The sequence below is a fragment of the Dendropsophus ebraccatus genome, chromosome 4 (genome assembly GCF_027789765.1).
Source record: "Dendropsophus ebraccatus isolate aDenEbr1 chromosome 4, aDenEbr1.pat, whole genome shotgun sequence".
In the NCBI taxonomy this organism is placed as follows: domain Eukaryota; kingdom Metazoa; phylum Chordata; class Amphibia; order Anura; family Hylidae; genus Dendropsophus; species Dendropsophus ebraccatus.
In genome coordinates, this window is record NC_091457.1 from 82,611,641 (window position 1) to 82,726,820 (window position 115,180).

Genomic DNA, 115,180 nt, shown 5'->3' on the forward strand with positions numbered 1-115,180 from the left:
ATAATAACAGGCTGGCCATACTGGGAGTTGTAGTCCTCTTATACCTCCTCCTGTAATGTCCTCCGATCTCCCATAATAACAGGCTGGACATGCTGGAAGTTGTAGTCCTCATACCGCCTCCTGTAATGTCCTCTGATCTCCCATAATAACAGGCTGGACATGCTGGAAGTTGTAGTCCTATTATATCTCCTCCTGTAATGTCCTCTGATCACCCATAATAACAGGTTGGCCATGCTGGGAGTTGTACTCCTCTTATACCTCCTCCTGTAATGTCCTCCGATCTCCCATAATAACAGGCTGGACATGCTGGAAGTTGTAGTCCTCATACCGCCTCCTGTAATGTCCTCTGATCACCCATAATAACAGGCTGGCCATGCTGGGAGTTGTAGTCCTCATACCTCCTCCTGTAATGTCCTCTGATCTCCCATAATAACAGGCTGGACATGCTGGGAGTTGTAGTCCTCTTATACCTCCTCCTGTAATTTCCTCTGATACCTCCTCCTGTAATTTCCTCTGATCTCCCATGATAACAGGCTGGCCATGCTGGGAGTTGTAGTCCTCTTATACCTCCTCTTGTAATGTCCTCTGATCACCCATAATAACAGGCTGGCCATACTGGGAGTTGTAGTCCTCTTATACCTCCTCCTGTAATGTCCTCCGATCTCCCATAATAACAGGCTGGACATGCTGGAAGTTGTAGTCCTCATACCGCCTCCTGTAATGTCTTCTGATCACCCATAACAGGCTGGACATGCTGGTAGTTGTAGTCCTCATACCGCCTCCTGTAATGTCCTCTGATCTCCCATAATAACAGGCTGGACATGCTGGAAGTTGTAGTCCTCTTATACCTCCTCCTGTAATGTCCTCTGATCTCCCATAATAATAGGTTGGCCATGCTGGGAGTTGTACTTCTCTTATACCTCCTCCTGTAATGTCCTCTGATCTCCCATAATAACAGGCTGGACATGCTGGAAGTTGTAGTCCTATTATATCTCCTCCTGTAATGTCCTCTGATCTCCAATAATAACAGGTTGGCCATGCTGGGAGTTGTAGTTTCCCCCGGTCTACCTCATGTAATGCCTCCTGATTGTAATACTGTCTTACAACTCCTTTTAGCAAGTCCATTGCTCTAAGGTGAAAAAGCTAGAATACAGACTCCAGGGGGAGGACCTCCTTCTAGCAACTTCATTCTAGTCTCATCCCTGCTAGTGGATCCACAAGGCGCACACAATGGAAAAGACAGGAGGGAGAAGAGGACCCGTCCCCCACCTGCATTAGGTGAGTATGATTTTATTTTTTATGTTCTTGTATTGAGAGAAAGCAGGGGGCATTTCTATGGGGAAAGAGCAGGGGGCATCTACTATGGGGCATTACTTTGGGGAAGAGGACATTACTATAGGGGCTGAGCAGGGGGCATCTACTATGGGGCAGGGGACATTACTATGGGGGGCAGAGCAGGGGACATTACTATGGGGGGCAGGGCAGGGGACATTACTATGGGAGCAGAGGACATTACTATGGGAGCAGGGGACATTACTATGGGGGCAGAGCAGGGGACATTACTATGGGAGCAGAGGACATTACTATGGGAGCAGGGGACATTACTATGGGGGCAGAGCAGGGGACATTACTATGGGGCAGGGCAGGGGACATTACTATGGGGGCAGGGCAGGGGACATTACTATGGGGTCAGAGCAGGGGGCATTACTATGGGGTCAGAGCAGGGGGCATTACTATGGGGGCAGAGCAGGGGACATTACTATGGGGACAGAGCAGGGGGCATTACTATGGGGCAGATCAGGGGGCATTTCTATTGGGGCAGAGCAGGGGGCATTTCTATGGGACAGAGCAGGGGACATTACTATGGGAGCAGGGGACATTACTATGGGAGCAGGGGACATTACTATGGGAGCAGGGGACATTACTATGGAGGCAGAGCAGGGGACATTACTATGGGGCAGGGCAGGGGACATTACTATGGGGGCAGGGCAGGGGACATTACTATGGTGCAAAGCATGGAGCATTTTATGGGGGCAGAGCAGGGGGCATTACTATGGGGGCAGAACAGGGGACATTACTATGGGGGCAGAGCAGGGGACATTACTATGGGGACAGAGCAGGGGGCATTACTATGGGGCAGATCAGGGGGCATTTCTATTGGGGCAGAGCAGGGGGCATTTCTATGGGACAGAGCAGGGGACATTACTATGGGGGCAGAGCAGGGGACGTTACTATATACATCGTGATATAGTTTAATTTTTTTTGGGGGGGTGGGGGGTTGGAGTGGGGGCCTCCAACAAAATTGTCGCCCGGGGCCTCCACCAACCTTAATCCGGCCCTGGTTGGATTACACCGCTCGTCCCCACTTGCAGTCACGCGCATCTCTGCCTGTGCCGTAGACTCCATTTTATACACAGGCGGATTCCCCCATCCGCCGAAAGAATTGACATGGCGTACAGCGGAATTCGCTCGACCATAGAATTGAGTGTATGGGATGGGCAGAAATGCACTGGGGCAAGTGTAGGAATCCACTGGAACTTCTCTGTGTGGATTCCTCAATGTAAACCCACCCTTAGGGGTGGAGGGAATTATCAGCTTTTCCTCAACTACAAGAAACTGCACCACTCTAAAAGATTCTCTTATATTGCATGACTCTTGTACATAAAATCAGTGCTGGTTACCATTGTGTTCACTTATGACTGTCTGGGTGATTATTCAGGTATCTGGGGATGACTGTTATTGAATTATAAAAGCTTTTAAAGTATTGTCAATATATAAATCTAAAGATGGAATTTCCTTTTAGCATCCACGGTAACATCTAAAAATAGACATTGGAAGCATTTAATAAACGACTCCAGTTAAGTCGAGAGGGATCGTATTCACCATTATCTTTATATACTGTTCATTCTATCCCTACTAATTGATTTTTTTTTCTCTTGAGTATGTGAACAAAGGAACAGTCATCTGCTCTGCAGTTCACACGGTGGAATTTCCGCATTGAACTAATCCACTTTCCGCCAGAAGAATGAACATGTTCATTCTTTCGCTAGCGGAAGCCTATACAAATCAATGGGGCTCTGATTTTCTGTTTCAGCGCGGAATACGCGCGTATTCAGCGCGGAATACAAGCGTAATACAAGCGGAAATTACGCGCTGAATCAGCCCGGAAATGGGGGAAAAAAGGGGGGGGAGGATTCTAGTATATATTCTGGTATATTCTAGTTTACTTGCCAAATACTCGCTGAATTTCAGCGCTGAATGCATGCTGATTCAGCGCGGATTCCTCGAGTATTCCGCGCTGAATTTGTCAAGAGCTGATTACGAGCTGAACACTTTCCTAGCGGAATACGCAGGAATTCTGCTTACATTCTGCTTATATTCTGCTCGGAATTCAGCGTCAGTTGATTTCAGGCGGAAATATTTCCTCGTGTAATCCGCCCCTTTTGCTCTGTGTGAACGTAGCCTAAAGCCCCCGCTTGGCACAAACTGATAGTTAGATAAGAAATCTATCAGTAAATAAGTTGGATAAGAAATCAAGCACTGCTACTTCACAGCACTGTAGTAATGGACTGGAAATGTTGTGCATGGTGTGCTTGTGTTCATCTTTAATTCATCCATCTTTTGAAAAAGATTTTTCTGTGAAGTCTTCAGGAATTGAAGTGATCTGATTCCAGCAGATTACGATCAAACACAGTACAGTTTGTCTAATGATTTAATAATTGAGGCCAAATGAAAATCTGTTATGAACAAATAAAATGTGATAAAATCACATAACTGTACTAACAAAACTTCCTATTCATCATGAGGGATGCCAGTGATATGCTATTAGATACACAAGTCCCCACCCGAGGATGGAGGGGGGCGGAATCGCTGAGCTTTGATTGGAGAAATGCCATTGGAATACAATCTGGGAACAAAGCCATGATCGGTAAAGGAAAATAATAAGATTGAGTTTAACAAGAATATGACAGAGGAGCAGCATCCGCATTGGAAACCTTGAGAAGCCTGACAATTTAATTAAAGTGCTTATAGGAATGGGACAATTATGTAAATTATTTTTTATGGTTGTGGTTTGCAAAACAAGCTTTGTAATCACTCTAGAAAGTACTATAGACTAAGTGGAATACAACTGAAGTGTATTCCTATTGGGCCTATATAAATCTGTGCTTCATAAATGGGTTCATGCACTTGGCTGAAGATATAAGATTTGTTATACAGAGATGTAATATGACACTCAAAGAAGTCTACAGGCCCAACTGTATTCTATAGGTGCAAGAAAGTAGCTGTGCTTTTTTTAATCATGTATAACTCCTATTAAGTTAATTTAAGTTAATTTATCTAATTTTCTTTATTATTATAAGAGACAGATATTGATTTGATTGTCATTAATTTTTACTACATTATAAAGGCAACTATCTTGCTTTTGCTGTATTTCACAGCATCTAGAAGTATTCTTTATAGCAACCCTATGAATGAGAGAAGTAAATGGTGTGTTCTTTACACTGTCTTTCACTGTAATACGGCCTGTAAACAGGACGCAGGATCTGATCTTTAGGGAACAGGAAGTCTCAGCTTATTAGGCTTAGTGGCCAGAATGAAAACATGAAGATTTTGATTACTTTATAATATAGATAGTAAAATGGAAAATTAGAAAAAAAAACTTACTTGATTAAAAGGACCACTACAAGTTTTTATTTTGGCCATATAATACTCGCCTCCAGAATTCCTGCAGTGCCATGTATTTTGCCCCACTTAGCTACACCCATACATTCCATTACTGCCCTTCAGCCATCTGACCAGTACTTGGACCACCAGAAAATTACATGGCTTTATGTGTACCAGGAAGTAGTTTGCCCCATCAGCTGACTTTCTGCTAACCACGGGATGACATCTCCTGGCAGCTCTTAGACCTTTCCCAGCTTTATTTGCATGCTGCTCCTGCTGTTTGAGGGTATGTGCACACTGCTTAAAACAGATGGAAACTCTGTTGCGTAATCTGTCACTCATGCCTGCAGGCGGACAGCGGCGGGCAGGCGCATCTCCGCCAGTGTCATAGACTCCATTCTATGCACAGGCCGATTCCTTCATCTGTCCAAAGAATGAACGTGATTATTCTTTGGACAGAGGAATGAATCTGCGTGTGCATAGAATGGAGTCTATGACACGGGCGGAGATGTGCACGCCCGCCGCTGTCAGCGGGCGCAAGCGACAGATTACGTGACAGAGTTTGTCTGTTTTAAGCAGTGTGCACATACCCTTAGACCAGGAGAGCAGAATGTGGATCTATACACTATTAGCTGCAGGTTTATACATATATACACCTCATCTTATGACACTTCTGCCTGTTTTTGTGCTGGGAGTAATTTGATAGTGTGTTTGATGGCGCCTGACACCGATCTTCTGTGTGCAAGAGCTACAGTAATAGAGAGAAAAGGAGACAGACTGCAGCTGTATCTAATGCAGTATAAGGCCATGTTCACACACAGTTTTTGGCTGTTAAACAACGGCCGTTGTTGCAGAGTGCAACAATGGCTGTTGTTTACCAGCACTGCTTAATTGCATAGCAGTGTATGGAACCACAGCCATAGTGTATACACTTTGTAAACACTACAGCCGTGGTTCTCTGCAGCTACACAAATTAATTCACAGGTCTATTTTGTCTGGCCGCAGTTCGCCGAATAGCGGACAAACAGAATAGCCTGTGCTTACAGTGTAAAGTGTGGCTCCTGGACGTACTTTACACTGTGGTCTATGGCAAATTGGAGTCGAATGTGCCTGTATTCCAATTAAAATCAAGGGATGTTCATCTAGCCATCTTGGCTGTGACTAGTTGCGGGAAGATTGAAAGGCAGAGAGACCCGTTAGGGGCCATTAACGGGCCTCCTTTCCTGTCAGTGACCCCACAGAGCACACACTGACATGACAGAGTGCCATGACTAGCCACAGTCCAGATGGCTAGTTCACGGCTTTCCCCCTGCCTCGCACATAGGATTAAAAAGTATTTTACTGGACATGAATACTACAGAGCCCGGAACCCCCAACACCATAGGAGACCCGGCTGCGAGGTGCGTGCAGCCGTTCTGGGAGCCCAATCAGCACAAATGTACTGGTTCCCGTCAAACAATAGGTGATTTTTTTTCATGACGAATTTCCTTTTAAAAAAAAATTCTTTAAAGTGACTGTACCACCAGGCCCAGGCTGAAGCACTGGAGGCGGACTGACCCACCCTTAGTGGGAGGAAACCCCCTCCCATCTAGGATAGGGTTCCATTGATTCTAATGGAGTCACGTCATGGAGGGGCTGGGGTTTCCTCCCACTAAGGGTGGGTCGGCCCGCTTCCAGTGCTTCAGCCTGGGCCTGGTGGTACAGTCACTTTAAAGATATTCCCTTTTTAAATATCTACAAGATGAAAAGCACCTGTAAAAGCAATGCTTAGCATCCTTGTGGATGACTACTTAACAGTATCGAGCGCTATCAACATTGCAGACAGGATTCATATTATTTCATCTAATAGAATGTAATTGCATTGCAGAATATAATGTGTGACTGGTCCAGCAAATCTTGTTAATATGATCAATCCACTATGATCAAGTAGAGGTGGCCTTCAAAGCTGCAAGCTCTCTCTCTTTTTATGCTTTAATGTTCCAGCTTAAACTCTGGGACAAACTTAGGTCTTTGAGGTGTGTGGTGTAATTAGTTGTGCATCTTTTGGGTTTTTGATTGTGTCCTTAGCGTTTAAAGAAATATTATCAGTGTGTTCAGGGGCGTAGCTTAAGATTCATGGGCACCTGTGCTATTTTCAAAATGTAAGTCTCCTTTTCTTCATGGGAGAAAAGCTGGTGTCAAAGGTGCTTTGCAGCTCAACTCTGGAAAGCCTCTTTTTGACTCTTTATACTGGTACCTTTCACATATCCTGGAAGCACAGCTGGATATGTGAAAGGTACCATGTGTCTCCTTGTCCTAACAGTTATTTTACAGTTTTAGCAGTTTGGAACATGAATTTCCTTTAACTTTTATTTTGACCCTATAAGGTTTAAAAACATTAAGAGTAATGTGCTATAGTACAAAAATATATCCTATCCTTTCTATACACCTCCATTAGCTTCTGTGAGAAGGCACTAAGAGCACAGTGCAATATGAATCGGTCAGACTAAGGTGTTTGGAGTCCACCTTACTCTATTATAGACATCCAACACCACTAATAATTTATAAAAACACATGTTCACGGTGGCTTCCCCCGGCAGTCTTCAGGGGCAAAATGGGGCTGGAACATGTAGGGGGGGGCAGTGTAGAAGTAATTTTATAAGTCACTATAAGGCACTGATAGATCGAGGGTTAAAGGGGTATTCCCCCCAAGAGCAAAAAGCGCTGGGGGCGCGCGGGCCGGGCGAGTTCCGGGTGATGGTGGTGCCGCCGCTGCCGGAGAGTTACCGGGCAGGTGGGGGGGACGAAGCGGGCGGGTTGGGGGAATGCTGGGGGCGCGCAGGTCGGGCGAGTTCCTGGGCGGGGGGTGCAGCCGCCGGTATGCGCGGGTGACACGGGGGTGAGCGGTGGATGACACCAGCACGCTCCCTGAGTCCCGCGGCACCTCTGTCACACGTGACCCTCACGGGGGGCTCGGGCGCCGCATGTATACCCCGCCGCGAGTGAGCCGCTGATGACAGGGGTGCCGTGAGTGACCTGTGCACTGTGTCTGTGCACAACCATAACGGGGGGGGGGGGGGGGGGAGTGTGTCGGTGCCACAAATGATGCCAGCAGGTGGGTGGGGGGGCCGGAGGGTGGTTGCCCGTAAGCGCCGCAGCTGGGGGACAGGGGGGGGGAGGTTGCCGCCAGTAAGCGCCGACACCAGTGAGAGGGCACAGTCAGGGGGTGAGCTCTGGGGCTTGGGCCACACGGTGCGGGTGACAGGGGTGGCTGCTGTTAGAAAGGGAGACAGTGACAGCTGCACTGATCACTGTCTCCCTCTATTACAGAAGCCATCCCCTGTCAGTGTCCTCCATCACTTCAGATTGGCTGGGTTAGAAGCGCTAACCCAGCCCATTGAAGAGATGCAGGACACGTGATGCCGTCTCGGAGGGCCGGGGCCAGGAGCAGGGAGCGTGTCTGAGTGGACTGAGAGCTGATGATTCTATGCAATCCGTGGGGCTGGGGGCACCTAGATAACAGCAAAACTGTGCAGAATCCGTTATAACTTTATATTGGAAAGATAGAAAGCTACGGGTGGGCAATGTATTAATGCAAAAATAATTTTGGGGGGAATACCCCTTTAAGAGCTCTACAAGAGGATACCAGCAGGTTAGTTGTGACTAGGGGTACACTCCCTAACAACCATAGACTTCTATATGATGTTGCCAGACAGGTCATCCATAACAACTAGTCTTGCTTTTCTCAGGTCTTTAGATCAAGGCCGAATTGGGACAGACCTGGAGGCAAGACAATAGCAAAGAGCTTTGGCAACGCTCATTCTTTTTCTTTTTTTTTTTCTTTTTTTTTTTTTTTTGGTTCATTCTCACTTTTGAAAGGATAAAATTCAACTTAGAAAGTCTTTTGTTATTACATGCAGCCTTATATTAAAGTATGTAACATTGTATTTTTATACCATTATGTTACCAGAACAATGACACAAGACATGACATCTGAGGATCTGAATGCTTTTAAAGAAGTCTCTAAAAAACACAAAGACAAGAAGAAAAAGAAACCTGCTCAGGAGTCAGAGGGGAAGGCAACCAAAGAGAAAGACAATAAAAAAGAGCAAAAGGAAAAACAAAAGAAGGATGGTGACACGGACAGCAAACGGAAATCCAAGAAAGGCAAAGAAAAAAAGAACAAGGTCAGTGACCATTTTAAATTCATTCTTAGAGGACCCCAGCATTTTTACTTGGATCTAATTCTGGGAAAACTGGCCGAGATAAGGGGAACAGTTTGTAGACAAGGGTCTGGATCCAATACAAACAAGGATTTTTACTGGCACAACACATTATTGTAATAAGAGGACCATTTTAGCCATACAGGAGATGATTTTACATTTCAAAAAACACAGCCATTTTTTAAACCATTGAACTAAATAGTAACACATCTGTAAGTTCATGTTCGGTTTAATTTTAAATCCATAACTGTTAGACAATAAAAGAAAAGAGGTATGATCATTGTTCCCTAACTATGCCCTATTCAGGATAACTAGCAGATTGGCAGGGACCCAACTGCTGGGACCCCTATCGAGCCTGAGATTGGACAAATGTCTTTTGAATTAATGGAGTTGCAGCACACATGAGCTGCTTTATAAAATTCTTTATGGGGCTACTAAACATTCAAATGCTTTTGCCAGAGACCCCAAAAACTTATTTTTTTTAAACTGCTTCAAATGAGAGGAAAAAAACACTGTCTGAGTCTCTGTTGCCTTTAAAATAGCCTAAAAAATGTGACAACCATAGCCTAACTCTTATTCTTTTATTTCTTAGGCAGAGAAACAGTCTAAATCCCCAAAAGATGATGATGGCCTCTCAAGGTACTGTAATATCTTTGTATATTTGTCAGAGCTTGCTGCGTCTTACCCTTATGTGCTTCATCTTCACATTTCATATATACTACTATGTAGTACCATTCAAGACACTTTTTCCCCAGGTTCCTATTACAATTCCAATAAACTGAAGCTTTTTAGGGGCAGCCCTCCTGGCAGTTTGTCATTGGCTACACCCTGTTAAAGCGAGACTGTACCCACAGTCTGACCCCCCAAAACAGCTTGTACCTTTTTAGATAGCCGCTTTTAATCCAAGATCTGTCCTGGGGTTCGGCAGGTGATGGATTTATTATCCCAAAAAACAACTTGCAGCCCTGTGTCAAATTGGTGTGGCCTAGAGTGTGTGTGTGTCCTAGCATTGCAACGCCCCTCCATCCCTCCTCCCCACCCTCCATCATTAGGAATGCCCAGTGTCGGACTGGGGTACCTTGGGCCCACCAGGGAATTTAATCCTAGTGGCCCACCCTACATATACCAGATATAACCAACGTCAAACCTTTCACATTACTATAGTGACGTTACACAGAGCTATGGATGTGACCAGCAATACTAGCTCACTGCTAGTAACTTTTCAGTCACTCTATACAAACAGCATAGTGTGCCACTTAATTTTCTTGAAAGTAGAAGTGTCATGAAACTAACAAATCTGAGGCAGCAAGGGGGGTGCGGGAACATAATAACGAAAGTATACTTACCTATCCACGTGCCCTCATAGCGGTTCCTTAACGATATCCGACAGACGCAAGCCTCCTTCAGCCCCTCCAGCTGCAACGCCACATATTCGGCTGATGGATCATCCACTCAATTAGTGACTGTGACGGGACACCGCTGCAGTCACTGACTGGCTGAGCAGGCAATCCATCAGCCGCTCCGTGACATTGCAGCTGGAGGAGCCAGGGCTGAGATGTACACCGAACCCGGGCAAAAATGACTTTTGGCAGCTGTGAGAGAGACCCGAGAGCAGTGCTATAAGGGCACTGTTTTTTAATATGATTTAATAAAGTATATAACATTTAAACTTATTCCTGGAGTGCCGGACCCACATTTTCTTCAGTTCAATGGTAAGTATACCTTCTTTATTATCTTCACACACCCTACTGCCTGTCATTTGTTAGTTTCACAAGACTTATCCTTTAGAGAATCTGTCAGCTGTAATTCATGTTCCAAACTGCTGACACTGTTAGATGCTGTTACATCAAGAAGACACATGATACCTTAAATATATTTGTCTGTGCCTCCATTGCAGTGGCGTAGCTACCATAGAGGCAGGGTAAGCAGTTGCTATGGGGCCTGTGCAGGAGGGGGACCTTGGGGGGGGGGGGGGGGGGGAAGGTCCTTCTGCTTAACCCCTTATGTACTGCAGTGTGTAAGTGACCCAATGTTCACTTACATGTTGCAACACAAAAAAGGGGTTAACAGTGCAACAGCTGTAAAGCCGAGATCTCCTAGTCTTTTGAACATTGGGTCACTTACACACTGCAGTACATAAGGGGTTAAGCTGAAGGTAGGCTTCAATCAATTTTTTTGCTATGGGGCCCCATGAATCCAAGCTACGCCCCTGCTCCATTGCATACAAAATGTTTTTATTCTAAGGTAGAAAGAGTCAAAGGCTTCTCCCTGCTTAATTGACAGTTGGACGCTGAGTCCCCAGCAGGTTTAGGTATGGAAGGGGGAGTTACACATTAGCGAACATAACGTGTACATACATATTACATACAAATATGCACAATATATACACACATCATACACCGATATAAAGAAATGCACATTACCTATATGCATACATAGTATACACACACACAAACACACACGATACGTACATCAAATACTTTGGGATTTTATCAAATCCCTGATTTTAGCATTTCCCTGCAACATATATATGATGTATATTTATGGAGGTGTCCATGTTACTATGGTATGCTATGATTGTTGTGACCCTGTCACTTGAAAAAACCTTTTGACAAGTGCAGATATAGGTATAAACCTTGCGATGTATGTTTTTTCTTCAAAATTTGTGTGCCCCTTTAGTCCAGGGATATGCACATACATGCAGGAGTTCTACTATCCACTGCTCCATCCTACTTACGCTCATTGTGCAGGTGATAGATCTGGATGGATCCCCAACTCCTAAGCATAATAAGTTACACCAAAGAACGCAAAATAAAGACACAACACATTTTAATCAGGTGTCAAAGGTTCCCAATTTTATTTAAAATTACATGACACTGAAAATGGTAGACCCCCGACTCATGAAGAGTCACCCTCCAGCACTCAGGCGAGGAAAAACCCCCTGTGGGGGAAACCTCGAGGGAGCCATGGCTGGAGAATTGCCCCTCCCCTGGGCTTAGAGGGTAATACCATACTAGATGTGAATATAAACTGGATGAAAGAGAGATCTGGCTGCAATATCTGTCACCTTATTGGCTAGGCGGCTGTATCTCTTCTCCTTCACAGATCCAGGTCCGCTCCTCAAAAAGATGGAGACTTGATGAAGTGGTAGTCTAAAGCAGACTACCCGTTTCCCCTACTAGAACCTCCAAATTACATTAAGGGTGGGGGGCAGTAAAGTTGACAAGCTCAAGGTCCTCTGGCGCATCCAAGATGGCACTTATCAGGGCGTGGTGCATTGCTTTATCGAACCTTCTTTATGACATAAGCGCTTGTCATCACAGTGCACGGTTGCCATGGTTACTGCAGGCAAACACATCTGAAGCATTAACCCATTAATGGCTGGCAATGTGCTTACTGGCAATACTGCAGAGGTCACTAAACACACTTGTGACCAAGCAAACAGCTTATGGTTAGGCCACACAAAGAACATGGTTTCATGTTGCCCATAGCAACCAATCACAGCCCAGCTTTCGTTTCTGAAATTACTCTGGTAAAATTAAAGCTGAACTGTGATTGGTTGCAATGCGCAACTTAGACAGTCTAACTTGCCCATAGCAACCAATCACAGCTCAGCTTTAATTTTTATAAGAGCTTGTTAACATATAAAAGGTGAGCTGTGATTGGTTGCTATAGACGAATCAGACTGTGTTTTGTCTGTGGCAGATTGATAAAGCTGCTCCAGTGCTATGATGATGATGATAATGATGATGATTGATGATGAGCAGTAAGTCACCAGGCGAAAGGCATGTGCAGCAGTGTTGGATGATTATATGTCATCCTGGAGCTGCCAGACAGGGAGGTGCACCTCCTGTTTGGTGGCCCACCAAAGGGCAGGGCAGGATTTTTCCTGTAAATCACCTGTCTGCACACTACACTACACAGGTGCCTTAATGATCCAGCTAATGTGCAGTGTTCACACAGGTGATAAATAGGAGAAATTGTTCTAGGGGCATTCCTAATGATGAAGAGGGTGGGGAGGAGTGATGGGGTACTCTAGGCCACGCCAATTTGACATAGAGCTGCGAGTTTAAAAGTTATGCTTTAGGACAATAACTGCATCACCTGCCGAACAGATCCCAGGACAGATCTTGTATTAAAAGCAGCTATCTGAAGGTACAAGCGGTTTGGGGGGGTCAGATTGTGGGCACAGAGTTGCTTTAAAGTGAATATACCACTAGGTACATCACTTTGTTTTTTAAATGAACAGGCCAGCATGGGTATCACAGTGCCACAGCCCTTTTTTTGAACCACCACCCGGATCCCACGAGCAGAGCCGGTTTATTTCCAAGCACCAGGCATGGCAAGAAGCACTGGAGGTGGGCCCGCCGGCCCCCAGTGTGATTATCTCCTCTTCCCTCTGTGACATGGCTCCATTGATTGTAATGGAGTCGCGTCACAGAGGAGAGGGGGTTTTATGACACAGGGCCGGCAGGCCCACCTGCAGTGCTTCATGCCAGGCTGAAATGAAAAGAAGGGAGACAGGGGGCGCTTCCTCGTGTAATAAAAGGTGGCCAGGTGGATGGAAAGGAGATCTAACAGGGATCCACTCACCTGGGTAGGTTGTGCGAATTTTAGGCACAACACTAAATGCAGCATGAAAGAAGGTACTCCGCAGCTGTACTGGGGGACGTCACCACCGACGGTGGGAGAAGCAGAATACAGATGTGTAGTCAAGCGACTACAGGACCAAGGATCAAATCCACACCAGAATACGGTAAGCGCAGGAGTATACACAATTTGCACACAGCGGTGCAGCCAGGAGTCATCCAAGAATAGATGGCGTAATAAGTGAATGTTCTTTTATTGCAACGCGTTTCGGCCCTATATTGTCCAACATGGGCCTTTATCAAGCATCATGCCAGGCTGGTGCTTGGTAATAAACCGTTGCTGTGTGCGGGAGCCGGGTGGCAGTCCAAAAAAAGGACTGCGGCGTCTGCATCCTTAAGCAATGTACCTAGTGGTACATTCGCTTTAAGTTGCGGTCAGACGTTGTATTTTGCTTAGTATTTAGTTCTTATTTTGGTCACTGTTTGTGCCAAAACCAGAAGTGGTACTGATAGTTTTGCAACTTTCTGTTTTTTGGATCTATTCCTTGTTTTGGCAAAAAAAACACCAAAAGGCTGTGTGAACCCAACGTTACACCTACCAATAAACCACATTTGCCTTTACTTCATTTTAGTTCCTTTACTATAAAAATGGAGCCTGAAGATGAAGACTTTGTATCTTTAAAGAACAAGAAACAAGGAAAAAAGAGAGCGAGACCAGAGGAGGCGCATGACGACTCTACCATTAGGTAAGTTAAGTTTGGTGTTTCCAGATCGGTGTAGAATTTCAAGATACCATTACATGCATAATTTTTATGTGAAAATGTGTGTTTTGTGCTGCTTGGCTGTGTAAACAGTAATTTATGGCATGATTCATGATTAGTGATGAGCGAACATGCTTGTCCGAGCTTGGTACTTGTTTGAGTATTAGGGTACTTGATGGTACTCATTACTCGGACGAGCATCTCGCGATTTCCTGTAAGTTTAGGCGCTATTTTTCAGCCAATAAACATGCAGGAGACTCTTTGGTACATCCTGCGATCACATGGGACCCATACATGTCGATAGCAGCGATTGGTTTGCCAGATCAGACGTATGCTGGAAGACATTAGGGACAGAGCTGCTGCTGGTTAGGGAGAGCGTTAGGGAGGGAATTAGCGTTCCAGTAGGCAGGGAATACTAGCAAAACAACCAAACAGCCCTTGTAAGGGTTTCAAATTGTTTCTAAATTGTATTACTACAGACTGCTGGCTGGGACTTGCAGTGCAGCTACCACGATTTTAGCAGCACACTGTAGTGATCGGCTGCTATCAGAAAGGGGACATTAGGTGTTGCATACAGACCCTTACAAGTTCAGTACTATTTTATTGGGCTCTCTACTATATTTACTGATTTCTGTATTTCTTACACAAGGCATATCTAAGTTCACTACTGCTTCCACAGCGTAAAGGGGGTGTCACAGAGTGTGTATAGGTGCAGCCACCAACAGATTGTATCTCACAGCCCCCTAAAAACTATTAGGATCACTAGTATATTTCCAGATTTCTGTCTTTCTTACTCAAGCCATATCTAAGTTCACTACTGCTTGCAGAGTGAAAAGGGGGTGTCACAGAGTGTATTGATGCAGCCACCACCAGATTGTATCTCACCAGGGCAGTTTCTAGGTAATTTTGACTACAGGGCGAATCTTCATAAAAGCGCCCCCCCCCCCCCCAAGTGATTTATTTGGTTTGTTGCTAGAAAAAGCAGTGCGTGTTTTATGTCATAGTTACCCAACCTTTCTAAAGTCATACAGTAACTCACAGGTGACGTCTTCTTTGATCTGAGGCGTCACTTTCCTTTTCCTCTCCATCCGGCCCAGACCACCAGTAAGATTTCTTGCAGCTACAATTCGTCTCTTCTGGACCTGCCAGACAAACATCTTAGGCTCCGCACTTTTACAACTTCCACTTTTTTGTGTCATGTGCAGTAAGGCTAGTAGCTATGTGGGTTGTCCCCTGTATATAGGATCCCCTGCTGTGCCTTCCAAATAGTAATAATGTCCTCTGCTGTGCCCCCATACAGTGTCGGACTGGGCCACCGGGGGACCGGGGATTTCCCCGGTGGGCCCCGAGCAGGAGTAGGCCCCGCCCCCCAGTCAAAAGACACAGGGCTGGAGACCACATCAATGTGGTCTCCACCCAGTAAGCCCAGCTGGGCCCCCCGTGCTCCTGGGGGGCCCACTCAGCTGCCGACTGCTGCTCCTCACCCTTCCAGTTAAATTTGGCTGTCTTCCGATTGACAGCGCAAGAAGCCATAGGCTTCCCGCGCTGTCAATCACTCTTGGGACCGCAAGCAAGAAGCTGCTTGCGGTCCCAAGAGTGATTGACAGCGTGGGAAGCCTATTGCTTCTTGCACTGTCAATCGGAAGCGTACCTCCGCCACCACTGACAGATGCGCAGCTCCTGGTCCCGGGCAGCTCCGTCACCACTGAGCTCTGTGTGCGATGTGGCAGCTGGGACTTCCGGTACACGCAGCGCATACCGGAAGTCCCAGCCACTGCGGCGCGCACAGAGCTCAGTGGTGACGGAGCTGCCCGGGACCAGGAGCTTCTCATCTGTCGGGGAAGAGAGAAGAAGAGGCCCGCGACCGACGGGGGAGCGCGGTGACAGGTGAGTTGGGTTTTGTTTTTTTTTGCTTTTTTTTTTATCATAGGGGGACATCACTGGGGGCTATAGGGGGGGATGGACATCACTGGGGGCTATAGGGGGGGATGGACATCACTGGGGGCTATAGGGGGGGATGAACATCACACAGGGCTATAGGGGGGGATGAACATCACTGGGGGCTATAGGGGTGGGGATGAACTTCACTGGGGGCTATAGGGGGGGGATGAACATCACTGGGGGCTATAGAGGGGATGGACATCACTGGGGGCTATAGAGGGGATGTAAATCACTGGGGGCTATAGGGGGGATGGACATCACTTGGGGCTATAGGGGGGATGGACATCACTGGGGGCTATAGGGGGGGGGGGATGGACACCACTGGGGGCTATAGGGGGGGATGGACATCACTGGGGGCTTTAGGGGGGATGGACATCACTGGGGGCTTTAGGGGGGATGGACATCACTGGGGGCTATAGAGGGGGATGGACATCACTGGGGCGTATAGGGGGGGATGGACATCACTGGGGCGTATAGGGGGGTGGACATCACTGGGGGCTATAGGGGGGGATGGACATCACTGGGGCGTATAGGGGGGTGGACATCACTGGGGGCTATAGGGGGGATGGACATCACTGGGGGCTATAGGGGGTATTGACATCACTGGGGGCTATAGTTGGGATGGACATCACTGGGGCTATAGGGGGGATGGATATCACTGGGGGCTATAGGGGGATGGACAATATAAGGGGGGCTATAGGGGGGATGGCCAGCATGAGGGGGGCTATAGGGGGGATGGACATCACTGGGGGCTATAGAGGGGGATGGACATCACTGGGGGCTATAGGGGGGATGGACATCACTGGGGGCTATAGGGGGTATTGACATCACTGGGGGCTATAGTTGGGATGGACATCACTGGGGGCTATAGTTGGGATGGACATCACTGGGGGCTATAGGGGGGAAGGACATCACTGGGGGCTATAGGGGGGGGGGGATGGACACCACTGGGGGCTATAGGGGGGGATGGACATCACTGGGGGCTTTAGGGGGGATGGACATCACTGGGGGCTATAGAGGGGGATGGACATTACTGGGGGCTATAGGGGGGGGATGGACATCACTGGGGCGTATAGGGGGGTGGACATCACTGGGGGCTATAGGGGGGATGGACATCACTGGGGGCTATAGGGGGTATTGACATCACTGGGGGCTATAGTTGGGATGGACATCACTGGGGGCTATAGGGGGGATGGATATCACTGGGGGCTATAGGGGGATGGACAATATAAGGGGGGCTATAGGGGTGATGGCCAGCATGAGGGGGGCTATAGGGGGGATGGACATCACTGGGGGCTATAGGGGGGATGGACATCACTGGGGGCTATAGGGGGGATGGACATCACTGGGGGCTATAGGGGGTATTGACATCACTGGGGGCTATAGTTGGGTATGGACATCACTGGGGGCTATAGGGGGGATGGACATCACTGGGGGCTATAGGGGGGATGGACATCACTGGGGGCTATAGGGGGGATGGACATCACTGGGGGCTATAGGGGGGGGGATGGACACCACTGGGGGCTATAGGGGGGGATGGACATCACTGGGGGCTATAGGAGGATGGACAATATAAGGGGGTCTATAGGGGGGATGGCCAGCATGAGGGGGGCTATAGGGGGGGATGGACATCACTGGGGGCTATAGGGGGATGGACATCACTGGGGGCTATAGGGGGATGGACAATATAAGGGGGTCTATAGGGGGTATGGCCAGCATGAGGGGGGCTATAGGGGGGATGGACAATATAAGGGGGACTATAGGGGGGATGGCCAGCATGAGGGGGGCTATAGGGGGGATGGCCAGCATGAGGGGGGCTATAGGGGGGATGGACCGCATGAGGGGGGCTACAGGGGGGATGGACAGCATAAGGGGGGCTACGGGGGTTATGGACAGCATGAGGGGGGCTACGGGGGGGGATGGACAGCATAAGGGGCACTACGGGGGTTATGGACAGCATGAGGGGGGCTACGGGGGGATGGACAGCATGAGAGGGGCTACGGGGGGATGGACAGCATGAGGGGGCTACGGGGTTATGGACAGCATGAGGGGGCTACAGGGTTATGGACAGCATGAGGGGGGCTACGGGGGGGATGGACAGCATGAGGGGGGCTATAGGGGGGGGGGATGGACAGCACTGGGGGCTATAGGGGGGTGGACAACATAAGGGGGGCTATAGGGGGTGGACAACATAAGAGGGCTATATGGGGGGGAATGGACAACATGAAGGGGCTATAGGGGGGATGGACAACATAAGGGGGCTATAGGGGGATGGACAACATGAGGGGCTATAGGGGGGAATAGACAACATGAGGGGGCTATATGGGGGGAATGGACAACATGAGGGGGCTATATGGGGGAATGGACAACATGAGGGGGCTATATGGGGGGAATGGACAACATGAGGGGGCTATCTATATTGAAGAAGGACAACATGGAGGGGCTATATATATAAGGGATGGACAACATAAGGGGGTCTACCTATATGGGACATGGACAACACTGGGGGCCATCTATATGGAGGACTGAACAAAGGACCATCTATAAGGTGTCTACACAGAGGGGACCATATACTATAAGGGATATATAATATATACACACACACACACACATACATAGAGTCAGGGCTACCCACCAAATGAGGGTGTAAAGGGGCCAATTCAGATGTGCAGTTAGTATAGAGATGAGGATGGTGACAGAGTGAGGAGCCTAATATTGTTTGTCTGGCAGATTCTGTGGATTCGTGGCTCTGAGAAGTTCTCATAACGGCCCAGGACAGATGGAGAAGAAGATGAAAAGGGAAGAACTCCGATCAGAGAAGACGTCCCCTGTGAGTCACTTGATATAACTGCACTGTAATGTATATGGTATATAGAGCCTGTGTAGAGCTGCGTCCACCTCTATATGACTGGATGAGGTGATAGTGATCTGTGTACAGTGGATTATTCAGTAGCAGCGATGGTATTAGTCAGTATGTGGTGGTGTTAGTCAGTATGTGGCGTTGTTAGTCAGTATATGGTGGTATTAGTCAGTATGTGGTGGTATTTGTCACTTGTAATCCGGTACTGTGTTTTATTGGTCTCAGTATACTGGATTTGGTCAGTAACAATATGGTAGTGATGGTTGTGGTGTGGTGTAATATTTCCCCCTTGTATTCTGGTATTATTGGTATACAGGATTTGGTCAGTAACAGTATGGCGGTAATATGTATGGTGATAATATTTCCCCCTTATATACTGGTATTATTGGTAATATCACTCTCAGTATACAGGATTTGGTCAGTAACAGTATGGCAATAATATGTGTGGGGATATTTGCTCTTTATATACTGGTGCTATTGGTAGCATACAGTAGTATACAGTGTTATCATGCAAAGAAAATTGTCTTATAGCCCAATTACACCGGCCAATTATCGGTAACAAGCGCTCCTAGGAAGCCCCATGTAAAAGTGCCAGAGATCAGCTGACAAGCGAGCAAATGGTCGATAGTCGGCTTATTTGATCTTTTGTGCGGCTGTAAAAATCGTTGTTGGCCGCACATCTCTATATATTCCTGCCCTGCTGATTAGCAATCGTTTGCAGCCCTACACTGCCCCATATCACGCCGTGTTACTGGACCATTATTAATGTTACCATACATAAGTATAGTGGCAGAAGGGTGGGCCCCAAGAATGATTTCCCCTGGTGGGCCCAAGGACTCCAGTCCGACACTGCCCCCATATAGTAATAATGCCCTCAGTGTGCCTTCCAAATAGTAATAATGCCTCCTCTGCTGTGCCTCCTATATAGTAATAATGCCTCCTGCTGGACCCACCATAGTAATAAAGTTCCCCTCCTGCCTGCAATTAACCTGACCGCCATCCCCCAAATACACTACCCCACTTGACCCCCTCCACACACACACTACCCTATCTGTACCCCATCCCCCACACACACTCCCCCCTGACCCCCCCTCCTCCACATACTACCCCCCTGACCCCTCTTCTCCACACACTATCCCCCCTGACCCCTCCGTCCTCACAATATCCCCCCTGACCCCCTTCTCCTCACAATATCCCCCCTGACCCCCTCCTCCTCCACACACTATCCCCTGATCCCCCCTCCTCCACACACTATCCCCCATGACCCCTCCCTCCTCACAATATCCCCCCTGACCCCCTTCTCCTCACAATATCCCCCCTGACCCCCTCCTCCTCCACACACTATCCCCTGATCCCCCCTCCTCCACACACTATCTCCCCTGATCCCCCCTCCTCCACACACTATCCCCGCTGATCCCCCTCCTCCTCCACACACTATCCCCCCTGATCCCCCTCCTCCTCCACACACTATCCCCCCTGATCCCTCTCCTCCTCCACACTCTATCCCCCCTGATCCCCCTCCTCCTCCTCCATACACTATCCCCCCTGATCCCCCTCCTCCTCCATACACTATCCCCCCTGATCCCCCTCCTCCTCCATACACTATCCCCCCTGACCCCCCTCCTCTACACACTATCCCCCCTGACCCCCCCTCCTCCACACACTATCCCCCCTGACCCCCCCTCCTCCACACACTATCCCCCCTGACCCCCCCTCCTCCACACACTATCCCCCCTGACCCCCCCCTCCTCCACACACTATCCCCCCTGACCCCCCCCCTCCTCCACACACTATCCCCCTCGGTCCCCTCCTCCTCCACACACTATCCCCCCTGACCCCCCTCCTCCTCCACACACTATCCCCCCTGACCCCCCTCCTCTTCTACACAATATCCCCCCTGATCCCCCTCCTCCTCTACACAATATCCCCCCTGATCCCCCCTCCTCCTCTACACAATATCCCCCCTGTTCCCCCCTCCTCCTCCATACATTATCTCCCCTGACCCCCCCCTCCTCCTCCATACATTATCCCCCCTGACCCCCCCTCCTCCATACATTATCCCCCCTGACCCCCCCCTCCTCCTCCATACATAATCCCCCCTGACCCCCCTCCTCCTCCACACTTTATCCCCCCCCTTACCCCCTCCTCCTCCATACATTATCCCCTCCTGACCCCCCTCCTCCTCCATACATTATCCCCTCCTGACCCCCCCCTCCTCCTCCATACATTATCCCCTCCTGACCCCCCCCCTCCTCCTCCATACATTATCCCCTCCTGACCCCCCCCTCCTCCTCCATACATTATCCCCTCCTGACCCCCCCCTCCTCCTCCATACATTATCCCCCCCTTCCTCCTCCATACATTATCCCCCCAAACACACACACACTTCCCCACTGGCTGCCTTCTTACCTCTCACTTCTCACCTGCGTCTGCGAGGTGAGTACTGCAGTGATAGTAGCGGCGCATCACCTACTGCCCGCCCGACACATCGACGTGTTCCTCCAATCAGAGCAGGGCAGGTGCGTGGAGCCGCTGCGGTGCACGCAGCCAATCAACGCGTGCACCACAGCCAGCCGCAGCGGCCCCACGCTCCCGCTCTGCACTGAGCTGATTGGATGAACACGTGCGGGCAGGAGGTGATGCGGAGAGGCGGCCGGGGCAAGTCTTGAGCGCTCACATGAGCGCGGCAGCGGCAGACTGGGGTGGGGGGGCTGCCGGGCGCCCGGGTGACGGTCTGGGTGTGGGGGCGGTGGTGCGCTATCCAACCAAGGCTGTGTGAGGTCCCGGGGGTGCCACCAGCACCCCCTAACTGTCTGTGCACCTTGCCGTCACCCGGCCCGCCCGGTGCAAGAAACGGCCCTGTATCTCACAACCCCCTAAAAACTAGTGGGCCCTCTAAGAAATACAGAAATCCGAAAATATAGTAGAGGGCCCACTAGTTTTTAGGGGGCTGTGAGATACAATCTGGTGCTGGCTGCACCAATACACTCTGACACCCCCTTTACACTGTGCAAGCAAAGCAGTAGTGAACTTAGATTTGCCTTGTGTAAGAAATACAGAAATCCGAAAATATAGTACACAAGGCAAATCTAAGTTCACTACTGCTTTGCTTGCACAGTGTAAAGGGGGTGTCACAGAGTGTATTGGTGCAGCCAGCACCAGATTGTATCTCACAGCCCCTTAAAAACTAGTGGGCCCTCTACTATATTTTCTGATTTCTGTATTTCTTACTTTTTGACTTGGAGGTGCTGGGCTGCCCTGCCCCTAGTTAGTTGTCAGAGCGGGTCTTTAGTGCAGCTGGTGGCATCATCATTCACTAATAAGCGCACCCGCCTGTCAACTGACAGGCTGACGTTTATTAATTTTTAAATTTATGTCTTATTGAAGCCATATCCAAGCTCACTGCTAATTACCCTGTGTAATTAGCAGTGAGCTTGGTTGCGTGTGACAAGGGGCGGAACCTGGTGGCGGCTCTGCAACTCGGCAGCCTCACACATGTACCATGCCTGGCCCACTTCAACCTAGTGTTGCTTCCGTTCCTTAAAACCTACCCCCATTTGGCTGACTTGCCCGCATCTATGCGCATTTCCGCAAGTCAACCAGGGAAAGTTACCCCAACTGCTACAGTCAAATTCAAAGTTGAAACAGCAGTGGGGGGAGAAGTGGGGAGTCACATTATGCAGAGAATGTTACCCCATCTGCTACTGTCAAATTCATAGTCAAATTCAATTTAGCATCCTTGTCTTGTCCATTTCAAACCATATTATCTGTGGATGTCATATGACGGGTGTCCTCTGCCGTCCATTCACCAGTACCTTCTACTTTTTTTTTAAGTTGTAGCCGTTTTGAAGGCAGGATTGACCAGGTCTTTTTAATACACAGGCTACCGCACTTGCCCTCTCTTAGAGACTCTTTAAAGGATTGAAAGTGTATTCATTCGATCTAATCAAATTATAATCCGGCTATTTTAGTTTTAGGTGCAGCAGCAGTGCCGTTGGTAAGCGCCAACAGGCGGTGCACAAACTGCAGAACAGCACCTTCTACCTTCCTTGGATGTTTTAGCCGTTTTGAAGGCAGAATTGACCAGGCCTTTCAACAGTAGCTTCTATTCTTCCTTGGATGTTGTAGTAGCTTTTTTGAAGGCAGGATTGACCAGGCCTTTCAACAGTAGCTTCTATCCTTCCTTGGATGTTGTAGTAGCCTTTTTGAAGGCAGGATTGATCAGGTCTTTTTAATAGACAGGCTACCGCACTTGCCCTCTCTTAGAGATTCTTTAAAGGATTAAAAGTGTATTCATTCGAGCAAATCAAATTCTGGGGCCTCTTAAGACGACTATTTGTTGTTCTTTGTCCCTACCTCCAAAGATATGCCTCTCACGCACAACTGCATGAGGGGGTGAGGCTAAATCTAGCCATAATCCAGCTATTTTTATTGGATGATTTTTTTTGTTCATCTTGTTCTGGGTCTGTGGTGTCAGGCTAAGTTTTTGGGTGGTTCATATGCTACCTCTATTTTTAATGGTTCTCTGTGTCCCCACCGCAATGCTGTGTCTGGCCTAATTTTTAAGAGGCTCACTTGCTACCTCACTCACTTTTAATGGTTCTCTGTGTCCTGACTGCCATGCTCTGACGTCACTACGCCTGCGGAGGAGCGGGACTGGTTGCTGGGGGCCCGCCGATCGCGTCCCTGGCAACCAGCCAGCTGGGTTATCTTTTTTTTTTTTTTGTGTAGCCGCGGCCAGGGCCTTACTACCCCCGGTCGATCGGCATCAGGTTTTCCTTTGATGGTTGACTGACAGCTGGCCTAGCCAGTTAGCTGTCAGCACCTAGGTTTGTGTCCACTATAAATCCCAGCTCCTGGCCTCACTCCAATTTTTTTGGAGGCTTACTTGCTTCCTCACTCACTTTTAATGGTTCTCTGTGTGCTCACTGCCATGCTGTGTCTGGCCTAATTTTTGGGAGGCTCACTGGCTACCGCTTCTACTTTGGTCACTCTGTCCTCACCCCCATGCTGTCAGGCTAAATTTTGGAGTGGTTCATATGCTACCTCTGTTTTTAATGGTTCTCTGTGTATTCACAGCCATGCTGTGTCAGGCAAAGTTTTTGGGTGGTTCATCATATGCTACCTCTGTTTTAATGGTTCCCTGTGTTCCCATTGCCATGCTGTGTCAGGCTGAGTTTTTTGGTGGTTCATATGCCTACCTCGGTTTTAGCCAGGCTATTGCCTAGAATTTGGCATAATAGTATGATTAGGCAGCCTCAGAGGCATCCATACATGCTGCCCCTGCTGTTTCCTGTGCATTTCAGTTGTGTTTCCATCATTTTCTGAGGTTGACAGGTTTTAACACTACCTTCCCTCTACAGAACTATGGTCCCCTGCAAAAATGCTCGAGTTTCCCATTGACTTCAGTGGGGTTCGTTACTTGAAACAAGCACTCGAGTATCTGGAGATATTCGTCTCTAGTAACGAGCACCCGAGCATTTTAGTACTCTCATTACTACTCATGATAATTAGTGCAGGAGAATTTGAAATTGTGAGAGTAGAAAGATCTGTATTAGAGTGGGGGTCATATTTGATGCATCTGCTACTGATTTTTTGCACAAAATTTTGACGTTGAAAATTTGCCACAAATACAGTGAGAGCAGCTGGGAGGTGGGGGTGGGGGGTGGAAGTCTTCAGTATGTCAGGTTTTTCTGGGAAATGCAAACGATTTATTTCAGATCTTCGAAATATGTCAAAAGTCAAAATATGCAATAAATATGCAGTATTGTCAATTGTGCTAAAGAAATACAGAATATCCACAGCAAAATCTGCAACTGCAGATATTTAAACACTTAAGAGGAAATGATTTAATATACAGTAATACCTCAGTTCCCAAACACCTCACTCGAACGTAAAGGGAGGTAACTGTCAGCTTAACAGCTTTCCCCGGGCCGCCGCTGCTTCTCCCTGCCACTGGGAACGGCTCCTCCAGCCTGCCACAGCAAAGAGAAGCAGCAGCAGCGAAGAGAAGCAGCAGTGGCTGCAGAATCAACAGTGGAGAGGGCTGCTGGTGTCAGCGGCCTAGAGAAAGATCTGGAAGAAGCAAGGGTGGCGCAGCAAATTCAAACAGCCGTCCGCTTCTGCCTCTCTTTCTGCCTCCATTGCATGAAACACACTGTTAAGAAGCAGGGATTCCCATCCATCATAATGATGGGAATCCCCGGTCTAAAGGGGTGTTGCCCACAGCAAAGGCAGAGAAAGGGGCAGGAGCGGGCCACTGTTTGAACTTGCTGCTCTCCACTTAGGGGAACGTAATGATCACAATTCCTGCTCTAGACTGGTGTTCTCTGCACCCATTTAGAGCAGGGATTACCGTCATTATGGCAGGAATCCCTGCTTCTTTGCAGTAAGTAGTGGCGCAAGATGCACTGTTACTGCCAGTCTTTACACTCTGTGGGCCGGCACTCTGCACCTTGAACCATGGAGTGTAAAAAATGATTAAACACATTTTTATTCCTTATGGAAACACACAGCTCAGTTCTCGAACTGTTTGGTTCTGGAACAGCCTTCCAGAGCCAATTGTTTCCAAGCTGTATGTGTGTGTGCATATATAGAGATAATGTTCAGTTGTGCAACTTTTTGTCAGATTTACACCATGCAAACTGTTTTAGGAGAATACAGTGGAGCATAAAAGCCTTGTGGCCATGGAAGACTGACAGATTTTACTATGATTTTTGCAAGGACATTGCCATAAACCAAAGATGCTAGCTCAGAGCTGGAGTAGATTTACCTGTGCATTGTACAGGCAGCTGCTGCACAGTGGCATTTTTCTATCAGGTCATTACCAGGTACAGAGCTGCAGACACAGGCAGATAGGTGGTGGGAGATAATACAAATGATACCATCGTCTTTGCTGCTGGCCATTTGTAGAGTTATAAAATTGTTTGGTTTTATTCTTAAAGGCTGAAGTGCCATAGAAAGGATAGCTCACCCACAGCATGCATCATGCCTCTTCCTGAAGGCTCAGTTATTTGTCAATCAGTCAAGACAGAAATGGTGTGGCTTCAGTAGACTGTGGGTTGGGGACTTCTGCTTATATCTGTTTATGGGTAGTATGGTTCAAAATTTCAGTACCCGCAATCAACCCCACCACCACTCGCATACATATATGTGGTGGACCAACGCTGATGGATGGTTATTAGCAGTGGTGTTGTACAGCTCAGCCAAAGATAGTATAGTCTTGATGCCAGTGCTAGTCCAGCACACAGGCGTGATGTTGGTACCTGCTTTGTGTTGTGGCTGGCTGTACTCCCCAGAAATGGTCAGTGACCTGCTGGGTTGTGATGGGTCCCTTGGGCTCTTGTCACAGTAGTCCTGAATGGCAATTGACCCACCTGGACTTTACAGCAAATAGATAAATTTTTACACAGACTTTAGTCCTTGAACTAGTTTGTGCTGAGAAGATGGAAGAAGTGGAGTAGAATAGAGGCAGTTATAGTAGTGCTTGAAGAGTTGAGAGGAGAGTAGTGCAGTGGAGAGGAGTTTGTCAAGGGAGTCCTAACTCAATGTAGCAATGTACTCTGCCGGAACTTGAGAGTATATTTGAGAGTGAGAAGTTACTTGTACCCGTGTATAGACTATAATCTGACCACTTTGTGCCCTACAATGTCGAGTGACTCATCCTCCTAGGGTGATATAAGCCCCAGCCTTGGTTACCTGTGTGAAGCTAAGTTCCCGGGGATGTCCCAGTTGCCTGCACTGCGAGATAGGATATGTAGACCTCTGGTAGCTTTGTCCTATCCAGGCAAGTTCCTCTTTTGTATAAGGATACTGCCCTGCGTTTTTTAGACTGGTTCATGGCGTGGTCTAGGATGTTTCCAGACTCTTCTCCCTCTTGTAGTGTTTAGCACTGCGTAGTAGATATAGTAGTAGTATAGAAAGAACTAAGGGGGAGATTTATCAAAGGGTGTAAAATGTAGACTGGTGCAAACTGCCCACAGCAACCAATCACAGCTCAGCTTTCAGCTCTGGTGAAAGGAAAGCGGGGCTGTGATTGGTTGCTGTGGGCAGTTTGCTCCAGTGTAAATTTTACACCCTTTGATAAATCTCCCCCTAAGTGTCTTTAGTTACATCTGACCACACTCGTGTCTTAGACTAGACCAACTGAACTGACTTGTCCCGGACGAGTGTCCTGGCAGAGCCAGGCCCTGGCTTGTCTACAATAGCGACGTCTCTGCTCTGTGTGTCCTTCTCCCACGACAATATGGGTGAGAACTGATGCTACACTTGCTCCCACCAAGTAACTTCTTACAGGAACTAAGCAAGGTACCCTGTGAGTGGTGGAAAGGAATGTGCGCAAAAGAAAGAAAGATAAAAGTGGAGAGCATCTCCTATAGGTCAGCAAAAGCACATAGTATAAACAAAATAGTAACCCTTTGCTAACTTCAGCTGTGCAATACATAAGAGCATGCAGATAAAACACTGACATCTCGTGGCAAAACTTCAAAGTGCACTACATCACCACTTTACCTGGTGTAAGGAGCTTTTGCAACAGGTGTACAAGAGAAAAGAACACCCGTGGTGGGATGCCACATATATACATACACACACACACACATATATATATATATATATATATATATATATATATATATATATATATATATATATACACTCACCGGCCACTTTATTAGGTACACCTGTCCAACTGCACGTTACCACTTAATTTCTAATCAACCAATCACATGACGGCAACACAGTGCATTTAGGCATGTAGACATGGTCAATACAATCTCCTGCAGTTCAAACCAAGCATCAGTATGGGGAAGAAAGGTGATTTGAGGGCCTTTGAACGTGGCATGGTTGTTGGTGCCAGAAGGGCTGGTCTGAGTATTTAAGAAACTGCTGATCTACTGGGATTTTCATGCACAACCATCTCTAGGGTTTACAGAGAATGGTCCGAAAAAGAAAAAACATCCAGTGAGTGGCAGTTCTGTGGGCGGAAATGCCTTGTTGATGCCAGAGGTCAGAGGAGAATGGGCAGACTGGTTCAAGCTGATAGAAAGGCAACAGTGACTCAAATAGCCAACCGTTACAACCAAGGTAGGCAGAAGAGCATCTGTGAACGCACAGTACGTTGAACTTTGAGGCAGATGGGCTACAGCAGCAGAAGACCACACCGGGTGCCACTCCTTTCAGCTAAGAACAGGAAACTGAGGCTACAATTTGCACAAGCTCATCGAAATTGGACAGTAGAAGATTGGAAAAACGTTGCCTGGTCTGATGAGTCTCGATTTCTGCTGCAACATTCGGATGGTAGGGTCAGAATTTGGCGTCAACAACAGGAAAGCATTGATCCATCCTGCCTTGTATTAACGGTTCAGGCTGGTGGTGGTGGTGTCATGGTGTGGGGAATATTTTCTTGGCACTCTTTGGGCCCCTTGGTACCAATTGAGCATCGTTGCAACGCCACAGCCTACCTGAGTATTGTTGCTGACCATGTCCATCCCTTTATGATCACAATGTACCCAACATCTGATGGCTACTTTCAGCCGGATAATGCGCCATGTCATAAAGCTGGAATCATCTCAGACTGGTTTTTTGAACATGACAATGAGTTCACTGTACTCAAATGGCCTCCACAGTCACCAGATCTCAATCCAATAGAGCATCTTTGGGATGTGGTGGAACTGGAGATTCGCATCATGGATGTGCAGCCAACAAATCTGCGGCAACTGTGTGATGCCATCATGTCAATATGGACCAAAATCTCTGAGGAATGCTTCCAGCACCTTGTTGAATCTATGCCACGAAGAATTGAGGCAGTTCTGAAGGCAAAAGGGGGTCCAACCCGTTACTAGCATGGTGTACCTAATAAAGTGGCTGGTGAGTGTATATATATGTATGTGTGTGTGTTAAAAAGATATTGATATATAAAAAAAAAAATTGTAACCAACAAGTCGATCATAAAGGACAAGAATAATAAAGTTTTAATTGTAAAGTTTGATTTTGATGCAGTTAACCATCAAACGCTACTTCTATAAATAACACTATTTATATTCAACTGTCCAGAATCTTCCAGGACTGTTCTGGGTGCATGAGAGGGGAGAGTCATACAGCTGAGCTGCGTGTATTTACATATGATTATTTATATATATATATATATATATATATATATATATATATATATGTATGTATTTTATATATTATACATATAGTGTAAACTACCCCACCATGTTACAGTGGCCTCATACATGGGGCAGTCCTACACTGTACTATGGCCTCTCCATGGCATGAAATACGCCTATGCTCTGGGCATGCAAGATCTGTTTTAGACCGGCACAAGTAATTACACCACCTGGGTGGGACAGGTGGAGTGCACGACCAAGTAGAGGCAGCCACTCCCCCCATCTGGAACACAGAAAATAAAGACAAATTTGGTCAGCTCTCCTAGAACACCGTTTACACTAGGCAGGAGCACGTTGCTATGGCTGAAGTTGCAAACACACAAAAATGCAACAGCTCACCGCAATGGCAAGATACAGACCCACCACAGACATGAAAATAGTGAAAAGCAACCCCCCCCCCCCCCCCAACTGCAAAAAAACCTGCTGCTTTTAACTATTTTCATGTCTGTAGTGGGTCTGTATCTTGCCATTGCGGTGAACTATTGCATTTTTGTGTGTTTGCAACATCAGCCATAGCAACGTGCTCCTGCCTAGTGTGAATGGTGTTCTAGGAGAGCTGACCAAACTTGTTTTCTTTATTTTCTGTGTTCCAGATGGGGGGAGTGGCTGCCTCTACTTGGTCGTGCACTCCACCTGTCCCACCCAGGTGGTGTAATTACTTGTGCCGGTCTAAAACAGATCTTGCATGCCCAGAGCATAGAGGTATTTCATGCCATGGAGAGGCCATAGTACAGTGTAGGACTGCCCCATGTATGAGGCCACTGTAACGTGGTGGGGTAGTTTACACTATATATAAAATAAATATATATATATATATATATATATATATATATATATATATATATATATATATATATATATATATAATATGTGTGTGTATATATATAATATATATCTCTCATATGTAAATACACGCAGCTCAGCTGTATGACTCTCCCCACTCATGCACCCAGAACAGTCCTGGAAGATTCTGGACAGTTGAATATAAATAGTGTTATTAATAGAAGTAGCGTTTGATGGTTAACTGCATCAAAATCAAACTTTACAATTAAAACTTTATTATTCTTGTCCTTTATGATCGACTTGTTGGTTCTAAATGTGGGTGTTATTGCATTTTGTCTACATAGCTCATATCTAAAAGTTTGATTCTGTGTTCCCTAAGTCTGCAGTCCCAATGACAAGGAGGCAATTGCAGTGATTGATTGCAATAACATGATATAAACACAGACTGGATTACCAGTCTAATAGCAGAAATATAATAATGTGATATTGAAAAAGAAAGGAAACAAGTGTCACAGTACAATATACAGCAAATCAATTCTAATTTAACTTGGAAGTTCTGTTTTAAGAGAGATTCTGGCGTCAAACATTGGAAAATGGTTGAATGCAATTGAACATCACACTCTGATTGCAAATCACCCAATACATCTTTTTAATTTAACAATATTACAGTGCAGGTTTTAATCCATTCCATACGCTCTGTTAAGACTGTATTGAACATGAGAAAATATTACAAATTACTGGCACAAAGAAATAACACATATTAAATTTTCTCTGCAGGTCGAAAAAGAAAAAAATTAAGATTGAGAAAGATAAAGAACAGCCAGTGGAGGAGGAGAACAAAAAAGTGGCAAAGGTAGGAGGCTGCTTATTGCTGCATTATATTTAGTTCTATGAAAGATATTGGTTACCTGACCTTCATGCTGTTCATGTTAAATTCTTTAGAAGTTCATTGACACAGGGTGCTGCATTTTAGCTCCTTTAAAGCTGTCCCAATGAGTGATAAGGCTTATTGTAAAATGTGTCATCTAGGAGAAATGGGTCAGCCTTATCACACCTAATCAGAGCACACTACCACCACCACCATATGTAGCTTCTAAGCAACATTGGTCATTGGTGGTAACCACAGATTTCTGCATGTAATGTTGGGGGAGAGAAGTTTCAGACAATTTAAATTTAACATCCTAATCCTTTTTGTTCTTAAAGAGATAAGCTCCCTCAAGAGGATCCTGGCAGCTTCTTATACCCCTTGGCTACCTTTAGGGCCGTATTGGTGGTACAGCTGTCAGGAGCCCAGACCCAAACTAGAATCCAGGGAGCCCGCTGAAGCTTGTGACCGCTGTACTGCACACACTGCTCTTTCCTGCCTTTCACAGCTGACAGACAGAGTCCCAGGTAAAGACAGAAGCGGGGCCCACTCCTCTCTCCCCCTGGGGCCCCTCCACAGCCACCTCACTATCTTCTCTGGTTGCTTTCTCCCATGTTGGCACAGAAGAGGAGGAGGTGCCCAGAGCCAGGCTGTGTGAAAGGTGGAAGTGTACGTGTGTGTGTGTGTGTGTGTGTGTGTAATTGTGCATATTTGTGTGTGTATGTATGTAATTGCGAATATTTGTGTGTGTGCATAAATGTGCATAGGTGTGTGTATTTGCATGTAATTGCACATATTTGTGTGTGTGCATGCATGTAATGCTGCATATTTGTTTGAGTGTGTGTAATTGTGCATATTACAGTTAAAAGAGGATGTTTGGCTCTCTTATAAAGTAAGAGGCCTATGAGGTCCTGCAGCGGCTAAGGTGCATTGTGGTGTTCTGCAGAGGCTGAGGTGTATTGTGGGGTTCTGCAGCGGCTGAGGAATGTGGTGTCCCGCCATGGGTGTTTCTAGTCTTTACACACCTCGCAAAAGTCTGTACATCAAAGTAAATGTGGTAATGAAGTAGTACCTAAGTTTTGCCACTAGATGGCGCTAGTATATATATGTTGTGTACCGAAGTATTGCACAGCTGGATGTAACTTAAGGGTTATTGCTTTAGGATCTGTGCACCAATGGGAGTTTTCTTTTTTCTACCTTTCTTTACCCTTGTCTTTTCTTGCATTCTCTTCTCACCTACTCACAGCACACCTTACAAATGCTGTAGAAGGAAGTCACACGGGAGAGGAAGTGTAGCCACACCTTAGTGAGTCTAACTCTGGCTGTTGTAGTGGAAGGACGCAAGCCAGAAAGGTCCCTGTGGTAGCCAAGGAGGGCCCTGGCGTGTTCAGACTCAGATGCTGCTGAGAGATAGGGTTACTGTGTTTTTATTTTAAATAGGGCTAGTGCATGGAACTGGTCTGGGGTGGGACATATCCAAAGCAACCCAATCTTCTACAGGCAGCTGCGTCTGCACACTACACCAGAAACATCAAAGTCGTCCCTAATGCTGTATTTGTGTGACTGTTTGAGTTGCCTGCATAAGCTGAGTAATAAAATACACTGAGATATATAATTTTTTTTGCCAGTGTGACCATAATATGTTAGTCCAGAACTCTCTTAAAGCAATATAACTGATCCCTGGTAGAACAATGTACGTTTCCATTCTCAACACTCAGTTAAATAGCGCACAAAACATTCTGTGTAAAGAGAAGCGAATTGTAAACTGACGCAGGTTAATAGAACTGAACAATAGGCAAACTGCTGCCGCTCAGATACAATTGTTTAGTGCCGTCATGTGGAACAAAAGAAAATACAAGATGTAGAAAAATCAGAATTTTGAAGTGTTGACAATTTACAAATCCTTCATAAGGGAAATATGTATTTATGTTGATGAAGGAACACATTTCTGTACACTTCAGAATGAAATGGTTACAAAGGCTTTCCATATAGTCAATAGGATAAATAACGGCCACATTAACACCCAAAACCCACATGTACATGTAATGTTTTGTTAGGGCTGCCCCTCCTTAGCCATCATAACTGTCATTCATTGCTGTTCACATCATCACATACCCCCACATACATGGTGGTGGGGTTTTACTAATTTATTTTTATTCATGTTAAGCAAATCATATGCTTTGCATTCCCCCTGCAGAGGTCAAGGCTTTCAGCTAATGGCTGTGTGCTTGCAGGCATTAAAGTGACACTGTCACCCCCTTTGTTCATTTTGACATCTCTACACAGGTGTAAAGGGTAAATTTAGTGTTTTTCATACCTTATTTCATATCATATGTCATGGTGCTTGTTCAAGTAAAAAGTGTCCTTTTATCATCTGCAGATTGTATTAAGTGGGCGTGGCCTCGCGGCACTAGCGCCACATAACCCCGCCCACAATGGCACAATTGGCCCCGCCCCCTCGCCGGCCATTGGAACAGGCTGGCCGAAAGGTCTAGACTCCACCCCCTTTACGTTGGACAACCAATGGGCGTCAAGAGGGCGGGGCCAACCGTGCCGTTGTGGGCGGGGTTATGTGGCGCTAGTGCCGCGAGGCCACGCCCACTTAATACAATCTGCAGATGATAAAAGGACACTTTTTACTTGAACAAGCACCATGACATATGATATGAAATAAGGTATGAAAAACACTAAATTTACCCTTTACACCTGTGTAGAGATGTCAGAATGCACTAAGGGGGTGACGGTGTCACTTTAAGATAATGAGTACATACATGGACTAGATGCAGAGGGGAAGGTGTATAAGGGGGGGTGCATCTTACAACACTAACTGTTTAAACCCCTTAATAAAAATACATTTTCCTAATGCTGTAGACCTTCTATTGCTGCTTTGATAGAAAGCCTTCTGAATATTTTTGTTTATACATTCAGGAAGAATATGTTTGTGAAGGTTAAAAAAAAATTGAGTGGAAGTAATGCTGAATATATAGACCTGTGTGTTCTGTTCTGGATAATATTTGTAAATTTCACAGATGTCAAAAAAACATGTAAAAATAGAGGCTGTATGCTTTATAAATAAGTCACTAGTTAGTGCAGAAGCTTCTGGACCCTTATAGGAAGGCTGTTTAGTTTGGGCCAGGATACTCTGCATTTGTGTTAGGTAGTTCTTAACCTGGGCTAGACAAGCTTCACTCCTACTACATTCTTGGTGAAAACTAATTATTACTTTCCTCGACATATGCTATGCTTTATAAGCCAGAAGAGTAGTAATGCACAGGGATTGAAAAGAAACATTAAGTAATCATTGATACAGGCTGCGCACAGCATAGTATTAGAAGATGGAATGAGCTATTTCTAGTGCAAAATTGCAGTAGAGGCCATGTATTTACAATAATATTTTCATCTTTGAGATTTCAGTAATGCGCTAGTCTTGTTGTCGTCTTTTTACATTTCAGGAAATGAGTAAATACTAATCCCCCTAACAGCCCCCACACAGTCTACTCATGTAATTGCTCATGGCACCTTTGTTTCTTGTGTTCCTGGGCTGTCTGTCTCACTTCCAGATCTTGAAGTTGCCTTGTGAATAGAGATTGAAGTCTGTGGTCTCTAGAGGCTATACAGTAGCTGAAATCTCACACTCTAACCAGTCACCTCTAATTTACCAGTTTTCCTAGAGAAGCCAACCTGTCTGTTTTCTATTTCTATTAATCTAAAGATTTATTGGGAGAGGGAAGAATGGAAAGTGACCAGATAACTGAACCATTAAGGCGGATCAGCCCATAAAGTCTACCATTTAACATTTATTACGCTTATTTTTTGTTTTGCAAACAGAAGAAGATCAAGAAAGAAGTCAAGAATGAGAGTGAGAAAAAGCCAAAGAAAACCAAAGAAGAAAGGCAGGCTGCCATTGCTCTTAAGGTGAAGAAAAAGGAAGAGGAAGAACAGGCACGTTGGAGATGGTAAAGATCACACAACATCTTTCACCCAGATTCATATACCTGGAGGGGCCCAAGGCCACTTTGTCACATAAGAAGGCACCAGTATTCTAAATACTATATGGTGGCTGGGGGTAGATTGTATAGGCTTTGCTAAACATAGCTGCAAATTCAGGAGCATTGTTACTGTTGTATAGAAAAAAAAAATTTGACAAGTCAAACATTCTGATCAGTGGGGGTCTTGTTGCAGAGTCCCCCACTAATCACTAAAACAAAGTAATGAAAGCACTTAGCTGACCACTATTTCTGCCTGATCCCTCCTCAATGTGGGGGACAGGTTCAAAAAGTCTACAAGTCCATCTCCAGCAAGGAGATGGTGAGGGAAAATGGTACTCAGCATAATGCTTCTCAGCTTAAGCGATTTAGTGAGGGTCCTGGTACTTCTTTGGCATGATGATTAATTTAAGCGCCCTCAACTATCAAGCTTTATTTATAGTTCTGGTCCACCTTGTATAGGTCTAAGGGACCTGTTGAGCCCTCTCAGGCTCGAGAGCCCAGGTACTGGAACCTCTGCTTTGTCTTACCGTTTTGCAAACCAAACCCTATTTTACGAGAGCAGGCAAATGCCAGCACAGTGTGGCACCACTTATAATGTAAAATTATCATATGCAAAACCTTACCTATGCAGTTCTCTCATATTGGTCTATAAATATAAAGTTTATAAATGACCAATGAAATGGGGGTCCTTTAAAGCATTCTTTGGTCCACAAGGCAGCAGGAAAATTTTCTGGGGCACCAATGTCTTCCCTATAGAGCTCATGAAAGAATAATTCCCAACATTGTCTTTAGGACCTGAACACTCCTATTTATTTTATAATGGGAAAAAATAGTAGTAGTAGCATGCAAGAATAAGTCATATTTGAAGAAAAGTTTGAACTTGCAATCTGTTAAGTTTTTAGTTATGCACACTAAAGTATTATATACTCACATAGACCTTATAAAACTAGGCAGGGAAATCACAGTAATCGTTCAATTTTCCCTCATGGTGACTCCCCTTTTAACCGTTATAATCAGATGATCCCCTGAGTACAGTGTCTGATACACAAGCAGCTGACAGGTTTCCAGCATTGAAAATTGAACTGGCATTACCTGGCAAGTGAATGGCACACACGTCCAAGTTCCAGAGACCTGCCTGGCACAAACTGCTTTTATCTCAGCAGCTGAATAAATCTCAGCCAAGCAGTGACTGCAGCTCAAGGATGGCTTGATGGTGGGTTCTTAAAGGATTTGTTTCCTTGATTAAATGTTTTATTGATAAACCGGGAAGTGATGGTCTATCTATGCAATTTGCCTGCCTGCTCCTTATGCCTTCTAAGATGAGCTCTTTGCTGATTGTCCAATCTAGTAATGATAATGGGGTCAGCCTATTTTCATTATTAGCTTTGTTGATTCAAGGGAAAGTTGTTAAAGAAAAAAACCTGTAATAGAGATTTTTTTTCCTACTAAACAGATGCTTAATTACATGCTGATTTCCATAAGATATCTCAGAAGGATTCAACGCTCCAGTTACAAAGCCCTAAAGGCTGTATTACACAGCACTATAGTAAAGGTGAAGCAAGCGCCGAACCAGTCAAGTCAGCGCTCACTTCTCCCTCTTTTCCCACTCTGTGCCTGTGCTATTACACGCACAGACAGAAAACCTGGAGGGGCAACAGGGAGCAGCGGACGGCGCTGCTCTGTAGTGTCAATATTAGGGCACTGTACTGCCCAAACAATCCTTCATGCTTCCCATTGAAGATTCCGATTATTGCAGTCACTGCAACAATCAGGATCTTTCAACATGCCGACATTGTGCATGTTAGCTGATTGTGACCTTTCAACGTGTTCTGTTACACAAAAATATCAAATATCAGCAAGTTTTCAGCTCACCCTTATTCAGCTGTGCTTGTCTCTATGTAGTTTTCCTGTTGGGAGCGCGTGGAACAATAGAACGGGCCGTGCTCCGTATCCAAGTGAAATCAGAAATTGGGAATCCACAGCTCCATAAAAAATTTTAGGCTTTATTGAAGGTACAATAAAAGCTTCACACAATTAAAATTGCGCCGACGCGTTGCGGAGGCTCCCCTCCTTAATCATGGCACACAACTATTATTGGCCTAAGCAAGTAAGTACGATATATATTGTGTAATAGGGCCTAAATTTTCCTGTTTCCTTTCACACCGCTATCTTTGGAAGGAGCTAAGCAGTTTATTGCATAGGTCTCATGTAACTAAAATTTGCCAGTTGTTTTGGATCAGTGGAGTTTCCCAGAAACACTAAAGTTTACTTTTGGAATGCCCATGTAATAATCCCTGCCTAGAGAGTAGCTACAGTACATTTTAAGCAAACTTTACACATTAGATGTGTGATGTAAGCCCCCGATGATATTGTGTCGGAGGATTGGCCAGTCACTTGCTAGGTGGTGAGGTGTGACGCCACTCCGGTGGTGGTTGGCCGAAATACAGCCGAACCTTAAGATGTTACTTTGTGACACCAGTGCCAGTTGGGCACACAGGTGTGATGGCACGCCTGCTTTTATTTTATAAGGCCAGTTGTACCCTTTTCCCCTGTGGTCAGTGTCCTGCCGGGCTGCTACGGGGTCCCTTGGGTTAGTGCAGTCACGGATGGCCAGAGCAGTGTAGTGACCCTCCCAGACTACTGGAACTGCCACCCACAGAAAGGGGAAGTGTCCCAAGGTTGCAGTGTATACGGTGTCAGTGTGGGGTGAAGAATCAGAGTCTCTTTACCATAAATAAACTTGGTTTTACTTGTTAAAGTAAAGCTGTATAACTTGCTGCACACAAGTACCTTACCAAGATAGGTTCCACTTGATAGTTCCCTTGATAAAGCACTTCATAAGTACAATAACCAGATCTGCAACAGGAATGGACTGAAGAGCACAGTCGTGCTGAGTAGCGTGTTAAGAGATACTAAGAAGCAGAGTAACAGAGGAGGATGTCCTGAGTCTCAACCCAAGTAGTACTGTGCTCTTCCGGGATGTATGAGGATGAGGTAGAAGAATACTTGTGCTGTGTTTTGACCTTTGGGTCTTCACATCACCTAATGCCCATCAGTGTCTGCTGAACCGTCCTATGAGGGTGACACAAGGCCCCAGACCTTGTTACCTGGAATAAGCAGAATGCTGAGGGTTCCCTGCTGACAACCACGCTGCCAGATAGAGTTAATAGGCCTTAGCAACTTTGCTCTATCCGGATCAGTTCCTAGCTTACTGCTGTCTGTGGATACTGTATTGCTCTGTGACTCTCCTAGTCCACGGTGTGGGTTGAAGTTGTCTCTGACTTGTCCTCTCTTGAAAGGGGGTTAACACTGCATGGTGTTGTATAGCGTTACTGAGAAGAAAACTGTTATGTGTCCTGTCTTGCGTCCTACCCATGCAGGGTTCTGACTAAGACTGACTCGAGTAGGGGACCTAGCAGAGGGCCAGGGCAAAGCTTGTCTAGCTTGTGTCCTTCCTCTACAATGTTCAACACGAAAAGACCTATGCACCTCCTCTACCCATGTCACTTCCTTCCTAGGCATATCTTAAGTGCGCTGTGAGTGGGTGAAGAGTGCAATAGAAGAAGTAAAGAGAAAGATGATAGAAGAGGAGAAGAACAGATTCCCATATGTTCACAGATCCATGTGACATACAAACAAACAATAACCCTTTACATACTTCAGCCGTGCAGCATCTGAATCTGAAACACACATCTATGATAGTGACATCTAATAGCGAAACTTTATCACTAGCTTCATCACCACCTTTTCACAATAAGTACAGGCTTTTTCGAGGCGTGTAACCAATAGCAACACCCATGGTGGGACACCACAGATGTTTGTTAGCTGAACTCATTGATTTCATCGAGATCTATGGAAGACTCTCAACCTTCCCCTGACTTCAGATGCCACCAGATGTTCTCAGGCAATTAGTCACCATCAGAGAAGTCTTGTAGTTTTCCATGCTATTCCTATTTAGGAGAGCTGTTTGCTTAACAACTATCTTTTATATGGCTAGCTTTATTATGAAAGCCAGCTTTTCTACATACCAGCAATTATCTGTTCTCAGCGGGGAAAACTGCATCTGGTCAGATATTTCTGCTTCATATAATATTATGTAGTTAACATATGAACAGACTGGGTCTGCCAGAGCCAGAGCTGCTGCTGCAGAAAAGCTGGCACATTAAAGGGGTTGTCCAGCGAAAATATTTTTCTTTCAAATCAACTGGTGTCAGAAAGTTATATAGATGTGTAATTTACTTTTATTAAAAAATCTCAAGTCTTCCCATACTTATCAGCTACTATATGTCCTGCAGGAAATGTTTTATTTTCAGTATGAGACAGTGTTCTCTGCTGACATCTCTGGCCGAGACAGGAACTGTCCAGAGTAGGAGAAGTTTTCTATGGGAATCCCTATAGAAAACCTCTACCGCTCTGGACAGTTCCTGTCTTCTTCTTTTTTTTAATCTGGTTTGTTTGCAAGCACTGGCCAGGCATGAAGAACTTTGGGGCTGGCCCGCAGTGTGGTGATCTCCCCTCCCCTCTGTGACGCGGCTCAATCAGAATCAATGAAGCCACGTCACAGAAGAGAGGGGAAATCATCACACTACAAGCCAGCCCCAGTGCGTTATGTCTGGCCGGTGCTTGCGAATAAACCGGTGCCATGCGCGGGAAGTGGGCAGCAGTTCAAAAAAGGACCACTGCCCTGGCATCCCCACGCCGGTGATAGTCTAATCATGTAAAAAACACAAATTGATGTACTGGTGGTACATTCACTTTAACCAATATCAAGTTTTGCACATGGTTAATTATAACAGGAAAATACTGGCATCTATGTACATTCTGTCTCTGATCAGGAAAGAGTCTTTTTGTCAGAACACTAGAAATGATTTGTTCCTATGACAAGGGCTGCACAATTTTACAATTATTGCTTTGAAGCATCTGTCCATTGTTTCTGGATTATAAAGCAAATGCATTATCTCAGCTTTTTTATACCGTGGCAGAGCAAGAGATAAAAAGAATCTCTTCCTACAGATCTAATATGAAGTCTGACGAGAGAATCAGATGGACATCATACAGATTGGGAAGCATGTTTTACGTTTAAATAGATTCTCTAATAGGAACGAAAGCCTGATTCACCAGGCGGAAACATAAGCTTTTCAGCCAGAACTGGATAGTTATGACAAGACAGGGGTCGAAAAATGTAATGTAAAAAAAGGGATGCGAGGAAAATTTGTACTTGCAGCTTGATTGCATTTGTTTACAAAATCCAATTATACTGATGAGTTGATTATAACTATTTTTTAAGTAAGACTGTACAAGTAATGAGTCCCTGAATGCCGCACAAACAGATTTTCTTTGAAGTGGAATGAAATTTGTAAAAAATAATTTCTCATGTCAGAGACATCTCCTCGCACAACCCACCATCTCAATGCAAAAGTAAAGAAGTCTTTTATTCTGACAATAGGGGTTATAACAACTGAACACTCCGGCAATCGGCTAATTGTTGTGGGGACAGCAGTAAGGGCACTGTTGTACAAAAGCCATACGGACCTAATACTTTACCATAGATACAGTATTTAGCTTCCAAATCAATTTGCAATGGTAGTATGGTTTTGCAGGTAGGCAAGATGCAACCATGCAATAAAGCTGGGTTCACACACTGCAGTTGTGTTACATTTGATTGTCTAAAATAAAAACATGCTTGTAACACTAAAACAATTACCAACTCTGTTGTTTGCTTTAAACAAGAACCCAAGGTGTGCAGTTGTGTGTATAGGTGTTGGTGCAGATAGATGACAGAGTCTCGGTAGTATAAAAATAGAACAGCTTCACAGTTTTCACAAGAAATAACTCTTGGTACACTAGAATGCTTGACCTTTGTGTTTAAAGGAGGTGCTTGAGAGAAGTAAGAGAGGTAGTTGTAGCAGTGCTTGGAGAGTAGAAAGTAGGGGAGAGGAGTTTGCTAGAGGAGCCCCAACCCAGTGTAGCTATGTACTCTGCCGGAACCTGGAGATATCTTCAGTAGTTAATTGTTACTTGTACTTGTGTATAGACTGTGTCTGACCACCTTCTGCCCCCTAGTATGGTAGAACCCGTCCCAGTAGGGTAGTACCATGCCCAGCCATGGTTATCTGGGTGTAGCTAGGTGTCCGAGGTTTCCCAGTTACCTGCACTGTGCGATATTATAAGAAGGCCTTCTCTACTGGCTGCTTTCTTATCGAGGCTAGTTCCTCTCGTGTCAGGATACTGCCCTGCTCTTTCTAGACATGTTTTGGCATGGGTCTAAGGGTGTTTCTTGGTTATCTTCCTTTTGTGTGCTTAGCACTGCAGAGTAGACAAAGTGGTAATAGTTAAAGAACTGTTGGTCTCTAACTGCATTTGTTGACTTTAATGACTCGACTCAACTGACTTGCTTCACTTCCTCTCACACAGAGCAAGCTAACTCCTCCTACAGGGGGTGAGTGTGTGTAGAGTCAGGATAGGTAGAGAGAAAGCACCTACTATTGGTCAGCAATAAATACATGGTACAACAGAAACATTAACCCATGACCTTCCTCAGCTGTGCAAATAAGAAACACTGACTCATAGTGGTGGAACTCTATAATAACTCATTTACCACTTAACATGAAGTGAGAACTTTGTGACAGGTGCACAGAACACTAATAGTGGGACACCACACTTTCACCAATGGCATTAATCCCAGCAACTTTGGCTATTGTTGCTTCAGATACATGCTTTCCCCAGCAAGTAGGAACACAACCTAACCTCTAGCATAGCTATCTAGATTTGTCAAGAACAGCTATGTTCAGCCACTGATCTCATGTATGGGGGTCAGTGTATACATGTTTTTGCTCCCTGAGAGTCACTCTTTGCTGCAGGTCAGGGAACAGGGGTTGGTTTCAAACAGGGGACCCCCTCTAGGATGATGATCTACCTCAAAAAGTAATTCAGATATTGTATCATAATGTCTCAGCTCCTTTATATATGACTGTAGCATCCCTTAACCTAAATGGCAAAAATTATTGATGTAACTTGGCACAGCCACTGCACTTTAAAGACTTTATATTGACCTGTTCACCACACAGATCCAGCGACAGCACCCCCTGCTGGCAAGTGTGCTGGTTGTCTACACCCCATGATGGCCCTTAATAATTTTGGCCCAGAAAACCTTTTTTCTCTTGGTGACATGTGATCATGCATGCATGCCTTGCTTGGCTTTAGGGACCAGGGCCGGCCTTAGGGTAGATGGCGCCCTGTGCGAAACCGTCTTCTGGCGCCCCCCCCCCCCCCCCCCCCCCCAGGACACCATAATAAAAATATATACACACACACACACACACAGGGACGGAGCTGCTGCTGTCCCTGTGGCTGTGCTGTTTCTGCAACAAAGTAGCTGTCCTTTCCAATTTTAGACAACCCTATTAAAGGAGTTATCCAGGATTTAAAAAAAACATGGCTACTATCTTTCATAAACTGCTCCTTCCCAGTCCTCAGGTTGTGTGTGGTATTACAACCCAGTTCCATTGGTGTGAATAGAGACAAACTGTAATACCACATACAACTAAAAAATAATAATACATTAACATACGACAATACTCAATACTAGACTCACAGGGGGCGTTTTCTCTGTATGAATGGCAGGTGATGTTTTTGCAGGCCCTTTTTCTTTTCTTCTTGTTTAGACCATCATGGAGACCTTTCCTGGTGACACCTCGACTCCGCAGAATCTGCCAGAGAAACATATTAGGCTCCTCTCTAATGCAGCACCATCCTCATCGCCATACAAATCCTCATCTGTATCACTTCACACAGTAACAGAGACCACTCTGTGCCCCCATATAAGCAGTGTGTCCAATACATGCCCCCAAATAGTAGTCGGCCCCCTCTGTGCCTCCATATAAGCAGTATGCCCAATACATGCCCCCAAATAGTAGTCAGGCTGAGTTGTGCCCCCATATAAGCAGTATGCCCAATACATGCCTCCAAATAGTAGCCAGGCTGCTCTGTGCCCCCATATAAGCAGTATGCCAAATACATGCCACCAAACAGTCAGGCCCCCTCTGTGCCCCCATATAATGCACAAGCGCACTTATTTGTCACTTGAGTACCAGAATGTCAGAGAAAGAGCGATCTCCTGAGATAGATCATAGAGAGAGGGAATTGGCAGTATCGGAGAAGGAAAGAAGGGCAGGGAAAAGATGGAAATAAGAGGAAATTTGGGGAAAGATGTAAAATGGCGGTTAGCCATTACAAACAATAGGAGAGAGATGAGAGGAGGGGGATGAGGCTGGTGGGCAGGGAGCTGTACAGAGAGGAGATAGGGGTAGCTGGAGATAGGTAGGTGTAGGTAGATAGTTATAGGTAGGTAGCTGTAGGTAGTTGTAGGTAGTTAAAGGTAGCTGTAAGAAGGTAGCTGTAGGAAGGTAGTTATAGGTAGCTGTAGGTAGGCAGCTGTAGGTAGGCAGCTGTAGGTAGGTAGTTATCGGTAGCTGTAGGTAGATAGTTATAGATAGGTAGCTGTAGGTAGTTGTGGGTATCTGCAGGTAGGTAGTTATCTGTAGCTGTAGGTAGTTATAGATAGTGAGCTGTAGGTAGTTGTGGGTATCTGCAGGTAGGTAGTTATAAGTAGCTGTAGGTAGTTGTGGGTAGCTGCAGGTAGGTAGGTTATAGGTAGTTGTTGGTAGGTAGTTGTAGGTAGTTATAGGTAGTTGTAGGTAGGTAGTTATAGGTAGTTGTGGGTAGCTGTAGTTAGTTATAGGTAGTTGTGGGTAGCTGTAGTTAGTTATAGGTAACTGTAGGTAGGTACTTGTGGGTAGCTGTGGGTAGGGAGTTGCCACCCCATCCCCTCCCCATGTAGGCACTAACAAACACACATACAAAAAAAACAGACACTTTAACTCACCTGGCTCCCCGCCACGCATCTCCTCTCCTCAGCTCGGCGGGCGTCGCTCCAGTGACGTCACTCATCCGTCGGGACGCACGAGACGCTGGCGATCAGCCATAGAGGCGCCCGGGCAGAGAGGCAGCTCTGTATACTTATCTGGTGTAGAAAGGAACGGTACGCTGTATGTCTGCAGGAGCGCCGTTAGAAACCACTGTATGAGCAGGGTGCCGGGCGGCCAGCAGGGCGAGCGATCGGGGCCGACAGACATACACAACATGCATTATGTGACAGTGTCGTGCTGTGTATGTCTGTCCGCCCCGATCGCTCCCCCAGCTGGCCGCCCGGCACCCTGCTCATACAGTGGTTTCTAACGGCGCTCCTGCAGACATAGTGATCTTTTCTACACCAAGCGCTTTCCTCCTCCTATAGTGTGCCTGCGCTCCTGCAGACAGAGACAGCACACATTTCTATAGCTAAATGTGCAGCTGTCACTGTCTGCCAGAGCGCCCCCCAGCTGGACGGGAGTGATGCGCCCTGTGCAACCGCACAGGTCGCACACCCCAAAGGCCGGCCCTGTTAGGGACAAGTTCTGTACATACACATCACAGTACTGCAGTTTGTTTATGAAGCTCCTAAGACTAGGCTCAGTTCATAGCTGGTGAATTCACAGCCAATGAATAGCGATGCAATGCTGTGGTTTCTGTAGTTCACCTGGAGCACTACCTATCTTGAGTTGGTAATGTGCACAAAGAGCCACACAGAAGTGGATACGTTGTAAAAACTTATATCTCACTTTACTAAAGAGAGGCAGAAATTCTCCCCAGGGTATTATGCAGCTGGTCCTTTCCTTATGGTGTGAAAGGTATGTACTGTTGACATGAAAAATAGATAATTTCCAGTTGTCATTTCATTTATAAATCTTCAGAAAGAACAACATAGAATGTATAGAAAAGAAGCTCCGCTATTTTATGTGCAGTGCAAGTACTTTACTAAAACAGACATGTCAAGAAAGCCGACAGGTCCTTTTATTTTTTATTTTTTTTAATATCCCACTGTCATTGGGGAGCCCATACTGCTGAGAGGTAGTTGAGGCCTGTGCATTATAAAGATGTTCTCTACATTCTGCAGATAAAGATAAATACCTGTCAAACTAGATCTATACTTATGTGTCTCCTGTGTTGTATCACATATGCTGCTGGTAAATTTAAAGTCAGTGAACGGAGATTCTGATTATGACTGGTACCAAAGCCCTGGGTGGCGCCATGGTTGATGGGCCAGCCCCTCTATGAATTCCCCTATTAAGCAGGATTTGTGAATTTTACAAAATAAACAAAAATGTGTCTATGCAGTCTCCTGCCACTAGCCACTTCAAAACCATTGAGCAATCTGCTTGGGAGTTGTAGTAATATCCTGCAGATATGTCTGCAGACTGAAGGCTTTAGTCTTTGTGTTAGGCTATTTGTCTTCTAGATGTGTCCCAGCAGGTGTTCGGATAAAAGCAATAATGCTTTTCTCATATTATTCATTGCAGGTGGGAGGAAGAGAAGTATGAAGACGGTATCAAATGGAAATTTCTGGAACATAAGTGCCCTGTGTTTGCCCCACCATATGTTCCGCTGCCAAAAGATGTTAAGTTTTACTATGATGGTAAATATTGTTTAAATTCCTGCCTTTCCACATTCATCAGGGAATTTTACGCTTGGAGTAAAGGTTTCATGGGTTCTTCATTTGTTCGGATATAGATTTCCTGGTCCAGGCTCAAGTAACAAGTTGGACCATTTATGTAACTGAACCCTTTACAAAAGAGAAAAGTAGATTTTCACCGGGGAGCCACCAGTTGATGCGTGCAGATAATACATTCTGCATTGATTTTAGTTTCCTTCAGTCTCTGTGGAGGTTAGAGCCAGGCAGATATCTCACTGCCTCTTTGGTTGATAAGACATTTTCTTATCTTTGGACTCCATAGTGAATCATTGACAATTCTGCCATGCACTTTTTTTTTTTATAAGAAGAGAATATAATTTTATTGTGCAAAGATCTCACAACATGTTGACAATCTTATGCAAGAAGGTGATTTCTACTGCTTTCCGCTGAAGAAATATGTAGTGTATGCAGAGGAACACTACTGAGCAATGCATGCTGGTACCATCAATTTTTCACTGCTGCTTATTTAAAAGAAATCTTTATTAAATTGACTACTGTACTTAAATGGGTTATCCAGCATTCTTCTTTTACTTTCAAATCAACTTGTTTCTGTAGATTTGTATATAGATTTGTAGCAGTGGCGTAGATACTATAGAGGCAGGGAAGGCGGTTGCTATGGGGCCCTGGAGGGAGGGGGCCCAGGGAAGATAAGAGCCTCCTGTGTCCTTTTGCTTAAACCCTTATGTACTGCAGTGTGTAAGTGACCCAATGTTCTCTTACATGCTGCAACACAAACAAAGGGTTAATATAAGCTCAAGACAATTAGCTCTCTGATAACCTCTAACCTCTGAGCTCCTGCAGAAGTCAGGGGTTATCAGTGCAGGAGTAACAAGGAGAGAGCTAATTGTCTTCTGCATTAACCCTTTGTTTGTGTTACAGCATGTAAGAGAACACTGGGTCACGTACATACTGCAGTAAATAAAGGGTTAAGCAAAAGGTAGTCTGCTGCTGCACCTATGTATATAACCTCCTAATATGCTGTTATAGTTAAATACAGTGGATGGACAAAACAAGCAGACATTGGCTTTCTCCTCTGACAGTGACTGTTGTGGCAGCACGCAGGATTCTGCCTCTGGCCACAAGAGAATTTTTTTTTTTGCCACATCACCGTGTGTGTGTGTATATATGTATGTATGTGTATATATATATATATATATATATATATATATATATATATATATATGGGAGGGGGGGCCCCATACAGTTTTTTGCTATGGGGCCCCATGAATCCTAGCTACGCCCCTGATTTGTAGTTTACTTATGTTTAAAAATCTCAAGTATTCCCATAGTTATGAGCTGCTGTATGTCCTGGAGGAAATGCATGGTGTCAGACTGAAACGAGAACATTTCCTGAAGGACATACAGCAGCTAATAAGTATGGGAAGACTTGAGATTTTTCAGGGTACAAACTCACTGGGCATATCCGCAGCGTTATCCAGCGAAAATCTTTTCCTCTCAAATCAACTGGTTTCAGAAAGTCATGTAAATTTATAATTTACTTCTATTTAGGGTACAAACTCACTGGGCGTATCCGCAGCGGATTTCTCACTGCGAATTTGCAGCCAGACCCGCTGCGGATCCCTGCCCTGTACAGTCTATTTGCAGACAAACTCGCAGCAGGATGGACATCCCGCTGAGAGTTTGGCCACAGCCCGCCCCGCCACCGGAGCCTATACATCACCTGTGTCCCGCTCAGCTATTCAGTACGCTGTGGCGGGGCAGTGCACTGATTGGCCGAGTGGGACGTGCAGGGAACCCCAAAGCAAGCCGGAGCAGGGACCAGGGGATGTATATGCTCCGGCGGCCGGGGGGGTTAACGGCGAGGGCTGCTGACAAACTCTCAGAGGGATGTGCATCCTGCTGTGAGTTTGTCTGCCCATAGACTGCACAGGGCAGGGATCCGCAGCAGGTCTCGCTGCAAATTCGCAGTGGGAAATCCGCTGCGGATACGCCCAGTGAGTTTGTATCCTAAATAGAAGTAAATTATAAATTTTATATGACTTTCTGAAACCAGTTGATTTGAAAGGAAAAGATTTTTGCTGGATAACCCCTTTAATCTACATATCCTAATGCCTACTTTTTTGTGTCAGTGCATCTAAAATTAAGAAAGTGCAACCTAAAAAACAGTTTAGGGGGGGGCCTTCACACCTACCGGATCGACAGCGAATCTCACTTCTGCGCATTTGAAGCTATAACCGCTGCGGATCCAGTACCATTCACCCCTATGATAGAACATCCCGCTGTGAATATGTGCTTTAACCCCTCGCTGTCCGCAGCCCCGCCGCCGCATTAGCCCATCCTCGGCCGCATCCCCCATCTCCGGCCGCATCCCCCATCTCCAGCCGTATCCCCTATCCCCGGCCGCATCCTGCAGCTGGCCGGCGAGAGCATAAAGTACCTGCTCGGCGGCCCGGCTGTATGGCTCCCGGCTCCAGTCACGCTTATCCCGCTCATAATGAGCGGGACTGGAGCCGGGAGCCTCACTGCAGCCGCCCCGCTGAGCAGGTACTTTATGCTCTCGGCGGCGGGCTGCAGGATGCGTCCGGGGATAGGGGATGCGGGCTGCTGGATGCGGCGGGGGATGGGGGGATGCGGCCGGAGATGGGGGATGCGACCGAGGATGGGCTAATGCGGCAGCGGGGCTGCGGACAGCGAGGGGTTAAAGCACATTCACAGCGGGATGTGCTATCATAGGGGTGAATGGTACCGGATCCGCAGCGGTTCTCGCTTCGAATCCGCAGAAGTGAGATCCGCTGTGGATCCGGTAGGTGTGAAGGCACCCTAAGTAATAATCTATTGTTTGGCATATTTTTTAAATGCAGGATTGTGTTTCCATGGTAATAGACTACAAACATAAGGGGAGATTTATCATCCTTGTACCTGGCGTACATTGTTGTGCGCCCTGTTTGATGGGTGGGCACTTGTGTTACAAATCACAGAGGGGCATGACCTGCACCTGACTTACTGTGAAAATCCATGCCAACTCAATGCTGGTGCAGATTCCTGAGAATGCCACACAGCAGCCACCTCAGATTTGCTGGATTTACTGAAAGACGTGCGCCCCTCAATAAATCCAGAGTGGGACATGGGGAAGGGGGATTTAGGCAAGACCAGAGTACAGCTACGCCGATCTTGATAAATGGTCAAGAGGTAGACTTAAAAAAATGGTGTTTCTATCAGCTTGAGGTAAAAAAAAAAACCATATCTATAAACTGGAGTTGGTGCATAAATAAATTTCCCTCACCGTGGGGTGTCAATGACTGTGTAAATGCAGTTTTGATGCGGTCAGTCCTCGTGATTTCATGTAAATCAATACAAGTGAGTTTAATGCTCTGGATACTTTTTTCTTGAAGCATTTTTTCTTGTTTTTATGACTGATATAAAAACGCTTTCTCTAGGAATCTTTCTTAAAGTGATACCCCCCCCCCCCCCTTTCCATTTTCATAGGTGATGTTCTCAGCAGCATCAGTTACAGGGTCTGCTTCACATTCCCAAATTACCTTTTGTTAATGGTGTCATTTGCTTCTTTTATGTGTGAAAACACTTATTCATCAGTGGACAGTGTCACCAAGGCAGGGCTTTTAGGCTGCTGAATCATCTTTCTCCATCTCATTCCAGCACTTGCTGCATTAGGATCGCCCAAAATGTATAGGACTATTATACAAACTAACATAAACGGAAACTATGATGCGCTGCCAGATCCCCTGCGCAGCTTATTATAAGGCCAGTTGAATTGTCATAGTTTCCGTCATTCGGATAGTAAGAACGGGGCTGATTTTGTTCCATACATAGGATGGAATCTGCAATGGAAGATATTAATATGACCTTATTTCACCTTGTGATGCAAGGCTATTAATGAAATGACGTTACTTTTAACCCCCTAAAACACAACCCTTCTTGAAAAGACCCCTGAGTAAGTTGAGCCTGAGGCCTGCTTCAGCAAAGAGGTACAAAAAATTGGAAGATTTGTTTTCTTTCCTGCGTAATTACTAGCCAGTGATCAGTGCAATTTAGAGCCTCATTAAACAGATTAATATAAATGGATGTCTTTAGGGAGGATTGCAGCTCCTCCATCATTTAAAATGCTGATTTATGCATTCAGCAACGAGATTGGAGCAACTGTAATTTCCAAAGCCAGAGGAATAGCTTAAGGTAAATCATGTAGCAGCCCCCTGCCATTACCTATACCAGTTTTAGTAGTGCAGTCTTATGTGCCAAATGTTTTTGGTCCACCTTAGGCACCAGGGCCCCATAACCACTGCATTAAGTACAGCTGTCTCACTGAATTTCCTTACGCATTACATCACTGCCTTGAAAATTCTGCGACATCAGCTTCAGGTCAGGAAGTATATGCATAAAAATACATGCATACATTGTAAAATAGCAGTGGTTGCCACTTGTTTGCTGCATTTCTCCATATCTTAAAGTGGTTTTCCTATGAATGATGTTTTACCTACAGTATCTGCAAGATGGGTGATGAATATCTGATTGTTGGGGGTCCAACCCCTTGTTCTGGTTCTGGTTCTTTGTCCCCTGTTTTAGCAGGTCAGCAGTCAGACATGTACATGCACATACTTCTGAAATTAACAATTTGTTTGGATGCAGATAGTAAAATGCTGTGTTCAGCCATCTTTATTAGAACCATATAGTCAAATGAAGCGCCAGCACGCATGTCTAACATTCGAAGTAACCTCTGTTCTTGTAATTATTTGGAGTCCTAGCAGTCACACACACAGTACCTGCTGTTTGGAGGGGAGAAGACCTTTAAGTTGGGGATATATAATATATATATTCATAATCGTGCCGAAAAGGCATCAGTGCCACTCTCTGCGGTGAAGATTCGACCTCTACGCCAAAGACTGCTCTTTTGGCCTTAAGTCCGTTCCTAGTTTTATTATGTTCTTTGCTTATATCTTCTGTGATCCGATCCATGTTCTCAGTTCTCCCTGCACTTTCCTTGCTTTGGTCTATTCACGAATTGTCTCTGCTGTGTTCTGATTGACAGGTCTTCACCTCTGGATTTCTGTGATTCCATTGTGTGTTTCTCCTGCTCTACCTATCAGCTTGGAGCCCGGGACTTCTGTTCCCTTATAGCTTTGTCTCTCCCTTTTAGTCTGGGCTCTTGATAGTCTTGTGCAGCTTGTCTGTCAGCTAGATCCAGCCTTTTGTCATATTGTCTGTATTCCTGGTTTCTTTACCCCTTTTGCCGGTTTCCTGTCATTATTTGTCTTTTGGTTCAGTGTTCTTGCTTAGTCCTTAGTGTTCCTTGCTCTGTCCTCAGATCATCTTGTTACTGTCTCTGGCTTCTGTTTCACAGTTTACCTTGTCTATTATCCATTATTGTGCCTAGTTCCTAGTGCTTTGTCCTTGTATCTCCTTAACATGTGTATTAGTGATTCTGACCTTTGGATTTTGGTGACCTCGTACTTGCTTGTGGATTCTGACTTTGTACTTCTGCTGCCCGTTTGTTGCCAACCTTGCCTGCTGACTATCCTTTTGTTGTGTGAGTTTCGTCTTGTCTTTTGTGTTTGCAGCAGTTGTGTTTCACAGCAGTTTTGCAGAAGTTTTATATTTCTCAGCATTCTCTTGGTGCTTAGTTTTTAAAATGTATCTGTAAAGTATGTATTTTTTCTCACCTGCATGTTTAAGCCTGGACTAATGCATTTTACATGATCTTTTTAATCTACCACAGGAAAGCCTTTCCAGCTCACTGTGCAGGCAGAAGAAGTGGCCCTTTTCTTTGCCAGCATGCTGGACCATGAATACACCACCAAAGACATCTTCCGAGATAACTTTTTCAAAGATTGGAGAAAGGTAAAGAGAGATCTAAATGTAATTCTGGCGTTAGCAGAATATACAAACTGTTCTGAGATAACTATAACTAGTCATTGACTAAATTTGTTAGTGGATGCCAGCAATTTGGTCCTATTGACTGGTTTATGTCTATAGACAGCCCTACTAGACAGTATTGGTACCAAAGATCTCATTTTCTTTCTCGGGATTGCTGCGCCTCAAAGGCAAGGCTTGGACAAGTTGTCTTGAATTGAGAATTCCCTTTCTTAATCTAATAGTGAAATTACTGCTGTGCTTCAAATGTGAAGCTTCATCGTCCATTGGAGAGACCTAAGCTGTAAGACGCAGCCCTGTGATTTAATATTGCGATTGTAATTGGCTCAAAATGCTAGGAGCAAGCTGTAGCTGGCTTGTGGTTGTGTAAGAGAGGATGAATATTTGGGTTTACATGGGTAGCTGTTCGGTACTAAAAGGAAAGAATGTTCAAGTGTTTTTTTTGTTTTACTTTAATTTTCTTAATATGTCATTAAATCTTTGTTATTAGACTTACGATACTGCTGTTCTTTTGTATATGATAAGGGCCACTGCATAGAAACAGGAATCCCTAAGTGATACTGTCACCCCCCCCCCCCCCTCCCCCTTATTCTTACTTCATTTCAATAATTAACAGTGTCAACTAGGCAGGGCTTCACAGCAGTTGGGCCCCACCTCCTGGCTGGGTAGAGGACCCACCTGTCATGAAACCCTGCCTAGTCAACACTGTCTAATGATGAATAAAGCAATTTTATAGCAGAAAGAAGACACAAACAAGTATTGATATTAGGTATATATCAAATGTGCAGCATCTAAGCTTGTTGATAATGCAAAGAACCACATACAGTAACCGAGATTGCTAGGTTTTAGCTGGGGCTAGGTGTTGGGTGTACACGCGACTGAGGTAGAACAGGTGTAGGTGCAAAAGCTGAGTAATCAGAGTCCAGTACTTAAACAGGAGAACAGTTTACTGAGGGATTTAGTCTTTCCCTCAGTGAACAACACAGATTCCTTAAGCTGAGTGTTGCAATAAAGACTCGGGCTGGACTTAAAGGTTAAGTTAGGCTTGTAATAGACTTGTGAGGAAGACTAGGGGGCTACAGAGACAACCTTGCTTAGGAAGTAGCAGAACTGTCAGGGGGACTTGATTAAAGAATACTTGATAGAAGAAATACCTATACTCAGTTTGAAAAATATCTTCTTGCCAGAGAGATCAGAGTGCCAGACCTGGTAGCACGGACCCCAGGCTTGCACAACTGGGTGGAGTTAGCCACTCTAGATTACCCAAAATGATTGAGCGAATACCAGTGCAGTACTTTGGTTGTAACTGCACTTTGCTCCAGTGCAGGCAAATCAAGAAGCTGTTGGAATGTCTTGACTTTTGTAGAATAGTCACCCCAGACGTAAGCAATGTTGACCCTTGGTAGTAGTTACCCCACCTTAGGCTTTAGCACTGCATACTGGAACAGGAACACAACTAGCTAGAACTCCTCACTATACCACCACTAGACTAGAAGCATCCACCAGGAACCATTAGGGAGCTTTATAGGAAAGGGACAGGACTAATCTCCCGTTGGTGGAGAACTTTGTAGAAAGGAAAAAATGTAGACCTGTGATTGGTGTAAGTGTGTAAGGTACCCAGCTAAAAGAGGGGATGAACAGTGGCATAAAAGAAGTGCAATATTATCTATACAGTACATTCAGCTGTCCTAAGTGTATCAGAACAGTGAGAGAACTAGGGGTGAGATAGTAAAGAACGGACCTTCAGCCCAAAGCATATAAACACATAGGGGGAGATTTATCAAACTGGTGTAAAGCAGAATTGTCTCAGTTGCCCCTAGCAACCAATCAGCTTCAACCTTTCATTCCACACAGTTTCTTTGGAAAATGAAAGGTGGAATCTGGTTGCTAGGGCAACTGGGCCAATTCTTCTTTACACCAGTTTTGATAAATCTGCTCCATAGTCTCTGACAGGTGTGTTAGGAAAGTAGTGGCATCCACAAACCCAAAAGATGTCATTGACTTAAAGGTGAACACAGACTAACATAATTGCAGTTGCAGATTCACTTTATAAAAGTCAAGCTGGGCTTTGAAGTATCTGGTGTAGTGATGGGAAATCTAGTTCATTTTGGGGATTAGTTCACTATGATCTAGTTCATTTAAGAAAGGAGATCAAAAGACCAGCTCATATAGTTCATTATATCTCTGGCTCTGGGATACTGATTAGTCACTAGTAACGGATCTTCTATATTACACTCTGAGCCTTTAAAGTCGGCTGCTTGGATGAAACTTTTGTTGAAATGTTGACATTTCATTAGTTGTTTTTTTTTGTTAATGCAATCACTTATACAACAAGCTCATAGTTATACAGAACTCTCTAAAATCATTTATGTGCTATATAATATACAAATGACTAATGTTTTTTCTACTTTAAAAACTTTATTGCTTTTCTTTTTTTTTCCAAAAACCATGTGTTTATAAATCAGCTGGGAGTCAGTAGAGAAATATGAAATGTCATACCCACCTTCATACCTACTATACTCACATTCATACCCCTCATACCCACATGGTATTTTTTATCTTCGGTTCCTTTTAGCTCAGTGATAAATTTAGCTCAGAATAATTCCCTGCTCTGGTAATTTTTTTTTCTTTTCAAAATCTTCTATAGGCTGCAAAATGGCAGAAAAAAATTACTAAATACTGTAATAAGAGCAACATACCTGGTGGAGTAAAGAGAGGTAGAGTACAGGCTCCATCGTGGCTGCAGATTACAGCTCTGTGTCCTGTGGAGCCTCATAGGTGATGGATCCTCGTGTGACCTGTGAACTACTGAGGAGAACTAATCAGGAGAATCTATTTTACCCAATAAGCTAGGAACTGTACAAGCCAGGGGAATGGATCAGGACAGTCTAGTTCAATCAAATGTATATGCACAAGCCAAAAAGACAGAAATGGCTGCACATCGCACCCATGGCTGACACGAAAGCTTATTCAGCTACATTTAAAACCAACATCAGAAGTTAGTATATAATTTGGCCAAACCATATTGCCTCATGTACCACGTGCAGGTCTTCTGATACACATGAGTCCCTAACCAAAAAACATCACTGTGCCGATCACCGACCACAATCCCCGCAAAGCGTGCGCAAACAGAGAAGGGGGGCCACGGAATGGCCCTGCAACCCCATCGTCACAGGACCAGACCCTAAAGGGCCCCCCCAGACCCTGCAGGCGCCACCGGCGGAAAAAGTGGACGCCAAGCAACACAAGTGTGAAAAAGCTCTTACCTCTCTCCATTCCTCTGCAGGTAGAATGGGAGAATACTAGGAGATCCTTCCCTTATGTAGACAGGTGCTTCCTGCTAATTTGGATCACATGGGTCTTAAAAAGCACGAGTGCTAGCCACAATGAAAAAAGGGACAGAATACATAAAATATGCACAAGCCAAAAAGACAGAAATGGCTGCACATCGCACCCATGGCTGACACGAAAGCTTATTCAGCTACATTTAAAACCAACATCAGAAGTTAGTATATAATTTGGCCAAACCATATTGCCTCATGTACCACGTGCAGGTCTTCTGATACACATGAGTCCCTAACCAAAAAACATCACTGTGCCGATCACCGACCACAATCCCCGCAAAGCGTGCGCAAACAGAGAAGGGGGGCCACGGAATGGCCCTGCAACCCCATCGTCACAGGACCAGACCCTAAAGGGCCCCCCCAGACCCTGCAGGCGCCACCGGCGGAAAAAGTGGACGCCAAGCAACACAAGTGTGAAAAAGCTCTTACCTCTCTCCATTCCTCTGCAGGTAGAATGGGAGAATACTAGGAGATCCTTCCCTTATGTAGACAGGTGCTTCCTGCTAATTTGGATCACATGGGTCTTAAAAAGCACGAGTGCTAGCCACAATGAAAAAAGGGACAGAATACATAAAATATGCACAAGCCAAAAAGACAGAAATGGCTGCACATCGCACCCATGGCTGACACGAAAGCTTATTCAGCTACATTTAAAACCAACATCAGAAGTTAGTATATAATTTGGCCAAACCATATTGCCTCATGTACCACGTGCAGGTCTTCTGATACACATGAGTCCCTAACCAAAAAACATCACTGTGCCGATCACCGACCACAATCCCCGCAAAGCGTGCGCAAACAGAGAAGGGGGGCCACGGAATGGCCCTGCAACCCCATCGTCACAGGACCAGACCCTAAAGGGCCCCCCCAGACCCTGCAGGCGCCACCGGCGGAAAAAGTGGACGCCAAGCAAATGTATATGACTGTGGTCAGCACTGAAACCCGTGGTGGCTAGAGGTACTGACGCACAGTGAATGTATGCGGGAGATGATCAGTAAACTGACTAGATGAACTTAGTCCAAGCCATAGATAGAGACTGCAACCACTGCTTAATGTGACACAGGGGGTGAGTCCTTGTAAATATCCATTGGTGTGGTTCCACACGAACAAGGTAGGTGGTGCACAGTCCCAAAATGGTTAGTACAAGTCTTACACATGAGTGAAAAAGAGGGCTGCACTCACCAAAAAGCGCTTAGGTTGATGCTTTATTAAGGCCAACAGCAGAGTAAAAAAACGCATAACAAATAGAAAGCAACAGCCGCTTCACGTATCAACACATCTTCTGGCTTAAGCCAGAAGAGGATAGTACCCATTTAAAGGTTTTGGGTTTTTTCATGAGCTCCTTTTTGGAAGTCTGTCAGTGAACTTTGACGTGCCCTGCATATATGTAAGTAACTCTACCTTTCTTCTATCCTGTCTAGCTCTCCTAAACATTCCTGCCCTGTGTGTTCTATAAGGTACTGGGTACATATCATCCTACAATTCACAGTTTAGATTTATTATATTGGTAAAGCTCTAACTTTTTTTCTTCTTTCTCCATTCCCCCCCCCCCCAACAAAAATATAAATCTATACGTTAAACATAAGATTGGTACCCCAAAATAGTGTCATCTGACTGCACTGATAGAAACTTAAATTTATTGCTGCCCCTTGAAATAAATAACAGCACTGCATCTCCCACCAGAAAAGTTTGTGTACATTTGCACCAGAGAAACTCATTTTCATATGAAAATGAATTCTGCGAGTATGAGTTGAGAACACACTGCTTCCTTCTAGACCTGAATATAAAGTATTTGTAAGTTCCCCAGCAGGTTTTATAATTGTTCCTATTTTGATCCACTTCAATAATTGCTGGCTATGTATTTGATGCTGTGTGAAAAATCTCAGCCTGGGCAATTTACATTGGGGAAAAAGGGACACAGAACAGTAAAACAGTTATTATTCCAGTCCATTTGTAAAGATCACTCAGAAACTCTGAGATCGCTATTGAATTGGATAATTTTCTTATTTCTGAGGCGGAAGGAGGCTTTGATCTGAGCTTGAGGGACGGCTGGAATTAGTGAGTCCTCTCCCAACTGAGTTTTGATGAATGTCAAGATGCCATTTTCTTTTTACAGCCACGTAACGTCTCTGCCTTAGTATCCTGACCTATGGCAGGGTCCCTGTCTTTGCTGTTACAGTATAGCTGATACTTCTGTCAGTGCCAGGGCTGAATTTCACAGCACGCCCCTGGCCAGACATCTGCTTTGTTAAATCTTGCTCATGAAAAATGCATGTGCAGCGTTTCTTTGCTGCCTCTCCACTTCTGTACTCATATATTTTTTACATCTCCCCTTACATCTTAAAGGACGTATCACTTGCCAATTAGCACCACCATCAGCCGCGCAGAAAGGAGATGTATAATGCAGAGCTTTTGAAGTTTCTGAAAAGTCTTGCTACAGCAACAACTCCATATCTGGTAGTAGGGGACCTTGGGCATCTTGCTGTTTCCATATAATGTACAAAGTTAGGCTGTTCATAAGGGATTCTTTTCATTACAATTTTTTTTAGGGCTTTTGCTGGTAAATAGAAAAAAAGATTTATTGGAATATGTCAGAGAACCAATCTCTCACAAGAAGCAGAAAGTAGTTCCAGATATGAATATCCTTTTACAAACAAGATGATTTGAGTCCAGCAAAGTTGTATATAAATAGCTTTATTCTTTACACCACGGTGCATACAGTGCATTATCACCCCCAACAGAACCCCAACGCATTACAGCTGCATTACGCAGCCAATCCTGGCTACCTCCTCCAAGACTTAACCGTATTAAATAGCCAAAAGGGAGCTGGGCACGTCATATGCCCTCCCCCCTCCGTCTATGGCATTATTGTTATCACTAACATTATTTTTAAATGCAAAATAATTCAATGGGCAACACATGTTAATACAGGCTACTTATAAAACAGCGCATCAGTAATAAAGTAACATTTCTTTACGCAAATTCATTCCATCCCAAATTAATACCATCCCAAAATGCTTACCAAATACTTACCAAAATGTGAAGCCAAGCTAATAAATTAGACATTTTAACTTCCAAACACCTAGACACTTAGGTTCACTTATCTCTCCTAGACACAATCTGAAAGGTCCCCCACTAACCAACAAAGCTTTTTGATCCCTGAAGGAGTACCCTGGATAAAATACATAGTTGTCAGTTACTCCTATTGCATCCTGTATGTCCTGCAGGATGTGATATATATATATAAAATATATTATAGACACAGTACTACCTGTTGCCACCTCTGTCAGTATTCGGAGCAGTAGGAAATCCCCATAGAAAACCTCTCCTGCTCTAGACAGTTCCTGTCAAGGACATAGGTGGCAGCAGAGAACACTGTGTCAGACTGGAAAGAATACACCACCTCCTGCAGGGCTTACAGCAGCTGATAAGTACTGGAAGAGCTAATTTTTTTTAAATAGAAGTAATTTGCAAATCTGTATAACGAACACCACTTGATTTTAAAACCTGTTTTACTTCTCCAGAATACCCCTTTGAAAGAGGCATTGTCACCTAGTGTGGCGAACTAGGAGACTTACATAAATGCCACTGCCTTTTTTCATAGTCTATCTAGTGGCAGGTCCTCTTTAAAAGCCTCTGTATGATAACATATACAAAAACATACTCTGGGAGGAAGGGTCTTCCTTTGTTTGTTTTTTGACAAGCCATTCAGGAAGCAACTTTTGATGGAAGTATCCCATCTAGATTGAGTGTTCAGGTAGAACAGAGAATAGGCTCCAATCTAGTGTTTGGCTCCAGTAGCTAGTGGTATCATACTCAGTGCTTGTTTAGTCCAGAACTTCTTGTAGTTTGGCAAGGGCTGGAAAGGTAGTTTACTTCCTGCAGTTTGGTATATTTAAAATGTTAGTGTTTACTCAGCAGGGGGAGACACTGAGCCCTGGCCGAAGTTTCTATGAGGCTATAAAGTCTGTAGTTTATTGTTCCTCCAGAGGTACAATACCTGTAACTGCGAGAAAAACACAAATGTAATTTTAATCTTGTCTTCTCAGCCAGCATTTACAAGCTTCATTTTAGAGATGCCTTGTAAGTTCTGAATCCCATTCTTTGTCAGCCGGCCATGAAAAAGGACAGTATATTTTAATGGCATATTTACCGAATTGTGGGGAATGGAAATGAGCAGCTTTCAATTCGTTCCATTGAGCTACTTTCAATTTATAAACAATTTTGGCAAATGTGGACAAAATAATGATGTATCGAATTGTATCCTGGCAGTGTAGTTATTCATGTGACAGATGCGCACTGCTCCTGGTCATGTCTTCCTGTGTCAGGATACAAAAGCATGTTCAGATTGTCAACCCAGCAGACGAGGCGCTCACTGCTGAATACTGCCATGTTGGTGAGACTGGAGTCTGTTTGCATGGTGCTGTTCAGCTCTTGCAAACTACAACTCCTAGCATGCCCTGACAGGTTGGAGACTACTGCTAAGACGTGCATTAAGAGCATTTACCATGTCATATGCTTTTCATAGCTTCGGATCCCATCTTTGTCACCAGTGAGAACTACAAGGGGAATTTCCAGTTCTGAAGGACCCCTATTGGGACAGTGTGTAATGCTGTTTCACTCAAGTGACAGCAATCCTCTGATGGCTGATGGCCTTCTGACCTTCAAGGCCATGGCTATAGGAAATGAAGGACATAGACTCCTCAGCCATATAAGAAAACATATAAACATTCAGGGGAATGCAAAACTTCAAATCTTTATTACATATCCAAGAACATGCAAGCTACGTGTCAACCCTTCTGGGTCCTTATCAAGCTTAGTGCTGAATAAAGACCCAGAAGGGTAGACACTTACCTCTTATTCACAATGAAACCTTGGATTACAAGTAACTTGGTTTAAGAGCGCTTTGCAAGACAAGCTTCCAAACCCTCTTAGACGCCTTCCAACTCTCCTCCGGTGCACATCTGCATCACCGCTGCTTCCCTCTGAACCCTGCGTTGGAGGGAGAGTTAACTGATTAACTGCTAAATTGATAGTATTCTTTACTGATCCGGAACACCTTACCTACCTTTGTTTTTGGGTGGTGAAATGAATCGTCTTTCAATTATTTCTTTGCTTTCATATACAAGTGATTTGAATTACAATCACATTCCCTGAATGAATTATGTTTGTAATCCAAGGTTTCACTGTACTTGGATACTTAATAAAGACTTGAAGTTTTTCACTTTCCTGGATCTTGTTGGACTCTCTGGCTACAAGTATTATAAGTGTACACGGATGCTGGCTGCATCTCCGGCTATAGTTTAGGGTTTGCCCTTTAAACCTGAAATCTAAAACAATGTCCGTTGTGTAGAAATGAGACAGGGGTCATGGTACAGTATATACATCACAGATTGAAGGTAGAGATCACTTATTAAAGACTGCAGAATTGCCAGGGTCAGTATGTTTTCTATATGCTAAAGGCTTAAGGACAGCTGACCTGTCACATTGCAGCAGGTGTCTTTAGTATACTAATATAGAGTTTATTACAATGGCAATAAAACCATTTCTGCGTTCTACAATTGTAACCTCAAACAACACAAGAACAATAATGAAATATGGTTTAGGTTTAGCAGGCTTGAAGGGGTGGACAGAAATAAATGCATGGCTGAATTTTATTTGTAAATTATTTGAATTCAGCAAGAATGTTTTTGTCTTGATAAAAGAATTATTATTATGTTACCAAAAACAAGTGTATACAGTATGTGAGAAGTCTTGATGGTGTTCCTATGGATAAAATGAGAAGATGGTCAAAGCTGCCCAGAGGCAAGATACGTGACCTAAAATGATTACTTCTGACCAGCTAATGATTTGGGAATTGTATGCAAATTCAGCCAGTTATTTGCCACTTTGTATAAGCCTACAGTGTGTTAGCAGCGTCCCTGATCTGCCAGTCTGGTATGTTGATGCTCAAATCTGGTTAATCATCTTGTGTGGCCAGCATTTGAACAGTATACCTACATGTAGGGCTGGCATTAGAAAGGGGTTATTGCCCAGGACTGAGCCACCAGCCAGGGAGGGGATTGATCTGCTGCCACACTCTGTTCCCAACTATATCATCTGATCTGAATGGATGTCAGCAGTGAGGTCTGCTCTGATCAATAATTTTTGACATGTCTAATGACATTGCCCATTTAAGTGAATGGAATAAAACCTTTTTTTTCTATTTCACCTCATAAATATCTGCCCCCTCCCCCTTCCTCGTTTAATGTTTACATAAAGCATATTTTCATGATTTTATTTATTTCACTATGCTGTACTGAATGAATGTGACTTCTTTTTGGTAGTATATATGGGAATTTGGGGCCCTATTTTATTTTTATTTTTTTTGCCCAAGGCCACATTTTGTTTAAGCCCGGCCTATATGGATGCTGGCTGATCAGGTAACCAATCCTAGCTGTCTATATTTTCTAAACCACTGCTGTCTTTGCAATTCCCTTACTTAGTCAGTGGACAGAGATGCTCTATAATTAGAATACTCTGTAAGTTAACACTGAAACATCCAGAAGTACATATGTTGTATTAGGTGGGTGTGAGGCTCAACCTCATTGATAATACTTTTACAGGGAGAAATTGCCAAGTGGATCTTGAGTTTCTTTCAAACATTAGTAAAGTGTTCTGAAATCCTTGATGAAATAACCCCAACCTGCTATTCCTCATTCATATGTATCTGAGAAAGTGGTGCATGGACTTGGCATATAAATTTTTCATAATTATACAAACCAGTCTGCCCAGTTAGGTCTCTGGTTTAAAACTCTCTCAGGAAGATTGGCTGTGTTGCCCAGAGCATCTAAAGCATGGCTGTATGTACCAATTGGTTGATGTGGACAGTTAGTCCGTTGTTGGACAGTTTTGATAAATGAAATAGATTGAGCTACCATCCTGGCACCTAGCAAGGTCCGGTCACAGCAGAGACCACAGGGACTGTGATCAGTACTGTCCTTTTTACTGCAGGTGACTTTCTGTTGGTTCTTTCAACTTTTGGGGGAGTTATTGTAGAAATGAATCTTATTGATATTATTGTCTTGTATGTGCTATATAAAGGCAGCTTAGCTGTACATAGAAGGGACTGGAATGGTAGTAGTAAAGAAGTTTGTGTGTTGTATTACATTTAGTTTTGTTCAGTGGTAAGGTTCTCTTCTCTGCAGCACTCATTAAATCTTTCGCTGCCACAGTCAATGTCATTGTGGCGTAAATTCAAAATTGTGTCCAGGTATTGGCAAAACACTAATGACCTCTGGTCCGGCTGTCCAGAAGCCATCATTCTTGTGGGTAATGTGGACAGCTGCATTCAGGAGTGTGTGATTGAGTTTGAGTCTGCAGAGACCTGGAGATGGACCTTCAGATGAGGCACCGCATCACCTCTGGCACAAAACTGGTGTTCGACACAAATATACCAACTTTTCTTTTTTTTTTCTTTCTGTCAGCCGCAGGAATGTTCAGTACAAAGTGAAAGATTTGTAATTGCAGACTTAGCTACACGGCTTTCCTTGGGAAATCATAAAATGGTGAGCACAAGACGATTTATGCTGCTCATCTCAGCCAGGCCACAAGAGTCTCCATGCTCCTGCCTCTGCAAACATATATCTCGCTGCTTGCCTTTTAAGTAATTATGAAGTTTCGCAGCGCTGTAAGCAATCATTATAAAGGCTGAACTGAACAGGTTGCATGATCGCTTCTTTTATGACAAAACATGTCTGAATGTATTTCAGTGCACCAGGGTGGAGGATGGGAAAATTAGACAGAGAAACGAGAGATAACAAAGATAAAATGTATGTCTGCTATCTCCCTCTTTGCTGTCTTGCAGCTCTTGCCGTCTGTCGGTCTGGTTCACTCTTGCTGCCTGGAGGGGTATACACACAACTATCAGTAGGTGATATGATTGTGGAAATCCAGGGAACAGACAATGCATACGTTCCAGTCTTAAGGCCCTATTACACGGAACATATATTGTTTAGAAATTCACTGAAATGATCGGAATGAACGATTCTGTCCGTGTAATCACACCTAACGATGAAACGCTGAATAAAAAATCGCTCATTTTGGTCTTTCAACATGTTGAAAAATTGTCCTTGGTAGTTTGCCGATCGTTCGCATATTGGTCCGTTACCCCATAAAACATGTTGTGTAGGCTGTCCCGAGGAATGATTAGCGACCATATAACAACGTAAAAATGATCATTCATAACAGTAATCAGTGAATGTAATAACCTCAGACTCATTCACTAAAAAATGGCTAGGCTTAAAAGGAAAGAGGATTTGATTGAATATCCATTCAGCCCATATTATGCTGGGAGATAAGGCTGCATGTTTAACATTAAAATGTCCCTTTTAAAGTTTCTGCATTTGTTTCATCATGTCCTTTGCACATAGGACAGAGAAAAAAAAAGCCTACACTCAATTTCAAAGATTTTTCCCATGGTGTTAAGTGGTGTCTCTAGCTATTTTCAGTGCTCCATCCTATCGCTTAATCCCGACTAAACCTTATTTTCAGCACAGCCACAGCACCGGCAAAGCAGTTCCATGTATTTGGAGAGATCAGCTTGTTTTAAGACAACTGAAGAGCAAACAGCAGGATTACTATAACAAATATATACTGTTTGTGAGATTCCTCTCTCTCTCTCTCTCTCTCTCTCTCTCTCTCTCTCTCTCTCTCTCTCTCTCTCTGATATATATATATATATATATATATATATATATATATATATATATATATATATATATTTATACACACACATACACACACACACACACATGCACACACAGTCAATTGACACCCTTTCATTTCAGAGATGAAAGGCAAAATTACATATCTGAATACCCTAGCAAGTAATGGGTGAGGGGGTTTATCTTTTATTTAGACTATGTCTGGAACATGGCTTCCATCTTGAAAGCCGATATATTGGATTAAGGGCAAGTTTTTCCAACCTAAAGGTGGTCATGTACCATATCAGAGACAACCAGAATTTGTCTCAGAAATCGATTGCCAGTAAAACTTACAATATCTCTTGTGGTTCGACAGTCATCAATACACAAACTTTTCATGTGGTTTCATAATGATTGGGTCGAGTGCCTTCTGCTTTGTGTTCAGCACCATGGACAGCGTGGTACAGTCATTGCGGCACAAATCTACATGTGATCCTCCTTCTCGCCTTACTGTGCCCCTTGCCTGCCCATCAGGCGATCAGTGGTTACCGCTGGCATACGACAGGGAAAAGGCAAGAATCTGTGCCTTCTCTCTGGTGTACGCCAAGGGCACAACATTGATAAATATTTCCCTTTGTTTTGATAACTTTTGAAGAGATATTACAAATCTGATTGCTGTAATCTATTTATATAGAGACCTTATTTATACTACATGGCCATATTCCCATTGGCAAAACTGGCCCTTTAATACAATATGGTGGCTTTCAGTATGACATTCATGTTCCGGACATAGCCTAAAAGATATACCTCCTCACCTATGACTTGCTGGGGTATTTAGATGTGTATTTTTCTCTGTCGTCTCTGAAATGGGTGTTCTGAGATATAAACATATACATATACACACACAGATCCATTAAAAAAGCACAGAACAATCTGTTGTAACAGCCATTAAGATGAAGCAATCTGAATTAAACTATGTGCAATGTGCTCTTCAGTATATAGTGCTTTAAAGTGACTCTGTACCCACAATCTGACCCCCCAAACCACTTGTACCTTTGAATAGCTGCTTCTAATCCAAGATCTGTCCTGGGGTCTGTTCGGCAAGTTATGCAGTTATTGTCCTAAAAAACAACTTTTAAACTTGCAGCCCTGAGTCAAACGGCCATGGCCTAGAGTGTGTATGCATTAGGCTAGCACAACCTCTCTGTCCCTCCTCCCCGCCCTCTTCATCATTAGGAATGCTCCAGGTAGATTTTCTACTATTCATCAGCTGTGTCAGCATGGCACATTGGCTGGATCGTTAAGGCGCCTGTGCAGTTTTCACTGCAGAGGAATAGGAAAGGGGGGGGGGATGGAGGGGTGGTGCAAAGTTAGGGCACATATACTCCAAGCCACAGCCGTTTGGCTCAGAGCTGCAAGTTTAAAAGTTGTTTGAATGGACCCCAGGACAGATCTTAGATTAAAAGCAGCTATTCGAAGTGGTATGGGGGGGGGGACAGATTGTGGGTACAGAGTCACTTTAACCCCTTAACGACATCGGGCGTAAACTTACGCCCTGGCGCCCTGGTACTTAGCGCATCAGGGCGTAAATTTACGCCCGATGTTTCCCCGATCGCTGCGTGTTCACACACAGCGGTCGGGGAAGATGGCCTGCTATAAATCATAGCAGGCCATCATAGCTTCTCGGCACGGGGGGTGGTTAACACCCCCCGTGCTTACGATCGCTGCTATAGGCTGATCAATTCAGATCAGCCAATAGCGCTGATCGGAACCTTTCCGGGTCATCGGTGACCCGAGGACCCGGAAAAAAATGGCGGTCGGTGCTGTCCGAGGACGGCACCGACCGCCATTACTGTAAAAAGTAATGTTGATCGCCGTGCCACCGGCCCGATTGCCGTGAACGGCCGGCCGGCCGTTCACGGCGATCGGGCCGGTGGCACGGCGATCAGAGTCCCACAAAATAGTAAATACCTGCCCTGGACCCCTCAGCTAGGTAGCGGAGGGGTCCAGAGCAGGTATTTGTACATTACTCACCTGTCCCGGGCTCCTGATCGGCGGCTTCCGGGTTCGCGGCGTCCTCCGTCATTCCGTTCGGTCTTCGGGTCTTTCCGGCGGTCCTCGTCGTCTTCTTTCGGCTATTTTCGGCTCCAGCCTCGTCATTTTCCGGATTTTGCGCTCTGCTGCCCCCTAGCGGCTGATATGTGTAATACACTTATCAGCAGCTACAGGGATATTCAGAATATAGAAAAAAAAAAAAAAATTTTTTTTTCTATTTTCCGCACCCTATCGCCGCTGAGTGTTGATCAGCATCGCACGAAAGTGCGCTGCTAATCAGCAACTCCTCCTTTTTGGCGTAGGGTGTTTTTTTTCTCTATCCTACTGCCACGGTCTGCTTATAAGTGCCGCACATAAGTGCGGCATTTATCAGCAACTCCTTTGTTGGCGTAGGTTTTTTTTATACTTACTGTAAAAAAAACACGTAAAAAACACTACATTACACCACACTACATTGAATAAAGTTTGACACTACACCACTACATACCCCATATACTAGTCCCCATATAAAGATGGCCCCCAGGGTGTTTTCCGACACCGAAACAGCCAGTGAGGATGAATGGGGGGGATCGTTCTTTCCTCCATTCATCCTCATCATCCAGTGACGTGTCTGGGGGTAGCGTAGCGTACGCTGCCCCCCAGACACGTCTTTTCCGCCAGTACCGTCCCAATAAGAGATGACGGTATGGTGTGAAATTCTACAAACTGTGTGAGCGTACCTCAGGGTACACTTACAGATTTAGGGTACATGCACACTGCGGAATGGCGAAGGATAACCCTTTGTGCATTCCGCAGCTGGCACCCGCCGGCGGACTGATGGAGGCGCGCGTCTCCACCCGTGTCATAGACTCCATGTTATGCACGGGCGGATTCCGTCGTCCATCCAAAGAATGAACACGTTGGACGGAGAGCGGAATCCGCCTGTGCATAGAATAGAGTCTATGACACGGACGGAGACGTGCGCCTGCATCAGTCCGCCGGCGGGTGCCAACTGCGGAATGCACGAAGGGTTATCTGTCGCGATTCCGCAGTGTGCATGTACCCTTAGAGTGTATGTAGGAAGGAACACCCGAATCCAGCCCCAGATGCCCCCTCCCCCCCCCATCCTCGGAACAAGTGGGAAGATCGTCCGGGAACTGATCTTCCCACTGCTGGATAAAGGTTACCACCTGTACGGGGATAACCTTTATACCAGCGCCCCCTCTTCCGGTCCCTCGCTGCCCTGTAGCTTGCGGCACGATCCGAACATATCAGAAGTAGTAATAGCGCCCTAATATTTAGCAGCCATGGAGCGGACCCAGCGCTTCTGGATATGAAGGACCCCGTATCGCACCAGGACAACATTCTCCAGGTGACGTCCCCCACACTGGAGAACGGGAGACCCCAGAAGAAGTGCAGAGTGTGGCGTAACAGGGGGATCAGGAAGGACACCATTTTCCAGTGTGATACCTGTCCTAATCCCCCCAGCCTCTGCATACTGGATCGCTCCAAGGCGTACCACACGTCACTGGGGTTCTACATTATCTAAATTCTGTCCCTTATTCCTATTTCAGGGGTCACGTTGGTCTGGGGATTATTCTGATCGCCATTATGGAGTCGGGAAGGAATTTTTCCCTGTGATGAGGCTACTGTCGTCTGCCTCACAAGGGTTTTTTGCCTTCCTCTGGATCAACACAGGTTGAATTTGATGGACACCTGTCATTTCCAACCTTATAAACTAATAATTGCCCTAATACCCCCAAATAAATTAGAATTGTCCCTTTTTCCCAGCTAAATAGGTATGGCCGCCATTCCCATTAGAGGATGCCATGATGCAATTACAAAGCCTCTGTGCGGCCAGGACAGTAGAAACCCCCCACAAGTGACCCCATTCTGGAAACTACACCCCATAAGGAATCTAACAAGGGGGGCAGCGGGGATATGGCCCCCTGGTGACGGCCACATTTGGGACGTGAAAATGAAAAAAAATGGTATTTTTTATTTTCTCGGCACATGTTCTACGTAAGTGCCTGTCACCAGTGGGGTCCATATGCTCACTGCACCCCTTGTTAGATTCCTTATGGGGTGTAGTTTCCAGAATGGGGTCACTTGTCGGGGGTATCTACTGACCTGGCAGCACAGGAGCTTTGTAATTGCGACATGGCCTCCATCCTCCATTCCAGCCTCTAAATGGCGCTCTGTCCCTTTGGTGGCTTGCCCTGTGCCCATATGGCACATTATGCCCACATATGGGGTATTTTCGTAATCAGGGGAAACTACCCTACACGTTTTGTGTTAATTTTCTTTTTTAACCCCTTGTGGAAATGGAAAAAATCAAGGCTAGACCAACATTTAGTGTAATTTTTGTAAAATTTTTACTCTAAATCATTAATCTTGTCATGATTTTTTCATTTTCACAAGGGGCTAAAAGATAAAAAAAACCACTAAATGTGTAGAGCAATTTCCCCTGAGTACGGAAATACCCCACTTGTGTACATAAAGCGCCATTCGGGTGCAGGGTAAGCCTCCGAAGGGAAGGAGCGCCATTTCGTTTTTGAAGGCTGGATTTGGATGGAATGGATTTTAAGGGGCCATGTTGCATTCAAAAGGCCTCTGTGTTGCCAAGACAGTTGAACCCCCCCACAAGTGACCCCATTATGGAAACTACACCCCTCAAGGAATGTAACAAGGGGTGTAGTGAGCATATGGACCCCACTGGTGACGGGCACAAATGTGGAACAATGTGGCGTGAAAATGAAATATTACATTTTTTACACTATAATGTTGGTTTAGCCTTGAATTTATCATTTTCACAAGGGGTTAAAAGAGAAAAAAACACACTATGTGTAGAGCAATTTCCCCCGAGTCCGTAAATACCCCACATGTGGACGTAAAGCGCCATGTGGGCGCAGGGCAAGCCTCCAAAGGGAAGGAGCGCCATTTGGATTTTGGAGGTTGGATTTGGCTAGAATGGATGATGAACGCCATGTCGCATTTACAGAGCCCTCGTGCTGCCAAAACACTGGAAACCCCCCACAAGTGACCCCATTCTGGAAACTGCACCCCTCAAGGAATCTAACAAGGGGTGCAGTGAGGATATGGACCCCTTGATGACGGGCACATTTGTGCCATGAAAGTGAAAAAATGAAATTTTTTACTTTTACGTCACATTGTTCCACATTTGTGCCCGTCACCAGTGGGGTCCATATGCTCACTGTGCCCCTTGTTAGATTCCTTGAGGGGTGTAGTTTCCAGAATGGGGTCACTTGTGGGGGGTTTCCAGTGTCTTGGCAGCACGAGGGCTCTGTAAATGCGACATGGCCCTTGAAATCCTTTCCAGTGAAATTCAGCTTCCAAAAGCCAATTGGCGCTCCTTCCCTTTGGAGGCTCGTCCTGCGCCCCCTTGGCACTTTATCGCCACATGTGGGGTATTTCTGTACTCGGGAGAAACTGCGCTACACATTTTAATGAAACAAAAAATAGTAAAGGTCTGCTACACCTAACCCCTACGAATGGAGTCCACCCCCTTCGAGTGCACCACTATTCCCAGCGCTCACAGGATATAAATGAATAAATGAGTATGTACCAATATAGAGGGCTCTCTAGAAGCAGGTGGTGTGTTACAAACACTGTCAAGACATATGATTTGTGCACCTGTATAAATTGTACGTCAACATTTATTGCTTGAATCTATATATCATATTGATAGTAGGTCATCGCTGTAAAAAACCTAGTAAGGTAAACCTAATAGTAGAAAGCAGTCTATATGCATAGGAAATACATAAAAATCACATATAAATGCCTAACTAGTATAAAGATAAAAATGGATAAAATTTATAAGATAAAATAAAAATTGTGTGTATATGGAGCCTAGTGAGGTTGCCTGCGCCGGGCCCAGCGCAGGCAGCTCACCTAGATGTATTTAGCAGTAGTCCCGAATCAAGAAGTCTGGCATAGGCTCGTATCGCTGGATGGCCGTTGGAATAATTATATTAGTGTCCTAGTGAGACAGCTTACTTTTCAGATCATACACTTTGGGTGAGATAAGGTGCTATAAATGACAAATGGTGGAATGTCCACCTCTCACCCTGCCGGCGGTAGCTCCCACGGTCCAATATAGTATTGTAGCGGCGGTCCAAGTCTCAGTCAGTGCGGCTTCTATGCAATCCGTGCAGTTGAGATCTGATTCAGCAGAGTTATCCAAGTTCTCTGCTGAGGAAAGGAGCAAGTAGATCTCCTGAAACGCGTACAAGAACCAAGGATAACAGAGCCTTTTTATCATTTACTGATTATATCCCGAACTCAAGCCGTATCTGCCTGGACATTCAAACCAAGCGGCAGTTAACAAGAGCGCGCGCTCACATGCATGTGGATGCTGCAAACAGCATGAGACAACCCACTGTGCTGAATCAGATCTCAACTGCACGGATTGCATAGAAGCCGCACTGACTGAGACTTGGACCGCCGCTACAATACTATATTGGACCGTGGGAGCTACCGCCGGCAGGGTGAGAGGTGGACATTCCACCATTTGTCATTTATAGCACCTTATCTCACCCAAAGTGTATGATCTGAAAAGTAAGCTGTCTCACTAGGACACTAATATAATTATTCCAACGGCCATCCAGCGATACGAGCCTATGCCAGACTTCTTGATTCGGGACTACTGCTAAATACATCTAGGTGAGCTGCCTGCGCTGGGCCCGGCGCAGGCAACCTCACTAGGCTCCATATACACACAATTTTTATTTTATCTTATAAATTTTATCCATTTTTATCTTTATACTAGTTAGGCATTTATATGTGATTTTTATGTATTTCCTATGCATATAGACTGCTTTCTACTATTAGGTTTACCTTACTAGGTTTTTTACAGCGATGACCTACTATCAATATGATATATAGATTCAAGCAATAAATGTTGACGTACAATTTATACAGGTGCACAAATCATATGTCTTGACAGTGTTTGTAACACACCACCTGCTTCTAGAGAGCCCTCTATATTGCTACACATTTTGTGTCTTTTTTTTTCCTCTTATCCCTTTAAGAAAATGAAAAATTTAAGGCTAGAACAACGTTTTAGTGTAAAAAATACATTTTTCTTTTTTCACGCCATATTGTTCGGAAAATCTGTGAAGCACCTGTGGGGTCCAAATGCTCACCGCACCCCTTGTTACATTCCTTGAGGGGTGTAGTTTTCTAAATGGTGTCCCTTTAGGGGTGTTTTTTAGGTTTTGGCACCCCAAAGCCTCTGCCAACCTGAAGTGGTACAGTCAGAAATGACCAAATATAACGGAGGCGTTGAAATTCACTAGGCGCTCCTTTGTATCTGAGGCTTGTGGTTGCGTCAAATAGCGCAATAGGGCCACATATGGGGTATTTCTATAAACTGCAGAAACGGGGCAATAATTATTGGGGTGCATTTCTCTGGTAATAGGTTTATAATTATGAAAAATATTGAATTACAATAAAATCTCTGCACAGAAAATTAAAATTTTCAAATTTCTTACACACTTAGCTTTTATTTCTGTGACTCCCCTAAAGGGTTAAAACACTTTATGGATATGCTTTTGCAGAGTGTGGGGGGTGCAGTTTCTGAAATGGGGTGCTTTGTGGGGCTTTCTAACATACAGGCCCCTCAAATACACTTTAAACCTGAACAGGTACCTAAAAATATCTGATTTTGAAATTTTACTGAAAATTTGGAAATTTGCTGCTAATGTTTTAAGCTTCCTATTGTCTAAAAAAAATTAAAGATCATTTAATAAATGCCGCCAACATAAAGTAGACATGTTGCTAATGCTATTTAATATATAATTTATGTGGTATAACCACTTTCTGTATACGCAAAAAAGTTTCAAAGTTGGAAAAATGCAGTTTTTCACATTTTTTCACATTATTTGGGTTTTTTTCATAAAGATTTGTTATGATTATCGACTCCAATTTACCAGAAATGTAAAGTACAATATGTCACGAGAAAACAATCTCAGAATCAGCCGGATAGGTAAAAGCATCCCGAAGTTATTAATGAATAAAGTGACACTGGTCATATTCATAAAATTTGTCTCTGTCATTAAGGCCATTTCAGGCTCTGTCCTTAAAGTGTCACTGTCGTGAAATTTTTTTTTGCAGAAATCAATAGTCCAGGCGATTTTAAGAAACTTTGTAATTGGGTTTATTATCCGAAAAATGCATTTTTATCATGAAAAATCAGTTTGAAGCTCTCCCCCCTGTCTTCATTGTTCTCCTATGGAGAGAGCTAAAGAAAAGACCAAAACAGGACAACAAAGAGTTAATCTACAAATCCCTCACGGGATCTCTCTTGTGACCATCACCACTGACCTGTCTGAGCTCAGATTACAGCTGTCACCCAGCTCTGAGCCTGTAATCCCCTGTTATCTGCTTTCTGCTGCCGGCTAACTCCCTCCTTCCTCCTCCCCCCTCCCCTCTCCCTAGAGCAGACAGGGGACGTCTCCTGCAACAAGTCACAATTTTCAGATTTTTCAGAGTGGATGAAAAAGAGGAAGGAGGGGGGGACCTGGGAAAAGGCTTTTTACATGCAGATAATGGCAGATTTGGCTAATAAACCCAATTACAAAGTTTCTTAAAATCGCCTGGACTATTGATTTCTGCAAAAAAAAAAAATACGACAGTGACTCTTTAAGGGGTTAAAGTGAACCTGTTAGAACTTTCAAAATCTAAATTAACAGGGGATGTAAAGTATTTATATTTTTTAATTTATTTTTATTTCTCATGCTGTAAAATAAAGCTATACTTATCAGAATTCCAGGTCCAGTCTCCTGAAGGCAGATCTTCTGACTTGTGCGGGGTGAAAAAGAGACTAAACACAGTCTGACCTGTACAGAGAGTCACAGCTCAATGCGACCGTCAGTAACATGACTGCCTTTTCTGTGAGCGCACAGATGACCTGGGAAATGCGGAATGACTTGTGCTTTGGGGTGTGGGGAGGGGGGATTACCATCAATTGCAAAGATGCCCCTGTGTATATGCAAGTTATGCAACTTTGGGTGCTTACCCCTATACCCTTTTACTCAGTCAATCAACTTCTCAGGAACATAACCTAATAATTGTACAAAGTGGCATCAAGGCATTTAAGGTAGATTGCAAAGTTTCTTATTTTGCTATATTTTGTTTTGTACTATTGATTGAAACACCAAATATGATCCTTCAGGATCACAAAAAATACTGGACTTTTTTTTTTTTTTTTTTTTTTGTAATTAGCATTCACAAAAATGATAACACACACACGTATAACAAAAACAAAAAAGCAGTACAAAACACAATTCGGTGAGGGAAGGCATAGTCATTTATGGTGTTTCAATTGTATATAGCACATAGTGGGCAAACACTTATAACCCTTAATAAAGACTGCATTTACACATATATTGTGGAGAAGAGAAAAGGTAATATGGTAGATGGAGAAAGAGAAAGTAGCCCGCAGGATAAACCAGTGCAAAACAGTACACAAACCCCCTATTTTATGTTCAAACGCTAACTGCCCAAGTGTCATAAAGCCCCACAGACGTGATCAAGATTAACAGCAAACTAACCATATGCAAAGAATTCACTGTCCACCTCAACTACTCACCCAACACGCATTTTGTGCAGCTTTATTAAAGTACTATTGATTCATAACATAAGGAAGTAACACTTTTTTTTTCACCCACCCCCTTCCTACCTAGGCATTACCAAAAAGGGGTCAAAGCCAGAATACCCCTTTAAGGATTTGTAGACGTCAGTGCTGTTCTTTTTGGATATTCATTAGTTTGATTGTTGCTAAATTAAAAAAATTGTGTTAGGTAGGGTTTGAGTCATAATTTACAACCTAGTGTTATTCTTTTATACCCTTTTTCTAAGCAAGAATCCCCAAGACCCATTTTGGAGGGTCAATAAACTATTTGTCTGGGAAAAAAATTGCTAACAGTGTTGAGGAATTACTTCCATCTTTCATGGCAGTGACTATAATGAAGTCCTGTGTATGGCAGTCTAAGAAAAATAAATACCCTTGTCGCATTTATGTGTAAAATGCTCCATTAATTCCTCCTGCACTCCTTTCCATTTCGTAATCAATTGGCCTTAACAATAGTTATTGGCTCAGAATTATAATCTCATTTACTTCTCGCCAAGAGGAATAATTTGAAATAAATGGAATTGTGCACCCTTTAAAGCCTTTATAGAGGACAGGACCTTTGACTGTGAGTGTCTGATCTCAGTTTATGATTTTTTAATTGTGCTGAATTTCATACTCTTGTATTTTCACGTTTTTCTTCATTTCCAGTCATTTGTTAATTTCCTTTGTCAATACTCAGTTAATGCAAATTTATCATATTCAAGCACTCTGCATTAAGTGATACTATATGCATAACTAGGAAGATGTGGGCATATGTTGGCTTCCAAAGTCTTGTTATTTATGTTTTTTTAAAAATACACTGCTTAAAAAATCACTGTATAACACCATGTCCATTAAATTTCATTTTAATGCTATTTTACCACAATTGTGCAGTTCACTTCAAAATAGCATAACACTAATTAAACTCCATGTGTGAACATAGCCTTATACACAGAGTGATTATCGTTCGAATTTTACAGAGTGATTATCGTTCGAATTATCGTTCGAATTATCGTTCGAATTATCGTTCGAATTATCGTTCGAATTATCGTTCGAATTATCGTTCGAATTATCGTTCGAATTTTCGTTCGAATTTTCAAGATAGCGATCACATTTTAGCCATAATCGGCTTGTGTAAACACAGCGAACAATTGAGCAATGAACAAGAAATCGTTCATTTTGGTCTTTCAACATGTCCTCAAATCATCGATTTGTGTGAACAGTCTTTCATAGATTAACCTTATGTGTGAGATGGGCTTAATCGCAATACCGATTTTCAAACGATTTATCTCTCCGTCTAAACGCTGATCGTTATAAAAACAAAATTGTTGCCTCAAAATCGTTAAGTGATCGATTGGGTGAAATATTGATTCGTGTAAAAGGACCATTAGGAAACAAAAGCAATTGTGAAACTGTTGCACCTGCTTCTGTTTAAAGTGCAATCTGGTGCACTGGGAGAAAACCCTCAAAATAGGAATTGTTTTGCAGGTGGTAGGCACAGATAATACTCTACTCTTATGCATCCTGACTGAATTTTTTTTCTAGGTTTGCATTTTGTTAGTGCCCATAAAACTAATACTATCATGTCAAAGATAACAGGACAATTGCTATTACATGATGACATTTGGATATAGACAAGGAAAGGCACAACCTGGCAGCAGGACAGGTATCTGCACCTCTGTATGAGGAGAAGCAGGAAACAGGAGAAGAGCTGCCAAAGCCTTACGGCATGGCCTTCCGTTGGCTACTAGTATGCATGTTTACGATCAAACTGTAAGAAACAGACTCCATGGGGGTCTGTTGTCTTCTAGTGGGCCCAGCACTGTGCAAAATTCTGCTTGTAAATTCTGCCGTGTGAACAACAGAACGGAAATTCCATTGATTACAATGGGACATTGCTCTGTTCATATTTAACAGGAGGAATTTGAAGCTGAAAGAAGAGCAGATTCCTCTTCAATTCCTCGCCCATTTCTCACCTATTCCTCAGTGTGCACATACCCTAACAGTAGATTTGCCATTCTGAGAAAGAGGACAGAAAGCCTAAAGAGGACCTGTCACCCCGGGGTGACAGGCTCCCGACCCCCTTTAGAACCCCTTATACATACTTGATCGTGCCGGGTCCCGCTTCTTCGGCCAGTCCCGGGATGGAGATATCCCCGCGGGAAGCCCAGCGTGCGTGCCTCTGAGATAAGTCCAACGCTCATAGAGAATGAATGGAGCGTCGGACTCGCCATTCATTCTCTATGAGCGTCGGACTCATCTCAGCGGCGCGATCAAGTAAGTATGAGTGGCTCTAGCGGGCGGTCGGGAGCCTGTGACAGGTCCCCTTTAATGGTTAACGATTTGAAAGAGAGGTTTGGCATTTCTATCCTATGTATTCCAGAAGTCCAAGTAGACAGGATCTTTTTACGCCTCTAAGAAATGCCTCTGTACATATGACATATGTGCGGGAGCTTTCCTTGTGCATATGACATATGTGCGGGAGCTTTCCTTGTGCATATGGTAAGCGTAGAGTGCAAACCACAGTGCAAAACTAACCATATGCTGCATTGTTTCTAGCAAAAACAAATGTTTTTTTTTTTAATAGGAAATGACCCTTGAGGAACGAATGGTGATTACGGATCTTTCGAAGTGTGACTTTACAGAAATGTTTGCATATCACAAAAGGAAAGTGGAGGAAAGAAAAAGTCGCACCAAAGAAGAAAAACAGGTAAAGTAATTATTTGCAGTGTATTTAGCTAACGATAAAATTAAACACCTTCCGAATATACCTTGTTATCTCACCATTTTCGGGATGCCTACTAGCTGCCAGTGAATGCGCATTTCCATCGAGAGGATGAAAACCTGGGAAGTTGTGACTATTTAACTTGTGGCACGCCAGATGTATGGAAATAACAACTGCTTGGGTGCCTGGCAAGGTCCCTTAACATGGAAGTAGACATAATAGGCTGATGTTTTGTCATCTACAACTCACTTTGCTGTGTATACTGGGACAGAGCCATTAGAGTTTTCTCATGAATATTAGAGGCCACTTCTAATTTATGTAATGTATCTGTTGGATAGGGCAGAATAGTTGATGATGATACTATTATTATTATTATTATTATTATTATTATGTGGTGGTGTTATTGCTGTGCCCATGATATGTTAACATACAAATTGTAACATCAAGGACAAATAACATGAATGAAGTGAATGACTGGTACACAAGGAGAAAGGACCCTGCCCATGAGGGCTTACAATCTACAAAGCGAGGGGAGCGAGGACGGTGAGGTGAGCAGCTGGTCACAGTATGGTGTAATGGCAGCAGAGCGAATGGAGGTTATTTTGAAGGGATGATTTTCAGGATACTTTTAAAGGTTGTGATGGCGGGTGAGAGCCAATGTGTAGAGTAGTGAGCTTCATTGTATGGGGGAAGCTTAGGAGAAATCTTGGAGATGGTTGTGTGGGAAGCAGACAAGAAGAGAGCACAGACTGAGATCTTGGAAGGATCAAAGATATCATAAGGGGGTGATACCGGAGATCAAGTCAGGGGGTGAGAGCATGGGTTGTGGACAGCCTTGTAAATCATTAACAGTTTAAACTGAATTTGTTGGGCATTGGATAGCCAATGAAAATTAACATGATAAAGGTAGAAGAGGAGCAAGGGGAGATTTTAATTAGGTGGGCAGAAAAGTTAAAAATGCATTGGAGGGGAGCAATGGTGTTAGATGGAAGGCCAGAGAGTAGGGTGGTAAAGTGGTCCAAGCAGAAGAAGATGGGGGCATGCACTATTTTTTTTGAGTCAGAGTTGAAGAATGAGTGGATTTGGGAAGACAGTAGAACAGAATGTCCAAGCATTCAATGTCTATCGCTCTTACACTTTGGGTTACAGGAGCTTGGATTTACTGTAACTAGATGACTTTCCAAAAAAACGGGCAGTAAAACTAGAAAAACAATGGCCATTCATAAACCAAGGATCACACACTTACTATCCATGTCACCATTGTTCAATCTTCCTATAGAGCCAGATTATAAAAGAGCGTTTTATGTGATTCTTAGTGCCAGGCAGAAATGTACGACAAAGTTGTAATTTATTTTTATTTCTCCTTCTGAAGATAAATGAGGCCTAGTTTTAAAGCTCCTGGATTTAGTGAATTTCAGTCGGGATGATTAATTGCTTAGATCTCGGGCACAGCAGATATCGGCCGCCTCTGTACACATTCTTGCCAGGACTGCTAAAACTTGATGAACAGTAACACCTGTCACTTAATTCCTCTGCCTGTCCTCTGTACTCATCCATGAATCTCGGATGGGGACAAATGTCTGTTTTCAAAGAATTGATGGTATTAAAGAGCAACAAGGAGTTTATACTGTATTGTTGAATGTTTAATGGCCATTAAGGTAAAAACAAACGCAAGGTTTTTAATTCGTTTGTAGGCACATAGGTCTGCATAGGAGCTGAATACACAGAATAAAGAATATTTTTTACCAGGACTATTTGGCAAGTTGTTTTTTTTACATGTACCATATGTTTTTTTTTCTAATCCGGGATAACCCTTTAACCATAAAACCACTGCCTTTAATCAGGAAATGATTGGCTGCACATAAATATTTTATTCTTTTTATTCTTTAGAACCGTACCACAGTCGTCCTACCACTGTCTGAGGCAGTTTCTTACTCCCCCTTTAAAAGTTGCTAACAGTGAATGAAATGCAGTTCCTCCATCCTCCTCTTTTTCTTTTAAAAGATGTTCTGATGCAGCTGTGTGAGGCACTCCCCAGCTCTGGCAGAAACTCCCACTCTCAAGTAGAAAGCTCCCTTTATTTCTTCTAAAACAAAAGGCTTTGGAGCAGCTGTTTTTTTGTGCTTAATGTGTGTTACCCTTTTGGTTTGCAGCAGTGTGCTAAAAAAACTTTGTGTGTATACCAGGGATGTAACTATAGTGGGGGCCTGAGGAAGCCCTAAGAAATATCTGCTACAAAGGATATAAAAAAAGTTGAGACATGCTGTGGCATGGCCTCTACATGACCTTTCAAGATGGACAGTAGTATTTGGCAAGTTGCAGGATAATTCCTCCAAAGGCTGGACTTTTTTTCAGCACATCCCACAAATGTTCAATTAGAATTAGGGGCTATTAACACATCCGCAATACACGGACTGTATACTGCAGACAAGACCTTGTAACGTAAGAAACGTATATTGCAGACGTGTGAATGGCCCCTTAGATCTGGGGAATTAGGTAGGTGGTATGTCAAAGTAACATCCACATTAAGGGTATAAACCCACACACCGTATAAGCAGCGTATTTACTGCTGCGATACGCAGCAAATACGCAGCAAACACGCAGCAAAAACGCAGCAGATTATATCTAAATAACTGAACACAGCATCAAATCTGTACCAACAAATCTGCTGCGTATTTGCTGCGTATTTGTTGCGTATCTGCTGTGTATACGGTGTGTGGGTTTGTACCCTAATGCCAGCAAAACATTGGCTCAAGCATCATACTGGCTCTGCCAGCTTAACTTCCTCCTACATTGCATCCTGGTGCCATCTGTTCCCTGTGTGATACATATGCACAAGGCAATATGTGGTGCCCCTCCATGGGTGTTGCTTGTTCTTACACCTTTTGCAGAAGCCTGTACTTCAAGGTGTCAGTGTTGGTGAGGTATTACTTAGGTTTGCCACTAGATGTCGCTAGTATATGTATTGTATACCTAAGTATTGCACAGCTGTGGTGTCTAAAGGGTTGTTGTCTCTGTGATCTGTGCACCCATGAGAGCTCTTTCTCTTTCTACCTATGTCTATCCTTCTCTTTTCCTTGCACTCTCTTCTCACCCACTCAAAGCACACGTTACTGATGCTGTAGGAAGTTGTCACATGGGGAGAGAAAGTGTAGTCATACCTTAGGGAGTCTTACTTTGGATTCTGTAGAGACAGACACACACAGGAACGCTCCCTACAGCGGTAAAGCTGGGCCCTGGCCTATGCCAGGTCCCCTGTTATGGGACTCGCACAACTAGTCCAGTCTAAGGAGTGATAGTGGACGGACGCACATGGGGATAGACACCCGTTTCTTGAAAGCAGCACTTCTACACACTATACAGTGCTGAGCGAACACTCAGAGAGGACAAGTCAAGAATCATCCCAGCCCATGCCATGAACAAATTTAAAAGTGCAGGACAGTATCCTAAAGAAACAGGAACTGATCCGGATAGAGCATGGTTGCTAGAAGCCTACGTACTCTTATCTTGCAGCGCGGTTGTCACCAGGATACTCTGCTCATCCCAGGTAACAAGGTCTGGGGCTTGTGACCCTCTAGGACTGGTCACCCAAAACTGGTGGGCAATATGTGGTGCAAAGACCAAAGAATCAAACAGTACTACTTTGGGTTGGGACTCTCTCGACATCCTCCTTTCTACTTTGCTGAACTTCGTCTATCTCTTAGCATGCAACTCAGTCAGCATGACTGTACTCCTTCTCAGCTCTCAGCACAGATCTGGTCATTAAGGTCTAAAGTAACTTATGAAGCTGAAACTTACTGTGTATCACTGTATCAAGTATTCTGGCAGTAAAGAAAAGTTTTATTTATTTTAACTGGATTCTGTGATCCTTATCCAAGCACTTACACAGCCATTCCATCTTCCTTGGGTTATCTCCCCTTTCTGTGGGTGGGTCACAACTCCTCTCCGGATCACCTTGATAAGTACCTAAGGGACCTCAAACAGCCCGGCAGGTTACTGACCACAGGGCAAAGGGTATAGCCATCCTCACTAAAATAAAAGCAGGTGTGCCATCATACCTGTGTGCCCCAACTGGCACTGGTGTCACAACAGTACAACACCTGGCTGGCTGGGCTATATCCCGACCAAACACTACTGCAGTGGAGTCACACTTCATCATCTAGCAAGTGACCGGTCGTCCACCACACCGGTGGAGCACCACAAATACACGCAATGAAAACGAACATGTGATTAATCAGACAGACCTCCTTCTTGCATTTCTTATGTACTGATTGTAGTTTCTTTCAAAGAAAGGGGGTAAGCATACATACTGACTTGCATGTAGCTATGCAGCCCCATACACAGGAAACTGCATTGTAAGCATTAAAGTGACTCTGTACCCACAATCTGACCTCATCTCTCCCCCCCCCCCACCCCAAAACCCCTTGTACCTTCGGATAGCTGCTTTTAATCCAAGATCTGTCCTGGGGTCCGTTCGGCAGGTGATGCAGTTATTGTCTTGAAAAACAACTTTTAAACTTGCAACCCTATGCTCTACGAGCGTGGCTTAGAATATCTGTGCCCTAACTTTGCACCACCCCTCCGTCCCTCCTCTCCCCCCTCTTCATCATTAGGAATGCCACTGGAATGCCACCATTTTCTCCATGCTGAACATTTGCACAGGTGTCTTAATGATCCAGTCCATGAGACGGGATGATACAGCTGATGAATAGTAGGCAATCTGCCTGGAGCATTCCTAATGATGAGGAGGGCAGGGAGGAGGGACAGAGAGGTTGTGCCAGCCTAATGCATACACAATCTAGGCCACTCCCGTAGGGCATGGGCTGCCAGTTTAAAAGTTTTTTTAGAACAATAACTGCATCACCTGACAAACTGACTGCAGGACAGATCTTGGATTAAAAGCAGCTATCTGAAGGAACAAGCGGTCAGATTGTGGGCACAGAGTCACTTTAACTTCAGCAGTAGGTGCTATAGTAGCTCTTGTGTGGGATCAGACCAGATGGGCTAGTCTTGGCTCCCCACACACATCAGTGAGCTCTGATCCATGACTATGTTGCTGCTTTACCTGTTGTCCTGAAGTACTGAATACTTAGTTATCTAGCTATTACTATTTGGCAACAGATGGTTGCCAGTTTATCCTGCACCCAACAAATCGACTTCAATAACTGACTGTTCACTTGCTGCCTAATATGTCCCACCCCTTGACATGTGCCATTGTAATGACAAAAGCGATGTCAATTATTTCACTTGGGTAGTTTTAATGTTTTCACAGTAGATTTGAAATAAAGCAATTTACATTCATTCATTCATTTTTATATATTTTTTTAATCATGAAAAACACAGCACTTCCTGTGTTCTGACTCTTTTGGAGAAAGAGTCTAAACACAGGAAGTCCTGTGTTTCCCAGGCCATATGATCACTCACACAGAGAAGTCAGTCATGTGACTGATGGACACATTGAGCTGTGACTCTCTGTACTGGCCGGAATTCCTGTGTTTAGTCTCTTTTTTTTTTTCAACCAGCACAAGTCAGAAAATCTGCCTTCAGGAGACTGGATTTCTGGTAAAAAGATGATAAAAAGAAAATGAATGTAAATTGCAAAGTTGTTTTATTTTACATCTACTGTTGATTTTTTTTTTTTTTTTTTTTTTTGAAAGTTATAACGACAGTGACACTTTAAGAAATTATGTTTCTGCAGTTCTGTGATATACTACTAAAGTTCTGCTGCGGTTGGCTCAGGTTTTGGGGGTTTTGTTTTTTTAATTTGATGGTAAATTTACACACCTTTTTATCTGCTATTTCAGCAACTGAAGGAAGAGAATGCAAAGCTTGTGGAAGAATATGGCTACTGTATCATGGATCACCACAGGGAACGCATAGGGAACTTTAAAATTGAGCCTCCAGGATTGTTCCGTGGGAGAGGTGACCACCCCAAACAGGGTATGTTGAAGAGGCGAATTCTTCCAGAAGATGTGATCATCAACTGCAGCAAGTAAGTGGGTTCTTGTGAAGTATATTTCTCAAGAGTCTTTCTGACAACACTCTGATGTCGCTAATGGAGAGGCTCTTTTGCAGGCAGTCCCCAATATCCATATTCTCTAAAAATGATATACTGATATGGATTGGGGTTGTTCATATGGTAATGATACAAGTGAATTCTGTTATTTAGCTGGGACAAAGCTGTTTTCTTTTAAGGAGTACACATTAAATGGTGGAGTAATGCAGGGCCACCACCAAGCCAGACAGGATGATGATTAAGGAGTACCTGCCAGCACAACTGCTGCCTGATCAGCAGCGAAGTACACTCTTAGGGAGGAATCCACATGGAGAAGTTCTGCCGCTTACGTCTGCACGCATCTCCACCTGTGCCATAGACTCCACTCTATGGTCAGGCAAATTCCTCTGCCCGCCCAAAGAATTAACATGTCATTTTTTCAGGCAGACAGCGAAATTCACTCGACCATCGAATAGAGTCTATGGCAAAGACGGAAATGTGAGTGGGGGGGCGAGTGATGGAATTTGCAGCAGACTATCCGTCCCTATTCTGTAGTGTGAACCCACCCTTAATCCGGAAGCTCAGGTATCCTTGGTAATGAACCATGTGTGCTGTAAATGTGCTCGGCCTCCATTCTGATCCTGCAGCATCTGTGTTGTAAGGTACTCTTTAAACCATTGAACATCAACCCCCCCAAATAAACAGTAATATTTAAATGTTTGTGCACTCTGTGAAAGGCAATGAGAACATACACTATTAACACCACTCATTCCCCTACTAACACCTGAAGATATGCCCTGTCAGCCACCGAAACTAACCCCCATTTTTAGATCTTCGGGGCTTAAGGTTTGCATCCCCTCAAGCCCTAATAAGATGGCCCTACACGCCTGATCAATATGCAAACACCATTATTCAGTTGTCTCCAGAACAGATGAGAATCCTAATGCAATGAGTAGGTGTAGGAAGGTGTAGAAGGATCTGTCTTGAGAACAGTATTGACAGGATTCTGCTTAAAATAATAATCCCAGAGGTGCTTTACTGAACAACTTCTGTGCATTCCACAGAAACTTGGCTCTTTCTGAGAAAAAAAACTTTCCATAATGTAAATGATATATTTTAGTTAGTGTAGCTTAACATCTGGTTGGCTTAAAGTGAAAAGGCTCTCTATATCTGACATGGGGTATGGGGTAAAGGAGCTATGCTACACCAATACACAGCCTATGTGTACGGATCCAATACTGCAACAGAAATTTAGAATGGAGGGGGGGCAGCTGGAATTTTACTAATAGAAACACACTGAACAGGTTAAGTCCATTTAAAAAAAAAAAAACATTTTAGAAAAAAAAAAGACAGCTACTCTTTAAGTAAATTCGATATAATTTTTTTTATAATGCGGGTGGAAAACCATAGCAGCAGTTTTGAAAATGTGCTATAGAAAATAAGGGGATGCAGTCATTTATCAGAGAGAAGAAAGTGCAATTAAATAACAGACTACAAAGAAACTTGAGTATATGAGTGCAGGCAGTTACTGTTAAGGAGCTGGAAAGACCTCCTGAATGCTAAATCACAGCTTGATACTTTTGAAATCCTGAATTTCACTTAAGTGGTTAGTAATTATAGCCAATACTGCTACAATAGTTAGAAAATTAGTCTCCACCCCCATAGACCCAAAGAATAGCAATGCGACTAACATATTCAATGTCAGCATAATCTTCCAAAAAGCTATGGTATGTCGAGGGACAAAGGACGGCTGCTTCATAACCAAGGACAGCTCCCTGCTTATTAAAGATATTCTTTACCAGGTGTTATGGCAATGCTTAAAGGGTACCTGTTACAAAGAATCCAAGTGCAGACCAGCATTCTGATCCCTACAAGATTGCATTGCTATGGATGCTCCCTGTACAGCCCTATTAGCATGTATCACCTGGATTTTTATTAAACATTAAGGCTGTATGCACACGTTCAGTATTTTTTTCTGGTCCTGAAACAACCCGTGAGAAATTACGGATTGGACATCCGTATTCCATCCGTATTTCCGTAATTCCATTTTTTTTACTACTCATTGCTTTTCAATGCACTTCATCTGTAGTTTTTTTGCGGAAATACGGATGCCAACGTGTTACAATCCGTAAACAATCCATAACCAATTGATTTTAATGATAGGATCCGCAAAAAAAATGGGTCCGCACCAGGTCCGCACTAGGACATGTCCTTTTTTTTTTCAGGATAGATTTTAATCCATTTCTGCTACTGATAGTGTGAATAGCCCAATAGACATCAATGTGCATTAACTCGGATCCGTAAATTACGGGACGTGTGCATAAGGCCTAAGGGTAGCTTAACACACACCATATTCCAGCAGATTTATAATCTACGTTTATTTTACGATTTTGTATTTTTTTTTTCTACTTCACTGTTAGACCTTTATTATGGGGGCAGCCATTTTGCTGTTTTTAAAGTGAATCTGTCAGCTGCAATTCAGGTTCCAAACTGCTGACACTGTTGGATAACTGTTGAGACAAATGTATCTTTCACATATTACATCTGTACTTCCATAACACAGAAAAATGATTTTTCTCTCTGATGCAGAATGTCAACTCTCCCAAGCTCCTGAAGTACTACAGGCTGAAATACCCCCTAGTTCTGCCTGCCATTCCTATCCCTGCTTGACTGTCGGTCAGCTGTGCACTGAGTTTTAATCAAGTAAGGGATAAGGGGGATGATGAGGCAGCATTTTAGTTAAGTGCTTGGGAAAGCCTCTTTTACACTTTGCACTGGAGAATTTTGTACATTCTGATAGCACATAAGGTACCATGTGTCTCCTTGCCCTAACAGCTATCTAACAGTGGCAGGAGTTTGGAACCTGAATTGCAGCTGACAGACTACCTTTTAAGGGCTAGTTCACACAAAGTAAAACTGGCAGAATTCCACCTGCCTCCATGTCAAACAGGCAATCTATGGGAGGGCTTGTGCGTCTCCGCTCAAAGAATTGACGTCATCTCTTTGAGCAGACAAGGAGGTGTGAGAGCCCTCTTATAGATTGCCTCTTTGACAAGGAGGCAGGCGGGATTCCGCTGTGTGTGAACTGGCCCTAACAGAACTTAGGGTCCATTTACAGAGAGATTATCTGACAGATTATCTGCCAAAGATTTGAAGCCAAAGCCAGGAATGGATTTGAAAAGAGGAGAAATCTCAGGCTTTCCTTTATGTCCTGATCTCTGTTTATAGTTTGTTTCTGGTTTTGGCAGATAATCTGTCAGATAATCTTTCTCCCTCACCTCTAGCAGGGCCGATTCTAGCTTTTTTGCCGCCTGAGGCGAAAACTGACAAAGCGCCCCCCCCTCCTCAGAGCAATAGTCAGGGAGAGAAGATCCAGGACAGGCACAGTGCAGCATCGCAGTGTGTATGGGACAGCACTATAGATAAGTGTGCGGTGACCAGATTTTTTAACTGTTTGAGCCACTATGGGCCCCCTGGGAGCTTCAAAACAAACTACAATCTACAACTGCTGACCTCTGACCTCAGGAGCCAGAGAAGAGCCATAAAACGGGCTGCTCTGTTAACTCTTTCAGTACTGCAGAATGTAGAGTATTACTGTGCATCACTTACATTCTGCTATACAGAAAGAGTTAACAGCAGAGCAGAACATGACTTTTATGCCTCTTCTCCTGCTCTTGCACTGTGCTGAGGTCAGCTGGGAGTTCGGCAGTGCAGAGAAGACATAATATAGCATCCCCGCTGCTGGTAACTTTTTCTTTTCTACAGTGTGTAAGTGATGCAGAGTATAATAACTGCATTATTGAAAGGGTTAACAACAGGAGGCCCTATATCTATGTCTAATGTGATGTGAATACCTGTGAATACGAGGCTTCCAGTGCCTCTTCAGCGCTTCTCATGAGGCAACTGACAGGAAACACGGCTGGGCACTGAGCCGTAACTAGTTGTAATGATAAGGACACAGGAGGCTGATGCCGCCCCCCTCAAGGGCTTTGTTATCTGCCGCCTGAGGCAAACACTTCACCTCGCCTCATGGCAGATACGGGCCTGACCTCTAGTTGTCATGTTTCACTGTAATCCTGTCTCTGCATAAGGGACTTAAAAAGGGGTTACTCCATCCGGGACCTTTGCCTGCTCATCCGTTTAGCAGCAGAGGCCGAATGCTGGTACAGCTGCTGAATGGTTGAGTAGGCCTGCCCCGGTCAAGTCTCAAGGCTGATCTCAGACCAGATAGTGGCCAGAGCAGCTGGATGCGGGCAGCAGTGCTGGAGCTGAGGAGGTAAGTGGATGTAATTGTGTTCACCTACCCAGTTCCCAGCGATTGTGAAAAAAGGGGTCCTGGCCGGAGTACCCCTTTAAGCACTACCCTGTTGACTGTGTTTTAGCACCGTTATAGGGAGGATCAGCTTTATAGAAACTATTCAGACTTCAGTTTTTTTTTTTCTTTTTGTTTTTTTATTTGCAGTTAAAGAAACCTGACTATTCACTTTGTAACAGTGTCCCAATGAGAATGCTGAGCTCTAAGTGCAGTATAGTTGTAATAGTGGCTTAAAGACCTTGAGGTTTTGCTGACTCTCAAGAATCTGTCCACATTTTTCTAAGTTATTGCCTGAAATTATTTCTCAGGACTATTTCAAACAGCCATAACATTGCAGTTTAGTGTCTGTATTCATTGTTCAGTTAAACTGAGCTTAGATCAACTACAGGGTTCTACAGTGACTATAAATCAGCTCAGAAATTATAGTTAGCTGTAATTTTATTTCCTGGAGTGTCCCTTTAATACAAAATCATGCATGTAACTAAATAAAGTTAATCCATGGCTAAGCTGCAAACTTTTTTTTCTTCTCTTAAATAAAATCGGATGAGACATGTTGTAGTGATATGGCATCTATTAACTCCCAAGGACAGAGTATGTGTGATTGTGGGTTTTACGCTTGCTGCGTGCTGTGCTCTGCCTGCTGAGTATGGTCTTAAATAGGATTAGTGCACTGCTTGTCTCTCTGACCTGTGATGTCCAAACATCTCACATTGAAGACAGGACAGTTAGGCAAATTAGAAAGATTTTGTTACTTGCAGCGAGCAGCAGGAAGGCACAGAAACTGCAGACAAGGGATTACACGGAGACAGCTTTCTTCCAAGTATCCTCAGCAGGAATATAATCCAATTCAACACTCTGACCAGGTTTAGTATGTTTGTTGTTTGAAAGATTATTTTAAAAGGCGACTGAAACCACCGCATGACATGAAAATCTATCAAAGGCTGCGTCACCATATACTCAATAAGGGTACAAACCCACTTGACGTATTTGCTGCGTGAATCAGTCTTAAACATAAGCAGGCAAAACGCAGGTTGGCTTTATACAATTGTTCTGTGTTAAAATACGCAATTGCGTATTTTTGAAGCATGAAGCTACATGCGTTTTTCACACAGGTTGTTAACAACTGATGCTTTGCTAACAACAAGCTTCATGCTTCAAAAATACGCAATTGCGTATTTTAACGCAGAAACAATCATATAAAGCCAACCTGCGTTTTGCCGGCTTATTTTTAAGACTGATTCACGCAGCAAATACGTCAAGTGGGTTTGTACCCTAATGCTTTATTTTCCCACATTGTCCTATGTTAGGATGTGATTCCTTTTGCATTCATTCTCTGCTATTGTAGCTTCACCCAGTTCACTTGAATAAAGCTGATGCAATAAGATGTGTAGGCAACAGATGAGTGGTGAACGGTTTTTTTTTAGTTTGTTTTTTCAAGTACTATTTGCTTTTACATGAGTTTTCCATAGCAAGAACAGGTGACAGATTTCCACTGTTGGATCCCCCAGCTATAACATGGGGAAAAACTCACTATTGTGGGAGTACATGCTCAGTCAGATTTTGTATTAGGTGCTCTGTACCCCTCTGCATAGTAATGTTTTTTCTAACGTTCTGACATTGGCACTGGAAAAGGTTTCTAAGTGTCAATTCGCCTTGCCACATACCGCTATACCTTATGAAAACAGTTCACTGCTGGGTCTTTATAGCTCATCTCCAGTATGAGATTCAGTGTAATGTAAGTCTAAGGCACTGGGTCGTGCTCTGACACTATGGAGACACAGCTAGAAGCTCTTCTCATGAGGTATAGTCATATCTGTTGGGGAGACTGGCATTCCGAAACTTTTTTCAAAAATGCCAAGAAACTGCCGTTTTATGCTTTGGTCCCTCTTTTTGGACAATTACAGCTAAAAAAAAAAAACCTGTTAATAAGTGTGTGAGCAGCTTAAAGAATATAGGTATCATCTTAATGTTTGTGGAACTGTGTTATAGCATGAAGAAGAGCAGCTGAAGGCCTGTCTCACATTAGCTCATGTTAATGCATACCTGTCAGTGTGGAGACTTTGAAACTTCCATGTGCAGACACAGCTGATGCCGGAAGTTCAGATTGTCACAGAAACTTCCCACGTCATCAAGTTTGTGCACAAGCCTTATTCTAACTTGGGCTGCATTTACACGTCCCTGTCACCAGGCCTGTATTTAGAGTTCATGCTGCCCCAGGCACCTTGCTTGCTGAGGCGCCCCTCCCCCCCCCCCCCGGTTACATGCATGGTATATACCATGGAACTTGGGTGCTACTCTGCTTGATGCCCGCTATTCTTATCAAACAGACGTGATGGAGGAAGGAAGGAGGCCGGGGACGTCTTAGTTTGGGGACTGCTTCTGTCCAGTGTGGGACTGGGGTACCTGTGGCCCACCAATATAGAACCAGTGAGACACGACATGCTGACCCCGTCCTTTCCTGAATTCATCTGTATCTGTGACAAATCCCTACATTTATACAGCTCTCAGGGTATGCTGGGAGTTGTAGTTTCTCAGTGGACCACCCTTTAATAAATCACTGTGTGCAGAGACTCCTGGTGGCTGCAATCTGTGGGTGACAACCATCAGCCCTGAAGGTCCAGCAATACATCTGTCTACGCTGTACTACAACTCCCAGCATATCCTGAGGGCAGCAGACTGTCAGTACATGCTGGGAGTTGTAGTTCCTGCAGCTGTTGTAGTTGGGTGCTCAGTGCAGGGAAGTGACCCCAGAACAGCACTAATAGGGGACAGAACAAAAACATCTCCCCCTATCCCCTATTAGTGATGTTCTGGGGTCACTTCCCTACACTGAGCCCCCACAGATCTCTGTATTCTGATATGCCACAAAGCATCCAGTGTATAGGACCCAACTACAACAGCTGCAGGCACTACAACTCCCAGCATATGCTGAGGGCTGCAGACTGTCAGTACATACTGGGAGTTGTAGTGCCTGCAGCTGTTGTAGTTGGGCCCTAGGTGGCATATAAGTATACATAGATCTGTGGGGCTCAGTGCAGGGAAGTGACCCTAGAACAGCACTAATAGGGATAGGGGTAGATGCTGTGTTCTATCCCCTATTAGTGGTGATCTGGGGTCACTTCCCTGCACTGAGCCCCCACACATCTATGTATTCTTATATGCCACCTAGGGCCCAACTACAACAGCTGCAGGCACTACAACTCCCAGCATGTACTGACAGTCTGCAGCCCTCAGCATATGCTGGGAGTTGTAGTGCCTGTAGCTCTTGTAGTTGAGTCCTAGTTTAAAAGTTTGCGCTAGTGTACTGTAGTGTCCGCGGGGCTGTGTCAGTACACTACCGCAAACCATACACTGACCCATTTAGACCCCAATGGTACACAGGCTCTGCACACTATAGAGGTGATTACAGTGCAGTTACTAATGACTCACAGGTGACGTCTTCTCCTATTGCCGTCGCTAACTTTTTGCTTTCTTCTCCATCTGGCAGCCATCATGAAGACTTCTCTGACCACAACTTGTCTGCAGGCGGGCAGCTGGGGGTGACTGGGAAAGGGAGGTAGCTGGGGGTGACTGGGGAAGGGAGGCAGCTGGGGGTGACTGGGGAAGGGAGGCAGCTGGGGGTGACTGGGGAAGGGAGGCAGCTGGGGGTGACTGGGGAAGGGAGGCAGCTGGGGGTGACTGGGGAAGGGAGGCAGCTGGGGGTGACTGGGGAAGGGAGGCAGCTGGGGGGGTGACTGGGGAAGGGAGGCAGCTGGGGGGGGGACTGAGGAAGGGAGGCAGCTGGGGGGGGGGGACTGAGGAAGGGAGGCAGCTGGGGGGGGGGGACTGAGGAAGGGAGGCAGCTGGGGGGGGGACTGGGGAAGGGAGGCAGCTGGGGGTGACTGGGGAAGGGAGGCAGCTGGGGGTGACTGGGGAAGGGAGGCAGCTGGGGGGGGGACTAAGGAAGGGAGGCAGCTGGGGGGGCTGGGGAAGGGAGGCAGCTGGGGGGGGGGCTGAGGAAGGGAGGCAGCTGGGGGGGACTGGGAAAGGGAGGCAGCTGGGGAAGGGAGGCAGCTGGGGGGGGACTGGGAAAGGGAGGCAGCTGGGGAAGAGAGGCAGCTGGGGGGGACTGGGAAAGGGAGGCAGCTGGGGGGGGACTGAGGAAGAGAGGCATCTGGGGGGGACTGAGGAAGGGAGGCAGCGGGGGGGGGACTGGGGAAGGGAGGCAGCTGGGGGGGACTGGGGAAGGGAGGCAGCTGGGGGAGACAGGGGGGAAAAGCTGGGGTGACAGAGGGGGAGCAGCTGTGGTGATGGAAAAGGGGAGCAGCTAGGGGTGGCAGGGGCAGGGGGAGAATCTGGGGAGGCAGGGGGAGCATCTGGGGGGGCAGGGGGAGCTGCTGGAGTGGCAGGGAGAGGATGGGGCAGCTGGGGTGGCAGGGGAGAAGCTGGGGTGGAAGGGGGAAAAGATGGGGGGCAGAGGGAGAAGCTGGGGGGCCAAGGGGAGAAGAGGGAGCAGCTGGGGGCACAGGCAGGGGGAGCAGATGGGTGGCACAGGCAGGGGGAGCAGATGGGTGGCACAGGCAGGGGGAGCAGATGGGGCAGATGGGGGGCACAGGCAGGGGGAGCAGATGGGGGGCACAGGCAGGGGGAGCAGATGGGGGGCACAGGCAGGGGGAGCAGATGGGGGGGCACAGGCAGGGGGAGCAGATGGGGGGGCACAGGCAGGGGGAGAAGCTGTGGGGGGAAGAGAGAACAGCCAGGGGCAGAGGCAGACTAGTCAGGTCCCCCCAAAGCAGCTTCGGGGCGTCCGGGGTGAGCTCCTTCCGGCACACGCTGATTCTATCTCAGGCCGGCAGCTCACCCGTGCAGCCCCTCGGTGCCCGAACTTCTTCCTGCTGCAGCGCTCGTGACGTCATCGCGCCGAGCAGGAAGAAGTTCGGGCACCGCGGGGCTGCACGGGTGAGCTGCCGGCCTGAGATAGAAGTAGCGTGTGCCGGAAGGAGCTCACCCCGGGTGCCCCGGGCTGCACAATGGCGGCACCGCACCACGGGTGCCTAGTGGCAAATACGGCCCTGCCTGTCACTACAGTGCCATGGAAATTCTAAGAGTTTCTCCACTGCCAGTGTGCTATTGCTACATCATGTCGGGCAATCCCTTTCCATAGGGCCCATAATTTACAGGACGTGTGAATGCAGCCTTAAAGGGGAAATCCGGGCAAAATATTTTTTAAATATGTTAACACCCAACAAAAGTTATGAAAATTACTAATAGACACTTATTATGGGAAGCGCACCTATAGTGCATTTTCCCTGCACTTACTTCAGCATGGCGTGTTCAGATCTCTGTAAAGTTGGTGATGTCACGTCACATAAACTGCTGACACCTGCTGCTCCTCCAGTCTGTCCCACCGCTGCAGCAGGAGTTGGCAGTTTATGTGACGTGACATCAGCAACTTTACAGAAACCTGAAAATGCCATGCTGTAGTAAGTGCAGGGAAAATGCGCTATAGGTGCGTTTCCCATAATAAGTGTCTATTGGTAATTTTCATATTTTGTTATTTTTGTCATGACTACGGGTGCTTACAGCATCTGAAATGCGTTGGCGTCTTTCTGGGGGTAGTATTGTGGTGTGTGAATTGTAGAGTGGATATGAATAAATTTCATTGAATTCATCGATTCCTGCAATCTGGACTTTCTGTTCATTTATTCCAGTTTCCGGCACCTGTTGGAATGTGAGCCCGAGCTAGCATTGAAACATTTCAGGGTAAACTGCCATTTTTTTCTGTTTTCATTTAAAAACAAGGTTTTCCCAGATGACTGTAACCCCACCTCTAGGTTTAGCACCGCATAGCTCTCTTAACCACAACTAATCTTCTCCCTCCCACCAGGAACTATGGGCCTTAAATAAGGGTGACCGGGACTGACTTCCTATTGGTGGGGAAAGGGAACAGTGAAAGTGTCTGATAGGTAGAGTAGTGTGAAGCACCTAAGTCACTGATTAGACGATAGAAAACCATAGGAAGAATATAGTTAGCCCTTTACATTTCCTTCAGCTGTGCAACATAACAGGGGAGAGTGAGACACCAAGTGGTAAAAACACAAAACTGCAGCCTTTAGCCCATAGTAGGAGGAATAAACATAGGAGCAAGGGAGCGCCGACCTCCTCATTCTATTCTATTACCCTCACTGAAAGTGAGATCTGGGGTGGGGTAGCCCGTAGGAGATAGTGATGTGCTGCCGCTGCTCCTATTGCGTGGGCCGATGAGCAGCAGACAGTCCCTATCTTAATCTGCATTTTTGTTCATATAGAAAGACAACGATCAGCCGACATTGTGCATCGTTGCCTTTCTGCATGAGCTATTACACAAAATGATTATCGGTCGTAATCTGCCAAGTAGGCTAATAATCACTTGGTGTAATAGTACCCTTAGCGGCACACCCGTACTGAGACACTACACTCCTCGAACTGATAAATGCTACAATGATAGTGTGCCATAGATGAGAGCAGCTTGATAGGAGGCATCCGTATCAATTCCATGATTCAGCTATAGTGTTTGTTTCTACATCCAGACAGAATGCAGCATCATTAGGTTTGTGATGCTTTGATTGTGGAAATGCAGAAATAGAAAAGAAGCTGAATAGCTGTAGGAAAGTATTGATGGCAGAGATTAACCAGACTGATACATCAGAAAGCCTTCTATGCAGGTTTAATCTCTCTGCAGTCTGGAAGTGTGAAGTGTAATAACTGTAGAGTGTGGGGTGATGGGGAGGGGATCAGAGAGACCTGGTTACATTCTAATTGAGAAGGTTCTCTTCATTGTGATTTTATGTAATGTCCAAATTGGAAATGAATAAAAGATTGTGTGCTTGTGAATTTGTCCATCAGAGTAGAAATATAGACGATTGTGGACAGAAGACCCAGTGGTTCATTTATCCTGCTCTTACATAATTTCATTTCTTAATATCTTAGGATAGGTATGTGTGTCCTAGACATGTTTACATTTCATTACTGTGGATTTACCTACCACATCAGTTAGAAGTTTGTTCTAAGCATCTACTACTCTTTCAGGAAAGTAATATTTTCAAATTTTGTTTCCGTTTTTGACTCCAGCAAACCTCAGATTATGTCCCCTTGTTTTAGTGTTAAAGGGGTTATCCAGCGCTACAAAAACATGGCCACTTTTCCCCCACTCTTGTCTCCAGTTCAGGTGCAGTTTGCAATGAAGCTCCATTTACTTCAATGGAACTGAGTTTCAAAACCCCACCCAAACTGGAGACAACAGTAGGGGGAAAGTGGCCATGTTTTCGTACCGCTGGATAACCCCTTTAAGCTTCTGATTAAAAACACTCCCCTCTCCGAAATTAACAGTTTTGTTACGTTTCTTTTGTTTACATAATTAGAACCTATTTGATTTTGTAGACTCTGTATTTAGCCTAAATTGGGCTTTGCCATGTGATTATGGGTTTCCAAGAAGTATAAGCATTGTTCAGGGGTTATCCCATAGTAATAAGGTTGTGAAATGCTGGTGCACTATAATCATACTGTCAAAAATGTTGGGTCCACCACTACTACGTGCATCAATATGCAAGGTTAGGGGTATGTTTCCAGAAGGTTTTCCTTTTCAGCTGTATTTTAGGACAGCCATCATTTTAAGCCATATACAGCCGTATTTTTGTAATTACAGACGTTAATAATGATCTTTTACGGCCATAATTAAAATGACTGTCTAAAAATACTGCTGAAAAAAACCTTGTGTGAACATACACTTAAAAGTTTGAGGGTATCTGTCATATAATAAAAATTTTGACAGAGACATGCCGAAAGTTTTGATCAGTCCAGGTCTGTGTGTTCAGACCTGTACCGATCGGAAGAAAGAGTGGGAAGAAAACCGCACTGCAGTGCTCCCTGCTCAGTCTCTGTGAAAGAGTTGGGCTCTATAGACTTATATTAGGAACCCCACTTCTCACAATTGGTACAGGTCTAAACACTCAGACCCGGTGTAGCAGGCCAGATTAACCCCCGTCAAGATTATACCGGGTATAAAATGGCCTAGGCCAGAATACACCCCGGGGTACAAAATACTCTGGCCTGTTACACCGGATCAATTAAAACTTTTGACATGTCCCTGACACATCAAAAGTTGTTTTTTTTTTATGACAGGTACACTTTTTAGTTGACTTTATACTACCACCCAGTGGCTGTGTGGGGCTGGAGTGTGTTTTACACCGCAGTGACTTCTATCTGCTTGCCATCATCAGTGGGGGTTTTTTTAATCCATACATTATTAACCAGTTTCTCGCTGAATATTTTACATTTAGTACATTACGTATAACCCTTAGTTACTAAACCCTTGGTTACTTTGAGTTCTTGGGTTTTTATTCTCATTTCTTTCAGTCAGAACAATCAGAATTGTAGAATCCTATGGCGAGAATGATAAACCAAGGAATCTATCATTGAGCCATTTCATATACAACAGTGCCACCTGCAGGGCAATTCATTTAGAAGAGAAAGTAACTGCAATACAATAGACCAAATGTTTTTTTACCTCATATAACTCATTTCTTACTCCTTCAACCAGATCGTGAACTTGTGACCTGCCAGGTAATTCACAATTCACTGCCATCTTGGGTTGAACTTCCGACACGTAGCTCTGAGCTGCAAGGTTGAATTTGTTTGAAATTGCGGCTCTTGTGTTCTGTGGAGATTTAATAACCTGTGATACGATTGAAAGATTACATTATGGACTGTAAAGCATTGCTCCTGTTTCATTTAGATAAAGGGAATGTTTATCTCTACAGTTAAGGTGAACATTTTCAGCTCCCGGTGTATTACATTTCCTCTGCGCTCAATAAGAGTGCTTTATGGGGAGAAGTTTTATTAGCAGGACATTATATCAAACGTCAAGCACCTTTTGACTCTGACTGCCTTATATTCAACCAGTGATGGCAAAGCATGCTGGGACTTCTAGTTTTGCTCCATGTCCTCCTGACCTCAACAGTGCTTATCTGTAAATGGTCTGTTCATTTTTTCTTATCCTCTTTAATCCAGAGACTCAAAAATTCCTGTGCCCCCTAGTGGCCATAAGTGGAAAGAAGTTCGTCATGACAACACTGTTACCTGGTTGGCTTCATGGACTGAAAACGTGCAGGGAACAGTGAAATATGTGATGCTGAATGCAAATTCCAAGCTAAAGGTATAGAACTGTGTGATGGCTTACTGTCTGCGAGGTTACACATTCTAAAATACCTTTTTCTATTGGGCAGTAAATGCTATATCATGTTTCCTTATGTTATCCTGGATTCCTGTGCATTAAAGGAGAAGTCTGGCCAAAATTAATTTTTGATATGTTGTTACTTATGAAAAGTTATACAAATTTTCTAATGTAAATCAATTATGGGAAATGCACATATAGGGCTATTTCCCTTAATTTAGTAGATCAGGAAGTGTTGGAATTCTCTCAGATCCAGTGACGTCACGACGAAAGGTGTAATTCCTATAGAGTGTCCAGCAGGGGGCGCTCGCTATATAGAAGTCTATGGGACTTTATTGTTTCTATGAATTTCTATGTAATGTAATGTAGTGTAGTGTACAGTGCTTTGTCCTTGCTCCCCAAAGTATTGCATAAATGTATTCATTCAATACATTAGGATATCACAGTAAGCCCGCCGATCAGCCGCATTCCCGCCGATCCGCCGCATATACACTGAACTACAGCTCCCATCATCTGCTTATAGTATGAACAGGTGGTGGGAGCTGTAGCTGGGTTATGGATATGACTTGCCTGCCGCCGCTGATGCCACTGCTTATGCCGCCGGGCGCAGGGGGGAGCCGCTCAGTACACAGGAGCGCTCCCCCCTCCTCCTCCTCCTCCCGGGATACCTTCCCCCTATAGCACTGCTGACTCCCCGCCTGGCCGCCGCTCTCCGCTCTTATATACCGGCTCCCGATGCTTCAGCGCGGACAGCAGGATGCATCGGGAGCCGGTATATGAGAGCGGAGAGCGGCGGCCAGGCGGGGAGTCAGCAGTGGTATAGGGAGAAGGTATCCCAGAAGGAGGAGGAGGAGGCGGGAGCGCTCCTGTGTACTGAGTGGCTCCCCCCCCCCCCCCCCCCTGCGCCCGGCGGCATAAGCAGTGGCATCGCAGGCAAGTGATATCCATTACCCAGCTACAGCTCCCATCACCTGTTCATACTATAAGCAGATGATGGGAGCTGTAGTTCAGTGTATATGTGGCGGATCGGCGGGAATGCGGCAGATCGGAGTGCGGCGGATCGGCGGGCTTACTATGATATCCTAATGTATTGAATGATTACATTTATGCGAAACTTTGGGGAGCAAGGACACTTGCTCCCCAAAGTATTCCATAGATGTATTCATTCAATAAAGCACTGTACACTACACTACATTACATTACATTACATAGAAATCCATAGAAACAATAAAGTCCCATAGACTTCTATATAGAGAGTGACCCCTGCTGGACACTCCATAGGAATTACACCTTTCGTCGTGACGTCACTGGATCTGAGAGAATTCTAACACTTCCTGATCTACTAAATTAAGGGAAATAGCCCTATATGTGCATTTCCCATAATTAATGTACATTAGAAATTTGTATAACTTTTCATAAGTAACAACATATCAAAAATTTATTTTTCCTTTAACGTCTATCTCTCATAAATAGGCCAGCGGGCTGCAGAGTATAAAGAAAATTGTACGTTGGGTTGAAAGATGGTTTCTGGGAAGTTCTCTTCATCAGGGGCATAGCTAGGACTCATGGGGCCCCATAGCAAAAAACTATACAGGGCCCCCCTTCCCCTACGCACAAAAAGCACTGTATGTATGTATGTAATTATATATATATATACTCTGTAATGTGGCCAAAAACTAAAATCTCCTGTGGCCAGAGGCAGAATCCTGCCTGCAACTACAAAAGTGACTAGCAGAGCAGAGAACCAATGGCTGCTTGCTCTGTCAGTCCACTGTATTTAACTATAAGGGCCCATTAGGAGCCCTTATGCTTAAATATATACAGTACATGAAGGAGCCGACAACCTTTTGCTTAACCCCTTATATACTGCAGTGTGTAAGTGACCCAAAGTTCGCTTACATGCTACAACACAAAAAAAAGATTTAAAATGCACAACATAAGGAGATTTCTGCTTCACTGCTCGTGCACTGATAACCCCTGACCTCTGCAGGAGCTCCAGAGAACAGCGGTCAAGCATTATCAGAGCAGTGAAGTGGAGATCTCCTTGTCCTCTGCATATTAACCCTTTTTTATGTTGCAGCCTGTAAGTGAACACTGGGTCACTTACACACTGCAGTACAAAAGGGGTTAAGCAGAAGGACACAGGAGGCTCTTATCTTCCCTGTGCATCCCCAGGCCCCCCTCCCCCCACGGGCCCCGTAGCAGCTTCCTACCCTGACTCTATGGTAGGTACGCCACTGCTCTTCATCTATGGATTTATAAACAGGTTGACAAATTAAAGTCTACATGGAATGCTTTTATGCAGTGTCAGACTGGGTTACCTTTGGCCCCCCAGGAAATTTGATTCCCTGGGGGACGTTTATTATAGCGACTTTGCACAGAGCTGTGTATGTGACCAGCAATGCTAGCTCACTGCTAGTAACTTGTCAGCAAGTTTACATATAAGAGGGGGAGTTACAATTGATTGTACATAGCTCACAGGCATGTGCAACAGTGCTGGAGGATCATATGTTATCCTGGAGCTGCTAAACAGGGAGGCCCACCTCTTGGTCAGGGCCAACTATGGGGTAGGGCCCACCGGGGGATTCCCCTGCTCCCCTGTGGGCCAGTCCAAGCCTGTTTCACTCATGAAAGCAGGTGAAAACTCTTACAAAATGAGTTTCATTTCCAGAATATTAAAGGGATACTCTCTTCCAGTACTTATAAGCTGCTGTATGTCCTGCAGGAAATGTTGTTTTATTTTCAGTATGACACAGTGCTCTCTGCTAAAATCTATGTCCAAGACAGGACTGGCCAGAGCAGCAGAAGTTTTCTATGGGGATTTGCTCCTGCTCTGGACAGTTCCTGTCTTGGACAGAGATGTCAGCAGAGAGCACTGTGTCAGACTGAAAAGAAAACCTCACTTCCTGCAGGACACATAGTAGCTAATAAGTATGGATTTTTTAAATAGAAGTAAATTACAAATCTATATAACTTTCTGAAACCAGTTGATTTGAAAGAAAACTTTTTTTGCGTGACAACCCCTTTTTAATACACAGCTAACATTTCTCTGAAACTGCAAAGTTCAGAACTTCATACTCTGGATACAGTTGTTGGGTTTTTTGAAGCCAACCATACATTAAGGAAATGCTGAAACCTGTGGTAATGCTAACATGGGAAAAAGTGAATATCAATTTGGGGAGTGTTTTTTTTTGTTTTTTTTTAATATAAGCTGTATTTTCCATTAACTATTACAATGCAATCTCTCACAGGAGAAATACTCCCAACTTTCTTCATATCCTCCTAGAAAATTAGATTTTACTACCCAGGGCTTTACTGTGCCCCGCTACACACACCAGCGCTTCCTATGCTCCACAGAGCACATTTTGTTCATTTCAAAGCCCTATGGGATCTATATTGAAAATGAAGTCATATTTTCGATCTGCAGCCAAACGCTAACATTTGCTGAAAGGGGTTGAAATATTCCCTTGTCAGATAACTGCAAATATAGTCTCACTTACCAGGAGGACAGGAGCATCCACACTTGTGGGGCTTTTTAAAGGTGCGTTCACACCTACAGGATCTGCAGCTGATTTTCTGCAGCAGATTTCATTTAAATAACTGAACACAGCATCAAATCTGCTGCAGATCCTGTAGGTGTGAACGCACCCTAAGCAGGTATTTAAGGTGTGAAGATATAGTATGAATTTGGGTTAAAGGTACCAGTGGTTCTCAGTAGGTTTCATTCAGCAGCATAGCTAAAGTGGACCCTTACTCTTGAGGGCCACTCCACTACTTAACTACATAGCCAGGGATTGCAAAGATACAATAACATGATGATTACTAGGTGGAGGCACCTCTATGGAATACATGGCAGATTTATAAATCTATTTAAATAAAAACTGTCATGGTCCACATCATTCTGCGCGAGTACAGAGATTCTTGTGTCCAGCCTCATCTGTATGGCCTATTCCAGGGTTTAACGTGCATTGGCATGCTTTAATCCAAGGCCTGTTCTCCTCTAAATATTTGATGAATGGCTTCACCACTATATATGGGTACAGGTGCCATACATCTGACGTTCTACACAGTACTGGTGCCTTGGCGAATTAGACCAGGCCATGGCTGCAGCTGCTGACTATTGTGAGCATTACCCATGTGAGGTACAATGTGATGTCGTTTTATTACCACTCATGAATGCCCATTGCTCATCATTAGAGAGGATCTCAGCAGGAGCAAAAACGCAGAATTAAATCACAGAATGAGCGGATCTGGCTTTAGTCACTGGCAGCCTTGAACAAGCTTTGATTTTGCTTTGCCATAGGTAATAAAAACAGAACACCATGTTTGTTTCTTTTTTATGCATTTGTGAAGATTGTAAAGAACGGCTATTAAATGACAGTAAATAGGGAATGAGGCCATGAATCAACAAAGTTTGCCATATATGTTTAGTAAAAAAAATCCTTGAACACTTTTAACACTTACATTTTAGTATGGCGCCATCTAGTTTCTAAAGTGCGCAACAAGAGCAACTTATAGTATGTAGGACTAAAGTGTCACTGTCATTAAAAAAATTTTTTTTGCAGAAATCAATAGTCCAGGCGATTTGTAAGAAACTTTGTAATTGGGTTTATTAGCCGAAAAATGAATTTTTATCATGAAAAAGCAGCTTGAAGCTCTTCCCCCGTCTTCATTGTTCTCCTATGGAGAGAGGGAAATAAGACACCAAAACAGAACAACAAAGAGTTAATTTACAACTACATGACCTGGCTATCTCCCCTGACAGTCAGCACTGACCTCTCTTACCTCTGAATGCAGCTTCACCCAGCTCTGTGCCTGTAATCCTTTGTTCTTCGCTCTCTATGCTGGCTAACTACCTCTCTTCTTAAATGCAGATAATGGCATATTTGGCTAATAAACCCAATTACAAAGTTTCTTAAAATCGCCAGCAAAAAAAAAAAAAAAATACAGTGACTCCAAGTAACTAGCTTCTATAGGATACTTTGGAGAGTTAGAGATGTGTCTTGTGTAAGATTAATTATAAGAACCTCCTAATTCAAGGGTGAAAAAGACTGGGAAAAATATGAAGTGGCCAGAAAGCTGAAGAACCATGTTGACACAATTAGGAGAACGTATCGGGAGAACTTCAAGTCAAAAGAGATGAAGATACGACAGAGGGCAGTAGCTCTTTACTTTATTGACAAGGTACAGGCACAAGACATTTGTCCAGATTTGCTGCATACTGTCAGGCATAATTAACTCTGCATACATCCAGATATTTTTTTTAAGTAGAAGATGACTTATGCCCTATATGTCCATTAAGTATGGCACCTGTCCTCCATGCCATGTTGTGTCAGGGCATCATCTTGATGTAGGTTTTATCTATAACAAAAGCCATGGTCACCAGTAGCTCTATGTAGAAAAAAAAATGATTTCCTAATACATGTGTAGGCTATGTTCACACATAGTATTTCCATCAGTGTTTTGGTCATTCTTTTTCCAACAAAAACCAGGAGTGAATTGAAAACACAGAAGCTGTGTAAATTTTCCATTATAATTTTTCCCTGTCAGTTCCACTCCTGGTTTTGGTTAAAAAAAGACTGACATAAATACGATGTATGAACATAGCCATAGACAGTATGATCACAAATACAGAAATCTCTCTAACAATGTGCTCTAACAGTATTACAGAAGAATCAGGGACTTGGCTGAAAAAGCAGAATTCTGACAAAATGGAGCCCCCCTTTAATTTTCTCTTGATGGTTTTGCACTGTTATTCCTCAGCTTGCTCTGAGAGCGGGTAATGAAAAGGAAGAAGGGGAAACTGCAGATACCGTAGGTTGTTGTTCATTGCGAGTCGAACATATTAAACTTTACCCTGAACTTGATGGAGAGAAACATGTGGTTGAGTTTGACTTCCTGGGTAAAGACTCCATCCGGTATTACAACAAGGTTCCAGTGGAGAAAAAGGTAACTTTCTGTTAAGAAACCTTATGTTTACCTTGATAGTTTTTGATTTTGTTTCTGTAGCTTGTGATTTGTTTTACAAATATCAACCAGTCAGACATCTAATCAAACCACATTCCAGCTGTGTACTAATATACAATAAAGTCAGTGGCTCAGTGGGTTGCAAACAGAACTGTTACTCAGGTGGCCTACTTACAAGGGGAGGCCCCAAAGATCTTAGAAATGTACTCACCCCGGAATCCAGAGCAAGTGTAGCAGAGCTGCAGAGCAGTAAGGGCCCACCAGAGGGTCCTCCGTTGGGCCATTCCAACACTGTCCAGGAGAAAAATAAATGAAGATTATGTAAATCTGTAATTCCCTAGACTACTAGTCCTTTCACAAATAATACCACCATACAATAGCTAAGTGGCAGCATTGTGTGGGCACTGGAGGTAATACTAGTGTATTAATATTTGGGTAAAATGCTGGGAAGGAGGATATGCAAAGCAGCTCTCTGATGTCACCTTTTAGGAGTAGCTTACCCTTAAGGTCAGTATTTGACTCTCAACATAAAAAGAACATAAATGGGGATTTAATAGGACAAGCCAAGCTGTTCAGTACAGAGCAGGAGGTTGGCTGGCTGCAGAGAGGTCTATCATTGTGGGACCCAAAGGTTTTGTTTCTCCTCAAGGAGGACACCACTAGGGTCTGTGGAGACTTGTAGCCTCCACTGTGAATTCTGGAAAGTAGGATATGCAGAGCAGTTGTCTAACGCTACCATTTGGAGAAACATTACCCACTTGGGTAAAATACAGAGAACTCTATATAATACAGCATCACAAATGGGGGTGGGGGGGGTGAGGGACAATTTGTTCTGCTGCCTATTGATCACTTTTTTTATAAAGCTGGTCTAGGGTATGGTTGACCTCAGGTGCTTGCTAAATAAATATATCCCTAAAAAAATTTTTTACAGGTATTTAAAAACCTACAGCTGTTTATGGAAAATAAGCAGGAAGAAGATGATCTATTTGACAGACTGAACGTAAGTGTATTAACCCTTATAGACCCCGCTCTTAGAATGATGATTAACAGAGATGTATTAAAGCTGGCAGCTCTTGGCCACTCTATTGTCACCAGCTGGTGGAAGGAGGACATTAGGGAGGGGTAGTCGTCACCACCTTGTGTCACTCTCACCTCCTGAGAGAATTAGTGGGCAGCATAGGGCACAGAAGCCTTGCCATGCCTATAATAAAACCTGAAGAGACTGCAAAATGGCAGGCGCTGCTTCTTCACGGATACAAGGGGCAAGGAGTGATGTCATCATTGCTGAGAGATAATCATATGTGGCAGTCATCCAACCCAGGGAAATATGCTTTGTTCTGCAAATTAATTTAGTTTAGCAAGAAATATACAGCTGGTGCATAGACCAGGGACACAGATAAGGTGGTGTGAGATTCATAGAATAGACCTTTTATCGTTACAATGGCTACAATGACTCTCTGGTCTCCCTGTATGGACCAATTTCTTTTTAACTGCTTGTGTGTTCCTGCACCAATGAGACAAGGGGAAACCAATAAGAGAATAAGAACAATGTGACATAAAGAGCAGTTATTGCTATCTTTTAGAAACCTAGAAGATTGTTGGCAGAAAAAGACTGCTAGTCTACCCTTTTAGTATTTACTTATTACTCTATCTTAATATGTGTTTATCTCAGGCATGTGTTAAATTCTCGTATTGTAAATTTACCAACCACATCTGCTGGAAGGTGGTTCCAAGCATTTACTACTCTTTCAGTAAAGCAATTTTCTTACTACAGTCAAAAGAAGTCACACAGTGGGCACTCCATACCTTTAAATATAGTGTCTGTAATATGAGCTCAGGACTCTACGGTGATCACAATCACAGGTGGTGCTCAGCCTCAAATAGTAGTCACAATCCAAGTGCGATAGAGGTACAGCAGCGGCAACTCACCAAGTAGTGATCAAAGTTTCTTTATTTTCAGGTCAAGTGCAGACATAAAAACGCACAAAAAAAGAACGGGAGCTCATGATTATGTAAATGTTCACAACACAGAAGCAATTACACAAGATAAAAATCTCAAAAACATCACATAAAAACAATATACAAGATGATACAGTAATAACAAGTGCTATACAATAAGTAATTTCATAAGAATACACTCATCTCATTCCTATGGTTGAGTCCGAGTGCATTCAGCACTCCAGTGCCGATAATCCAGGCTGCCTCTTTTCTCATTAACATGATCTCCCCCTTTCCTCGGTATTGGTACTGTCTCCAGCCCTACAAATTTAAGGACAGAAGTATCCCTATTATGTATTTCTCTAACATGAGTATAGGCGTTCCCTAAACCTTGTATGCAAATTATGTACCATTTTGCAGATGTAAAAACATCTGTATCTGCAGATAATAGCATATACTAGGAACTTGGATTTACAGGTTAGGAATTGTCTAATCTCCCATGTGACTCCTCCTATTTGGACCACCTTGAGTTCTGCATTAAATTTACAATGTGAACAATGCCCACACCTATGATTGCACTGAGGTGTGGGCACTGTTCACATTGTAAATTTACATCTCCTGTTAGGAGGGATTGGTTATAAAGGTCTGTCGGGGGGGGGGGGGGGGGGCAGCAATCACAGATGCAAGTTCTTTAAGAACACCATCTGGGGCCCTTGCCTTTAGCCAGTGCAAAGCTACATCTGTCAGTGCAGTGCATGTTAAATCATTTTGAGAGTTGTAGGCTGTCGAGCCATTGCTGTGGAAAACTGCCTTAGGCTGGGTTCACACTGCGTTTTCAGCATACGTTTAATGGATCCGTTTTTTTTAACAAACAAAAAAATTAGTGTCAGCAACGTTTTTGTGTCCATCAAAAAAAACGGATCCCTTTTGATCCGTTCTTTTATAATGGAAGTCAATCGAAAAACGGATCAAAACTGATGCACACAAATGCATCCATTTTTGCAATCCGTTTTTTTTTTTTTTTTTAAACAGATTGCAAAAACGGATTGCAAAAACGCAGTGTGAACCCAACCTTAAGGTGATTTAGGGTATGGCTGTATGTGGTCGTGGATGCAGTTGCTTGGGTTGGCCAATGGCAATGCTTAAGGTTTAACTTTCACTGCTTCTTTGCAGACACCAATGCTGAACAAACATTTACAGTCTCTGATGGAAGGACTGACAGCAAAGGTTTTCAGGACATACAACGCCTCGATCACACTGCAACAGCAGCTGCAGGAACTGACAGATTGTAAGGATCCATAGCCCTGTGTGCGCTGATGGTATACAACCTGCACTAGGCTTTGCATTAAAACCTTCTTTTGCTAATGGCTAGTTGTTAAAGTACTGCTGTTTATAGATTTACATAAATTCCCAGATCGGCCACTGGGTTGAATGCATCTTTGTTGCAAACAGTGTATTAAATTTAATGAGCAATTCTTTGCTTGTTTTGACATAAATCCTGTAAATACCTCTGAGATATGGTAATAGATATTAAACTAACAATTTTATTTTAAATCTTAAACAAATATTGAGTGGAAACGACCGAACTGTAAGTATATATGAGTATATAAATAGTATGTCAACTGGTGGCACTGTGCTACTGAACACTGCTCCTACTGCTGCAGGAAAGCCCCTTCTTGTTGCCTGCCTGGGATATTCCTCCTATATGAAAGCAACAAACCAATTTCATATGTGTTATTTATTTATTTTCACACTAAAAATAATTTCACAAACATTAAAATCCACAAATAGGACCATATTACAGCAGCATAGTAAATTCTGAGGGGAAAAATCACAGAAGGCACACAAACAACTAATATTTCAAACACACCATTGTAGTAAACATTGATTTATAGCACTAACTTACAGAATAAGTACTAACCCAGTGTAATCACTATCATGTTTGTGAAATAATTTTAATAAAAGTAATAAAACATTGGGATTGTTTTAAATCAGTTTAGTGCTTTCATATAGGAGGAATATTGTTGTGACCTTGGCAGGCCTGCTGGTCAGTTTGGGAGTATATTGTTCCCATGGGACCAGGGATGCATACCATGTGTGCAGCGTGAGCAATTGCATGGGCCCTGTAAGCAAGAAGGCTCACTGCAACTTCTAGTGAGTTGTAATACCAATGACTGTCAGGTTGCATACAAGACTGTTCTAATGATTCCATGGTTCACTTCTCACCAAGAGTGGCCATTTGCTTTAGTTAAACATACAGCCATTTCTTCTGATTTTCCCATTCCCGTTCAACATGAATATACAATCATTTTTCCTTAAAGGGGATATCCAGCAAAAATCTTTTTCAATGTATGTCCTGCAGGAAGTGGTGTCTTTTCAGTCTGACACAGTGCTCTCTGCTGACACCTCTGTCCGAGACAGGAACTGTACATAGTAGTAGCAAATTCCCATAGAAAACTTTCCCTGCTCTCGACAGTTCTTGTCTTGGTCAGAGATGGCAGCAGAGAGCACAGTGTCAGACTGAAGAGAAAACATTTCCTGCAGGACATAAAGCAGCTGGTAAGTATGGGAAGACTTGAGATTTTTAAATAGGAGTAAATTACAAATCTATATAACTTTCTGAAACCAGTTGATTTAAAAGAAAAAAAGCTTATTCTGTACAGTGTGCTGGCAACCAAAGCTACTGGAAATGTTAAAGTGAATGTAGGAATGCGACAAGTGAAATTATTTTGGTAGTACTGAGAAAGGCATACTGCACAAAGGCATAGTGATCAGTAGCGGATTATAACAGGTCCGTTTCGGGCGGTAGCCCGGGGCCCTGAGCTCCTGGGGGGCCCATGGCCACCCAAAAAGACATACTTTCAGTGGTGTATTGTTTCCTGGCTACAGTTCTGCCATGATTTGCAAAGAATCACAGCAATTTTGCACAAAGCAGGGCATCATGACATTATCTATACTGTACTATGAACACCACACTAGTGCTGCCATAGTTAGAGTGGGGTGGGGGGGCCCAAGCTTGGTGAACAGCCCAGGGTCTATGGTAAAGTTAATCCCCCCCCCCCCCCCCGATCGTGATGAAGCTGATAATCAAATATATGTACCACAAAATTATGACATTGAAAAAACTATTCCTGCAGTCCTCGAGGCCTGCTGATAAGTGATAAATGAGATAATGTTGGTACTAGGCTGTCACCATCAGCTGCCCTATGTGAATGGAGGAGCCGTGTTTACTCTTGACCACTGCTTATTTTTGACCTCATTGTTGCGATTGTGGCAGTGGCAGTATCAGTGGTCAGACCCCCAGCGATACTGTCATCTTATCCTGTGGATAAGTGAAAACATTCACTTGTGCGACAATCCTTTTAATGTACAGTTGTACTGATTAATCAACAGTATTGTAAGAACAATTTTGATAGTTTGAAGATGTATCAATGAATAGATATGCTTTCCTAGTGTGAAAAATTGTCTTGCTATTCTTCTAACCTTTAAAAAACAAACAAAAAAGCTTGGGAAAGTGACAGCATAGATACGTATATATCAGTTGATCTCTGTCACTTTTACATGGGGGGATTATCTGCTGCAGGAGGGTTTTTTAGCAACACTCCTGGATGATGATCAGCTTGTGTAAAATTGTGTACATTTCTTGTAAATTTCAGATGATTCTAGAGTAAGAAGACAAGTGGGTGGTCTTGGAAACTTACATCTCCCTATATGCACACTTTTTTACATTCTAGCTGTTCAGGACTTCCCACTTGAATGCTTACTAGAGATGAGCGAACCGGGTTCAGGTTCGAGTCGATCCGAACCAGATCGTTCAGCATTTGATTAGCTGTGGCTGCTGAACTTGGATAAAGCTCTAAGGTTGTCTGGAAAACATGGATACAGCCAATGACTATATCCATGTTTTCCACATAGCCTTAGGGCTTCATCCAACTTCAGCAGCCACCGCTAATCAAATGCCGAAAGTTCGGGTTCGGATCGACTCGAGCATGCTCGAGGTTCACTCATCTCTACTGCTTACATAAGACTTACAATAAGTGATAAATTGTCCTTGAATGTTTGCCACACAACACTGTGATGTAGTACTTTCAAAAGATGGCTGTTTCTTTTACTTTCTAATTTTATATATTCTATGCTATATCTGTTTTTTTTTTACCCTAGCGGAGGACACAGTCCCGGGGAAGATCCTCTCGTATAACAGAGCCAACAGAGCGGTTGCTATACTTTGCAACCATCAACGGGCCCCTCCGAAAACATTTGATCAATCCATGGCTAATCTGAGAACCAAGGTGGGACGTACAACAAAATGTGATGATACTTACAGTACCCAATCACAAGCTGGATCAGTGATTTTCCAGTTATTTTCCATTGGTTCTGGCAGCAAGACAGTTGTTGCATATGCAGACCACTTTAATATAAAACTGTAAAAGCCCCTTAAAATGTATTTTGGCCAATACATAAGATTCATTCCATAAAGAAAAGTTCTACAATTTTGTGGTTTGATTCATCATCATTTCAAGACCCCTTTTTTTCTGTCAGTAAACTGACACATTTTAACACACTCGTAAGCTGCAAACTTGTACTGACCTAATAATTCCCGCAACCAAGGGTTTTCGACTGGGGTATCCACTCAACACTGTGCTTTGTAAGCTAAATAAACTGCATAAAAAATAATCGTACTCTCCTGTCCTAAAGGGTTGTTACAATGCCTCTGCCTGGAGTCCACACAGGCAGGATAATGTTAATCAACTATGATTAGTGCTTGTTAAGAGTTCCCACTTCGTTCTGCAATCTGTTTTTTTGCATCTGTTTTTTGCAAAAATTGGATAGAAAAAAAGGATGCATTTGTGTGCATCTCTTTTGATTTGTATTTCCATTGACTTCCATTACAAGAAAACGGATCTGTTTTTTTAACGCACACAAAACGTAGTCGACCTCATTTTTGAGTGGGTTAAAAAAAACAGATCAGTTTTTATCCTTTTTAGTATAATGGAAGTCAATGGAAAAACTGATCAAAACTGATGCACACAAATGCATCCTTTTTTTCATCCAATTTTTGCAAAAACATGAAAAAAATGGATTGCAAAAACGCAGTGTGAACCCGGCCCTAGTGCATTTTATCTGCAGTTTTGCTAAAAAATTTTGATGCATATTTGAAGCCAAAATCTGGTTCAGATCATATTGACTACTTGTGTGTTTACACAGAGAGATTTATCTGACAGATTTTTGAAGCCAAAGCCAGGAATGGATTTGAAAAGATGAGAAATCTCAGTCTTTATTACCTGTTCTCTGTAGTCTGTTCCTGGCTTTGGCTTTAAAAATCTGTCAGATAAATCTTGCTGTGTAAACGCATTAGTTCATATAATGAAGAGCTGCCACTTCCCACTTCTACTCATAACATGCATTGAACCAGCTGCTAACCATAATGTGTTGCAATCCCTGAGCCATTGAAAGTAATTGATCTGAAATGGTTTCCAATGACTGATGGCAGTAAAGTGCAATGTATTGTACATAAGACAGTGTCTCCACATTGCACTCCCTGCATGTGTCTGAAAGAATACCCCCATACAGTTACCAAGTCATGACAACATTGCAGAGCCTTAGGAAAATGCAAAGGGGGCCTGGTTTAAAACGCACACATGTGGAAATGCAACCTAATGGTGCTGTAACACGTTGTGGCATCAGCTGCATCTGCCATGTGTATTCCTTAATTGCAGGTGGCACCTGACCACTTTAAACAGTGGCGAGTCCGGGTGCCTCTGGCAATCATCAAGGAAGCACACAAGTTAGTAGCTGAATAGTGGCATCTGCAGAAATTAAAGCGGTTAGTCTAGGTCCCACCTGCGCTGCAGAATTGCATGTGATTGCCATGGCCAGTATTGCCACATGTAAGCCCCTATATTCTCCTCATCTTAATCACCTAGATTTTTTTTTTGGCCTACTAGAGCCATATTTTGAAACCTGTTCATAGTTTTCTTTTCTTATCTGTTTCTATTATGTAACCTTTTTCACTTTTTATCATCTGGCTAATATGTGTTGTCTTCTGTTCCATTCATCCAGATTGAGGCAAAAAAAGAACAGATTTTATTAGCGAAGAAGGAGCTGAAAGAAGCCAAGAAAGAAGCCAAAGAAAACGACACTGAGAAGCTCAGGAAGTGTGTTGTTTGCCCACACTGGCATTTTAAATTTCATTTTCATGAGATTAGGGTTGTGTTTTACAGCATTCAAATAGCTGGGTGAAGTTTACATTTCAGCTATCTGAAGGCGATGTTTGTCCCAAAGATTTCCAGGATTCCCCTGTATATTAATCCTTGGGATTCCATATATCTACACTATGTCTCAGTGGTAGTAATGACTACATGTGATGCTGTGAGAATAATGTATTCTCCCAATAGTTCCTAAAGCTACTTGCAGTTTTGCAATCACTGCCGTTATTTATTGAAATTGCCGATCACATTAATATGGAATCCTGGCTGGAGTGTACACACTCTGTAAAGACTCTGGCCGGGATTCCACGCGGCTGCACAAAAAACTGACATGCCAGTTTTGTGCAGCCGCCATTCATTGAATAGTGGCCACACAAGACTGAGAGAGCAGACAATGTAAAGTGCAGCTCCGGACGCACATTGTCAGCTATGGTGATATGGAATGCGGGCACACCCGATCTTTATCAAAAGAAATCAATTTCATCCTGCCGTTACTGCAGTACTGGCCGGGATGAACTTCACTGACACTGACCGCTCTGTGTCATGTCCCAGGTTCTTGGATAATTGGTGTGTTAGAGCTATTGCTTGTTATAAAAGTTGTACATTGTAAGCATAAGTAAGCATTTTACCGATGGCAAGAAGAGATCTGGAATGTGTTGGGGAATTACAGTATGAGAATAATTTTTCACAAGGCTATGTATCACCCAGTATTTGGATCCACAAATGGCTGAAATAAGAGTGTGGAAACATAGTCTTATTGCCAAAAAAGGTGTACTCTGGAAAAAGAAATCTTTTTCTTTCAAATCAGCTGGCTTCAGAAAGTTATATAGATTTGTAATTTACTTCGATTTAAAAAGTCTTTCCATACTCGGCTTCTGAATGTCCTGCAGGAAATGTTCTATTTTCAGTCTGACACAGTGCTCTCTGCTTCCACCTCTGTCTATGCAGGAACTGTCCAGAGCAGGAGAGGTTTTCTGTGGAGATTTGCTCCAGCTCTAGACAGTTACTGTCTCTGACACAGTGCTCTCTGCTGACATCTCTGGCTAACAGAAAACATTTCCTGCAAGACATACGGCAGCTGGTAAGTATGGTAAGGCTTGAGATTTTTAAATAGAAGTAAATTACAAATCTATAAAACTTTCAGACACCAGTTGACTCGAAAGAAAAAGATTTTCGCTGGATAACCCCTTTGATGCAGAACTCAAGGCTGACAGAAAAAATATACTAAGGTAGAACTCCACCATAAATCTTTGCTTTAGAGCTACTTTGAACACATGATTAGGACATGATTGTCATATCTTCCCTCCATCTTACAGAGTTGTAGAAAGCAAGAAGAAAGCTGTCATGAGAGCAGAAGAGCAGCTAATGAAATTGGAGGTGCAGGCAACTGACAGGGAAGAGAATAAACAGATTGCCTTGAGCACCTCCAAGCTAAACTATCTAGATCCCAGGATTTCAGTGGCTTGGTAAGTAATTTATTCCCTGGAGAAAGTTTATAGTGTACGGAAGTAATACTGTACCTGCAACTAACTTATCGTGCACAGAATGGTGCAAATTATCATTATATCATTTGATATAATGCAGGCAACAATCAAACAACTAACTATCTTGTTTACGATTGTTAATTGTTAAAAATTGCTTTGTCTAATAGGCTGCAGGAGGGCCATAAAGATATTCAACCAAGCCCCATTCCTCCATGGTGGAACCTAGAATGTTTATGGGTTACTAGGAGGCACACACTGACTTGGTGTAAGCAGAGACCTTTTCAGGATGATGTGACTGCTTGCAGTGCGGGATTTCTAGCAACACAGTCAATCAGCGCCTGCCTCAGTGCCAACACTAACCCTAATACTTGGTGTTAGGCTTACTAACGAATACCCCAACATGCTAGATCTAACGTCTCTCTCTTACAGTTAGTGCTCAAGCAGGTGCTCTTTTTGTGGGGTTAGCGTGAAGAATTATCCCCTTGGATAACACTTGGCTCATCATGCATGTGTTCTTAGTAAGCATGAAAGGAATATGTGTATGTCCTAAGAAAACAAATATCCAGAAGCTCAGTTGTCTTGATCATGATGCTTCTTTCTCAGATTTTGATCTTGTGGGCATTGTATGTGGGCATTGTTCATAATATGGAAGACATTGGTTTCTGCATGTTTCTTACATGGTGAGCATATTGCTAAATATTAGTTTGATTATGGACTTTTTTGCAGTCCATTTTTTTTTTTTTTTTTTTGCAATAAACAGTGTAAAAAAATTATGCATTTGAGTGTCTGTTTTTTCCACTGACTTTCATTATAAAAAAAAAAAAAAAAAAAAAAAAGATTCTAAACTAGAGAAGCACTTCGTTTGATCAGCACTCCACTCATCAAGCCGCCGGCCTTTCAGCACTGCTCTGCTCCCTGCCACACCTTCCAGGATGCCAGGAAAAGCTGGATCCAATCCTGGGAAACTTCTCCCAGTTTCCCATACTGGATCCAGCTTTCCCCCGGCAACCAGGGTGGAGCAGCAAAGGGCTGAGCACTGCAGAAAGGATGGCAGCTTGATGAGCGTAGCGCAGATCAAACGAAATGCTTTGCTTTGTTTAGATGAGTCATTCACTTATCTTTACTCAAAACGCATCTTTTATTATTTTTTTTAAGCGTACACAAAACACGGTCAGCCACATTTTTGTGTAAGCTAAAAAAAGTATGTGTTTTGATCACTTTTTTATGTTTATTTATAATGAATGTCCATAGAAAAATAGATCAAAATGGATGCACACCACTCTAGCTTTTTTTTTTTTTTTTTTTGCATAAATGCAGTGTGAACTGACCTCAAAATCATTGTTATCCTTCACAAATCTTTCAGTGTAAATACTCTTCATTCGCAGTATAAATTGCAATAGCTGATTGTAATTACAAACCTATTAAGAACTTTTTGTAGCAGTTTATCATTTAAAGGAAAATATTCATTGCTTGAGGTTCGCTTAAGCAATTTATCTGTACGTGTAAAAGGACCCTAATACTGGTTGCCCTGTGGATTAAATTTCTGTGATTGTAGATATATACTCCCTTCCTCCAACACAGCACAAAGGCTGAGCCAAAGGGAAAACAGACTGTATTGCTTTCCCTGCAAGCAGGAATGGTGTAGGGAAGTTTAGTGGCTGCTAGGACTCTTGAAGGTGCCTGGGTATTTGTGTCCAAGGTCCAAGAAACGATAAAAATAGGTCCAGGTCTTATAAAGCGATCAACGATTTCTCGTTCGGTCATTAATCGTTAACTGCATTTCAACCGAACGATTATCGTAGATTCGAACGATTTAACGATAATCTAAACGATAATCGTCCGGTGGAATAGGGCCCAAAGGCTGGAAATAGATTTGCAACTGTTCCACCATACAAGATCAAGAACCAATGAAGTATGAGAAAAAGCATCAAGCAAATAACTATGGTAACTATTAAGATCTTGTGCCTCTTCAGAAGTATGAAGAAGACCTTGTTGCATTGCTGAATTATTTGGCACTCTCACTGTATATAATGCATTGTATTTGTCCTTTTATTTTCACATAGGTGTAAGAAATGGGATGTAAGTCTGGATAAGATCTACAATAAATCCTATCGGGACAAGTTTACCTGGGCCATTCATATGACTGACACTGACTTTGTCTTTTAACCACTGACTATTCATATACTTGTGTTATACTATGCACTTATCAAACTGATTTTAAAGGCACTAAACTGGACCACAAGACACTTGTCTGGGGTTTTAGTGGGATTTTTAAATGTCCATTTTTATCTTCCTTTTAATGTGTGTATGTCAATAAAGCTTGAAAAAATTTAATCTTTTTTTAAAATGCTAATTTGATGTCTCACTAATTTGAATTTCATAGCTAGTAAAGCCTACACCAACTTTTGTACCTTGATCTTGTTTGGTAAAAGACTTTTGTCTATTCAGCCACATCAGTCCCCAACCTATCTTAGGGTCCTATTCACCGGACGAGCAGGGCCTGATCAGCAATGTAAAAGAGGGCCGATCTGCTAGATCGGCGCTCGTTTACTGGGCCTATTCCACGGCCCTGATGATCATGAAACATGGGCTGCAGGGACATCGTTACCGATGGTCTTTTTCACCCGGTCACGCGCAGCAGCATCGGCTTTGGAGCGGTGCTGTCTGAACTGACAGACCGTTTAGTCAATCACTGGAAGACAACTATTAATTGTATACTCCACATATCTGACCTTTTATGGAAGAGCGGCAAGAAGAAAGCCATTTTTCAAAGTAAGCCATAAGTCGTCCTGTTTGCCACAAGCCACGTAGGGGACACAGCAAACATGTGGAAGAAGGTGCTCTGGCAGATGAGACCAAAAAAACTTTTTGGCCCAAATGAAAAACACTTAGGCTTATCAGAGCTAATTTCTTCAGATGCTGGGGCACCATAGAATAGACAGCAGCGTAGCTATAAGGGTTGCATGTGGTACAGCTGCAAGCGGGCCCAAAACAGCCCCCACCTATTTAAAGTTATACTGTCACCAGCACAAACACAGGTGAAATTAGCAGCAGTGGCTCCTAATGTCCTGTTTTAATCATTGGTGGACAGAGCCGAGACGCAGCTTCTTTGTTATTGTGCCTATATCAATTCCTCCAGGTTTGACATCACAAGGAAGCTGTCAACTGTCAACCACTGATTAAAACCATTTTTACAGCTAAAGCCGCCACAGACTGCCGTAACCAAGGTAAATCTGCAATGTGTGACCGTATCACTTTAAAGGACAACTCCGGTTAAAAGCTTTTTCCTAGTAATTGAAGCATGTTACAAAGTTATATAACTTTATAATGTGTTTCAATCACCTATCTGCCCCCCCCCCCCCCTATCTTTTTCCCCCTTAACCTCCAACTAGGAAGTGAAGTAAACTCATTCTTACCTAATGACTGTTGACCCCAGGCTTTTCTGTGGCAGCCATTTTGTGACAATGACATCATCAAGAGGGAGGGGGTCTAAGCCCTGTTAGGCCAGCCTCCCTTTGTCAGATGACTCATCTGATTGCTCAACTCTGATTGGCTAAGCAAGCTGTAAGCCATCTAACAGTTCTACAGAGTCAGTTAGACATCACAGGGGGCAAAGTGCATCATGGAAAAGCCCAAACCGGGAAGTGAAGAAAAAAATGAAGACACCAACTGGAGCCTCAGTTCAGTTTTTTTTATTTTTTTTTATTAATGCCAAAGTTGTCCTTTTAACCCCTTAACGACCGCGGGCGTATATTTACGCCTTGCGGTCGGTAAGGACGTTCAGAGCGGGGCCGCGCGGCGGCCGCGCTCTGAACCGCGGCGGTCCCGGGTGCCACTTGTAGCCCGGGAACCGCAGGTATTAGCGGGCACGGTCCGATCGCCGTGCCCGCTAATACAGTAATTGGATGCAGCTGTCAAAGTTGACAGCTGCATCCGATTACCGGACGCAGCATCATCCCTGGTGTCTAGTGGGGAGATCGCTCCTCCGGGATGTTATCCCGGAGGAGCGATCTCCGTAACTGAAGCCGGCCGGGGACCGCTCCAAGATGGCGCCGTCCCCGGCTCGGCACTCGTTTACTTTCCGGCTGCAGCAGCTGGAAGTAAACGAGTGCCTATCTCATGGATCTCTGCAGCATATCTATGCTGCAGAGATCTCAATGAGAGATCAGAGCACTTATACTAGAAGTCCCCCAGGGGGGCTTCTAGTATAAGTGTAAAAGTAAAAAAAAAAGTGTTGCTATTAATAAAAGCCCCCTCCCCTAATAAAAGTCAGAATCACCCCCCTTTTCCCTGTTTATTTATTTATTTACTTTTATTAATAACCTAACATGTTTGGTATCGCCGCGTGTGTAATCGCCCAAACTATTAATTAATCACATTCCTGATCTCATACGGTAAACTGCGTAAGCGCTAAAAAATCCCAA

The 115,180-nt window shown here is 44.0% G+C and overlaps 1 protein-coding gene across 4 annotated transcripts; it reads left to right on the plus strand.

Annotated features, from left to right (window-relative positions):
* Nucleotides 1–8,624: 8,624 nt before the first annotated feature.
* Nucleotides 8,625–113,070, plus strand: LOC138789755 (DNA topoisomerase 1-like). 4 transcript variants are annotated; one of them, XM_069968547.1, is made up of 18 exons: nucleotides 8,625–8,831; nucleotides 9,460–9,506; nucleotides 14,089–14,202; nucleotides 30,748–30,823; nucleotides 34,664–34,791; nucleotides 45,222–45,337; nucleotides 51,087–51,208; nucleotides 75,524–75,646; nucleotides 81,466–81,653; nucleotides 94,999–95,143; nucleotides 100,202–100,345; nucleotides 100,925–101,110; nucleotides 102,060–102,128; nucleotides 104,240–104,354; nucleotides 107,228–107,355; nucleotides 109,127–109,221; nucleotides 110,589–110,738; nucleotides 112,820–113,070. In XM_069968547.1, the coding sequence occupies exons 1-18, from the start codon at nucleotides 8,631–8,633 to the stop codon at nucleotides 112,920–112,922; spliced, it is 2,250 nt and encodes a 749-aa protein (XP_069824648.1). In that variant the 5' UTR covers nucleotides 8,625–8,630; the 3' UTR covers nucleotides 112,923–113,070. The 4 variants fall into 4 exon arrangements, with proteins under 4 accessions (XP_069824648.1, XP_069824649.1, XP_069824650.1 ...); XM_069968548.1 differs by lacking the exons at nucleotides 8,625–8,831; nucleotides 9,460–9,506 and adding an exon at nucleotides 12,547–12,633; XM_069968549.1 differs by lacking the exons at nucleotides 8,625–8,831; nucleotides 9,460–9,506 and adding an exon at nucleotides 12,988–13,022.
* Nucleotides 113,071–115,180: the final 2,110 nt, after the last annotated feature.

Bases quoted from the DNA above. Each gene is read 5' to 3' on its own strand.
- LOC138789755 (XM_069968547.1), top strand. From the start codon at position 8,631: ATGACATCTGAGGATCTGAATGCTTTTAAAGAAGTCTCTAAAAAACAC. The intron at 9,507-14,088 runs GTACTGTAATAT...ACTTCATTTTAG, and splicing joins GATGATGATGGCCTCTCAAG to TTCCTTTACTATAAAAATGG. The intron at 101,111-102,059 runs GTAACTTTCTGT...AATTTTTTACAG, and splicing joins AGGTTCCAGTGGAGAAAAAG to GTATTTAAAAACCTACAGCT.